Below are 128,826 nucleotides of genomic sequence, written 5' to 3'. Positions count from 1 at the left end.
AATTAATTATCTAATTTATTTTATTTAGGTTAAGGTCTAAAAATAGCTTAAGTTAAAGTAAAGTTTAGTGTTAAGCTTTTTACACTTCTTTCTAAGTAAAGACATTTTAGAATTGCCTTATAAAAGCATTTAGTTTTTTTTTATTTTAACTAGAATAATAAGTAATCTTAAAATTAAAATAAAATAAGTATTTAAACTAACAGGCTTATTAGTAGCTAAGTTATTTTATAGTTGTAAAGTACTATAAGTTTTTATAGTTAAATAAAACTTATATTAAATGCGCTGCACTTTTTAGTTTAAGTTACTATTATTTAAAGCAGCATACTATAGCAAGTAATTTTTTATTATAGATCTTATAATTGCCTTCTACAGAACTTATTTTTTTTAAAAAGTATGTAATAGGCCTAATAGTCTTATCTAGCTTAGTCTAAGAGAGAACTTCTGCTACTATATAGTCTAAGGCATTAGCTTCTATAAGTATTAGTAGTTTAAAGTTAAAGTAGTAGAGTATTAGAGCTTTAGTAAAAGCTTTTTTTAGCTAGTTAAAAAACTATTAGTAATTTAAGTTAAAGTTAAATTAAACTTTTTTTTTAGTAAGTGTAATTATAGGGCTTACTAGCTATAAAAAGTTGTTAATAAATTATTAGTAAAAGTTAGTAAATTTTATAAAAGCTTAAATATCCTTTACATTTTTTAAGTATTGCTAATCTAGCATAGTCTAAACTTTAACAGGGTCTATTTAGATACTATTTATAAAGATTACATATCTTAAATATGTAACTTTTAATTAGTAAAACTTACATTTATCTATGTTAAGTTACAGACCTGCTTCTTCTATAGCCTTTAGCACTAAGCGTACATGCTGTTTATGCTCTAAAAGGCTATTACTGTAGATTAGAATATTATTAATATATATAGTGCAGAACACATCTAGGTAGGGTTAGAGTAAGTTGTTTATAAAATGTTAAAAAGTACTAGGCGTGTTAGCTAAGCTAAAAAGCATTACTAAGTACTTAAATAGTCTATATTAAGTCTAAAATGCTATTAGCTACTTATTACTCTTTACTATTTTTAGCTTATTAAAGGCAGTAATAATATCTAACTTTATAAAATACTTTACTTTACTTAGTTAGCTTAAAGTTTTTTATAAAAAAAGAATTAAGTATTAGTTTTTAATAGTAACAGCATTTAGTTCTTAGTAGTTAACATAGAATTAAAGCCTACCTTTAAGTTTCTTTATAAATAGTATAAGTAACACTACTAGTAAAAAGCTAGCTTAAATAAACTTTTTTTTTAGGTTCTTATTAAAGTATTTTTAAAGCACTTTTAATTTATTTAGTAACATTTTATATAGTAGCCTATAACTAAGTTGTTTACTAGGCTTAAAAGTTATTTAGTAATTATATAAATATTATATTAAAAGCTTATTAAACTTATCTTAAAAAATATATATATAATAAGTTATAGTAGTCTTAAGAAACTATTATCCTTAAGTTAGTGTATTTTTAGGGAGCTAAAGCTTAGTCTATATTAAAAATTATAACTATATAGATTATATAATTTAGTTATTAAGCTAAGGTTATAAATAAGGCAGGTCCTATATAGCAGATGTCTATCTGCTGTTTAAGTTCTAGTTTATGTCTAAATTAAGTAAGTAAAGGTTTTTTAAAAGCTTTTTTTTCTTTAAGTTTAAGTAGTTATTAAATTATTTTACATAGCTTATCTTAGTAAAAGGCCTAGCTTATTAGCCTTACTTAAGTAGTTCTTTTTTAAGTTATTAAAAAGTAGGTCTAAAGACCTTTTATATTAAGTGCTATTTAAGTGTTATTTAGGTGTAAGTGTAAGCATATATTTTAGTATTAAAAAAAGTTAAAGTTTAAAACTTACTTTTAGTAATTAAAAGTAACTTTATGCTAATATAGCTATAGTTGTTTTAAAATTAAGTTATAACATTCTATGTTTATTACATAGAGTTTAATCTGCTCTTTATAGTGTTAGTAGGTAATTATAATAGTTATAGTATAAAAAATAAAACCTTTTTTAAGTTATTTTTTATTAAATTTAGTTAGGTAAATTATTTAGGTAAGTAGTATTAATTAAAGATTTAGTTTATACACTAGTTTTTTATTAATATAACTTATACTATTTACTTCTAAGTTAATAAAAGCTTATATTAAAGCTAATATAGTTTTTTATTATAAATATATAAAAATATTAACTTAGTACTTTTAGTTATTAGTAGAGGACTTAGCCTATAAGTTAGTAAAGATCTAGTGTTAAATTAGTCCTAGAGGGCAACTTAGCCCTAAAATAAGCCTTTTTACAGGCTCCTACTGCTATAGCTGCAGCTACATTAAGAGTAGTAAAAAGAATTAGGGCTTAAATACAAGTTAAAGCCCTTATAGAAATAAAATTAAAATAGTAAAAATCTTTAATAAGTACTAGCAGCGCTACTTATGTAGACTTAAGAAAAAAGAATAAAGCAGTTTTAAAAAATATAACTATGCTTACTACACTTAAAACATTAACTTTTTTTCTTATAATTTTTACACTTTCTAGAACTAACTAGAGCATAATTTAAATTAATTTTTATTACATTAAGGTTCTTATTTATAACTGCGCTAGTTTAGGGGCGTATTAAGGCTTATATAAAGAGGAACCTTATGTTATTATTATAGGTAGTAATTAGGTTTACATACATGTTAAGGTTGTTTAAGAGGGGTTCTCCTACTATAGCGCGTTATAGTTTAGTTAAAAAGGAGTTATATAAGGCTATAATTAAACTTATCTTATTTAGGCCTATATTAAATATAAGTTAGTAGAACTTAGTAAAGTGTAAAGTAAAGCTTTTTTTTTTATTATAAAGTGTTTAAGTAACTTAGGGCTGTTAACTTTTTATTTAGGTCTTTATAAGTTACTTATAGAAACACTATAAATTAATTTAAGTTAATAATATCCTTATTTATTAGTAAGTTAATTAAGGCTGTTATATTATAGTTAAGTTAAAAGTAAGCATATAGTAACTAAGAGTGTTTAAAAAGAAATTAGTCTATATTTCCTTTAAGTTTATATTAGAGCTTATGTAGAAAAAAAGGTAGGTCTTTCTATTTTCTATTAAACAGTAAGAGATTAAAAAGTTAGTTAGATTTTATTACTAAGTTAAAAAAGTTATAGGTTATAGGCAGTGTTAGGTAGAAAAAAGTTAAGCTATCTCTAGACTTCTAGGTAAGCTTTAAGGCTAGTAAGTTCTTAGTTCCTACTACTATAACAGAAGTTAAGGTAAAAACAGACTACTTAATAACATAAAGCTATTCTTTAAAGTTCTTTTAAAAAGCTTTAAAGCTTATAATATAGCAGCTTTTTTATAAAGTAAGCACTTTTTAAAAAGCTTTTTAGCTTACTTTAATAGCTTAAAGTTGTGTAAGTACTAAGCTTATTAGATTAGATTTAGAGGCTATTCTTAGCTAAGGTTTTAACATAATGTAATATTATAATTATATATAAGTAAGGTTATAGAGCTTTACAGAAGTCTAGTTTAATTACTACATAAAGTATTATAGTAGGTACAAGATGTTATGTAAGGAATAAAAAAGTTTAAAAGAAAATTAGTAATTAAATACTTAGCTTAAAAGTCTAAGCGCTTTAAGTATAAATTAAGCCTATTCTAGGTTTAGTTAGTGTTAAGGCAGTTTATGCTTAAGTTTATGTCTATGTTGTGTTGTGTTTATGTTAGACGTGCACTAATAATACTCTAGTACGCGTCTAATACAGTTATGTCTAGGATCCGGGGAGGATACCGTGACAAAGAGTTAGTACCTAAAGCCTACATTTAAGTCTAGAAGGACTACAGTCTCTGTATTTAGTGTAATCTCTCTTAATTTTAAATTAGAGCTGTTTATTAACTAGAAAGGCAAGCAAAACAATGCTAGCAAATACTACTAGATTCTGCACGACGTTGGCATCCCATTCTATGAGCAGCTTACAGAGAAACGCGGTATTAGCATATAGATGCAGGATGGAGCCCCTATTTATACTGCAAAGGCTACCTAAAAGTATATAGACAACTATAGCATAATACAGATAGATTAGCCTCTATAAAGTCCTAATTTAAACCTAATTAAGAACCTCTAGCAGATTATAAAGCTCCGCATCTTAAAGCAACAAGAATATATTACCACTTGCAAGCAGATAGTAGATATCCTTAAAGAGGAATAGGCAAAGATTACACTAGCTAATTATAGGAAGAGTATCCTAAGCTAGTTAAAGCGCATAAAGGAAGTTATCTAAAACAAAGGCAGGTTAACTTACTATTAATTAACTATAACGCTAGAAGATAGGCCTTAACACAGGCTTCTTATAGAACTAAAAATCTTTTAATTTAGGTAGCAATTAGTTGAGTAACCTCTTTCCTAAATGGGCTGACTATACCCCTGCAGAGCTCGGATCGTTGAGTGGCTAATGACTTTTGGTAGGCGACTGTACAAGAAAGGAGCTAGTCCTAATAAGTAAATAGCGTAGTACATAGGTATACTATCGCGTAAGACACGTGCAACACACCCCCTAGCTTTAACAAAGTAAATACTAAAGTAAAGATGTATAAAAATAACTAATAAACTACAAGTGTACAGTAGTGCACTTAAAAGTGTAAAATAAAAAAAAGTTAGTAAGCTTTTAAAGTGTTACTTAAGTAAATAAAGCTTAGTTATTTAATAAAAGCTTAATACTATTAATAAACTAAAAGCTTAGTACGGCTATTAGCTAGTATATTAGTAGTAGAGATTTAGTATATGCAAATTCTTCTTTTCTATACCTCTTAGTAGAGCTAGTAGTTGTAAATGTTAATATACTTAAGCTTAGTATTAAGCTTAGAGTCTTTTACTATAGCTTATATAGTTTATTAATTATTATATAGTAACTATTTTATGCTCTATGTTTTTATATAAAATACATTAATTTTAATCACTTCTATTATTTCTTTTCTTGTTATAGTAAGAGCTAGTAAAAGCATGTCTACTTGTTCTCTGCTAGGTTTTAGTACTTAGAAGATCTTAGCTTCTACTAGTAGGTTTATATTTTAATTAATAATATTTATACAAAAGTTTTATCTTTATGTCTTATTTAAGATATTATAGTCTTGTCTTGCAACATGTTTAATAATTACATACATTGTTATAGTTTGTTGTGTTTTTGCTTTATAATACAGCGTTTCGCAGTCTTATAGTTTGTGTTTATAGCTATAGATCTAGTATTATTTCTTATAGTATTAATTTAGAAGTTATTCTATTAATATTTCTGTTTCTATACTGCTAAGAGGGAAACATGTTTCTTTTTTTATAATGTTCTTTATAAATCCCTAGACTTAGAATAGTTCTCTCTATTCTTCTAAGATTGTAGCTTAACATCGCGCCTTTTATACATTACAGTTGTCCTAAACCTCTACCTTCTAGTAAACCCTAAGGCATTAGCTTTATTTATAATTACCTTTGTATTTCTAGCAGAGTTCTTAGTTAAGCTGTACTTTAATGTTAGTTAAAGTTAACTCTATTTCTACATTGTAAGCTTTTATTACTATTATAGTATTTTTATTCTTTACCTTTTTAAAGTCGAGGCATTTCTAGTAGAAGTAGCTTACTTTTCTGCAATTTAAGCACACCTTCTTTTTAAAACATTCTAGTTCCTCTTTTATAAGTACTAGGCGTAGGGGCTTGTTAACTTAAAACTATTCTTATGTCTTCTATGCAGCTTTAGCTTTGCTAAGATCTATTAGTTCTCTTTTATATAAAGAGTTTTTCTTTTTCTTTATTAGGAATGTAGTCTTTTAACTTTCATTGCCTTTCTTTTCTAGGTCTTGCTTATAGAGCCTATTATTAACAATTATTACTACTTTAATAAATTTATCTAGCTTTTTTAGTTTTATAGTTTTATTAAATTTATCCTTAACTTTTTTTACAGCCTTTTATAGAACATTCTGGATAATAATTTATAGTCTGTCTACTTATATTAGAATTAGTATTCTCTAAATTATGCTCTATAGGTCTAGATAGATTCTTTACCTTATTGTAAGTTATTATCTTTTCTTTGTCTACTAAGCTATATATTGTTATAAAGGCTTCTTTAAACGCGTATACACTAGTAAAGATTTTACTAGTTTCTTTTTAAAAGAGTTTACTATATTTATAATAGTTTCTCTAGTTGTTAGCATATAGTTAGAACTATATAGCTAGGTTGCTATTTAGGTGTAGTTTTCTCTACTGTATTATTTTTTTATTTGTTTAGAATGCCTCTTTATTATAGTTTAATAGAGGGATTATTAGGTAAGAAAGGGTTTTAAGTCTTAAGTGCTTTTAGTAAAGGCTTTTAGTAGCGCTAGTTGTATGGCTTTCTTTACAGCTGTGTTATTTCTTTTACTTATAATATTTTTTAAAGTAGTAAGCTTTAGCTGTAAGTTATTTATCTATTTTATAAGTTTATTTTTATTAGTAGTTAGCGCTTATTTTTTCAACCACTTTATACATAGCTATAGTATATTACTTTAAAAGTGTTATATTTTATTTAAAAGCTTAAAGTATAAGCTATATTTAATATTCTTTTAGCACATCTAAGTAGTGTTGTTAGAAATGCATTAGTGTAAAAAAAGTAGTTTAGTAAATGTCGCGTACACTAAGAGCCTTGGCTGGGGCTCGGAGCCTGGGACGCGGCTCAGGATCTGGAGATAGTATGTTCCGAAGCTCGGTGTATATAAGGAGAGCCTTCAACTCTCTTAGATAGCAGAGTCACTTCATCCGATCTTCTAAACAGCTACTGCCAGGCTATTTTATCCTCCACAGTAAAGTCTTAGTAAAAGTAAGTAACTTAAGTGTGTAAGCAACTTGCCTATAGAGTACATTAGTAGATGCACTATTACTTAAAGTACAAGCTACTAAAATTTAATTAGAGTAGGCTATTTACTTATATAGACTACTTACTTGTAAAATACGCTAGTATATAAAAAAATTAGATGTTCTAGTAATAGCTATAATCTAACTAAAATCTTTATATAGCTAAGTTAAGTAATGTATTCTACTACTAAGCTAGCTAAACTACTAAGCTAGCTAACATAAAACATATAGAAAATCCTACTTAATAAGCAGCTCTACCTTTAGAGCTACTAATTAGAACCTTTTAAAAACTTAACTATAAAGCTACACCTATATCTATATAATTATTCTAGAATTCTAAGCTTTAAATTATATAAGCATCTAGTTGTTAAGAAAAAACTATTTTTAGCGTCTGTTTTTAGTATCTCTATAGCTACGAATTCTATAGCTTAGTAATTATAAATAGTATTACTAGTAACTATACAAGTAAAGCTTTAGTAAACTTTATAGATGATTTTAATTAGCAGTTCTAGAGATAGAGCTGCTTATTAAGTAAGATTTTATATATGTTCTATCTTAGCTAACTTAGTAGTAGAATATGTTATATACTAAATAATTACTTGTTTTGATTTCTTTAGCTTTCTTAATCCAAGAGTGAAATTTACTTATAAAGGCTATCTAGTGCGTTAATTACTTAGTGTTATGTAAAAGATATTATAAAAGACTATAGTATGTTATAGGGTAATTATTATATTTTATTTAACAGCCTAAAGTGTAAGCTGTACTCTAGCTTCTTTTAAAAGTCTTAATTAGTATTGTTGTTAAGGCATTATAATGTTAGGATAGTTTTAGTAGGGTCTTAGCAGAGTAGCTAGCACACCTGTGTGGCCGGCACACTCGTGAGGTACGTTAAGTAGTAAGATATTATTTTCTATTTACGTGGGTAGTCTAAGGCACGTAAGATACTATCTAATGAATTAATTTATGCATGCAGATATGCAGGCAAGTAGGATACGATTCGATAGATATACGTAGGCAGATAGGTAGGTAGCCAGACAGGACACGACTCGGATAGGATAATATGAAAGGTTTAAGTGTTCGTCTTTAGTATGTAGTACCGTTCTCTAGAATGCCGGATCCTTCTTTCGAATGGAAACAAATAGGATACGGCCTAAGTGAGCTGAGCTGGCCTGAAAAGGCTTGAGCTGGACTTGAGCAGGCTTGAGCTGGACTTCAGCAGCCCTGAGCAGGATTGAGCAGAAAACATGAAAAAAAAAGTTTCCCTGGTTTGAGCCAAACAATACACTCTAACTGACGAGGAACAGCGATGTGAACCCCATTTGATCCATCCTAGCTCATCTAGTTATCACTAGGGGGGGTCATCTCTGTAGGAATATTGCCTTAACAGCATTGTCGGTTAAGGAACATAGTCTTAGACTCTTCGTTTTACTTTAGAATACATTTCTTTTTGCCTTCCGCAAGCGAGCTTTAAAGAATATATATTAGAGTGGTGATTGATCATTTAACTACAGACAGGTCAATACGCCCTTTAGCTCGAAGGACTGACTAGGGGTGCCTAAGCAGAGGTTGGGCGGATCAGTAGCTATTCGAGCGCCATAACCTCAACGAAGGGGTTCCGTACCCTAGAGACGAAGGGTGCATAGCACCCTAGGGAGTGTACTAGTGTAGGATGTACAGGGGCGTGTGCATTGACTTTTTGCTTGTTTATTTTAGTTTACCAACTTGTTGCGGTTATGTTTTATCTATTAGTTAATGTTGGTTATGGTTATGTTTTGACTTGTTTCGAGATTGGGATTTTGGTAGAAGACACCTGCACCGAGTAAGAGTGCTCAGGAATGACTAAGTATCAATTGAAGGAGAACTATTTAATTCGTAACAGCCGTTGCGCGGGATCTGGTGTCATCACCTAAGCTCCCAGTAGGACGCTTGAGTACACAACTCCGCACCCCCTACCACCGCCCCTATATCTCGTAACAAAGAATGCGACATAAGAGCCATTAAAGAGAAGAGATCAGCAATTACCTAAAACTCCTGCTACAAAGTACCTGCGAAGCGGCAAACTTCAACCTACCTGCGTTGTTGAGTATATAAAGCTTCACCAGAATCAGTAGGACTACTACAGTACTACGAACAGATACTTGCCTTGGCTTTTACACCCTTTCATACTATTCTTACCCTCACATCTCTTCCACTTCCGACTCCCTCCTCTCCTAGCCTTCGTCCGCGACCCATAGCCGTGCGCCCGCCTCCGATGTCCGTCAAGGTTCCTCCGTCTATTTTGTCCAGTGAATACCCTCTCGCAGTGCTGGCACTTCATGGGAGGATAAGCAGCCTCCAAGACTGGAGCTCGACTGGATACAGACACCTTACCCCCACGGAAATAGTGGGGCTGCTGCTCGTTCCAACGCAAGGAGTAGCGCATCTGCTGAAGTTGGCGGACCGATTCCAGGAAAGAGGGGTTTTTGAGGGAAGTTGATCTGATTAAACCAGGGAACGGGACATTTCCAGGCATTGGAGGTTTTATGGTTACAGTGAGTGAACGCGTGGGGATACCAGGGTGGTTAGGGGAGGCATGACAAGTGGTGCTATGTACCCCAACTGTTAGACCGTGCCGTATATTCCAACTATTTGTTCTCTGGCAAATATCGCCGCTGTCTGGATCCCATATGATGGGCCGTCCTCTAGAAGCATAGAAGAGTGACACTTGATTATGTTGAAGAACTGTATTCATGAATGGGTTCTCAGCGAGAACAGGTACGGCAGATGTATACGGCGTGGATATTGAGCGTTGGATTAGATCTGAAAAGCGGTCGACATCTCTCTCTAAGGGCTTTGCTGTGGAGGGCAAAGAAATTGATCGTTTAACCTGATCCTCAGCAGCTCCTATGACATCTTGTGGGCATTCGAATGTCAGCTCTTGATTAGTCAGCCGTTCTCTGGGGGAAGGCGTTGTTAGCTCCCGGGCTATACCAGCGCTGACTCCGTTCGTACTAGTGTCGTAGATACCGCTAACAAAAGACTCAGCAGAGATGCTACTCCCACGTTTCACTTCTTCGACCTCCTCATCTTCCCTATCATCAGTAACATCAGTAACGTCTTGAATACGTGAAACTAGGGGTAAGTCCGGATGCCCAACAACATGATCGTTACGAGCGTGTAGATTTATCAGTTCTCTTCTGCTCGGTTTCTGGTCCGCGTTGGCCACTGGGTGTTGCCTCATTTCATGTCTTCTGAGAGCATCCACTTGATTGTAAGCTGCACCGCAAGTTCCACAGGCATGCACGCAAAACCATCCAACAGCTGAATTCTTCAATTTTTCAACGTCTCCCGAGTGTTTGAACTTGATATGTAATTTCCGATTTTCTCTTTGAAGTCTTCCAGAGAATTTCTTGTCACAGAAACCGCAATGGATTGGAGTACTGGGAGACTTCTCCCGTTTCAGGCCGAATTTGTAATCCGGGTTGATGGCCAAGACGCCGCACACATCCCCGAAATAAGAATTTTCAGGCGGGCTTGGATACGAGTGAGGGTAGAGGCTGGTCCTGGGCAGTGGCTGAGTGGACGACGAAGGCTTGACTTCTGTATTGGATCGAAGCGGTGAAGTGGGTAGCGTAGGCGTATAGGTTCTCTTCTTGATTCTCTTCTGAGGCTTCGCATCTGAATACTGATGCATCATCCACTCATGCTTTTTTCGGGCGTCTGCTCTCATGTATTCTCGTGGGCATACTCTGCACTTGAGCTTAGTGGATAACCCGGAAACGTCTGGATGGTTTGTATTGATATGTCTAGACAGATTTCCTCTTTGGTAATATCCAGTGAAAACCTTATCACAATAGTCACATGGGAGTGGTGGAGTCAAAGCGCTGCATTGTGAGGCTGAGATAATATCCGTTGATCGAGTTCTCTCCCATACAGACGATCGCGTCGCATACGGGGTTGGGACGTCTTCATTGGACGTCAGTGGCTTCCATTGGGAGTATGATCCAAATGCGCAAGCATTGCTTGAGTTCAGGGAGGGTTCTGAGATCGGTGAGATTGGCGACACAGGCGAGAACATATAAAAGGAATCTTGGTACGGAGGATTGAAATGATCAGTATTCGTAGTGTATAAGCTTTTACACAGTTAGGAACTGCAATCAGGCGTGTCAATAAAGCTGAAGGGCCATAGGGAAGGTCGAGACAACATAGGAGACTGTGGCTCTGCAGTTCGTGGTAGTGTACGGTCAGTCTCTAAAGGTCGACAACCTAAAAAGGTTACTGAAGCAGTTTCGGCAGACTTAAGGTCCCAAGTTCCAGGAGATATCGCGGATGGATATTCATTCTGTATATAGTTTGCGTAGAAGGGTGGGCCAGACCGAAGGTTGGCGTAACACGAGGAGGAAGAAGTTCTAGGAACGACAGTGGATGAAGGGGCAGAAGCAGCTGAGGAAGAACACCGAGCTTCCTCCGCTTTAGGGATTACTTCTGTGCTATCGAGCTCGAGGTATGTAATGGAGTCCTCAAGCTCAGCAAGCAGATGTTGATGTACTGGTTCCGGATGTCGGTTTGGTGGCTCGGAAGGCTGATCTTGTGTAGATGACCATTGAATTCGGTTTCTAACTCGAACGGCTTTGATAGCTAGACGTCCAATTCTTTTGCGGATGCTGAGGGTATGAGACTTTCCTCTATCAGGCGGAATGCAAGTCTTAAGAGAGTGCGAAAAACATAATGGCTGTGCGCTCGGCTTCGAGGCTGTGGTTGGTTTTGGCTTGTCGTTTGAAGTAAATTCAAAACTCCAACTCGGTCCCTTAATGTACAAGCGCATGTTGTGGGAACGGATTAAGCTGGCCTGCCGGCCACTGAAAGCTACGAAGAGTGATGGAGGTTGAGTAGCGGGGCTGGCCCAGTCGCAGGTATTTTGAAGTCTCTCATCCCGCTTGCCAGTGTGGGAAAACCAATTCCAATGCAACATGATTTCATGCCTTGCATCCTGAGGTTTTAATGTAAGACGTGGTGGATTGTGAATGGTCCAATTGTCTCGCCATTCGTATTGACTTGTTTGCGCCTGGGCACAGCCCCCTCCCAGCCAAGCTTCGGGATTCTGTTGCCTGAATCACCACCTTAACTGTACGCTGGTCGTCCCATGCTTAAGTACGACGGTATCCGATATGGACTTCTGCTATTCATGCAGGCAATTGGATATCTCTCTTTCGAGTTTCATTTCCCACCCAGGAACGGACGATAACCCGCATCTCAAAGCCCCGATATACTCCTTAGGCACACTTGAACAAATCAGCGCCCGCATCAAGGGATGTCATCTCTGTCGATTAACGTTCGCAGCCTTTCGGAACGGTCCATTGAGGAATATTAATAGTTTATCGGATCTTTCTCAAATCGCAATATTTGGAACCTGGATTAACGCTCTCGGGCCAAGCAGAGAGCAGCGTCTGAAGAGCTCGGCCTTGTCGATCCTTGTCTGGCCGGAATCGCCACGGATACCACAAGCGGCATACAAGCTCGTGATTCGCGCAGTGTCTCGACTGCTTCCAGACCAACCACATTTCGGTCGGCTTTCGTCAGTAAAGTCGGATTTCTTAGACTTCGAGCTTATCAGGCGCTGGCTTCAACATTGCGAGAAAAACCATGCAACTTGCCATGGGAACAACAACGATCTTTTAGTCAAGCCAACGGAGACATTTATAGTGATTGACGTCAAACAGGAGTGTATTGTTCATGCACCAGATAACTGCCGGTACATCGCGCTTAGGTGCGTTTTTCGGTTTGCAGGTACTGATCTGAGGCCTTTACTAACTATAGCCTCCATTTTGCAGCTATGTCTGGGGAGACACTATCCAGCTCACCTTGAGTGGTGAAAAATTCAAAGAGTTCTCCCAAAAACATAGCTTGAGAAACGTTCAGCTACCACAGACCGTATCAGATGCAATAGAATTGGTTGAGAAGCTAGGTGAACGATATCTATGGGTCGACGCTCTATGTATCGTGCAAGACTCGGATGTCATTCGAAGACAGTGTATAGAGGACATGGATAGAATATATACCCAATCGTTGCTGACCATCGTTGCTGGAACGGCCGAGAATTCCAACTCTCCTCTTCCTGGAGTAACAGAGAAGCGGACATGGCGCCAATGGGGCTCGCAAATCTCGCCGAATCTTGCTCTTTCCCTTCATTTTGATTTTAAAGACTTCCTGGACTGCTCGACGTACAACCAGCGAGCCTGGACGTTTCAAGAGTACCAGCTGGCAAACCGACTGTTGGTTTTTGCTTCGAATGGTCAAGTGTATCACTCATGTAAAGAAGCGGTATATTCCGAAGATGTCGTTCCCGGAAAGACGCTAGAGTCGGATGCGGCCATGCAAGATGGAGCAGAATTAATCAAACTGCGCCCGGATAATTGTTCTCTGTGGAGCACTTATCGTCGAGGGGTCCAGACCTTCTCCTCTCGCAGCATGACACATGAGCGAGATATCTTGAATGCATTCAGAGGGATACTGAGAATGATTTGCCCTGGACGGACACTGGAAGGGTTGCCGGTCTCGATTTTTGACATGGCGTTGTTGTGGCAGCCACGGGAACGCCTTACACGTCGGGTTGGATTTTCCACCTGGTCGTGGGCTGGTTGGCTTGGCAAAATCCACTGGTTCGACGATGGGTCTCTCGAAGGTTCAATTGAAAGCTCTGAGACTCAAAAGGTAGAGGCGTGGTTGAAGGAGAAATGTTGGATTGTCTGGTACAGCTCCTTCGGGACAAACGCTAAATCGGCGATATACCTCAGGGAAGGTCCACCATGGTTGCGAGGCTTCTCCCCAAGTGCGACAGACCATGGTAGACGATTTGGATTCCGGCCCCGTAACTTCGCACCAACCCCAGACATGCTTCCCCGTCGTCTTGACAAGCTCGAGCCCCAGCGAAAGCATATCCGTTACCTTCAGTTCTGGACAATCTCTGCGTACTTCAAAATCGAGCCCGATACATCTGCGGTGCTCAAGTTCTCTAGCTTCGACCCGGAGAACACAGGGAATGGCTTACGCCTCTTCCTTCTTCGTGACGCAAGCGGACAGACTTGCGGGTGGGTCTTGCTAGATGAAGGATGGACGGAGAGGGCGGCTAGGGAGGATGTTTCGCTGCAGGAGTTTATTCTACTATCTGAAGGACAGAATCCCACCACAGAGCGTTCACCGTATGTTGTTCACCCGTCAAACGGTGGAGAGCCAGTAAACGATTTCCAAGAGTTCAATGCAGTGATGATATCTTGGACGGGAGGCATAGCTGAGCGAGCAGGATTGGGAAGGATTGTCAAAGGTGCTTTGTGGCGCACCTGTAAAAGAGGGATGAAGTGGAAAGAAATACTATTAGGGTGAGGGGTAAAACAAGAGATGCATAGCCGCGCTAAAATTTAGTGCGACTTGTGTGTTCGATATCACAGTTAGCTAATATAGTTTCAACTTTTCCCCACTTGACTGCGTTTGCCCTTGCACATATGGATGTGTTGTTACCTCTAGGGAGGTTGTTCCAAGTATACCAGTAGACGTTTGCCGGGTTCCGCCGTCCCATATTTAATATACATTTCTTAGATGCTTCTATAACCGATATCACGCGTTAGGCCAGCCTGCTAAAGTCTCGCTTAGTAGCTCCTATCGTTGTACCGTAGATATGAGAGCTGCTTACCATCTTAACGCATTGCAGTATATGTGTACACAGAATGGAACTGACTCGATTCTCTTGCCACTCCGCGTCATATGGCCTCCTCAAGCGCCGTTGGTTGTTCAGAAATCTCGGAGCCAAACTGAACCCCAATATCGAAGGACTACCTGCTTTTTGGCCTCTGTGATGATGACACAGTAGGCGTGTGTGGCGGTAAGGTACCTTCTCTATGACATTGTCTCATGGACGAAAGCCAGTCGGCAAATTCCGCCTCAGGTGTCTGGTCTGCGTTCACGGCAGGTTATGACGACATATTCATTGCACAGAGAACGTGTTTAAGAGAGTGGCCTGGCATTCAAACCATTGTTCTCCAGCTATTGGCCGTATTCTACATAGACAGAATCTTCTTCTCCCTCAGCGGAAACAAATTTAATGCTGAAAGTGGTGTCGGTGGTGCGCCCTTTAGATATAATAGACCCGATCGGTCACTGACTGTTCGATTGTGCTCAACAAAGTCCAAGTTATGTAGCTGACATAGATGGAGTGGAATATTGGCAGCAATAAAAGAGGGACATCGGAAGCGGTATATTATGTCACCATAGACTGATTTCAATCCGGCAAAGACTGCCTGTCACTAGGCCCGGATCCAGTCTATGTCCGGATCTGGCCCTATTCAGCCTCGAGCAGGCTTCATAGATATTCTAAATATAAGAGTTAAAGCTGTCTAAATCTAATATAACTGAAGCTAGCGGATCGTTGGGTCCATACAGAAGTCGTATAATAGCATTATAGCCCCTCGTAGTAAAAAGACTGATAAAGCGGAAACTAGGAAAGTCAGTAGCATGTTGGCTGGTTAATGAGCGAGTTTTTAATTTGTGGTTGGAGATGGGATGAGGGACAGCAAGGCGAGGCATAGAAAGGCGTAGACCGATTGGCAGCAAAGGCTCCGGGGCAGGGTTAGAGAATTAATGGAAAGAGATGAGGAGAAAGCCTGGTAACATGGGGGCAAGTATTTATAGAGGTCAAAAGCGACGGGTTGATAGCGGTGAGGAGCGATACCCGATATAGATACGTGAGGGACTGCGCTAAACCCGAAGAGGCGAGTTTCCGGACAGAGATTACGAAGGTCAACGGGTGTAACACGCATACCAGCTAAGCAGGTGAGTACGACCGCTCTCTTTTAATATCGATTGTGCAATTTATTAGATTGCCTGCCACGAAGCCATCTTGGCGCATTTATAAGGATTTCTTCCATCATTAGTTTGATTGGAGATTGTACGCCGCTTCCAGGGACTTCTCACAGTGCTCACCCGGACATGGATCATATTACGGGCACTAATTCGCTTTTCGCCCAAGTGAACCGCCCTCGCTGACACTTAGGAACCAGTTGTTTTTCTAGTTGACTAGAGCATGTGAGGTTGTCACATCGACGTTCCTGCCGCATTAAGTGTCAGATTCTAGTATTCTTATGCTACCGGACAATGCGTCCTATAATGCTCCAGAATGAGATATTTTCTTGGAGGTTCCTCCTGTCTGCATCCAAGGATACTGTTCATTCGTCCCTTCATTGAATATTGTTATGAGAACGGGGTTGAAATGCAGAGGGACCAGTCGCTTCCATCTGCACTTAACCATGGCTAGCCTAGAGGCTAAGTCGATGGATTCTTTGAACGAGGCGGAATCGTCAAAGCTTTTTCTAGCGGGGCTTTCACCCCTCACCGATAGGTGACCTCTACTGCTGTTGTAACAGCGGGGTCAGATACGTATTCGGAGAAGGTTGGGATTATCGTCGGGACACTGAGTGCGGCTCAGCTTTAAGTTAAAAATCATGGAGGCGCCAGGTTTCGCGCGGTTTCATCTCGAAGGAACCCGGCCAACATGTCCTGTTGGAGAAGGTAGCATAAGCGAGTGATAAGTGCGGACTCTTGAGGAGTACCGAGTTTTCTCGAGCCTAACGAACCAAAACACTCTTGGAGCAACGATCTCACCTACTACGGAACTGGATCATAAAGGTTATTCAGGCTTCTTCACGACCTTCGACGAAGCCGAATTACCAACGGAAGGAGGGGTTGTGACTCTCGGACCTCGGCTACACCACGACAGAGGATCGTTGAGGGAACCTCTTGCAATACTTCCTTGCGTCCGCTTTTCCTGTTCATGATCCGCGGGAAATGCTTCGTTCTTTTGTACTCAGGATGGAGACACATACGTGTTCGCCTGCAGTATTACTGTTTTGCGACTCGTGTGCCGTGAAACCTAGAACGCATTTACCTCCTGAGGAACCCAGGTCTCTCATTTGCTATCAAAGCCTCTCGTATTCCAGAGTCTATTCTAAAATACGAACGACCACTCTCAACGATTTCTCTGCAGCCGAGCCAGGCATCGGGCCTCCAACGATGACTCGCCCTTTGAGCCTTGATAATTCTGCACTTCTCGATTCGGTCACTTCGCGCAGAAACTCCTGTGGTTAAGCAGTGCACTATCGACCGGTTCCCGCCCTTCACCCTTTCCTCTTGTCCCTACTCAATTAATGCAGTTACGCCCATGATAGTTTGGGATCACGCCATGTCACGGTCCTCTCTTCGCTTCGGAAGAGCTTCGGACGCCAACAGTTGTCGCAATATTTGAAGCTTCCAGCCCTGAAGCTTAATAGTTTAATTCCGGATCGCGTGCATTGAAAATTGGGTCGCAACATCCTCGGGGATGCACGCACACGAGACCCGTGCAGTGGAATGGAGCGGAGGCCCGAACACCATGTTCCCCAGAAACAAGATGAAGGGATGCGCGCCATACCAGCAATGACCATGGTCATCGCTCCTTAATATTTCCCCGAGTGGATGGTTGCCTGTGAGGTCAATGCGACACCGCTTTGATCAGTTTGAAGACAATGGAAGAAAGCTGTGATTTTAACGGTCAGAACTTCAATACGGTGTTCATCAGCCTCACTCACCGCTATGAATTTGTCAAAGCAGGAAAGAAACTGCACAGGCAGGGTTCGATGCTGATGTCGATTTGGACTCGATGGGTACGGGCCGTTACGCGAAACGTGCAGAATAACAGCCTTTCTTCTCGGATTTGACCGCGCACGAACAGCATCCGGAAACCCAAACACGTTAACGAGTCAGAGTGGAGCCTGTTGGCGGGGTACTTTGTCGGACGTACCACCGGAAACGGGTTGGTGAGAAGCCTGAGGCTTTTCCCTGCGGTAAGACCTTGTCAGCCCCAACGTTCGTCGTTCTTGGCGGGTTGGGCGTCACAACTCGCAACCGCAGGAACACAACTAGAAAGGGTTAAGCGAGCCTGTCTCAGCCGCAGAGTCTGAACCAAAATTTTGAATGAAGCTATCCGGAGTCATCCGGAATCGATACCGCTCCCGCATTTTCCGACTCAGCCTCGACGAACTCGTTAAACTTCCTCATGGAGCTAGTCAAGACAGCAAGGAATGTGCATGAATTTGAACAACGATAATTCCACTAATTAATAGCTGCCTCGTCATCGAAGGGCAGGATGCACATTGCAAAGGGATGCCTGAGGTTCCTAGAAACTTGCAAGTGTGAAACGGTGGTAGATGAGTAAATTCTATTTCCTTTGCTCTGGATTCCTGAACCAACCCTAAATGCTTTACTCGACTCGACCCTTTATCTCGAACCCTAGTCAAGACCATCCTGGCCAATTGGTGGAAATAGTCCTCCGCTAGCACTAGTAACTCTCCAGGTCGCAACTACCTGCCCTAACTCGTATCATATGTACACCGACACATTTCTGTGTTATCTCCATCAAATGCACACAAATTTTAGTAAACGCCGCCTCTATCCGTAGTCGTCAAGAGCTCCAGATTGCCTATTAGATAAACTTTGATCGGTTCCACAGACTAGATAATATCAGATGATGAGAGATCATACCACATTCGCAGGCTGGACTGCAACGCGGACATCTGAGTGTGCGTCTTTCGCAACGGGTAGTCTCCCGGCCATAGAGTCCTCTCGCGAAGAAACCGTCCAATCGACCGTCTTCATAATGCCGTCGTTCATGTCCGTCGTCATGCGCTGCTCATCGCTGTTCGCGTCCGAATCATTCTTGGACCGCCATCGCCAGTCGCCTTTCATCTCAATCTCATCTTGTCGCACCGTTGCCATGTCTAGATCATCGTACGTATTCGTGTCGTACTTCGATCGCTGCCGGCGCGATATCCCTTGATTGCTGGAGCTGTGGCCATAGTTCGAAGCTTTCTTGCTGTGGTTTTCTGGCCGGAGACTGGGGATTAAGCCGCCGAGAATGTATTTTACGGTTGGGCCGCAGGCACCGATAATGGCGATATTGCATTCCATCGCGGAGTAGGACTGCTCGATAGAGTATGACTTGGAATGCCCCTTAAATTTCTGGGAGAGCCAGTGCAGCCGAAGAATCCCGATTGCGATGACGACGAAACCAAGTGACAGAAAGGAAATGGTGATCAGTTTCCGGCGAAGAGGCATTTGTAGGTCGTATATAATCCATGAAGGCATGACAAGTACCATAGCATCGGTGATGAGAACCACGCAGATTGTGCCGACGACGAAATTGTATGCGTCGTAGCATTTGCCTTTGATTGTCTTGTCAAATTGGCGAGAGACAGGGAGGCAAGGGACAAGGTTCAAAATCAGTGCAGCAATTAAGTAGGCCGCGTTGATCAATTGGATGGCCCACAAACAGCGCCGGATCGCAATGTTTCGGGAGCGAAGTTTTTGGAGACTCCACAGGAATGAGGCTTTGACAAGACAGACGACCGGATTGTAGGTCACCGCTAAGGCATATTGCCACTGTGGTGATGTGGTTAGAGAGTTGGCTGATTTTCACACGACGGGTGAGTTGATTACCTTTGCAGCTACCTTCCTGTTGATTTTGGCTTTTGGGACGTCTTGGTCGTGGTATCCAATATACATTTCCAGGACATCTAGGATGGTGTTAGGCGCCACGCAGCGTATTCGAGTCGACGACTCACAGAAGTGGACAATAACGGTATTCGCAATCGACATGATCCACGCGAGAACTATCAGGGCATCATCTGAGATAGTTAGTTAGTGTCGTATGACTCCGGCTAATGTGCCATTAATCGTTGCAGCTCACCTCCTCCCAACGTGCGATCTTTTCGCTTTCTCCACACCCTTATACCAACCACAGACCCAGAGAGGGCGGGGAATAGGTAGAGCATAGCGATCAGCGTCGGCTGCAAGCCTGAACCCCCCATGGCTGCAGAACAAAAAGAAAAGGGCAGTAATGAGTGAGGGATGATCCGAATACCAACAGAGAAGATGATGTGAGATTATCAGAATTCTTAAGAGGCCGCGACAAAGCATACGCTGGACGTGAACTATACAAGGGACTGAGACAGACCTAAATCTAGTTTCCAAGTTCTAGGCCTGGAGTCGCCTGCCAAGCTAGAGTAGAGCTGGGCACGCAGGAACGATCGACGGGAAATCACTTTCGAGGGATTGCAACCTGAACAGCAGGACCTGCAGCACCTTCCGTTTCGCAAACCTTCAAGAATACGGAGGTTTCTGTGGGTATGCGAGAGGTCGCGCGGGAACGATCCGGAGCCAATCAGCAACATCACAGGAATATACGACATTCATTCAAGAAGTTTGACACGGAATGAAGCGAATGAAAGACACGTTGACACAGCGCTTGGCACCCTAGCAAGTCCAAGCGCAGCGGGGAATTGGGGAAGGGCTTGCCCCGGTCCCTGCCAGTCTGCACAATGCGGCCCTTTGTCGGAGATGGCGCTGCGATGCTCAACAGTGCGCTACCATTGGTTACCTCTTCAATCGCGGAAGGTTGGCACTCGGGTCTGCGTGGCGCTACAGGCTGTCACTGCGGACTTGCCCAACAACGGCCCGCACGGACGGGGCCCTTCCCACTGTCAACTCCCCTAAACTTAGTTTCCGAGATTTGCTTCTTTTGGCGTCGACGATGAACCTTGGGACATGAGGCAACCGGCCGTTTTTCACTGTCCTCGCGGCGGGCAAGGATCCTCCTCCGCTCCCGGGCAGAGAGAGTCGTACCATCTTCTAAAAGCTTATCTCTTCTAGAGTCTATTCGAAAGTTCAGGAGTCAAGGCTCCCCCCTCGATTTCGGGTTCTGCAACGAACATCTTTTCTAGATACAGCGACCTCCTTCGAACGTCTCTGTAATATCCCACGTGCAATGCAAACCGATATGGACCTGAACACGAACACGAGTTCAAGGGATGCTGACGCCAGGCTGACCATTTCCTTGACTCGTCTCCCGTCCTTTGGGCGAGTGTGCGCCTCGTCTGTTTTTTTCCGACCCAGCTCTTCGGCTTTGTTCTGCCGAAGGGGTGGGGATGTGCAATGCAACTTGCTGGTTAAATCCTTCCAACGCCGCTCCACGTGGATTTACGACCCAGAGGCCTTTTGCTTGCCCCTGCCATCATTTGCCAACGCCAACCCAACGCCATGGCATCCAGCACACACTCTTTCAGCATGCTGGCTACACTCGTTTTTCTCTCTTTTACTTTCACTGCAGTTCGGGTGCATGCTCAAGATGAGGCTTCGGTGACGGTCTCTGTTGCACCCGCTGCCACTGTCGTTTCGGACGATTCCCCAGCTGGCGTTCCGCTTTTCGAGCTTGAAACCGTGCAACTTACGGACCCCCTCATCGCCGAACTTAAAAACGACGATCAGGTCGCAGAATACGCCCATCTCTTCGCTTTCGATAACAGTTCGTCGATTACTACTGAGTCCGCTAAACGACACCGTCGAGCTCGTCGTGCCGCCCGCTGCAAAACCTACCCGGGAGATGCTTTGTGGCCGTCAAAGATTGTGTGGGATATCTTCGATCTCTTGCTTGGGGGGGCACTGTCACCGATTATCCCGATCGCCTCGCCCTGCTACCCATCGTCGAAGTACAACAACTACGATGCTGGGAAATGTGCAGCAATCACTGCGAATTGGGGTGTGGAGAGCACGCAGTATGCATTCCGTTTTCTTAAGTACACTCGCGCCCACCTGCTTGATCTAACAGGCGAGCAGTTATTCCGACCCAGGCTCCGTCTTCTTCCCTATGTACGAGGGAAAGACATGTCTCCAAGGAACTAACCCAGCCGCTCTGAGCACTTGCACGCAAGGTGGCTATTCACTTTACTCAGTGAAGGTCACTAACGTTGCTCAAATTCAGTTGGCTGTCAACTTCGCGCGCACGCTCAACCTGCGCTTGGTCGTCAAGAATACAGGCCACGACTACAATGGAAGGTCGACTGGAAAGGACGCCCTCAGCATTTGGACTCATAACCTCAAAGACATACAGTATGTCGCTAACTACAAGAGTGCTGACTACTCAGGGCCTGCGCTGAAGGTCGGGGCTGGTATTCAAGGGTTTGAATTATACGAAGCGGCCGACAAGTATGGCGTGTCTGCACTTGCTGGAATCTGTCCTGTAAGTGCCTCCGTCCTCCTATGTTCTATGTGATAGCTTACGCGAATAAAAACAGAGCGTCGGCGTTGTAGGCGGCTACGTCACGGGCGGCGGCCACTCTCCACTCATGCAGCTCTACGGCATGGGGGCCGACCAGGTCGTCGCTCTTGAAGTCGTCACCGCAGGAGGCTACTTCGTCACTGCCACCCCCTCTATCAACTCCGATCTCTACTGGGCTATGCTTGGAGGTGGCGGTGGAACCTTCGGTATCATCACATCCGCGGTCCTAAAAGTTTACCCCAAAGTCCCTGTCACCACCTCTGTCTTCAACTTTACTACCTCGGCCACCGTTTCGGCCGACACTTTCTGGCAGGGAGTGAAGGCTTTCTGGGATGAAATTCCTACGTATAACGCCGCAAAAACATACTCTTATTACTTCGTCTCCAATACCAACGGCACGTATGCCTTTGAGATGTTTCCATTCTTCGCCACGAAGAAGACAGTTGCCGAATTCCAGGCTTTGACGAAGCCCTTCTTCGATAAACTCACTGCCTTGGGTATCCCGTATAAAATTTCAACCCAGCACTTCGACACATTCTACCCAGCATACAAAGCCACCTTCGGAACCATCAACTATCGGGTTGGTGGCTATACGTCTGTCCCCGGAAATCGGCTCCTGCCAGCCGCAAACTGGGAGGATCCTACTCTCTCCACCCAAACCCTCGCGGCTGTCAAACACGCAGTGGACAATTCGCTTAGGATTGGGATGTATCACCAATCCCCCGCTAAGCAAACCAAAATTGTTAACTCCGTCAACCCGGCCTTCCGCAACGAAGCCGTCATGCTCATTGCTATCAACCCTGTTGCAGCCAATGCCACCGCTGCACAACTCGCCGTTGGGAGCAACCAGCTCACAAATGTTATCCTAGGTCCGTTGAGGGATCTGACGCCAACTGGCGGGGCATATGCTAATGAAGCTGACGTCGCTGAGCCGGATTGGCAGAATTCATTTTGGGGGAGCAATTATGCCAAGTTAGCCCAGATTAAGAAGAAGTGGGATCCCACGGATTTGTTTTATGTGCATCATGGGGTAGGTAGTGAAGCCTGGGTAGTGGATGATGGGGATAGGGGTGTGCAGACGCAGGATGGCAAACTTTGCCGAGCTTGATTAACGTTAGTCTTGCTGCGCTTGCGAGTTATATATTATTGTAATACCGAAGAATTCTTAAGATCTTTCCTGTATATTGAACCTGTTGGCGATGTCACGTGGGTTACATTTGTAAACGAATTGTTATTCTGTGAGACTGACGGCGAGTTGAAAAGGTTCGACAGTCGACTATCGCGTCCTCACACCAGGCCGAGCATTAAGATGGGAGAGGAGCGTTAGAGATCTTAGGTCGTCTAGGTCGCGGGAGGTATAGCGAGGACACTGACTTCTACGGGTTGAGTAGACGAAGCGCTCTTAACGCTGGTAACAGATATTTGTGGGAAGTGGCAATGGAGACTTCTTGCCTCTACTGTTAAGTTGCATGTAGAGGTAGGCGGTTGCGAAAGGAGAGGGGGCTGAGCTGCTTTTGGCGTTGGAGTATCTACTATGGTGATTAGGGTCGGAATGCCAGCTGCTGGTACAAGAAAGGCGGTAATGGTTGAGAGAAGGTCGCCGATATAAAAAATCGGTAGCGGCTGCGATGGAAAAAAAAAAATGGCGCCTGGACGAGAAGAAGAGGGCTGCCGCAACCCTCTCGAAGGGAAATAGCGGTGAGATGAAGAGAAGGCTATTGCTCCGAAGACATGGCCGCAGGTGCCCCTATGCTGAGCGGGTTTTACCTTTAAGAAACTTATTTTTGGGTTGTGCAGGCGCGCTATCACTGGCCGCGATATCTTCCCTCCCGACTTATTAAGGTTTTAGAATTAGTCGGGATCAATTTAACGAACGCAGGCTAGACGTCGATAATGCAAACTGCCGATGGGACGAGGAATTACGCCCAGTGGCCAGCAGACAGACTTCGTCCATCAGTTCGTATCCGAAGGATGCTGGTGCTACAGCTTTATTGTGCTGAGGACATTGACTGAGCAAAGTAATCTCATTCTAGGGCTGAATGAACGGTAGTAAGCTAACGATGTAGGAGTTAAACCGACGATGTTGGTAGCAGTTCGGACAGGATGTGGAATTCTGTCCCCCTTATTCATTACTTAACTCCAGAGATGGCGATCAACGGCTAACCACCTCAAGTCAACCACAGCCATTGTCAGTTAGTTCTCATAGGATTACATCTCTTCTCCAAGACTGACTCCCACCACTCCCCTCTAGAAGAGAGAATCCGGCTTCAACTAGTACCGGACACTGAGTGTAGATAGGATCTCGTACGTCTTCAAATATCGTAAACCATTGAATTGTGTACATAGGGTTCTTCTTTAACGTCGTGGGGGTATTACTAGGCTGCTGATGCTGGTGTATGACATCTGCCCGAGGGCATGGGTGGTTTTGTCGTTTTTCGTGGCCGAAAATCCTATTTCGCAGGACGCAGGAAAAGCCACATCTACTGCACAAGCCACATCTCACAAGCTACATCACATAAGCCAGGTAGATGAGCGGCTACTAGCTGCACCCTTTCAATGGGTCTTTATCAACGGTTCCTTCGTCGCCCACACTCTTTAGACTTTCCGCAGCTATTCTTAACCAACAGATCCGCTGTCATCACTTTCGTTCGCAGCGTGCCTTTCTTTGCTATGCTGATGAATGGTGCCTTGGTCTTCGAAACGACGCTGTCAAATGCCCTATAAAAGCAGGAGAGAGAACAAGAGGAGAGGGCAGTAAGCAGAACTAAAATTGAATGAAAAGGGTCAGAATTACGGTATGGGGGAAAGAAGCGGAAGCAGAGTGAGAATTGGAAGCAAGCGGACGGAGCAACAGAAATCTCATCTAAGACGGGAACAGCAACGTGCCAAAAGAAGAAGTTATACTATCCGCGGAGACCACTTGCCTCTAAATCCTATCGCCCAATTCAATGTTCCCTGCTGCTCGTCTACTTTCTTGCAACCCTGTGGGAAGGTCCATGTGGGGTGACCAATCACGAGAACAAGGCTCGTCTACTCTAATCTATGCCCCGCGATTCCCATATTGCCCCCACATGCAGCAGGATTTCTCTGTCTGTGCGTACGAGGACTGTTCCTTAAAATCGACCTGGGCCCACGATGATAGTTGTAGAAAAGCTTGAATTCCACTTCGCTTCTCCAAGATGCGCACTCAGCTCAGCTTGCTCGGTGCACTTCTTCCTATCTTTACCGCAGCCATTGCTCCAGCTAACATCACGATCTTGTCCACAAAGATTAGTAACTGTGATACCCCCATCACGACAAAACCCTCGAACAACAACACAAGTCTTGACATCCTCTATGACACCCGCAAGTCGAAAGGATTAGCACCCGACAGTCTCGCGTCGACGGATTCGGCGAACGCGACCGAAACTACTTGCGTAGTCTGCATGCGCTTTCGATGGTCAAATAAGCTTTATGGACGAATAATGAGCTTAGACTACGATTTCGAAAATAGACTAGACCCGGGCTTGCTGGAGCAAGTGTTTACGACTATCAATGGAGAGGGAAAGCCTGATACTGAGGTAGTTCTTCTCCTCATTCTTTTTCCTTCCACAATCTTGGCCAATATGACCTAAAGAATTTCCCTCCACATATAAGGCTAACTCTTTGTTATATAGCAAGCGTATTTCGAAACCTCATATATATATGGAGGCGAAGAAACGGCAAAAACATACCATGTACATACTAACCAACCCAACGCTAGCGAACCTTTTCTCCTTGATTTTACGAAAGCGCAAGAGTCTCTATGTGTGCAAACCACATTTCGAGTAATTGCGAGAGGAGGAGTAACACACGCTGGAGGCGAAATTTCTAGGAAGAGTGTTTTCGTTCAGAGCGTTAACGTGGCGTGGCAGAGCGAGAAACCGTAGACAATGGTACCATAATCAAGGCAATGTGCATCAGCCACAGTATTCACATACTCTTGAGATGTATTGAGAAGGCGAGAGGATCTCTGTAAATGTGTGTATAGATTTTGAAACAATTCACGAATCGATGCTACAACGTGAAAGTGAGCGGTGTTCACGTTGAAGGAAAGCCTGCGTGGCGTACCCGCCGTGGTAGCCGTTCAGCGGCCAAATGATGTAAATGATCTTACTCTTGCGACCATGGCTGGGCCAGTGGCTATGTCTCTGTCCTAGAGAGATAGCCTAGTTTTCCCATGTCTGGGATTTATTTTCTGTCAAATAGGTCGAATTTGTAGAATCTTGTTTGGGCTTACATGGCACAATTTTAATTTAATTTTTCTGCGTTAATAACTTACCAAGCATGAATTTTATCAAATTGCGGTACACGGCTTATTTTGTGATAACCCTAACCTCACACAACGTGATTCACACTCAGAATCGGCAGGAGATCCGATTCCGCTAGAAGAGGCGCATTTATCGGTACTAAAGAACAAGGTAGCAGAGCTGAGCAAGGTTAAATCATCGAGACCTCTATTTCCATGGCGAGCTCCGGTAGCACGAATATATTAGGGTTGGTGGTGAAAGGTAGTCTTGCGTCAGGAGACAGTTGGGCGTTATAGCGCTTAGGGAATAGTTGGTCATACAATACACTGAGATCCTCCAATGAGAGCGCGAATTAGTATCACAAGTATAACAGCTGGTGCGGGCACGTATCTTCGCTAGCGCAAAACAGCTCTGCCAGCGCTAATTGCCACACACTGTAGCACTTAGCCGCAGCAGCCTTCTCAACCTTGCAGCCCCGCCGCAATCAAGATGAACGGCAACATCCTTCGCACACACACGGAGCAGCGTCGCTGCCTTGTGAACGTACGCTGGAGCTTCTGCAACGATATCCACTACAGGCCCCACTCTTGCATGAGCTGGGAAGCGAGTCGACAAGGGAGTGAGATCCAAACAAAGTGGATTGTACGAGTGTATTGTAAGGTCTAAGGAGCTCGATAGAGCTCTGGGCTGACTATATACTGTACGAGAGAGGAGCTATGCCTAATGAGTGAATAGTGCAGTACATGGGTATGATATCGCGTGAGACACGTGCGACACCCACTGCGTGCCCCATCGTGGACGGCCTTTCGGGAGCGGCAAGCGTAATAGCTGTCATCGACATATCCACCAAGGTCGCGTCACTCTGCTTCCAGTACTTAGTCGCGGTCAGGTATGCAAAGGGGGACATTGAGCGCCTCCAACAAAAGTGAACGATGTCAAACATGTCCTCGAAAAGCTTCAGCAGATCCTACACAAGCAGGACAAGTCGCAGCTCTCTACTATACGCACATGACTGCATCCACTCAAACGATGTTCTCGGGAGTTGGGAGAGCTTGAGGCTACACTGAAGGCCAAACTCGAGCTTAGCGGAGGCTGTAAGGCCATACAGCGGTTCGGTATCCGAGCCTTGAAATGGCCATTGACGAGCAAGGAGGTGGAGAAGATGGTTCGAAATCTTGAGGAATATGGAAACACTTTCAGCCTTGCGCTTCAAGTTGACCAGACGTAAGCCTTCACACCCAACCTTTTCGTGCATAGACGTAGCATCTCACTTATTGTACAGAGCCCTGGTAGTGGGTATAAGCCAGAAGCTAGACGTGACCAAATTGCCGATCGCAGCAGGCGCCTCGTTCAACGCGCACACCGAAGAACACAACGCACGATGCCTACCGAACACCCGTACCACGCTACTTCACACCATAGTAGAATAGGCGAACAGCAGGGATGGCAAACCTATATTCTGGCTGAGCGGCATGGCTGGCACAGGAAAGGCAACAATTGCACGGACTGTTGCCCAATCGTTTGCCGAAGCCAGTTAGCTTGGAGCCAGCTTCTTCTTCAAAAGAGGCGAGGGCGAGAGTGGCAATGCCTCGCGGTTCTTCAGCACCATAGCCACTGACTTGTTTGCTCGTGAACCAGGGATGCTGGAAAGCATTTGACGAAGACTTGGCTTTGGTATAGAGGGTACTAAAGGATTAATTTGAAAAGCTTATACTGCATCTGCTCTCTGGGGTGCAACAAACAAGCTCAACTACCCCTGCATTCATCGTCGTTGTTGACGCACTAGACGAATGCAACAGGGACGAAGACATTCGAGCCATACTCTAGCCTCTTACTCGGGCCAAGGACATGCGACCAGTATCGTTGCGAGTCTTAGTAACTAGCAGACCAGAACTCCATATTCGTCTTGGCTTCAAGCAGATGCCAAATGGAACCTACCAAGATCTTGCCCTGCATGAAGTCGCAAAGAACACTATTAAACGTCTCTTATATGAGTACGAGCTTAGTGTAATACACCAAGCGCGCATGCTCTCTCCAGACTGGCCAACAACGGATCAGATCCGAACCCTGGTCGACCTAGCTGTGCCACTGTTCGTCTTTGCTGCTACTGTGTGCCGATATATTCGCACGAAGGGAGGTCACCCCGAAGGGTACCTGAACAAGGTGCTACAGTATCAGAAGTCAACCTTTTCACAGCTTGACCGAACCTACCTTCTTGTTCTAGAGCAGCTGCTTGCCGAGCAGAAAGAGGATGAGAAGGAAGCATGGCTGCACGCATTTCAAAGAATTGTGGGCAGCATTGTTATTCTAGAAAGCCCGCTCTCTATTAAGTCCCTTGCGCACCTTTTGCAAGTCCCACAAGATAATTCTAATGAACTACGACGTATGAGAGACTCATAATCCTGCGAAATAAAAGTATCCCTCAACTTTTTAGGTACGGGTGGTTTTTCGCTACACAGGGAGGGACGTTAACTCTCATACTTTACACCATCGCCGGAAGGACTTTCTACAGTAAACTCTTGACATTTCGGTTATTTTTCATACAATCCATCTAAAAAAGTGGTCTAACCAGTGCGGCAAACTACGAACTCTCAAAACGCCCCTCAGAGTCCCCCGGCCCATCCGGCATCCCATAAAACCGCTGTGTGGAACCCGTACCGCGAGATCGGCCCCCGAGAATAATCGCAAACGACGCAAAAGGTCTACCCAAACCCCTTTTCCTGTCTTAAAAGCAGACATTCCGCCCTCGTTCACTCTATACTCCACTGATTTCCCACGATAAAGCCCTCCTCTATTTTCTCGGCCGCACCGCCCGCTCAACAAGTTCTTCATCCGAAATACCATCAATCTGCTCCCTCCCCTTCCTCCGGTAATACCGCAATTCCCGTATCGACACAGCCGCAGTCCAAGTCTCCGATATACTATAACTCACTGATCAGCCACCCCCTATTCCTCTCATTCCTAAAAAAGCGCAACACATACCTCAACACAACCGCAATCCCTACCACACACCAACTCAATGTACAACTCCACCCCATACATCTCGATAAATTCGCCTGCACAACCAAAAAAGCGACAGCAGCCCAGAACACGATTTCCAGAGAATTGATAATGGCGTTGGCTTTGTAGCTATGCCAACGCTTGAAGCGAGGGACGTACTCGGTGAACAGCTGGTAGGCGAGGAAGATGAGAGACTTGGCTCCCATCCCGAGGGCGATGGTGTTGGCGCGGGTTCGGGGTTGGTTCTTGATGAAGAGGCGGGGGACGGAGAGACCCATGGCGAAGGTTATGAGGACAAGTTGGAGGAGGTGGACTGGGAGTTTGAAGCGGGGAGAGAAGAAAGCCATGAGGATACAGTGGAGATGGGGGCCTTTGAAGAAATGGCTCGAAAGACAGATTGAGAAAAGTGCAAGAGGTGGAGAGTTTGAAGCGAGGGTAAAATAAGAGATCGCAGAATGCCTAGAATGGAAACATCTTTTCTCGAGGAGATTGAAGACCCATCTTATACTCTGTACATATCTACAAGTAAAGCCATAGTTGCGGCGCTTCTCTTGGCGATTGTAGTTTGCGGATATGATGTTGGCGAGATTTAAATCGCTGATTGGTGTTTTACCGTAGTCTGATGGGGCCGTGTAGTTGGAAGCGAGTACGCGCCTCGAAGCCGAGTACGAGTGCGAGAACGGCATCGGCCCGAAACAGTTGCGCTCCAAGTTTACCTCAACACTTCAGCCGCAGACGTCAAACAATGCGGACCTTCTTCCAAGCACCGCTATACTGATGAGAAATATGCGTTAGCCTTGCGAGAAGACGCCGCCAAGTGCTGCGCCAAGAGGAGGACGCGAGTGCGGGTATCGGCGTTACAGTGCTCCATGCGTCTTTTCAGGGGACTGGGGAAGTGCGGATGTGCGCGGAGAAAGATGGTAGGATTTTGAAACGTCTCTATTTTAGTCTTTATAGTAGCAATGCTACAACGTGTCACTGCACGACATCAAGAAGGAAGTCAACGGGGCGGCTCGATCGCGGAGGGTGGGCTTAGGGAGAAGTATAGTACAGTAGGTGCCAGGAAGTGATCATCCTCCGCACCGTGCGCAAGCGAATACGATCTGCCCACGCAGTTTTCTATAAGGATTTTAGGGATAGATTGCAATTAAAAATTAAAGCTTTTAATTTATATAATAGAATTAATAACAGAGAATCTTTTAGAGTAGCAACTGTTTACTAGCAGGTAGAGCCTCCCTGGGCAGCCCTAACGTCAGCAACGCGCTAGGGCATAGATGATATACACTTCTGCTAATTTTCTAGCTTTAACCTATCCTACTCCTCCTTTAGGATAGACTCTATCTTTTTAATATTACTTATTTAGTGTCTTTTTTTTAAAATCTAAATTTTTATAATGCGCTAAAGGTTCTTAATAAGATTTAAATTAAAACTTTATGCTAGCTACACTATATAATCTATGCAAAGCTTTTCTTAGAAACCTGCAGTTATCTTTAACCTATAGTATAAAGCCTTATTTTTTTACTATAACATAATACTGTGTTTTTTAAAGACTTTAGTATAAAATAGCTGTGTGTAAGTAGCTAAGACTTTATTATAGTATCTTCTTAAGTCTATCTACTTGCCTTAAAGCAGTATAACTAGCTCTAACTTAAAATCCTAGAATATAGCTGCTTATACTCTAACAAAGCTTCTCCTACTCTTAAAAGTAAGCTTTAAGTATTAAGATTTATACACACATAATGCCCCCTTCTTCTACTTATAGTATTAGGTAGTAGAGATAAGTCCTACTTTAAAAGTTAATTTATTAAAGAAGCAGACACATTTAAAGTTATTATTATCCTAGGTTTTTATATAGGCACCCTAGCAATAATAATTAAGCTTATAGGAAGGCTTAAGGTAGAGCTTAGCGCGCAGTTTAAATGCATAGTACTTGTTTTTTTATAGGTATTACTTTACTATATTAACGCAGATTGCAGTTGTTATTTTTTTAGAAGTAGCAAGTACTTTATACATTTTAAAGGAAAACTGCTTTAAGTGTTGTACTAATTATCACTCTGCGCGCTTATTAAGCTTTAGGGGTTTCCTTATGCAACAGGCCTTTTTTTAGGGCTTATTCTTACATTTTTGCAACTACTTAAGTATTAACTTAATTAATAGGATTAGAATAGGAAAAGTCTTTTATATCTTTAAAGGGCTAAAACTAATACAAGAGAGCGCCTAGATGCTAGTAAGGGTAGGCTTATTGTATTCACGGCGAGCAGTTTTAGGTTAGGAAGGCATGGTGGTAGTGTGGAGAAGGAGGAGAACGAGTGGTGCGGAAAATTTTGAGGTGTGTGGGTTGACCCGATATAGTAAGTTAAGCGAGAGGATGATGACTTCTTGGCACCTATTGTACCTATGCATCTAAATGTAGCAACGCCTCTGCTGATGAGCATCATGCACATAACCATGATCTCGACGGCGCTCGCATCCACTCAGCTCATCTTAGCGTTGCTTGCTTCCGTTCTCATCCTTAGGCGTCCTTCGCAACCAGATATTCGTGCGCATTTTTATATTTCTAATCTGGAAACCTTAAAGACAATAGTACCTGCAAGAGTAAAGACAGCAGGCTGCAAGTCTACAGTTCGACGCTGGCTGGACAGTCGTTTCACCACGGACTTTAGTGTTGCTTGCTACATCATGTTTATAGGTTGTTGGACGCTACGAAGAGCGACTTAGATGAAGCCAACCATTGCGAAAGCTCGAAGTTGATGTTGCGTCGTAACGAACTGGGCAAGTTGTTGGGCAAGATTAGAAGTAGTCTTACAACTGCTAACACTCACGCTCCCCTCGTTCAGATCAGTGTCTTTCTCAACAACCAGAGTTTTCTAAATGCAAGAGCAGCCTGCTGCTAGACAACATTGCCTAAAAGAGTGGAGGCACTCACAGCATTATGCGAACTCAGTTGTAGCTAATGCGGTCGGCTGCATCAAAGCCATGGGGCCTTAACAAATGGAGGCAAGGACATTAAGAGGAAGAATACCGCTTGTACTTCCTCAGTCGGATAGTGCCTATTCTTTTATAGTCTGCTTCAAGACTCTTCTAGCTGAGGAACTCTCTCTTGGAACGTTTACTGTCCCTCAGGATGGCTGTCGAGCGCCGCATGGGTGGCAACTTCGGCTAGTCAGTCTTTCTGCTCATAGAATCGAGTATATCAGAGGAGCCGTACATGGAGCGTCCATCAAGCAACTATGACAATTGTTGAACACAAACACCTCGTTGGACCTTTGGTCCTCCACAAAATACTAGACATGAATTGGGCGATGGTAGAACTCAAGCCCTTCTGTTACATATTCACGCCCAACAAAATCACAGGACTCCACACCATTCTTGAGAGCGAGAGTTCTGTGATCGCATACTGCCAATGGCCAGTCCTTTTTCGGACCTCGGAGGACTCTCCAGACAGTGCAGACCGTCATCAATGTTGGCATGACAAGGGAATTGAACTCACTTCATGATCTGGAAGTCACGATGCTGTAGGACTTCGTTCTTCTAAAATATATACTCCAGCTGCGGAATTGTGCCTTTTGGTGAGTAGTCTGCTAACGAAAGGAACGCATTACACGACCGGAAATCCGTCACTGTGTCTACCAGAATGCACCCTCGGAATTGGCTGCAGAGTCTTGATCTCCTCGAGCACAAGCTCGGAAAACTGCTTGCTTCTCGCACGTAACTCGTATGATTCGCTACTACAGCGTAATCTTCACATCAAGAGACACACCACTGCTCACCTGATGTTGAGAAAGAACACCTGATCCAAGGCAGGGCCGAGCACGTCAGTACCAAGCCTTCCAGTTCTGGATAATGCCTATGAATCATAGTGTCCTCGTACCTAAAGTCATCATCTTCTAATGAGGCCCAGAAGGATTGCAGTTCAAACCCATGCTAGTCAGGACGGATATACAGTCCAGCCGTGTTCATATCGACAAAACGGACTGACTTGGACTCCAGACGAACATTGGCCTGCTGTGCTCCATCAGAACTGTCAACAGTAAGTAGCACATATACGTACTACGTGAACGTCGCAGTAGCTTGAGGAGTAAGGACGTAGGATCTTGTTAAGCTGTTACTTACAGGAAAAGAGACACCCTATTATCAGCTGTAGTATGCTTTGAAAGGTTAATTTTTCCTAGTAATATAAAACCCAATTAGATATCTTTAGGCAAGTGTTAGAAGCATATTTAAGGTTATGTTTTTAAGTAACTAAGGTGAAAGTAATCTACTATTAAGCTAGCTAAGCTATCAAGCCGACTAATTTAAACCTATTCAAAATATTATCTAAACTAGGCTTATAAATATTGCATTACTAAAAGCTTAACCTTCTAGCAAGCATAGCAGAAGAATATATATAAGTAGAATATTGTATGTAATAAGATCTTCTAGAGTAGTAGTTAAAGTTAGTTTTTTTAAACCTAGTAAAAGCTTTTAAACATTTTAAAGCATCACTACACACTCTACTAGAGCCGTCTATACTAAAGACACTATAGTAGTTAAAATTTTTAGTAACTAATATACTTAAATTTAAATAATAATTTAATATATTCTACTATAAAGCTAGCAACACCACTAAGCTAGACAACTTTAAAACATATATAAAAACCTACTTAGTAAGCAGCTCTATCTTTAAAATTACTAGTTAGAATGCTCTAGGAATTTTTCTATAAACCTGCACCTAAACAAATAACATTATTCTAGAATATGTAAGCTCTAGCTTATATAAGTAGTAAGCTATTTAAAAAAAAACTATTTTTAGCTTCTAATCTCTAATATCCCTATACCTACTAATTACAAAACCTTAAAATTCTATCTATAGATAAGCTATATATATATATATATATATATACATCTCTTTTTAAAAAGTTGATATTGTAAAGATAGGATAGTAGGTAGCACGGATAGCACTGAGAGCAAGGTTTCGGAGAAAGATAGAAGTGTATTGTAAGAGAGACGAATCGCTGCTAAGCTTCGCTTGTTAGGATTCATGCTTATGTACGAAGCACAGGTCATGTGGCCCCTAAACAGGTCAAGTGAGGCCATACTAGCCTGTTCTAGGATATTTAACCTTACAAATAGTATTTTAATTAATAGTTCTAAAGATAGAGCTGCTTTTGAAATAGGTTTTTATATATGTTTTAAAGTTACCAGCTTAGTAGTAGAATAGGTTAAGATTATAACACTAAGTAGAATCTAATTTAGTTAACTTTAGCAACTAGAACTATCTTCTTCTAGCTTATTAAAAGCGCTAAAATAACGCTATACAAAGATATACTTTAGACTACGTACATCTGTAAGCTAAAAGGGTAAGTATAGACGCTAACTAAATAAAAGTTACATAAAGAAAAGCATCTTTAATCAATTAACACTATAAAGTTTAGTAAAATAAGTAATTAAGTAGCTGCTATAGTGTCTATAGCCTACTCGCTGTTTAAAAAGGCTTATAGTAAAGTAGTTAAAAAAAGCTTAAGTAAGCCTTTATACTATAAAAACTATAAAAACATAGAATATAATATTTAAACCTATTAAAAAAGATAGAAAAATTATCTAAATTTTAAAGAACTATAACAAACATAGGTTTTTTATTTAATATAACTTAATGTAATAGTCTTTAAGATAAGTTAGTTATTCTAACTATACGTTACGCTACATTTTAGAAGCTAGTTCTCTCTTCAGGCCTAGGGTCTTGCTTAGGCTTTAGCAATTGTGTAACCTTTTTTAAAAGCAGCACCTTTGCTTCTTAGTTTAATCTATTTTAGTTACACTACTAACTTTTTCTTATAGCTTAAGCATGCTAATTGTAATAGTTATACGAAAAGATTTTAAAATTACTTAATAGTATATATTCTTTAATAGTAGAGTATGTTAAAGCTTATATATTATTTTTTATAATATTTCTAACTTTAGCCTAAAAACGCTTTTTATAGTTTATTAACAAAGCTTAGCTAATTCTATAAAAATATACTTATAAAAGTTAAGCTTAATTAGTTTTAAAAGCAGTAAACTAAGTAAGTAGTTAACGTGTTTTACAAGCAAGTAGTCGATAAACGTATACAAGATCTGTCCACTGCCCTAACCCAGAAGTTAGGAATTGATTTGAACAAAATATTTCAGTCCACGTATACCCAGCGGGTTAAATATGTTCAATTAAGACGGATAGGTCATTCATTGAGTTTATTGTACAATTTCCTCTCATGAGTCTCGGTCTGGATGTTGACTCCCTAGGCTTCTGAGATGAAAACCACCAGTACTGCCGAAAATCTAGGATTTCATTAGCCAATATTGCCTGCAAGTCACTGAAGAACTTACGCTGCAGTTGCGGCAAAGATCTCAGTCCTCGTGCTCTCCCCTTGAGTGAGGAAAATCAACCCTAAGACGAAGAGGAAGGTAAATCCAGTGACACACCAGAGCAAATTGTTGAGTCCATCAACCTTCGCAAGGACCCAAACTGAAACGGTTGGAAGTAAGCATGCGAGCACGGTCGATAGTATTCCTGTCGCTCTCAAAGCGGGCCTTTCTGACCAGTATACCAAACCTTTTGTTAAATGCTGCCCTCCCTGTGTCTTCTTATGCAAGGCTCTCCACCAGGGCATAAATTCAGCTACTGCCCATTGTGTTAAACCGTCTGTTTTGATCTGGGGCGCCGTCCAAGCTAAGCCCTTGCACGCAGGTTTATCCTTTGGTTCTAACTTCCAAACTAAGCCCAGTAGAACCCTTGCGGACCATCTCAAAAGGTTTGGTGTAGGTTCATTCGCATAAATATTGCCCCACGTATTCTCCAGTCCAAGGCCAGCGGTACTGCGAACCGTCCAATTGCCGCAGTCCCTGTGCTTCAGCCACTTTCGGAGAGTCCGCATGTTGAAAGGCTCCGGGTCAGGGAGGGAGCATATCTTTGAGAACAGAAGCAGAGCTTCGTCTACAGCGGTTCAGTCTGTGTTCCACGAGATGGAGTTAATGCTATTAAAATGTGACTTACTGTATTCCTTTAGTACTACTCTCATTTCTTTGACCGTCTTGAACTGCTCCGAGTCGCTTATTACCAATTCGTCGGCAAACATCGGGAAGTTTTCTTCCCTTGGAGCATCTTCCCACTCAAGATCGAGTAGTTTTTTCTTGAACCTTGCTAGTTGGCACTGGTAATATAACAAGCTTTTAACATTCAGCTCTTTGAATCTTGGGAAAGCGGCGAAATCTTGGTTTTGGGCCATCAAGGACGCCAGCCGAGGCCAGCCTTCAATAGGCTCATGGTGGTTCTGGGCCGCCGACGTCCTATATCCAACAAAACCACTGCTAGGGCTGCCATTCCCGTTGCGGGGTGTTGAGTGGGTTAAACCATCGAGCTCAATAGGGTTCATACTGGCCACTTGCGTTACAGGTGGATTTGCAGCAGGGGCGATTGTGGAAGTAGCTGAAAAATTGGTATCGTGCCGATGCAGCGGACCTGAGGCGGGCTCCATCGACATCTCTCCTGCTAGAAGATATGGGAACCCAAAGGGAGAGTGGTGATCGACCTGATGGTGGCGGCGTGGATGAGGAGCGAATATGTCGGAAGACGGGGCCCTTGAATAATATCTAGAGAAGATGCTGGATCCATAAGATCTGGCCGCTCGGGACTACGACTCTAGGTCTCGCCACGTCAACGGAAAGCTCTGCAGGCTCTATTCGGAAGCACAGCCTACCTTCTGCAGACTGAAATGAGCTTCCAGTATATGCAGCAACCCCAGCTAAAGATTTGACTCTTTTCCCATCTTTTCCCATCTCTATCTAGTTGATTCGCTTCGCGGACGTTGACTCTTCAAGTATGGCGGGGGAATGCTTGCAACATAATGCACAATTTGCCCACCAAATAAATATTTGACTCGCGGCTGGGTCCCCTGCGCAGATCGAGAAGCACGGATTTAATAAGACTCTCTCATGATCACCTTTCGCATCCATTCGGCTGCCGTTCATTCATCCCTATTCTCCCCTGAAAGCCTCCGCAAGTCGTTCATTCTGAGTCGTCGGCGAGGCTGGATTGATGGCGTCGGTTGGAGATCCGCTTCGCCTTTCTCAGGTCTTTCAAGCTCGTTCTGCGGATCTATAGGGCGCTGACGATTAGGGGAGGGCCAATTTGTCGCAAAGGCCTGCAAAAAAGAGTATCTTCTGTGGTCCATCAACGTTGGGGTTATCGGAACAGAGTGAGCGAGAGGTCGAAAGATCTGATTGGGTGAGTGTTTGATTTACCGACGTAGCCAATCAACAGCTTTCGATCTTCAAGCAGCTGTATTTTTTTTCTCAGTCCACATCTCCGGATCGCATGTCCCGGTATCTCGCTAGAAAATTATGTACGGTATCAGAAGATGGAATGACCAAGGTCAAGGGTGTCATGGCTTCACCAGCTCATGATCAGAAAAAACGACTGCGCTCATGAAAATGAGGTGACTGACTAGGCGATAGGACTGTATCGTCAAATGCCGAGCTGGACCATCGGAGCGAACCGGCGAGACCGTCGTCCTGCACCTCCCCGGACTACTATCGGGAAGACGTACTTCGGCCCGCTACTTCGCTGAATGTGAGAGTCTAAGGCCGATGATGAGGCATGTTGCGCATCGCCATCTTAGACATGTCTGGTATTTCGCCGTACAACCCTGCGGTGCGATCCTTCTTCAGAGCTACAGATAGGCTGTTGGAGGGCGAATTTAAAATCCTGTGGAGGCGAGGGGTCAAGTGGCGGCGACATAGTGAGCAGGCTGAAGAGGTGGGAGGGAGGGGGAAGGAAGATGATCAAACCAATCTTGAAGTCAAGGAACTACCGTCTTATGCTTGTTCTGGCTATTTTAAGTTTACATCACTACTCCCAATCTAGAGACGAGAGGAGAAATCAGAAATATTGCCCTCTGGCCGACCTATCCTACCGCACAATCACCCCAAACAAACGCCATGGCGGTGGCTGCGACATCCATAGCCAAAGACACCCCACCTGTTCGGATGACCTGTGAAGCCATCACGGTAGATCAAAACGCGATTTTACGATGTCGATGGGGTGAAGCCTAATCATGTCGCATCCTATAGCGGTGACAAAAGGCTTAGATCGGAAGAAGTAGTAGGAGAGGGATGGCTGCCTGTCGTCACCATCCTAAGATAAAATTTCAGTCATTCCATCCTGACCTTTAGAGAAGCAAACTCCAATAATCCTCTTCCTCAAGTTGAGCCCAACCTAGTGCAAGAAAATAGTCATTGCGATCATACTACAAGATGAGTGTCGCTGAACCAGGTGAATCCTGTATGGCCTCCCCTGCCCGTTGATTAGATCTAACGAGCCGGTAGAAGATGGCAATCCAAGCGAAGATCATCAGCACCTCTCGATTCCGTCTGGTGGAGCAGATCCTAGACGCTCCTGCTCATCCGTCGCGTCCTCAACCTATACATTGATCGAAGAAGACCCTGACATAATTAAACACCCGGCTGCTATCCATCGAAGAAGGACCCAAGTTGCAGTAGTCAGTCTATCATGGTGGGATTGTGTCAAAGGTTTCTTCCTTGGGCCAGGTAAAGTGAAGCCGAAGTTGACCGCGACCGCGGAGATTGCAGATTTGGAGGATGCAGACGAAAAGGTTAGTGTGCCATGGAGCATAATAAAATCTTAAAGCTAAGGTTGTAGATGTTTGACGACAAGACTGAGTGTCCGTTCTTCCTCACTGTTTCGGTCTTTCCATGCCAAGGATCTGATGTTGTTGAGCGCCAAGAAGGGAGATGTGTGTTGGATACAGCATGCTTGCAGGGAAATATCATATCTATCGAATTTGCGCATCGCCTTGGCTTCACCCAATTCAAGTCTCTGAAACCAAGAGAAAGGAACGGAGGGATTGTTGCCTCGGGAAATATTCACAACGTATCGGGCGCCATTCACGTTTCCTGGTACCACTGTACCAGTTCCAAGGTTTTTAGAAACATGCGATTCCTCGTCTCGGAAAGTGCACCAGTAGACATGGTGATTGGGACCCACTCGATCGTAAGGCATCAATTGATTTCGCCTCCGAACCTCTTTATAGACATCGAAAATGAACCTGGTAAGTGATCTTTTTTTCAGTTCGTTTCATTCATAGTAAATATGTAATTAATGCTCCCTCTAGACCCAGATCGAGATGAACTTAAGGGCGCCGTAGTACAGAAGGACGGAGAAGTTCATGCAGCCAGACAAGCTCTCCAAGAAGCTATGAACACGCCACAGTACGCTCAACTGGAGAAACAGCTTGAGATGAAAAAAGAGGAGCTTCGCGTGGCGAATTGGATGGTTGACCTGTACGATGCAGATGTATGGTTGTGTGAGTTAAAAAAGAAACCAAAATCTGCCACGCAAGTGGAGAAAAGATTCCATGAAGCGGTTGAGTTCGAAGGCGGTGAGAAGGACGAGAAGAAAAAGGTGGAAAGAGCCCTACAGGAGTTAATTACCTATCGTATATATCAGCTTGCTGAGAGAGATGTCAAGGCAACCCGGAGCAAAGATCAACCCCCAAAGAAGAAATCAATGGCGCCGAAGCCATTCTGGCATCGAATTCAAATATTCGAGCGAGTTGATAGGCATTTTCTGCATATTTTCCGTCATTAAAAGGGTAAACAAATTGTATATCTATCACTTCAAATTTGAATTTTTGGTTATGTTCGGCGGGAATCGAATTCTGTATTAGGATTCGGAATGTTCAATTTTACTTCTTTCGTCTCAAACACTAGTTACATGGAGCCTCACTTCCCCTGCAGAGCTTCCCCTTTAATTTCTATCGCCCATAAATCGTGTGCCTTCGAAGGCATGTAAGTTTTCAAGGCCGCGATGTCATTGCAGACCTATGTGTATCAGTCAGAAAGCCAACACTCTATATGAGTGTTAACGATACGGCTCACGGCACGTGGAAGTCGAAATATCGAACAGAGCGTATGATGTGTCCTCTTCTCACACTTCTCGTATTTTTCTGCCCATGGAATCGCTAATCAAAGCTGGGTTGAGGCGGAGGACTTCCCTGGAGAACCCGAGCGTTGACTCCTGTAACCTCATGAATTTTTCACACCACCGCTCCCCTTTCACCAAACTACATGCCCTTTGCGGAAAGATTTTGATTGACACCGGAGAGAAAAGCCTATGTAGCGCAGCCCCGAGTGAATCATCTGCTGCTCCGGAAGACGAGCTTCCATGTCCGCTCTGGGGACAGATCACTTGTCACAGACCTACCACTCGAAACCCCAGACAGTATGCGTAACATTCTTCTACTCAGTGGTAACACTAGAGCATGGACTTCATGGCTTCCCAAATCTCCGCGCTGCTTCATTTGTCGACAGAAGAAGTGCAGCTAACGTCCTCCTCCCTGAAATGACTACATGGTTCTTAGCTAGAGTTTGTATTTAAATATCTAGAGCTAAAATTAATTTTCCCGGTATTACACATGACAAGCAGTGTTATATCCACTCTTTCACAGTACCATAATATTAGGAGAAAGAGCAAAATGTAAAAGCTCTAACCAGGTTCTCTCTGCACTAGGGGAGGGCTAGCAGTGGAAGCAAGACTATTTGATATTGGCGGTAATGGAGCCTTGTGGGCAAGAGGGGCGAGAAGGGCCGGTCGTCACCTCACATGACATTCGTGGTAGTCTCGCTCTTACGAGAGCCATACGTCAAACCCCTATCTTCAAAAATATGTCCTTGGGTAAGAGAAGAGGGAAACCTATTAAAAAGGGATCTATAAGTTGGGTGGATTCGATTCAAATAACTCTGACTACCATTCCTGCCCGATCAAACTCGATTAATTGCCAGATGTTGTGTGCACTGGAGTAGAGGCTTGTAATACGGTCATAGGTTGCTTAAACTTATACTTCCTTTGTGATCCGGGGGTAGTATTCGAGGCCAGAAAGATATCACAATCGGTACAAGCTGAAGCGTTTCTACACTACCCAGTTACTGCATGTAACTAGGAACCGTCGGAAGGTAATTTATTATGGATATGAGGGGACAGGATAATAGGCTGATATATTCAGCCAGTAGTAGTTATCTGTATTAGGCTATCATGTGATCCCGGTTATATCATAAGGGACACAGAAAAGGGAATCAAAATTCGAAAGCTGTTGTGGATTTCAAGAAACACTGCATTCGGGTTATACGGAGTTCGTTGGTATATCGAGAAGGTTGTACATTCATAGAACTTCCTTTTGAAAGAATACGAGGGCAAAACGCGGGGCTAGAGGGGCTACGCCCTTAAGCTACATATTCTCTCATTATGATGGCAAACTGGCGTAACTGAAAGAAGGAATGTCCCTGCTAGACAGTGCCAGGCTCTCGGAAGCGGAATTTTTGGTTTGTTTATAGAAGAAGGAAAAGATGTACCTGCTTAGTAATTGGACATAAAAAAATACAGCAAGGTAGATTGAAGCGATTCTCGATTTTCGAATATCTACGTGGACTGCCGTACGGGTCACCATCGGCGCACGAGTTCTTTAGTGTCCAGCTCCTGAATTTTCATCATTTCGTACGACAGGTTCGTCATCCCGCAAGTCCCGACATCCGAATATAGATGCGAGGTTGCCAGTGAGCCCTCGGCTTCCTCAGGCATAGACTCTCTCTCATGTCAAGGACCTTTCGTCACTAATCTCAGCGCAGCTTGGGGCGGAAAGTTTAGCGAAAAGCTTACCTACGGCCTTACCTTGTTCATGGCGCCGAGCCAGCGCCGAGCCATGTGCACCAACTCAACCCTACAAAATGAAACTTATTCTTAAACCTACTGTACACGCCATGCCGCGCCCGGAGCTCCAAAGCTGTCTTACCCGATTCAACTGCCACCCTCCCTTCAAATGCCGAAGCATCTTAATTATTGGGCATGAACGCCTTGTAAAAAAAAAAACAGTACCGAAGCGACTTCCTTGGAGGAGCAGGCATTCTAGAAACCATAAAATACTAGAGCCCCTTCGCTGAGCAATTCAAGAGCTTCTGGATTGGATAGGATACTTCGATGATAGCACAAACCGTAAGTGCCGCAGATTTGAGATCTTTATCTTAGCGACTTCCCAATACACTCAGAAGAATTAATGAAGAATTTGACTATCAACTCCTCTTAATTTAAGTAGATGAATGTTTGACCCTGTGACGGCTCGGCAGTTGGAAACAGTAAAGCTGCGCTATGACGTCCATGACGTCATAAAGATAATCCCTGTACAATGATCAACATGTCAGGAACATTCCAGTTTTGTATAGTAATAACAATTAGCGGCCTGATGATTGATCGTAAGCCTTCCTCCATTCATGGTCCCTGAACGCGAATAAGAGACGAGGAATCTTAAAGGGCTGCACACCATGAATGCCGTAAAAGAGGGGCACTCTGGAAAGGTTTCGGCTTCGTAATCATAACAATTCGAGGCCTTCAACCTAAAGATCAGTGTACTGGTGCTGGTGAAAGTTGCCAGGAGGAAGGATATAGTCTGTTTGCAAAATATGGACCTTCACTATCATTAGTAAGAGTTAGATACTATGAGAATGGCCATATTCCGACGAAACACGCCGAATTCTTTCCGTATCATTATAGCCCATTACTACAGTATGTGAATATCTTGCTGTGAAGTCCATCTCTGGACCACAGTGGTACCGCTACATTCGGTAATTAAACGTTTCGGCATTTATGTGTGGATGGGGCAGTTCCTGGTTTACATTGTTTAAATCCCGCTCTGGGATAGGACGGCGACCATGCTCCTAGGATAACAATCTATCGAGCGGGGAGAGGACGGTCTAAGCAAGACACCTTCTAATGCATCCTTACTTCCACATGGATTTTCAGGATAATTGGTACTATTGCCGGGGCCTTTGGGCTTTCATTTGAATAGATGATGAATGAATTTTTCGGCACCACCTATCCTAGACGGACGATCAACGGTAAGGTTTCCCAGCATGAGAGGTTTAGTGATAACAGTGGTTAAGAATTCCACATCGTCGCGCGCGCACTGCATCACAGCTCGTCGCCTGCTTTTGAGCATATCATCGTCAACTAGCACTTATCGTTAACTTCTCCTCGGATTCGCCCAAGATGAAGGGCCTTGCTCACGCCCTTGCGCTTGTCGCGCTTCTTGCACCCTCTAAGGCTGCCCTTCGATTTGGATGCAGTACCGTAACCATCCAACGTCTCGATCCCGTCGTGGAGCCTGGAAACACCCCCTCAGCACATCTTCATCAGGTTGTTGGGGGAAATGCCTTCGGCCCCGTTATGAATGGCGACATTGGCGAACAAGGTTCCTGCACAACATGTACCTTCTCTGAGGACTTTTCCAACTATTGGACTGCTGTGCTATTCTTCAAGCATCAGAATGGCTCGTATAAGCGTGTACCAATTATGGAGAATGCTGCATTGCCTGCTGGTATTAATGGTGGAATGACCATCTATTATACGCAGCAAGATTTTAACACGAATGGGAAACAACACATCACCGCCTTCAAACCAGTACGTATTCTAGCATTTCATCATCGGAGACTAATAATTCACGATAGGGCTTCCGTATGACCGTTGGTAGCCCGATGCAGGGCGCAGATGGCCTGACCAAGCACAAAGGACTTCGATTTACCTGCCTAGAAAATAAAAACACGAGATTTCCCGAGATCTCGGACTTCCCTAAACAAGCATGCAAAGGAGGCCTTATGACCGAACACCACTTTCCTGCGTTAGCAGCCCTTTCCCACTCATGTACGTCCATTTGCTAACAATGATTAGATGCTGGGATGGCAAGAACCTTGATAGCCCCGACCACCAATCTCATATGTATGACACGCAACCAACGGGGTTCGCAGCTGGTGCCGCATGCCCATCTACTCATCCCGTCCGCATGCCACAACTAGCCTACGAAACTCTTTGGGACACAACCCAGTTTACCAGTATGTGGCCTAAGGATGGGTCAAATCCTTTGGTCTTCAGCTTTGGTGACACTGAGGGGCATGCCTATGGTACCCACGCTGATTACATGTTTGGCTGGAAAGGCGATTCGCTTCAGCGTGCCATGAATTCTTCTTGCATGTTCACGGCCTGCGAAAATGGAAAGCCCCTCAAGTCTCAGTCTGTCGCCGAGATGAACAAGTGCAGCGCAAAGAACGTAGTCAATGAAAACATTGACGGATGTGAGTTCCCGCTGCCTACTACTATCCGGAGCCGCTGAGCTAACAATATATCTTACAGGGCTCGATGCACTTCCTGGTCGCCCCAAGGGTACTTAAATTGGAAATAGTCAGTTAATTTCCAGAGATATCTGCTTGAGGTTGGATTTTGATTTCACGTATTTCTTTTGTACGATACACACGCTCAAAGCCCAAGTTGAACCAATCCACTCTTTGTTGATAGCAAATTATGCTGTTCCCTGCTATGCTGGGAGAGACAATCACTACAGTAATAATTCGCCGGCAGTTTTACGTTTGAGGACAACTTGATACGGGTCTTGAGCAGATATACAACGACTACATACAAGCGACGTTAGATTCAGCAGCTGTGCTGACGTTGGTAGGTTCATTACCCATTTGGGTATGTCTTCCCAAAGGCGTCAAATACAGTGCGCTACTTTCTGTTCCAAGGAGCGGGGCATGATTCCGATGGAATGAGACCTGTTCACCCAGTCGTCTTGGAGATAGTTCACGTAAGATTGAAAGTACTGTTTGGGAATTTGGTTCGAATATTTTAATTGCTCATTAGTTTTAGGATGAAAGGCGGTAGAGCTTTGTGGTAATGTAGTCTTTCGCATGTCCGTTGCCATAACCTTGATGTGAACTGCCCCTTGACCAGAAGCAATGGCCTCGGGAAGTCCGTGATGTTTCTAAACATGGCGGAGCAATAGGTTTGCGACATATTTCGCTTCTATGGATCAACCACTAATAACGTGTCGTTGTTTCGACCCCAATCAATCACCACCATGATGTTCTGATAGACTTTGTCGGTTGTTTTTAGCTTCCCAGGTTGGCGATAACTGAAAGCCTCGGCCCTAGAGAGGTATACTATGCTATTAAGAAAAGTTTTAAAAAATATATTGTAGCTCCCCCTTTGAATTATCTAGCAGTTACTAATAGATTACTTCAACATAAACTACATGGTTATAAAATTAAGCTTGAGGAAAAGGTGTTGTTTAGTTTATTTCTCTTTATATTATCTTCTAAAATAAGCTAAAAGTTCTATAACAAATTTAATGAAATCAGGTTTAAACATACTGTCGCGTACAGCTATCCGTCTACATATATCCTTCTGCTGTGCTAGCTGGGAGGTTAACCTTTTGGCAAACGCAACAGTTATAAGCCTAGTTCGCGGCGTAGTGTAGATAGTTAGCGCACAAAAATTTTCGCATCCCTGCTCTCCCTACTCCACTAGTAGGATCACATTATCCCTAAGCACTGCGTGTTTAATTCCTACGCTTAGCAAAGAGCATTTAGGCAGTGCGTCTATTACAGAGGCTACCTTACTAGATCTGTCTCTAAGTTCTGTTGCTTAGGCTAGGGAGGGTGTGTTGAGGTTGTTTCACCATGTTTCACCTCTTTTGTTCCACAGTTTGAGCTGGGGGGTGTGTCGCGTACAGCTATCCGTCTACATATATCCTTCTGCTGTGCTAGCTGGGAGGTTGACCTTTTGGCAAACGCAACACATACATTATATAGGCTAGATTATTTTTATGGAGTTATTTGTTAGTTTTATAAAGAAACTGATGCATTTCACTATAAAGCGCCACACTCTACCAAGCGCTGCACTCTCCCTACTAAAACACTTGCGAGACAACAACGTGTAATGTTACAACAGTAAGAAACTCTAAGTCTCTTTACTAAACCTAATAATATACTCTACAGGCAAGTTGCTTACACACTTAAGTTGCTTACTTTTACTAAGACCTTACTAAACTACTTTTTTTATAGAAATGCATTTCTAATAACACTACTTAGACATGCTAAAAAAATATTAAATATAGCTTACACTCTAAGCTTTTAAATAAAACATAATACTTTTATAGTAATATGCTATAGCTATGTATAAAGTTTTTTAAAAAATAATTAATAACTAATACACTAAATAACTTTTATATGCTAATTTTATAGCTACCTTATAAAAGCTAAGTAATAATAAAAAGTACGTAATTATTACGCTTATACTTAAGCTATATATATAAAAATTTTCCTTTTAGCTAGTAGCTATAGCTAATATAGCTAATTCTATACACACTAAGCATAATCTAGGCTATGTTAGTATAAACAAGTCTAGTATGTTTATAAAGTGTTATCTAAAGCTTAAAGTAAAGTTTAAGTATAATTATAACTATAAAAAAGCTTTTTATGAAATTTTTAAAGTAATTTAAAGCTAAGTATAGTATCTAAAATAACAACACATATAACTTTAGTAAAATAGACTTTATAATAAACTAAATATTTACTAACTATACTTATACTTAAAACTTTACTTTAAGCTTTAAATAATGCTTTATAAATATACTAGGCTAGTTTATGCTAATATAGCCTAGACTATACTTAGTGTGTAAAAAATTAGCTATATTAGCTACAGCTACTAGCTAAGAGGAAAATCCTTACGCATATAGCTTAAGTATATGCTTAATAATTACCTACTTTTTATTATTACCTAGCTTTTATAAGTTAGCTATAAAATTAGCTTATAAAAGTTAACTAGTGTTTTAGTTATTTATTATCTTTTAAAAGACCCTATACACAGCTGCAGCATGTTACTTTAAGTATGTTACATTTTATTTAAAAGCCTAAAGTGTAAGCTGTATCTAATGTTCTTTTAGCACATTTAAGTAGTGTTATTAAAAATGCATTAGTATAGAAAAAGTAGTTTAGTAGGGTCTTAGTAAAAGTAAGCTACTTAGGTGTGTAAGCAACTTGCCTATAGAGTATGTTAGCTATTTTAGTAAAAAGGCTTTCTAAAACACGCTTCTTATTAAACTTCTAGTAAAAAGAAACGTTATAACATTAAAATTAGTTTTATATAAAGCTTCTTTTTAGAATTTATCTAAAAGGAAATATAGTATAATAGCTTACTTAAGTCTATAAACACTTAGCTAGAGTTTAAGTATGCTATACATAACACTAAAACTATTACTTGCTTTAAGTAAGCTTTACTAACACTTTAGGCAGCTCTAAAAATGCTTTAACATAGAAAAAAAAGTAGTTCTACTCTACCTTAAACTTTTAATAAAGGTGAAAAAATTAAAATTAAAATTAAAAGCTTATAAGCTAATTACAAAGCAACTAATAGTCTTTAGTATAGAGGACTAATACTGCTATAATAACATCTTAAAAGACCTTTAGTAATTATAAGCTTTACTAAAAAAACTAATTTAACTAAAAGAGTAATAATAGTATAAAGAAAAAGCTTTAGTTGTAAATCTTACACGCCTATAACTAAAGCCTAAATTAAATAGTAAACAGCTTTGTATTATAGTTAAAGTGCAGCTAAAACTTTTTAAGCATTGATTAACTATTTTTTATAGTCTTTATAACATAGGTGCTAAATTAAACCTTATAAACACTAGCGTTATTTAAAAATATAGCCTTTTATGTAAGCACAATTATAAAAAGCCTAACGTAAGCTCTATTAATAATTACTAATTATAGTTAGAATTGCTATATAATCTCTCTTTTATTTATATAGATTATAAGAGTACTAATAAAAAAGTTAGCTTTTAAAAAATTTTATTAGCTAATTTTTTAAGTTATAACTGAATTTTAAAGTATCTTTAGCTATAAAACGCTAAATTTAAAATTTATTTTAAAAATAGTATATTTAAGTAGTAAAAGGTAATAATAGTAAAATTTAGTTAGTACTTATTAAAAAGCTTTTAAAAAATTTTAGTCCTAAAATAACTATATATATACTTTACTATACCTCTTATACTATTTAACTAATAAGTAATAATGTTAGAAAGAAAGCTCTTCTAGAGGAACTACTTTAAAAATACTCTAAACCTGCCTTGTTGTTATAATCCTTGCTTAATAGGGTCCCTTTATCGGAATGCCACGAGCATACAGACCGGAGAAGGGAATTGGAGGTGAGAAGGCGAACCTACCTTGGATGCGCGGTCCTTGGTGTGGGTCGGGTACGGTTGGAATAGTAGGGTCGGCCGGATCGTGGTTTAACCTTAGACAGCAGTATAAGGCGCTTAGTTTAACAGTTTGTAGGAACAGGAATAGAGGTATATATAGTGCAAGATATATAACTAGTATTGCAGCTTATTAAAAAGCTAGAATACTACTTAGTTTATAAAGATAAACTAAACTTTAATTACACCTTTTAAAGGTTAATTAATAAAGGCCTTATATACCTTTTACTATAGTATAGTAATTATAGCCTTAGCTTACTAATCCTAGCAATTACTATAATGTATTGTGTAGTAATTACAGCCTTAGCTTGCTAATCCTTACAATTACTACAATTACTAGTAGGGCTTCTTTATTAGACAACGCATTTGTCTATAGCCTATTCTAAATACTTAGGGCCTGCTAACATAGCAGGGTCCTCTAGCTTTTCTTATTTAAGCATAAAAAGGTTCTATGCTTAATTGTCTAAACAGTAGGGCATGTTGTTAGGGTTCTGCCTAGTCTACTTATAGACTGTAACACGTGGGCCTTTCTTCTTAGCAGCGTCCTTGCCACTCTGCCTACACTACTACAAGTGTTTGAAATTCTTTATTACTTATAAGTCTCCCTTTATAAACACTTTATAAATGTTTATTTTTCTAACGCTAAAGTATACCTTATTAGTTAACTTATACTTATTAACTTTAAACTGCTTTATTCCTTAATCTCTTTTATTATATAAAGATGTGTTCTTATAATCTTTATTATTTTTCTAAGTCTTTCTGTGTTTTAACCTTATTGTTAGACAAGTGCGTTAAGTGTGTAAAAAAAAGTAGTAAATGTAACACTTTTATTTCTAATGCTGCCTAGAATTACTTAGAAAGAGAATAGTTAAAACTATCTAGGGACCTAGAAAAAGTTTAAGTAAAAAAATTATTATGTATGAAAAAAAGGCTACTCTTATTTTAAAAAAGCTTTATCTTAAGAAGCAACTAGCTTGCCTTTAAAGTTAGAAGGAAAAGTACTTAAAAAAAGACTTTATTACTAGATAAGATTAAAGCACTTAAGGTAGAAGCTACTAGTCTTCCCTCTTCTTAGCCTACCTCTCTAGGTTCTTATTCCTATACATTGCTGCAATCTAGTAATAGCGCAGCGCTAGCGCCTACTGTAGGCAACGTGTTCTAGTTAGAGCTGCTTTTACCTAGTTAGTTTTGTCTTAACAGGGTAAGTAATATTTTTCTAGTAACTAGTAAGTGTTTATTAAGTTCTTAACTAGTTTTTATATAATTTTACTAGTAAGCTACCTCTTTTACTTAATAAGAAGTCTATGTCTTTTTTTTAGCTACTTATAATTCATTTTAGTTTATATTCTGTCTCTGCATCCTCTTAGCTTATAGTATATAGCAGGATTTGTTTTAAGGCTCTTTTAAGTCTAGAGACATAGAGCTATAAGTATATTTTTATTATAAAAGAAAGCTTTAGTTTATAGTTATCTTTCTATGTCTATAGCACTTTATAAGGTCTAATTAATTTTTTTACTAGCTTCTTTAAAAGTCTAGGAGTCTACAGGTGCTTAGTATCTAACTATACATAATCCTCTAAGTAGATTTTTAGAGCTTTAGAGCAAGTCCTTTCTAATTATTTCTTTATCTGTTTTTTATGTTTTTTGCTTTATTAGCTAACTTTTAATGCAGTTTTTATAACTAGTTTGTTTTATTAACTACTTTAACTAAGTTCTATAGTTATGTCCCTTTTAGAGTGTAGCGCAGGTAATACCTAAAATTAGCTTTATAAGATGTTTTTTTATAGCAGATAATTTAAGGGTATTAATAGCTAGCTAAGTTATAGGCAGCTATTCCGCCTAGTTTATCTATTTATAAAAGACATATTTTTATAAATATTTTTTTATTTTAGCATTTACTTATTCTGTTTGCCTATCTGTTTAAGGCTAATAGGCTGTAGATAGTTTATAGTTAATATTTAAGTGTTTTATTACTACCTACTAGAAGTAAGCAGTAAATAGCTTATTATAATCTAATATAATAATTTTAGAGGTGCTATAAATGCTAAAAACATATTATTTTAATTTATAGATAGGTTCTTTAGCTGTTATTATTTTTTTAATGCTTAAAAGTGTAGAAACTTAGTAGTTTTATTAACTATTATAACTATTATATTACAGCGCCTTTCTAATCCTAGTTTCTATAAAAGGGGTAGGCTAGTAATAAAGTCTATAGTTATTATAGACTATAGCTGCTTAGAGGCCTTTATTAGTTAGAGGGCCTTATAGAGTTTATGTTGTCTAGGGTTGTTTTAATTGCAGTTGTTACATTCTTATAATACCTCTATGCACAACTATTTAAGCTTAGGTATAGGCTAAGAGATAGCTACCTTTAGCTTTTTCTAGAAAGTTCTAATTCTAGAGTGTCTAAACATTAGTGCTTTATAATATTTCTAGATTAAGTTTTTATTTTTTTATTATGCTAAAGTAAAAGTAGCTATGCTTTCTATTAGTATTAAACTATTATATACTAGTGTGTCTTCTTCTTTATAGAACAGCACTAGTTCTTCACTGTTTTTATTAGCTGTGGAGGATAAAATAGCCTGGCAGTAGCTGTTCAGAAGATCGGATGAAGTGACTCTGCTATCTAAGAGAGTTGAAGGCTCTCTTTATATACACCGAGTTTTGGAATATACTATCTCTAGATCCTGAGCTGTGTCCTAGGCTCTAAGCTGCGCTCCAGGCTCCGAGCCCCAGCCAAGGCTCTTAGTGTACGCGACATTAGCTTTATTAAAGTAGTTTACTTTTTAGCTTAGTGTATCTACCTACTAGTTACTTATCTTAGTAATGTGTCTTACTATAAAGTTAAACTATACAAGTTTTATTGCCTATTATACATGCATTACTAAAAGTTTTTTAGTAAAGAGGAATATAACAAGGTTAGCATAGTTAGTAAAGACTTTAAAGTGTTTTTTTAGTTTTTATAGTTCTATTTTCTAGGTTCTTAGAGCATTTACTATAGCTTTTAATTCTTTGTTAAGTATGCTATAGTCTACTTTAGCAGAAGAGAACTTGGCAGAGTAGTAGGCTACTAAGTGCTATTGCCTGTTTTCCTGTTTCTAATAAAGTGCAGCTCTCTCTTCTTAGAAAAAAGTGTGTATGTTCACCTTAGTTTCTAGTTATAAGTTATACATCTTTAAGACTAGTTTTTTACTTATAAAGCGCTTAAGTGTTTAGAACATAGTTACTATTTTTAAGGTCTAAGTAAACTTTGCTATAACTTTTTCTTTTATTATAGCATTTATTAAGAGGAGTGTAACTTTTAAGTAGTCTTTATTTATTTATTTTATATACTTAGTTAATCTTAAGAATTCTCTTACTTTTTTTATAGTTATTAGTTTTAGATAATCTAAGACTTTTTAGACTTTAGCTAGGTTAATCTTTACTTTTTTTTATTAATTATAAATCTTAAGTACTCTATTTCTTATATGTTAAACTTACACTTTAATAGCTGGAGATAAAGGCTGTATTTTTATAATTTGTTTAATACTTATTTTATTTTTAAGATATAGTCTTTACAAGTGTTCTTAGTAAAAACTAGTATGTTGTCTAGGTAGATAAGAACAAAGACATTAAGATATAAGTTAAGTACAGTGTTAATAACTCTTTAAAAAGTTACTAGAGCGTTTATTAAGCTAAATAGCAATATAAAAAGTTTATATAAGCCTTATAAAGTTTTAAAGGCAGTAAGCTATTTGTCTTTTTTTTAAATCTAGATTTTATTAAAACTATCTTATATATTAAACTTAGTAAAATGCTTAGTTTCTTTTAGCTAATTTATAATATTCTAGATAATAAAAAGTAAAAATTAGTTATTAATAATATTTTTATTAAAAGTTTAATAGTTCTAGTAGACTTAAATTTTTTCTCCTTTTTTTTTACAAACACTATAGCTAATGCTATAGGGCTGTTACTTTTTTAAATATGTTCTCTAGCTAGCATCTAGTTAATATATTTTTAAAGTGCTTTTTTTTATACCTTAGTTAGTAGTCTAAGCTTATAAGCGTAAAGCTTTAAGTTGCTTACTAAGTTTATTACATAATTCTAAGGTTTATGTAGGGGCAGTTTTCTAAGGTCCTCTAGGGTTTTAAACGTGTCTGTATATTCCTAGTATTCTTAGAGAATAGGTTGTTCTTCTGTAATTTAATATACTCTAGTCTATTTAATACTTTTATTAGTAGATAATTCTTTAAATATAACCTTTGTAAGTTCTTTTTTTATAATTTTTATAGCTTAAGCTTTTAGTTTTTAGTAAAGAAACCTTTATAGTTTTTATTTCTTAAAGAAGTAGCTACTTTCTTATTTTACTTAGAAGTAAAGTAAGTAAGAATCCTTATAACAGGCTAACTAGGTTCTTCCTACATAGTTACTAAGTGTTTCTAACATTATGTTTTTCTAGTTAATTATAGAGTTATGTTTCTATAGCTAGTTATAGCCTAGTATAGCTTAATACTTATCTTTAAAAGGAAAAATGCTTAGGGATTTTTAGTCTAAAGTATTTAGAGTTTTTAAAGTTCCTATACTAGTTTCTAGGTTAATCTATCCTCCTCTATACTTTAGTAATAAGGCGTCTACAAGTGTTACCTTAAAAAGAGACTTCTTAACCTAGTATAGAACATTATGTTTCTCTACTTAGGTAACATTAATTATAGTAAAAGTGCAGCTGCCATCTACTAGAGCTAGGCCTTATTTCCCTTAGAACATAAAAGTTGTTATAAGGCTTTATTTAACCTCTTACTAAATAGCAACTAGGGCTTAGGTGTTGTAGAAGATTTTGTTATAAGCTAAAGTTTAATTAAAGGTTACATTTATTAAGTTATCTAATAGATTATCTTCCTTACTATCTTAGTAGCTTATAATAATATAATCTAGTTAATTACAGTCTTTATTACTAACTAGGTAATAGTAGAGGAGCTAGTTGTCTAGTTAGCTAGATTTTTATTAAAAAATAGTAAAAGACGCATCTACTCTGTTAGTTGCAGTCTAGCTAGGGTAGCTTTTTATGTAAAGGAGATTTTTAGCAATGCTAATAACCTAGTTCTTTACAAGTTAATGTTATCCTGTTCTAGTGCTAGCTTTAGGTAGTTCTTTTCTAGGCAGGCTACTATCCCACACAGTGTTTTATACTTTAGTACTGTATGCAATATTGTTTAGAGTAGTAGTACTATAGGTAAGAGCATTCTGCTAAGTTAACTAAGACTAGAACTGTTAGATTAAAGCACTGTTTCTAGGCTTCCTAAGATGAATGATGGGTTTAGATATAATGTATAGGATGATTGATTGATTGTATTAATTGTGTTGATTTATCGATCCTTTTTTCTGCTCTACTCGTGTTGCTCGGCTTTTTGTTTTGCCGATCCGAGTCCCTCGCGCACTTGCCCTATGCGCGACCAGCTTGCAACATGCTGCAAATTGCTGCAAATTGCTGCAAAATGCTGCAAAATGCTGCAATTTGCTGCAACATACTGTTCGAGCTTATTGCTCGTACTATGTAGCAGCTTTCGTCAAGCGTTCCTTCTGTCTTGACAGTAGGTGCGCATATCTAACAAGAACAGGCTAAACCTATATCTATCTTAGGTATTTCTTAGTTTAGACTACTTACACTAAGTGTTTTTTCTATTAGCATAGTTTTATAGCATAAAAGTAGCTTTTGTATAGAACACACTTTTTATTATTTTACTTAAGTGCAAGTGCTTTTTAGCTAATTACTAGAGGTAAAAGTAAAGTCTTAGGTCTTTTATTACTAAGGGCTAAGACTTTAAAAGTAGCATTTTTATAAAAGTGCTACTTCTACCTATTCTAGATAGCTTTAATAAATTCTTATTACTCTTTTTCTTCTAATATGTTATAAAGTGCCTTTACTATATGTTTAATAGCTTTATAAGTTTTATAGTTGTTTCTTATAAATACTTTATAGTTTACTACTAGATAATAGTTCTAGTAGTTCTACTGCTCTCTATATTTCTAGCATTAACATTACTAAAATTATTTAGTAAGTTCTTTAGCAAAAGTTTCTATTATTTAATAGTTAAAAAGAAATTATTCTTATTTTGTTTTAACATTTTCTATGTACCTTTAAACTTGCGTAGTAGTTTAGTATTCTTTAAGGATTACTACTTCCTGCAGCGCCTTATTAAGGATGTTAAACTCCTAAAGCTTTACTTTCTAATATAATATAAAGCAGTTTATAGAGGGATAGTTTTCTCTATATCTTTAGTAGAAAAAGTATTTAATTCTTTTTTTATCTTATTCTCTATAAGATCTTATTCTATAGTAGTAGCTTTTATTACTATAGTAGTATCTTTATTCTCTACTTTTTTAAAGTCTAGGTATTTCTAATAGAAGTAACCTACTTTTCTACAGTTTAGGTAGGCTTTTTTTTAAAGCTGTTTTTTCCGCTTCTTTATTACTAGTAGTCTGTTACCTTTTCTAGAAGCTCTAATCTTCTTTTAGAAGTTACTATATGTGTGTTTTACATAACTAAGATTTATTAGCTTTTTATTATAATAGAGAGCTTCTTTCTTTTTAGGTACTAGCTTAGGCTTCTAAGTTATCTTATCTTATTTCTTTTTTTTATTTATGTTTTTTGTATTAGTTATTATCTGTTGTTGCTTTTTTAATGTATCTTTTTAAAGTATTTAGCTTTCTATTGTGCATAAATTTATCTTTAATTATGTTATAAAGTCCTTTATAGAACATTCTGCAGAGGGCTTTTTAGTCTATCTACCTACAAATAGCTAGCTGCTTGCGGAAGCGTACTGCGTAATGTTACACTATCTCTTTTTTTTATTATAAAGTGTTTATTTTATCTGCTGCAAATCTTTCTTTATCTATTAGTTTATAATTTATAGTAAGGGCTTCTTTAAAAAAGTTAATACTACTAAACACTTTTTTAGTCTTAGGCAAAAGTGTATAGCTATTTGCTTCAAAGTTTATCTAGTTGTTGGTGTAGAGTTAGAACTAAACAGTAAGTAGTCTATTAAAGTAAAGTTCTATCTATAATATTATTTCTTTATATAATTAAAATAGTCCTTAATTATACTATGTATATAAGTAGCACTATGTAAAGAAAGGCTTTAGATCTTTTAAGCTTTTAGTAAAAAGTTTAAGTAAAGCTAACTTTAATATTTTCTTAGCAGCTATACTTATTTTTTCTTAAGAAAAGTTTTAAAGGTTTATAACTTCTATTTATAGAGCTTAAATCTATGAATTTAAAGCTTACAGTCTTTAAGTTTACGCTGCTTACACTAAGTTTTATTTTAAAGTAATTATTTCTTATCTTATTACCTTTAGTTTTTAAAGCTTATTCTACATAGCATTTAATTACTTTATTAGAGCTTTTTTATTTCGTGTAAGGTTCTTACTTAATCTAGAGAGAGCTAAGCTAATTATCCCTACATTAAAAGTAGTTTGTCTAGGATTTATACTTTATTAAAGAGGTAGTAATTAATGTTATAATCCTTACTTAATAGAGTCCCTTTATTAGAATGCCACAAGCACGCAGGCTAGAGAAGGGAATTAGAGGTAAGAAGAGGAAAGTACCTTAAATGCGCAGTTCTTAGTGTAGCTTAGGTATAGTTAGAATAGTAGAGTTAGCTATATTATAGTTTAACCTTAGATAGCAGTATAAGGCGCTTAGTTAAACAGTTTGTAGGAATAGAAATAGAGGTATATATAGTGCAAGATATACAACTAGTATTACAGCTTGTTAAAAAGCTAGAATGCTACTTAGTTTATAAAGATAAACTAAACTTTAATTACACCTTTTAAAAGTTAATTAATAAAGGCCTTATATACCTTTTACTATAGTGTAGTAATTGCAGCCTTAGCTTACTAATCCTAGCAATTTCCGCAATCTATTGTGTAGTAATTGCAGCCTTAGCTTGCTAATCCTTGCAATTACTGCAATTACTAGCGGGGCCTCCCTATTAGACGACGTATTCGTCCATGGCCTGTTCTAGATACTCAGGGCCCGCCGACGTAGCGGGGTCCTCCGGCTCTTCCCATTCAAGCATAAAGGGGTTCCATGCTTGATCGTCTAAACAGTGGGGCATGTTGTTAGGGTTCCGCCTAGTCCACTCGTGGACCGTAACACTTGTAAGCCCTTAGGCCTAGTAGCAACATAGTGTAGAACATAAAGTCCTTTTATTATTAAAGTCTACTCTAGGTAAAGGATAACAGGCTTAAAATCTAAAAATATTTTTTAAAAGTGTGTTAAAATATTTTTAAAGCTTTTATAGCTTCCTAAAGCTATAGCTTATTATATAGTAGCTAGTATTTATAATAAAGGCTACTACTAGGCTACACTACTTATAGGCGTTGCCTAGGTACTTTTTAACAACAGCAATAGGTATCTAAGCACTTATAATGCTAATAACACTCTAGACTCTAAAAAACTTACGCATATTTCCTTTAAGTTTTACTATTAGTAGTATACTTTTAGCAAACATTATATAAATATTTTTAGGCTAAATAGTAAGCATAATTATGCTATAAAAATTAAAAAATTTTAAACTTTTTAATCTATAACCTCTTTTACTATAAACTAGATATCCTGCAGGAATACCTTAATGTAGCCTAGAAGAAGAGTTAGATACGCCTAAGCAGGTTGTTTAAAAGTACTCTTATTCTTTTTATTTTAAAACTAGATAGAATACTATAACTCTATATTAACTATTAAGGTCTTAATAAAATTATAATTAAAAACTAATACTTTATTTTACTTATAAGTAAAATATTAGATTACTTATTAAAGGCTAAAATCTTTATAAAGCTTAACCTTTATAACACCTACTATAGGCTTTACATTAAGAAAGAAGATAAGTAGAAAACTACTTTTAAGATGTAGTATAAGCATTTTAAGTACATTATTATGCCTTTTAGCTTAGCTAATGCCTTAGCTACCTTTTAGTCTTATTAGATAGAACCTATGTTATCTACTTAAATAACGTCTTTATTTACTTTAAAGATAAAAAGAACTATAAGTAATATATTTTTAAAGTTTTTAATTAACTAGTAAAATAAAAATTATACTATAAAGTATTTAAATTTTTTTTAGAATAAAGGCTATAAAGTTCCTAAGCTTTATAGTTACACTAGAAGGTGTAGTAATAAACTTAGTGTGTGTTTAGATAATTAAGAAATAGCCTAAGCTAAAAAGCTTTAAAGATATCTAAGTATTTTTAAGCTTTATAAACTTTTATTAAAAATTTGTTTATAATTACTTGAAAATTATATACTTACTAGTAGACTATATAATAACTGCTTAAGCTCTAAGTCTACCTAATAAAGGCCCTAACTTAAAAAGGAAGAAGAAGAAGGTAAAGTAGAATTATAAGAGTTTTATAAAGTAGTACTAGAAATAGTTCTAGCCTAAAAAAAGCTATAACACTTTTCTAACTTTTTAGTTAAAATTTATAAATGCTTTAGTTCTTCAGCACTTTAATTTATTTAAAGCTAGTAATAATTATTATAAACACTTGTAAGTTTACTATAGTAGTAATACTTTTCTAGCCTTAGTTTTTTAAGCTAGTAGTAAATTACTACTAAAGGCTTATAGCCTTCTAAAGCTGTAAGTTTAGCAGTCTATAACTCTGTTAGCATACACATAATAAGAAGTTATATATAATTATAAAGAGCTTTAAATATTAAAGGCACTATTTAAAGTACACTCTAAGTGTAATCTAGGTGTTCTCTAATTATAATAATTTTCACTATTTTATAATAATAAAAAAGCTCTTCTCTAAGTAAGCTTACTAAATAGAAGAACTAGTGTAGTTTAATTTTAAAACTAAATACAAGCTAAGTTTAAAAGACCTAGCTAGTAGCCTATTTAAAAGACCTAATTATATAAAAAAAGTCTTTTTAAAAGAAGTAAAATTACTATAAAATATAATGCTTTTAACTTTATAGTAAAGGCTTTAGGCGTAGATAATTTAAACATCTATAGCTTATTACGCTAGTTAGGCAGTGTATAGTATAACATTACCTAACAGCAACCTAGCAGGGCGCTGTACTATACCTAGGGAAGATCTAAATCTACCTAACATAACATTAGTTATTAAAGGTGCGCCTTTATTAACTTAACTTATTATTTCTACAAACTATAGTAGTTATAGAGTAGTTAATTCTAAAGTGCTGCAGGTTCTTTATAGAGAACTTATAATATAATAATAAACTTAGGATGTTATAAAAGAGTTTCTTTATTACTTTTATATTTATAAAATGTTATTCTTAAACTATTTTACTATTATAGCTATATAAAATAAAAATACTTATGCTTTAAAAGTCTTAGAACATTTCTTTAAGTATATTAAGTAAGTATAAGAAAATAATGTAGCTTAATAGTTAAATGCACTCTTAATAAAAAAAAAGTAAGTAAAGTAAAAAAAAGCACCCTATTTTAGAAGCATAACCCTATAGATGTTCTATGTAGGAATAGAGGAGTGTAGTTCTTAGATAATAAAACCTTATGTTAAAATATTTTAACAAAGAGCTACTATAATAACTATATAAAAAGGCATTATAGTGTTAAAAAGACTATAGACTTTTTTTAAAAAAATACTTCTAGCTATACCTTTACTATAATGTTTATAAGTATATTATAAGGTGTATACTATGTGCTGCACTATTCACTCATTAGGCATAGCTCCTCTCTCGTATAGTATATAGTCAGCCCAGAGCTCTATCGAGCTCTTAAGACTTTACAATACACTTGAACAGTCCACTTTGTTTAGATCTCACTACCTTGTCGACTCGCTTCCCATATGACCCCTTCTCAGCTCATGCAAGAAACCGCAGTACACAGCAGTTGTGTTGCAGGTGGCGCTAGCTATCTTGCTGACAACGCTACCCCTAAGCTAGGTTTTGGGTATAAAACCTGGTTCAATAGTAAGGATACAGTTTTCTTCACTAAACTCAACACTATTTCTACTTCCCCCTCGCTAGCCTTCAGGACTAGCATGCTTAATCATTGCCTTCTCTTTAAGCTTAGCCGCCTTCTTTGAATTAGCGTTGCAGTTATGTCATACAGCGCTCCCAGCGTGTCTTCAGTGGAGGGTCGTTCAACTAGCATTGTAGAGGGCTGAAGCGCGTCGCTTGGTTATTAACGCGTCGTTCGAAGAACTCGGACAGCTAAGATAACCCTAGCACGGTTCGAAGACGATTGGATACGGGATTGTTGATGCGTTATGGGTAATGGGATGGTCCATGCGCTTGTCCATCTGCGTATGTGGTCCGCTCGCTTGTGGTGTAAAATATTTTCGAGACTAGTACTACTTTCGGGGTAGTTTTTATTAACTAGCTAAGCCAGCTGAGATAAGCTCACCTCTGACAACCGCACACCGCCTCTTCAGCGGACTTCGACACCGCACCCGCTCAACTCACACAACACAACAAACCGAATTATGCCAGCCCCTAGTGATATTCTTTCTGATGTGGACATCGCTCAGGCGTACGAAGATGTCAGATCCGACAAGTCAGAGACGACATGGCTGGTGTTGAAGTACGCATCGGGAACACCGGACTCGCTGAAGCTGGACAAAACTGGCACGGGGGATATCGCAGAAATGTGCGAATGTCTGGGGGATGATGAGGCAGCATATGGATATGTACGGGTGACGCTGGGAAACGACGAATACAGCGAGCGCACGAAATTCGCCTTTGTAGTCTGGGCTGGTAAGTCAGTTTACCCAGGGCCCTCGGACCACAATGAACTCTAGTAGGGGAAATGTAGGGTTTGTTGACGATATGTATTTTTCAGGCCCGAATACGAAAATCATGCGCAAGGCTAAAATGAGCTTCCAATCCGGTCAGGTTAAGCAGGTTCTTAGAAGTTATGCCGTCGAAATCCAAACCGATGATAAGAAAGATCTTGAGCAAGAGGTAGTGGTCATGAAGTTGAGAAAGGCGATGGGCGCTAATTGTAAGTTGTCCATAATATAACCGAAAGGGCTTACTTCATGGAAATAGATGATCGTCAAAAATCAACGTACTGAACACGGACGGAGATCATACCTAGAGACGAGAAAGAAGGAAAGTAGTCTAGTATCTTAGCACTCCTCTGTATTAGCCACGAGAAGCTGATAAGTAGACATAAACTAGACAACAACTAAACTTGTGTGCGTTCAGACCCAGGGCCTAGTATTACTCTCACACAAGATTACGTATCGTGCTGCAGTCGAATACTCTTAATGCAACTAAAAGAATTATGGTCAAATTCAGGCTACTCACTGTAGGGCCACTTCATTGAAATTGTTTCCCTAACTAGCAGACCCCGCTTTCACTAACTACGATTAACACTGTTTGCCACCTGGAACCGCTATTGCCTAACTAGGAAGGATTAGATAGCTAAGGCGAAGTTCGCATACAGAATGTGGCCTTAATACCATTAAGTTACAGAACTAAGAGCCTGAATAGTGCAGCTAGAAGCGCCGGCCATTGTACAACAGAACTAGCCTAGCTAGAATATAGCACCCCCACAGGCTACTCGATCCACTAGAAGCTAATCGCAAGCCGGATGAGAACAGAAGAGGACCAACACCGGAACCATAGTTAACCTAAGGGATTAGGAGAACCAATTGACACAAGCTACTAGTAGCTAGAGGCCATAGAGGAATATTATACTCACTAGGAGGGCGATAGAAGTGATGAGTAACAACACACAGCTGACAAAAGAGAACAACCAAGAGATGGGCATTGACTTAGATACTAAGGCATGAATTAGAACACTACATGAACTACCCTACAGTACAGCGTTCGCAAGTTAAGAGACGCAGTAATAGCAATTCTGCTTCGGCATCCCCGCGTTCACGAGTACGATATTCTAGCTATCTTAGAGCCATAGTGGAACCCGTTCGTGACCGCCACCCACCATCCGGCGAGAGATATCTTCCATCTCTGGTTCCTAGCAAGGGATTATGAAGGCCTAGCTATAGTCTGCTCCTTTGCGAAGAAGAGGCTAGACCATACAAAGTGGGGTTTTAAGGAATACACAAGGGGACATACTTCAAATAGAGAAACTGCACTACGAGACATACAAATTGCCCTTAATACGCACTAAGAAAACAAGCAGATACTACTTGGTGATTTTAACCCGCATACCCCTTTAGCGAAGATTAGGTGTTAGGCGCATACATTGAGAATCTAAAGACCTACTAGCAATTATTAAAGCCCATAAGCTTAACAATACACTAACTCCTAGCCTAATCACGTTTAAGGAAGAGCCTAGTGATCAACTATTAATTTGTGCATGGTGACTATAGGACTCGTAGACAGTGATTAGGAACGAAATAGAGTGGGAGCTTGACCGCGACTCACAGCGTTTCCATCAGGAAGTAGTACGATTTGACTCAGGCTTTCTAGACAAGTTACGTCTTACTTATTATATACTTTTGTTTGCTGTACTTAACAGTAGAGGTTAATATAATTAAGTTACAGTTTAATTAAAGCTACTTATACTTTTTAACTTTTTACTAAAAGTTACAACGTAACTGTTAAAGCTTTTAGAGTAGTAAAGTCTCTCTTACTTTTAATATAGCATGTAAGGTTATTTAATTTACTAAAAAATAACTTTATAACATAGCTAGTTCTTCTAGAGTTGTAAAGCTTTAATTATAAAGCCTAAAAGATAATTACAGTTACAAGTAACTGTTCTTTTTCCTCTACTAAAAGCTTTCTTGCAGTTGCAGCTTATAGAGGGTATACATAGGAAATTAAGTGCTATCTTAAAGAGTACAGGATAGTTGCGCTAACTAACCTAGAGCTACTAATCTAAAGATTTCTTATACAAGGGACTATTATCTTTTGCTATAATAAAGTTGTCTAAAAAGTTATTATAGTAAGAAGCAAGCTTTAAAGTTTTCTTAGCATTTATATACTTTTAAAAGACTTTCAGCATTAAAGCTTTTATCTTTTTATGCTATAAGCTATAATGCCTCTAATAGTTTTTAAACTAATAAAGACAAAGTTTTAAGTAAAAAATAGTTATAACTATATAGTAAAAGACTAGGGGATCTATAATAAACTTCTTTTAGTATATAAGTAGCTTTTCTAGTCTATATAAAACACTACTTTTAAAGTAGCTATTAGCCTTAGGCTCTAGTGTTGCCTTTATCTACAATAGCTTAGTGTAGAGTAATTACATATTAATAATAAACATCTATAGTAAACCTTACTTTATATTTCTTTTTAGTCTTTTTATTATCTAATAAAAGACTTTAAAAAACTTTATAAAACACTTAGTTTACTTTTACTCTTTTTTAGTAATTGTATCTAATAGAGCTATGTTGCTAGGTATGTAGACATTATTCTTATTATCCTTAGTGCATTACTACTTATAAATAAACTTTATAATAGCATCCGTAAGCTCTAAATAATAAAAGACTATAAAATAAACAGAATGCTAGTAGACATTTCTATCTTAAACTAAGTTAAGAGTGCTAAAGCTTTAAACAGGGTCTTTATTAAATATAGATTATTAAACTACTTTAAAGGCTTTATAGCACTTATAAAAGAAAAGAATTATATTAATAAAATTATAAAGTTTTCTTATAACTTTATGCTTTTAGTATAAGTTAAACAAACTACTTTTAAAAAGTAGCCTAGGCTAAGACAGATTTAAATTAGCTTAATCCTTTACTATAGATAACAGGTTTTACTACTAATTATATAGTATAACTAGCGCAGCGCAGGCAGTGTTGCCTATTAAGGTCTATGCTAAGATGTTTCTCTAAAACTAAGATTATAATGTTATTATTATTTAACATGTTATTAGTAATAAAACATAAAATTTTAACATAATATTATAATTCTTAATAACTTAGATAATAGCCTACGCTTAGTTTAGTTTTATATAATTACTAAAAAAATTATAGAAGCTAATAAAAAAGTCTCTTTATAAGAAGTTAGCATTTAATATAAAAATGTTAGTTATGTTGTTTTAATTTTTACTACTAAGACACTAAAAATAAGCTAAGGTACACTTACTAATAAAGTAAGCTACTACTTTAAAAAAGAAGAGGTAGTTTAAAAAAGTTTATATATAAACACTTAACATAATTTTTAAGTAGGCTAACTTTAGTATTATTTAAATTTCCTTCTTTTACGATATAAGCCCTACATGTACGTAGTTTAAAATAGTAGTAGAAGATATAAAAAAAGCGCTAGGAAGATTCTCTTAGTTTTAAGTAATAATGCTTTAAAGTTTTACTAATAATATGTTAAAAAAAAGATATTTTAGAAAATTACTTAGTTAATAAAAGTAGTCTGTAATAACTCTTTTTACTATAAATTATAACTTATAGCTTTTGCAAAGCCTACTGCTAACACTACTTTATAAAAGTTTACTAGCTAGTAAGAACTATTAGGTAAGAGCTTTTTTCTAGTAACATTTATCTAGTAGTTCTTAAGCAGATAAGCTATAATATAATAATAGCTACTAATAATTTTGCTAGCTTTATACACTTTTTAAAAGTAATAAAAATAGTAGAGCTAAATTTTTACCTTTAAGCTATTATTATGTATATGCTAAAAGTTAGCACTGTACTACTAAATAGCTAATAATCTACACTCTTATTAAAGCTAGCTAAGGTGCTTTATTTAGTATTTAAGCTACTCTACATCTAGCTTTTTTCCTACTACTAATATATTATTTTACTTAATAGTAAAGGCCTAGCTAGAGTTAAAGTAATAATTTTTAAAAAACTCTTTTAATTAGGCATTAAAAACACTAAGAGACAGAGACCCTTTATAAGATAAGAACTAGAAAAGCAAAGAGTGTAACTTCTTAAGTTAACAAGAACTAGCGTAATAAGCTACTAGAGATAAGGCTAAGCTTAAAGCCTAGGCCTAGTTAGATAAGTTGTGTTAGCCCCTCTAGATCTAATTTAACATCGCTATAATAAAGATAATAAAGATAATAAAGAAATATAGAATAGAGATGTTAATAAAGGTAAGAACTACTAGTAAAACAACACTGCTCTGTAATATAGTAGAATCTCTGCAGTTAGTACTACACTAACACATAAATAGTAGCACAAACACGCTTCTCTAGCTCTTACGCGCGTTAGAGACTGCAACCTTAAAAGAGTTTACTTTAATTATAATACTGCTTACTTTTAAGCCTTATTAATTAAATTATAACAGTTAAAAATATAGTTACATTTGTTTGCCTTACGTGATTGTAGGTGGAGCAAAAGTATTAATTGTACTACTTTCTATTAGAAACGCTAGCGCCTCAGACCACCTACTACTAAGCACTAAGCTAGAACCGTGAGCGCAACAACTAAAGAATACGTTCCTGCTTAACGTTTCTAGCGCCTTTAACAACGCCTCACACGCGCGACTACTTCACGACCTATAAATAAAAAAAAGTAGATAAGAAGACTGCGAAGCAGATTGCAAGCTTCCTAAGCAATAGAGACACTATTATAGCAGTTAATAGATTATACGCTATAGATACAAGGGTACTACAAGGTTTTCTGTTAAGGACCAACGTTCACTACAGGCGAGTTACTTACAGACCTAAGTTACTTACTTTTACTAAAACTACACTAAACTACTTTTTTTTACACTAATGCATTTCTAATAACACTACTTAGAGATGTTAAAGGAATAGTAAATATAGTTTATATTTTAAATTTTAAATTAAAACATAATACTTTTTAAGTAATATACTATAGCTGTGTATAAAGTCTTAAAATACTACAACAGTTTATAAATAATCTATAAAAGCAAAGGTTGCTTAGAGGAATAGTTAGCGCATTAAGGTTAGTTGTTTAGAGTAAAGAATAGTTGCAGCATAATGTTTAGCAAAGTAGTATTAGATAGGTAATAGACGTATAATAACAACATTTAACTGTATTATATAACTAATCAGAGCCTATAACTAAGCGTAGCTAATACTAATCTCTAACACACTAATGTAGCTAATGCTAATCTCTAACACACTAATGTAGCTAATGCTAATCTCTAACACACTAATATAGCTAAAAAGGTAGAATAAACATAACTAACTATAATATTAATATGTTTTACATTATATATGCTAGAGTAAACTGCATGTAAATTAATATAAAAGTGCACTTATATTAAGTATATAGTTTTTAAAAAAAAGAATATAAGAAATATATAAAGTAATAAAAAAATAGTGTTACTAAAGTTTATTTAAAAAATTATAACTAACTAGTGTATTTAAAAAAAAGATTTTACTTAACTTTTTATTTTATTAACTAAAATATATTAAGTAGAATAAGGTTTACTAATAAATTACTTTATTTTTAGTAATACTATAAAAATAAGAAAATTATTACTATTTATATACTTTGTTACTTATTACACTTTTTATAGATACTTAATATAAGTTGTTTTACTTTTTTAAAAAAAAGTATATAAGTGCTAAGCTAATAACTTTATATCTAATTAAATTACTTATTATAAAGTAAGTGTATAAGTAAATTAATACTTAAAAGTAAATAATAGCTAGCTAATTCCTAGCTTTAATTAAGTAACGTACTTCACAGGCAAGTTACTTACACACCTAAGTTGCTTACTTTTGCTAAGACCCTACTACACTACCCTTCTTACACTAATGCATTCTTAATAACACTACTTAGATGTGTTAAAAAAACATTAAATGCAGCTTATGCTTTAGACTTTTAAATAAAATATAACACTTTTTAAGCAACATGCTGCAGCTATCTATAAAGTTTTTTAAAAAATAATAAGCAACTAACGCGCTAGACAACTTTTCTAAGCTAATTATACAGCTAACTTATAAAAGCTAAATAATAATAAAAAGCAGGTAATTATTTAGCACATACTTAAGCTAGATGTGTAAGGATTTCCCTCTTAGCTAGCAGCTGTAGCTAATTGTTACGGTCTACGGTTGGACCAGCGTAACCCCACCAGCAGTGCTCCACAATCTAGCTGGATTGGAGCAGGGCTCGCTTACGGACCAGTCGGAGGACACGGAGGCAGCACGGCTTCCCAAGATCATAGAAGAATGCTCTGTCTAATAGGAAAGCAGGCCGCGTGTTACTAGGAGTTTAAGGGAGCTTAAGGAGCTCTTCTTAGCAGACTTCTATAAACTTTGCTAACTCCCCTTAGCGTCCCCTACACATGTATATAAGTTCCTATATTAAACAACTTTTAAAAAGTGTGTTTAATGTTTAGTTTATTCTCTACATAAACTAAGTAGCATTTAGCTTTCTAAAGAGCTGTAATACTATTTATATATCTTGCACTATATATACCTCTAACCCTGTCTAACAGGACTGTTTAACCTGGCCTCCCTACTGCTGCACATAGGGCAAACCATAATCTAGTTACTCTCCCTCCCTCTATTAGCCTAATAGCCTGTACGTAGGACTGTACACCCTACAAGACTAGCCCCTACTATCTGTCCTACTTTCCCCTAGGAACATTATAAGACCTAAGTGCTTTTTAAAGTAAAGATTATAACATTAAATACTACCTTCTTTAAAAAGTATAGCAACTTTACAACATAATTTAGATTCTAACATAGCCTACACTGCGCTATTAGAATCTATAAAAGTTTCTACCTAAAGTAAAGCTGTTTTAGCAAAACAGATTAACTTAATCTAGGACAACATTAAAAAACTCTAGCAGATTAGTAATAAGGTTAGTAAGTTATTAAAACTTAAGTAAAAGATAGCTAACTTCTACTAAAAAACTATAAACTTATAAAACCCTCTACCTTTAGCTAACCCTTATAAGGCAACTACTTAAGCCTATTAGATATATAAACTACAAGTAAAACTAGCTAAAGTTTAAAACATCTTAATAGATAAAGCAAGTGTTGTAGCTAAAAAGGCTTTAAGACTAGCCCCTTTAAAGCCTTTTAAAAGATTATTAAAGGACCTCTAACTATTTTTTACTAAATGCCACCTCTATATGTAATATAATAAAGAAGTATTTTAGACTAATGCAGAAATAATCTTCTAGATAGGATTACACTTAGAAGGCCCCTTTATAATCTAGTTCTAACCCTATACTAATAACTAGATAGACTTTAGAGCTAATAGCGCTCTACTTAATTCTAAAACAGAGAAAGTATTTAGTAGTGTTAAAAATTTTAAGGCAGCTCTATTAGCTATCTACAGGACCCTAGATAAAAAAAAAATTGCAGCTAACTAACTAGACAATATAAGACAGGGCAGCAGGCTAGTCTAAAACTATGCAGCACATTTTAGGGACTAAATAGCTATCTGCAGATAGAACAACTAGAAAGCCCTATGCTGCATGTTTTATAACAGACTAAATAACAAAGTAAAAAATAAGTTTATGCACATAAACTAACTAACTACTTTTAAAAAATACATTAAGAAAGTAACAACTTATAATAATTATTATAAGAAATGTAAAAAAGAAAAAAAATTAAAGAGAACTTTCTAGAAACTAGAGTTTATCCCTAAAAAAAAAGAGCTTTTATAATATAATAAAAAGCTAATAGACCTTAGTTATGCAAAGCATACACAAAGCCCCCCTTCTAAAAAGAGCTAAGTTCTAGAACATAATAAGCTGCCTTTAATAAAAGAATAATAAAAATAGCTAAAAGATAAAGCCTACCTAAACTATAAAAAAGTAAAACATTTCTGCTAAAATTACCTAGACTCTTAAAAAGGAAAGAATAAAAATACTACTATAATAATAAAAGCTATTACTGCTAAATACAGCCTTACAGATAAGAAAATACAAGAAAGACTAGATAATAAACTTTACTAGTAATATAAAAAAAACTACTCTTTAAATAACTACCCTAAAGCGTATTAGAAGGTAGTTATTTAAAATTTTAGTAGCCTTAATACAGTATTGCAGGACCTTATAATCCTTAAAGAATACAGAGAAAAGACTTAAATTTAAGGATATATTATAAATGTCTAGAAAGAAGAAAAACAGTTCCCCCTCTAAGACTAGACCCCTAGTACTTTAGTAAGAGAGCTTTTCTAATAGTTTTAGAGATGCAGGTGCTAGAAGTGTAGGTTACTACATAACTACCTAAGTAACTATATAGTCTTATTTTACTAAATAAACATTAGCAACAACTACTTAATGTTTAACATTATATAAAGGATAGCTAAAGTTAAATATAATATTATAAATAAAGAAAAGTAATAGTAATTCTTTACTAAAATTAAAGATTAAAAGCTAAAATAGTTAGGTAAACCTGCTAGGTTTAAGGTACTGCAACTAGTGCCTAAGAAACCTAAGACACTGCTTCTAAGCCTAGCAATCTCTAGAAAAGCCCTTGTAATACAACAAAATTATAGACAATGTGTCCTCTGCAGGAGCAGCACCCATAGTACAAACAAGTGCTAATAGAAAGAGCACCCTGTACAGCTAGTACAAACAAAAGAATACCCTTAGTAGACCTAAAAAAGCCCCCTTAACACGTTACATAGACCTAACAATTGTCTATATCCCTAGTACTAATGCACGCGACAGTATTGCATTAAGCATTAGGACAACAAACATTAAGCAGGATAGTAGCCTACATAGGAAAGGAACTATAACAGTTGCCTATAGTAGGGAACAGCCTTAGCCTGTAAAACTACAAATTACTACACTTGTTAAACAGCTCCCCCTTATAAACAAGAGAGCTAGATAAAGTGTAATAAATAAGATAACTATAAGTTCTACTATTTCTAGTAGAAGGTAGTAAGAAAAGAAGACTATCTAACATTACATTACCTAGTTAAAGATTACAAATGTAAAGCAACTAACTACTATAATTAAAAACATTAAATCTATAAAAAAAGAAAGCATAAGTTTAATAATAACTTATAAAATATTAACTTCTATCCCCTCTTAGATAAAGAAGTTAAACATAATATATTAGCAGTAATTGCAGTAGGATAAGGGGCAGAACACAGCCTAACAACTACCTTCACGTATAACAGATAGCCTAGGCTAGCCCTTATAAACAGCAGATGCACCTTTACTGCTATAGATAAGAATTAAGTAGACAAGTAAAGTATACTATTCTACATAAAAAAGAACCTATTTAAGGTAACTCTTACTAACATATTATTAATTAAGTATAGTAGAGGATAGATTAACCTAGAAACTTATAAGAAAAACTTTAAAACCCTTAACATAAAAAATTAAAGATTTATAAACATACTTAAACTAAAAGGTAAATATAATGTAATTCTAGGCTATAACTAGCTTAGAACTTACAATCCTGCAATTAATTAGAGAACTATAACTATAGAAACCCCTAACAACCACGCACGCATAACCTAGTTAGCATGCTATAACAACAGATGCCTAGTCTACAAACAAGCTAAGCAGGGTAGCAGTTACTACCCTAAGAAAAAGAAGCCCTAGAAATTTCCTTACTAGGAGCTAAAAGCTTAAGCAATAAGAATAATAAAAAAAAAACTTAAAAAAGTCTCTTATAAAAAAATTAAAGTAGACAAGGACATAGAATAAATTAGTGTTGTATAAGTCTAAAAGAAAGGTTAAATTCTGCCTAAATATAAAGACTACAAGGACATGTTTAAAACACTAGAAGACCTTAGAGAACTACTACTACACTAGCCTTAAGACTACACTATTAACCTAATAAAAGATTACAACCTAAAGACGCATAAGCTCTGCCCCTTAACTAGGGCACAGAAGAAGGCCTTATAAAAGTATGTTAACAGAATGTTAGTATAAGGCTATATCTAGAAAAGCTACAGCCCTATAGCGTTAGCAGTAGTCTTTGTAAAGAAGAAAGGAGGAAAGATCTAAGTCTGTTAGGACTATAGAACCCTAAACAACAACACAGTCTAAGATTAGTTTCCCCTACTAATTATATAAGACATTATAAACTAACTAAAAGGAACCTAGTACTTTATAAAGTTTAATGTACAAGACAGATTTAACAAGATAAGAATATAAAAAGAAGATAAGTAGCTTATAGTGTTTAGAACCTTATAGGGACTCTACAAGCTACTAGTAATGCTGTTTAGCTTAATAAATGCTCTAGTAACCTTCTAGTAAATTATTAATACTGCCCTTAACCCTTATTTAGATGTCTTTACTCTAGTATATTTAGATAACATCCTTATCTATTTAAGAGATACCCTAGAAGATTACATATAGAAAGTATAAAAAGTTTTAGAACAGCTTAAGAAGTACAGACTTCACCTGCAGCTCTTTAAATGCAAGTTCTATGTTACTAAAACAGAATACTTAGAATTTATAATTAATAAAAAAAAAATAAAGATTAACCTAGCTAAAGTATAAAAGGTACTAGAGTAGCTAGAACTTATAACAGTTAAAGAAGTAAAAGGATTTCTTAGACTATTAGGCTACATTAGACAAATAATTAAGGACTATTTAAAAATTACTATACTATTAATAAACACTATAACTAAAAAGCAGGTAATAGTAAAGTTTATCTAGACCCTAGAAATAAATAAAGCATTTATAACACTAAAATAAGCTATAACAGACAAACTAGTATTAAGAATGTACAACCTATAATTAGAAACAAAGATCTACACAGACGCATCCCTTAGAGCTAGCAGAGCTGCGCTATACTAAAAGCAGGAAGACAGAAAATAGCACCTAGTCGCGTACCACTCTGCTAAGTTCTTAGGTCTAGAAGCAGGCTACAGCATACCTAACAAAGAGCTAAAAGCAATATTAAATGCTGTAAGAGTATAGGCTACAGAGCTACATAAGATAGCAAAGCTATTTAATATTATAACTAACTATGCAAACTTAGTCACGTTTCTGTTAGTAAAAAAACTATTACTAATGCATGTAAAATAAGTAATAGAACTTGCATAGTTTAACTGTATTATTAAGCACATGCCTAGAGCATAAAACTAGTAGGCTAACGCTCTTAGCTAAAGACTAAACTACTTTAATAAAGAAAAGAAGGGAACTAAAAAATTTACACTCTTTAAAAAAACTAATAAAGGATAAGTCTATAACAGACTCTAACTTATAAAAGAATTTTACATGCTTATAGCTAGCAAGTAAGAATAGAAAAACCTAATCTAAGAATATTATAAATCTTTAATGTTTAGACATCTAGAAATAGGCACTTTTTAGAAGAAGCTAAAGGCTGCTATACTATAACAAATACTAAAGATAAAGCAACTATGCACAGAGGTGCTTAGAGAATGTAATACCTATAATAAAAACAACCTAAGAAGGCATAAGGCCTATAGATATCTCTAACTAATTAAAGCACTATAGTTACTATAAACAATAATTATAATAGATTTTATTATAGGACTACCCCTGTCTAAAGAACTAGGGACAGACAGGATGTGCAATATAATTATAGTAGCTTTAGATAAAACTACTAAGTATCTACACACCTAGCCCTTAGAAAAGATAATAACAGCTAAAGAATTTATTTATAAATTAAAATAAAATGTAATATTAGTATACAGATGCCCTAAGATTATTATCTTTAATAGAGATAAGCTGTTTACTAGCAGCTTCTAAAAAGTAGCAATGCGGCACCTTAGAATAGCACACAAGCTATCTACAGCCTACTACCTGTAGACAGATGGCTAGACTAAAAGAGTAAATGCAGAAGTAGAGAGATATCTAAGAAAATACATCTCTTACACTTAAAATAATTAGGCAGAATAGCTTCTAATAGCGCAACTAGTAATTAATAATGTGGAATTAGCTATAATAAAAGAAACGCTATATAAAGCTAATTTTAGATATAACTTATACTTTGTGCTGCACAGAAGTTAACTTATAGACCTATAAGAATTAATAGATTAGCTAACAAACCTACATTAGATACATAAAAAGTTAGCTGTTAAAGCAAGATCTAGTAAAGCAATAATAAAGAAGTATGCAAATAAATTATAATAACTAAGACTAGAAATTTACCTAGAAGACTACATGTATCTTAACACTAAAAACCTTAAGATACCTAGACCTTCTAGGAAGCTAGCAAAAAAAAAGATAGGACTATATAAAGTCCTTTAAACTTAACAAGACAACTGCAAGCTTAAGCTTCTCTTATATATAAAGATACACCTGTAGTTCTATGTCTTTAGGTTAGAAAAAGCACCTAAAAAAATTCCTCTATCTACTTAAAAATAAAAAAATGCAGAAATAGAATATAAAGTTAAGCGCATTATTAGTAATTAAAGAAATTAAAAAGAATTTTTAGTAAAATAAAAAAAGTAGCTTACTAGTAAAAACACATAAAAACTAGCTAAGAATCTAAGAAACGCGCAGCTGTTAGTACAGAGGTACCTTTAGGCTTGTCTAAAAGAAACTAGCTAGGCAATAAGGCACCTATATTAAAAGAAACAGCTATGTTATTACTAGATAGTAGCAGCCTTTAGAAACAAGTCCTAGCTAATAATAGTTAAGAAGGGGAACAGCTCTTTACTTTAGCCTTAAGGGCTTCTATCTTGTCTAAAGAAGATAGATCCTCTTTTAAGTACTTTATATAATAAGCCTTTAGTAGATCTAACAACTTTTAAATATAATTCTATCTAAAACGCTTTTTATCTATTGCCTCTAAAGTCTTCTAAACCTAACACAACATCTAGTTGCTAAGCTCCTACTTATAAGCCTTTGCAACAGAAGCTTTTTAAAGGAGCGTCTTCTGTTCCTTCTCTAACTAATTCTATGTAATGTTAGAAATAAAAGCGTTGCACCTATTATATTTTCTTACACACTTAATGTAACTGTCTAAGGACAAAGTTAACACACAAGACAACTCTAAAGATTAGCAAGCGCTATAGGGCCTTATTTTTATTTAGTAAAAAGGATTAAAACAACAAATAACATAAAGATAGCAGAATAAACAAGACTAACAAGCTATTTAGTATAAAATAAATAGATATTAGAAATGCCTTTTAGCAGAAAAGTGCTTACCTTATAAATAAACCTTTACTAACACAGTTATGTGAGCAGAGCGGCAAGGACGCTGCTAAGGAGAGGGGGCAGCGTGTTACAGTCTACAGTTGGACCAGCGTAACCCTACTAGCAGTGCTCCACAATCTAGCTGGATTAGAGCAGGGCTCGCTTACAGACTAGTTAGAGGACACAGAGGCAGCACAGCTTCCTAAGATTATAAAAGAATGCTCTGTCTAATAAAAAGGCAGGCTGCGTGTTACTAAGAGTTTAAAGGAGCTTAAGGAGCTTTTTTTAGCAGACTTCTATAAACTCTACTAACTCCCCTTAGCGTCCTCTGCACATGTATATAAGTTTCTATATTAAATAACCTTTAGAAAGTGTGTTTAACATTTAGTTTATTCTTTACATAGACTAAGTAGCATTTAGCTTTTTAAAGAGCTATAATACTATTTATATATCTTACACTATATATACCTCTAACCCTGTCTAACAGGACTGTTTAACCTGGCCTCCCTACTGCTGCACATAGGGCAAACCATAATCTAGTCACTCTCCCTCCCTCCATTAGCCTAATAGCCTGTACGTAGGACTGTACACCCTACAAGACTAGCCCCTACTATCCGTCCTACTTTCCCCTAGGAACATCATAAGACCCGAGTGCTTCTTGAAGCAAGGATTGTAACACTAATATAGCTAATTCTTTGCACACTAAGCGTAATGTAGGCTATATTAGCATAAACTAGCCTAATATGTTTATTAAGCACTACTTAAAGCTTAAAGTAAAGTTTAAGTGTAAGTATAACTATAAAAAAGCTTTCTATAAAAATCCTATAGTAATTTAAGGCTAGTTTAACTTTATAAAGAATATTAAAGCTAAGTATAGTATCTAGAATAATAACATGTACAACTTTAATAAGATAAAGTTTATAATAGGCTAGATATCTACTAAAGCAGTTGTTATAAGTTTAGAGAGATAAGAATAGCTAAAAGTAGTCTAGCTAGGTAACTAAAAGTAGATAACAGCTATTTAGAGCATTAATACTAAAGAGTAGGCTATTTTACTTTTTATTATTTTTTAGGGTAGTAATTACTTTTTAAACTAGTATAAAATAAATCTACTTTAGAATTAAGTTATTATAGTCTCTAAGCGCAGCTAGACTACTAATTAGCTTAGTCTAGACTAGTTAAAGCACTTTAATGTGCATATAAAAAAGTATACTATTAGCAGCTACTGTCTGCTAGATATTAATAGCTATAAGAGCTATAACTTACTTTATTTCTAGTAATACTATAAAGATAATAAGATTATTACTATTTATATACTTTTTTACTAATTACACCTTTTATAGCTACTTAATGTAGGTTGTTTTACTTCTTTAAAAAAGGTGTATAAGTGCTAAGCTAAAAACCTTATATGTAACTAGATTACTTATATTATAAAAATAAAGTTCTTACTATAATTTAAAGTAGTTTATAATGCTATAATTACTTTTAGTAATATCTAAGAAAGGTTCTAAGGCCCTAGATTAGTTTCTTTTAACTTATACTAAGTTATAATAGGCCTTAATATAAAGTTATGCACTTTATTACTACTACTACTTATATATAATAAGCCCTAGCAGTTATAAACCTTAAGTAATACCCTAGAACTTAGGTTGTAATTAATGCTTATAAAGATAAAAATTTAAAAGTATATAAATAGTTGTTGTGTACAGCTATCCGTCTATATATATCCTTCTGCTGTGCTAGCTAGAAGGTTAACCTTTTAGCAAAACGCAACAGTTATAAGCCTAGTTTGCAGCATAGTGTAGATAGTTAGCGCTTAAAAATTTGCGCACCCCTACTCCACTAATAAAATTGCATTATCCCTAAGTACTGCGTGTTTAATTCCTACGCTTAGTAAAAAGCATTTAGGCAGTGCATCTATTACAGAGGCTACCTTACTAGATCTGTCTCTAAGTTCTGTTGCTTAGGCTGGAAGGGTGTGTTAAGGTTGTTTCACCATGTTTCACCTCTCTCATACCACGGTTTGAGCTGGGGGGTGTGTCGCGTACAGCTATCCGTCTATATATATCCTTCTGCTGTGCTAGCTAGGAGGTTAACCTTTTAGCAAAACGCAACAATAGTTTACTAACTTTTATAGTTAAAGCGTTTAAAAAAGTTTTAAAGAGGGTAGTAATAATTACGCATAAGCTAGTGTTAGTGTAATAAAAAATTACTAAGCTTTAAGCAGCTAATAAGGCTGCTACGTAATATAAATTGCATAAAAGAAAGTAGATTAAAGCAGAAAAGACCTTAATAATTTAGAAAGGCCTATGTTTAACAGCTCTAAAGGAGTTTAGGGCGCGCAGTAACAAGAAGAAGGCAAAGAAGCAGGTGCAAGCTAAAGTAGGTAAGCTACCATGTTTTAGCGCGTAATGCACGGCCTCGCGTAATGCACGATTTTAGCAATCTGCGCCTTTTACTTTTAAAGCTCTAGAGACTCACACAAATTATAGATTATATAGATTTTTTATTATAATACTAATTAAATGCTATAAATTCTATTCCTAGCAATAATTTACGTGCAATACCTTATAGGGAGGTTAATTTGCCTGCTATGTTAAGTCCTGCCTAATGCTAGCTCCCTCTCTTTATTTAATGCTGCATTATTATTAAAATCCTCTAGCGTACTAGCAATAGGCGTAGGAGCTTTCTGCTTAGGCTTTGTTGCCTGCTAGAGGTTATTTTTAAGCTGTTAATTAACCTGCTAGGTAAGCTCTGCCTCCTCTTGTTAAGCTGCTTTTGTCTTAAGCTCTTATAGGTAAGCCTTCTTTGCTATTGCTACTCTATGCCTCTTCCCTTTAACTGCGCGCGCTTTTTTAGCTTTCTCTACTTTCTTGCGCTTTGCCTTCTCTTGTTTTTAAAGCTATAGAGCCTTTTTTTTAGCATCTTTTTATGCCTAATAATTACGTGCTTTTTAGACCTTATTTAGGGACTAAAAAGTTGCACTACTATAATATTCTAGAGGTGCTTCTAGTAGGAGAGGCTTGCTACGCTAGCAGCGCTTCTTCTTATTAATTAGCGCATCTTTAACCTGCTTAAGCTTATGCTAGAGAAGAATGCAACGCACTAAGAATAACTAGACAGTCTTCTTAAGCTTTTATATGTCTCTTTTATAAAAATTACTAACAACCTTGTCTAAAAAGCCTTTAACCCTCTTTTAATCCTTTGCACTAAGCGCTAAGCTAGTGCTTTTACTAGAGGATAGTTGCTTCTTCTGCTTATAGTAAAATTAATTTAAGACTACTTACAGCTTAAATAGCAATAAACTAGTTGCTTTAAAAGCACTAAGAATAGTTTTATGCTTAAAAGACATTTTCTAGGCCTTATTAAACATGCTATAAAAGTCTTTCTTTTTAATTAATAATAGTCTCTAGTATTTATTAATAAAGCTAGCTAGCTTAGCTAAGTAGGCTAATAAGAGAGGTTTAAACATGCAGACATTAAGAGGCTGCAGCGTATAGGTCGCATGCAGCAGGTATACAGCTAAAAGGATCTTATTGTTGTTGTAGTACTTAATAAACTTTATTAAAACATGCAATCTATAGCTATCTAGAAATAAAAGTTAGTACGCTTGTTACGCCTTTGCCTTAGTCTTATAATTAAACACATGTTTAAGCTATACTAGGCCTAGTTTATTATTTATTTAACCTATAAGTAATAAAGCAAAGAAAGCTTAATGCTTAAAAAAGTTAAAATTCTATAGCTAAGAGTCTTATATATAGTTAGAAACAGCTTAGTAGATTAGTGTAGGTATAAGAGAGCTACTGTTAGCACAGATGCAGGCTATTGTTATAATCTACTTGCAATTACTATTTTGTATAAGCTGCTACTTAATACTTTGCTTATACTGCTATTTAGAGAAGATTTGCTTTATTTTTAACAGTACCTTAATTAGAAAGCCCTTTTTATCTATATTATAGGTATGCTGTAGTTCTATGCTATATTACTTAATTTTTTTATGTACAAGCTTAAAATATAGCAAGTACTTAAATGCTAAGTTAGCTTTGTTACGCGCAGCGTCTATGCTAGATGTCTATTAAGATAATAGGTTAATAGAGTGCCTCTTAATAAATTAATTAACCTAGCTTTTACTAGCTTACCTACTACCTATTTTTATTATAAAATTTTAAATTATCTGTCTTAAAAGGGATAGACCTCTTACGCAAAGCCTATTAATGTACTCTACTAGCTCTTTCTCCTGCACTAGGCTAAGTAGTTGCTAATTTTTAAGTTTCTCTGCACGCGGGCGGGTAACGCGTTAGTAACGCCTTAAGAGCGTAGATTAATTAACACTATACTGCCTAGCTACTGCAGCATAATTTAGTAATTCTCTAGGTTTTAGCAATTTTAGCAACTCTAAAGCGGCCTTAATACTGCCTATATTGGTTGAGAGAGAGGTGGTTGAAGTTTTGACAGCTTCGCGCAGAACCGTGCATTACGCGAGGCCGTGCATTACACGCTAAAACACAGTATCCTAAAGGCGCTGCAGATAATGCAATTAGACTATGCATAACGCGCAAACGTGTAAGCAAGAAGTAGAAGTAGTATCTAAATAATATTCTAGCCTGTACAATACTATATAGTGCTAGAGCGGGTTGCTATGGGCTATAATAGAGTTTGTTGTGGTGTGGTCTTGGCAAAAGTGAGCAACTCAGGTGTGTCTGACGCCAATCCCCGACACACCAATGTGGCTGATGCCAATCCCCGACACACCAATGTGGCACTGATGCCAATCCCCGACACACCGATGTGACTAGAGAGGTGGAGCAGACGCAACTAACCATAATTTAAACATCTTTTACACAACGCATGCTAGAGCAAACTGCGTGCAAATCAACATAAAGGTGCATTTATATTATGTATACATTTTTTTTTTGAAAAAAGAATGTAAGAAATACATAAGGTGACAGAGAAATAGCGTCACTAGTGTGAACAATATACTGATTGGTTCGGCCAGATATTAGTAAGCGCAGCTTATCCTTACATCGAGTGATGCCTGAAAGTATCCTATCCCTAACCAACACTCTGTCGAGGTCTCGTTCCATTGCAATGTCTCTTCAACCCAGCACTAGTCACGCATTTGCGCCGGTGATCAGCCAAGGTGATGCATTTCTCAAAGCATCGCTACCAGAAGGGGACACGAAGAGCATCGAACAACAGCAAAGATCCGAACTTATCACAACTGTTACCCGCAACCATTCTACTCACGATCCTGGAGCAGCAACGAACAACACAAATGTAGATGGTTCCTCCTTAATTCAGCCTGCACCTTTCATCGAATCCGAACTCGAGGAGGCCGTTCAGAAGTTGTCTGGCGCCGCCATCACCGTAATCATGGCGCCACTCTGTCTCTCCTGTTTCCTATCCGCGTTGGATCTCACCATCATCACACCAGCTATTCCAGCAATAGTGAGCTCCTTCAATTCAGTTACCAGCTATGCCTGGATTGGCAGTGCCTTCATCCTTGCCAGCACAGCAATCACACCCGTCTGGGGTTCCGTCGCCGATATCTGGGGTCGCAAACCCATCATGCTGATAGCACTTACTATTTTCCTTGCTGGAAGCTTAATATGTGCCCTGGCCCCACACATGGATGTGCTGATTGCAGGTCGAGCTATCCAAGGGCTTGGATCGTCGGGCATGGGCACCATGGCGAATGTCATCATTTGCGACAGCTTCTCAATGCGCGATCGGGGATTGTATCTTGCGATTACATCCCTTGTATGGGCTGTTGGGTGTGCTGTTGGACCTGTTATTGGCGGATCTTTTACAACTCGCTTGACGTAAGTTGCATTGGTAGACTCATTCGTTCGCTTTGGTAGACTGACATGGGTTCAGCTGGAGATGGTGCTTTTGGCTTAATTGTGAGTCAATATTGCTCCATTTTTGTTGCTCTTGAAACAACTAACAAGTGTATGCAGTACCAATCGGCACTATCGTCTTTATCGTGCTACTATGCTTCCTGAAGCTCCCTTCTCCCAACACCCCTATGCTAGCAGGCCTGAGGGCCATAGACTGGACCGGTAGTGCCCTCATCATCGGCGCTGCACTAATGATCCTCCTGGGTCTCGACTTCGGGAATGTCACCTTCCCTTGGTCATCCGTCACTGTCATTTGCTTGATCGCATTCGGCGCTGGGACCATTGCAATATTCGTCATCAACGAATGGAAGTTTGCTACGAACCCTGTCGTTCCCATGCGACTATTTTCCAGCAAGTCCACCATTGCCGCTTACATGATCTGGGCATACAATTTCTACATCCTCATTGGCCTTTCGTACTATCTTCCGCTGTACTCACAATCAGTTCTGGGAGCTAATGCATTGGAGTCGGGCGTTCATCTTGTCCCTCTGATTGTTTCCTGCTCTCTAGCGGCAGCGTGTACGGGAGCTTTCATCCAGAAAACAGGGATATATCTCCCTATTACGTACTTTTCACATGGACTGTTGGCGCTAGGTACCGGACTGTTCATGAGTCTGCGGCCACAAGAAAGCTTAACTAAGCTAGTCGTTTTTGAAATTATAACGGGTGCCGGTGTTGGCATGAACATTGATCCACCGTTACTTGCCGCGCAGGCTGTAATGACGGTTCTGGATACTGCTGTCATTCAGGCAACCATGACCTTCATTAGGTCTCTCGCTACTACTGTTGCTATAGTTGTTGGGGGCGTCATATTCCAGAATCAGATGAACGCGGTAAACCCAAGACTGTCTGATCAACTCGGCGAGCAACTAGCCAGCAAATTTAACGGGGATGTCGCCGCAACCAATGTTGAGATGATTGGGTCCTTGCCTGTAGGCCAAATGAACATCGTCAAAGACGCGTACTTTGATGCATTGAGGTCGGTGTGGATAATGGTACGTACAGTCACCTATCTATCACTCTGTTTGTGACTGACAGAAGTCTTCTCTATCCAGTTCGTAGTTGTTGCCGGTCTCTCGCTTATTGCCAGCTTCTTCCTCCGTGCCCACCACCTGAGCGACAAGTCCAAGGCTGCAGTTCTTGGGGTAGACAGGATGAAGAACCAGGGACCACAGCCGGAGGGTCCGCATACCTCGCCATCTACTGAGCTCCAAGTGGTGCACCATCCTTCTTCCGGACAAAATTAGCTCCGAATATCATCACTAACGAGAACTTCGCGGCACGCATTGTATGTATTCGCGCGAATGATTGGTAAATAAAGCTATCACATGACTTGAAATACCAACAACCCCCTGCACCCATCCGACATCCGTCTCCGTGCTCGCCCTCAGCTTTCCACGCTACCCGCCTTCTCAACTTTTGCACCCAAAACCATATTCTAAATATCCTTCGCCTGCTGTCCCATTTTACTCACCCAAGCAAAGAGTCCCTGGGTATCAAAACTACAATCTCTCCTCAATGAGCCTTCCCTCCTCATCCATCTTCAGCGTAATAACATATTCATTGACATAGGTTCCAACACCTGCCTCAGCTCTTCTCTCGCCAAACGACGCCGCTTTCCTAGTGTTGTTATTAATAACCTAATTAATTAGATTAGTAATCAATTAGGTTGATTAATTAAATTAGTAATATTATGCTTAGTAACAGCGTTATATATAAGCATAAACTACTTTTTGTAGCAGAGCTTGCTCTGCTTATTATATTCAGGTTTGCAGAACGAAAAGTTAAGTAGAATCTCCTCTTTTAGACGCGCTAGTTAGTTATAATTTCTTTAGATAAACTCTAGTAACACTATTTCTCTGTCATGTTACGTATTTCTTACATTCCTTTTTAAAAAAAAATGTATACCTAATACAAGTGCACCTTTATATTAATTTGCACGCAGTTTGCTCTAGCATGCATTGTGTAAAACATGTTTAAATTATAGTTAGGTCTGTTCCACCTCTCTAGCTACATCAGTGTGTCGGGAATTGGCATCAGAGCTACATTGGTGTGTCGGGGATTGGCATCAGCCACATTGGTGTATTAGGGATTAGCATCAGCCACATTAGTGTGTTGGGGATTAGCAGTTGCTCACACACCTAAGTTGCTTACTTTTGCCAAGACTACACCATAGTAAACTCTATTATAGCCTATAACAACCCGCTCTAGCACTATATAGTATAGTAAAGCCTAGAATATTATTTAGATACTACTTCTACTTCTTAATTACACGTTTGCGCGTTATGCATAGTCTAATTGCATTATCTGCAGCGCCTTTAGGATAGCTTACCTACTTTAGCTTGCACCTGCTTCTTTGCCTTCTTCTTGTTACTGCGCGCCCTAAACTCCTTTAGAGCTGTTAAGCATAGGTCTTTCTAAATGTAGCTGCCTTATTAGCTGCTTAAAGCTTAGTAATTTTCTATTTTGCTAACACTAGCCTATGCGCAATTATTGCTACCCTTTTTAAAGCTTTTTTTCTAGAGGCATTACCTCTCTAGAACCCTCTCTATACGTAGAGCTACTTTCTACACAACTAATATCTACTAGAGATTGCTGCCTGCTGCTGTAATCTACTGTAGTTTGCTGCAATTTGCTGCAATTTGCTTTATGCATTTCCTAACGCTGCTAGGTAATCTCTTACTAACACCTCTAGGCATCAGCCTATTATATTTAAAGGGCTGTTGAAGAAGCGAAACTAGCTGTTGTGCAAGCAAAACAGTTAAGGGATCTATAACAGTAGCAAAAAGAATACTATCCTAGAGGCTATCACCTATATAAGTAAGTAGGCGAATAGTTGCAGGCAGTGCGGGAGGCTGTAGTAGGTTATAATAAAGTCTTTGCAGCAATAGACAGGCAGAGGCAGCTAAATAGCAACATATTTCTTAGTTGCTAAGTAAGACAGCCCTAGAGCTCCTAAACAGCTTGAAAAATTCCTGCTGATTTAACAAGCTACACAGCTGTAGCTCTATAACTAGGGCTTTAATTCAATCTGCACGTGATTAGAAGCTGCAGTATGCTATAAGCAGTGTGGTGTGCTTTTTACAAAGTTAATTAAGAACCTGCTTGTTAAGGTATTACATGTACTACATTAATCTTTGCGGCGATAGAGAGGCAGAGGCAGAGGCAGAGGCAGAGGCAGCGCTAGAGCTCCCCAGCACTCTAAGAAATTCCTGCAGAGGCAACAAACTACATAGAAGAACAGAGCTCTGTACCGCTGCGCTAATACAACTAAAAAGGTGCAAATAATTAACCAACAGTTAATCTTGTGTACAGAATAGTATATATACCTGTTATACGTAGGCGCTATCTTAGCCTTACATTATCCCCCTTCTAAGCAGACGCATGTCCTAGGCGTCACATAACCTACTCGCAGCTTAGAGGCGCTATGCGCATGACTCGGTTACCGGCTAGAGGCTAACCACCTGCGGCCTAGAGGCGCGGGATAAATAAAAACCCTCCACACTAGCTAAGCTATATACACTAGACCTTCTAGCAGCGACAATGTAGCGCGAGAAGAGGCTACCTCACGTTTTAGTCTAAAAACTTGCTAAGCTAACTAAGGTAGAGATTAAACACTAACTATACTATGCTGTTAGTTAATTATTATAAAAGAATACAGCTTTATACTACTATGCTAATGCAACTTAAAAGGTGTAAATAATTAACTAACAGTTAATTTTATGTATAAAATAGTATATATACCTATTACACATAAGCGCTATTTTAGCTTTACACTACACAATCTACAGCTCTATAACTAGAGATTTAATGCTAAAATAATTAAATTAAAGATATTAAGTACTAGTATTAGAGGTAGTGTAGTTGTCAGATATGCGCACCTACTGTCAAGACAGGAGGAACGCTTGACGAAAGCTGCTACATAGTACGAGCAATAAGCTCGAACAGTATGTTGCTGCAAATTGCTGCATTTTGCAGCATTTTGCAAGCTGGTCGCGCATAGGGCAAGTGCGCGAGGGACTCGGAGCGGCAAAACAAAAAGCCGAGCAACACGAGTAGAGCAGAAAAATGATCGATAAATCAATACAATCAATCATCATCCCATACATCATATCCAAACCCATCATTCATCTTAGGAAGCCTAGAAACAGTGCTTCAATCTGACAGTAGTAGTATTAGATAGTAAAAGAAACAGGTGCAACACTAGAGACTACAAGGTGTAAAGAAAAGAAAGACTATTATAAAAGTAAAAACATGTTAAAAGCTAGAGCTAGAACATGTTTTTTAATTATAGCTAATAATAAACTAATTTTTAAATAACTAATTCTAAAATTATATAAGCTTTAAGTTTTTAAAAAAAAGAATTTTACTAACTTAATTAAAGCTAAGAATTAGCGCGCTATTATTTACTTTTAAGTATTACTTTATTTATAAGCTTATTTTATAATACGTAATTTAGTTATATATAAAGTTTTTAGGTTAGCGCTTATATACTTTTTAAAAAAAAGAAAAACAACCTATTATAAGTAGAATGCTCAAGCTACAAGCAAGAGGTAGTGTAACCTAACTAGATTTAACTAAGAAGCAGAGGAGCTGCTCTGCGAGTTTAAGATATACATGTGCGCCTCCTGCTAAAGCGCTACTTGTTGCGCAAGCAAGGGAGCTAAAGCCGCAGAGCATGTGACGCGGTACACGCAGTCACACAACCTATATTAAGTAGCTATAAAAGTTGTAATAAGTAAAAAAGTATGTAAATAGTAATAATTTTATTATCTTTATAGTGTTACTAAAAATAAAGTAATTTATTAGTAAAGCTTACTCTACTAAATATGTTTAAGTTTATAAAATAAAAAGTTAAGTAAAATCTTTTTTTTAAAGACACTACTTAGTTACAATTTTTTAAATAATCTTTAGTAACACTATTTTTTATTATTTTATATATTTCTTACATTTTTTTTAAAAAATGTATACTTAATATAGGTGCACTTTTATCTTAATTTACACGTAGTTTGCTCTAGCATAAGTTGTATAAAGCATGTTTAAATTATAGTTAGTTATGTTTATTCTACCCTTTTAGCTATATTAGTTTGTTAGGGATTAGTATTAGCTACATTAGTGTGTTAGAGATTAGCATTAGCTACATTAGTGTGTTAGGGATTAGTATTAGCCACGCTTAGTTGTAGGCTGTAATTAGTTGTGTGCTGTAGTTAAATGTTGTTATTATACGTCTATTATCTATCTAATACTACTTTACTAAGCATTATGCTGCGACTATTCTTTAACCTAAACAACCTATCTTAATGCGCTATCTATTACTCTAAGTAAGCTCTGCTTTTATAGATTATTTATAAACTGTTGTAGTATTTTATAACTATAAGATTCTTATATTAGGATCTTTTATAGTTATACTTAACGTACTTTACAGGCAAGTTGCTTACACATCTAAGTTACTTACTTTACTAAGACCCTACTAAACTACTCTTTCTACACTAATGCATTTCTAACAACACTACTTAGACACGCTAAAAAAACATAAGATATAGCTTACACTCTAGGCTTTAAATAAATATAACGCTTTTAAAGTAATATACTACAGCTATATACAGAGTCTCTTAAAAAATAATAAACAACTAATGCGCTAGACAACCTTTATAAGCTAATTCTACAGCTAACTTATAAAAGCTAGGTAATAATAAAAAGTAGATAATTATTAAGCATATACTTAAGCTATATGCGCAAGGATTTTCCTCTTAGCTAGCAGCTATAGCTAATATAGCTAATTCTTTACACACTAAGCATAATCTAGGCTATCTTAGCATAAACTAGCCTAGTATGTTTATAAAGTGTTATCTAAAGCTTAAAGTAAAGTTTAAGTGTAAGTATAACTATAAAAGAGTTTTTTATAAGAATCTTAGAGTAATTAGAGCTAGTTTAGCTTTATAGAGAATATTAAAGCTAAGTATAGCATCTAGAATAATAACATATATAGCTTTAACAAGATAGGCTTTATAATAGGCTAAATATCTACTAACTATACTTATATCTAAAAATTTACCTTAAGTTTTAGATAACGCTTTATAAACATACTAAGCTAGTTTATGCTAACATAGCCTAGATTATGCTTAGCGTGTAAAGAATTAGCTATATTAGCTATAGCTGCTAGCTAAGAGGAAAATCCTTGCGCATATAGCTTAAGTATATGCTTAATAATTATCTACTTTTTATTATTACCTAGCTTTTATAAGTTAGCTGTAGAATTAGCTTATAAAGGTTGTCTAGCGCATTAGTTGTTTATTATTTTTTAAGAAATTCTATACATAGCTGCAGTATGTTGCTTTAAAAGTGTTATGTCTTATTTAGAAGCATAAAGTATAAGTAGGTAACTTAGGTGTGTAAGCAACTTGCCTATAAAGTATGTTATAGCCTTTAGCTACTTATAACTTTATAATTATTTTATACATGTTTATACACATAAATTTTATAATGCCTAGTAAGCAACTTCTAAATAGTTACATTATACAAGTGCTTACTAGTATAGTAGCAACGTAGAAGAACGTTCTAAGATTAGCCTAAACCTATACTCGCTCTATCTACTTAGACTTTTCTATAAAGGTGTTACATAGGTATAAATAGCTACTTACTTTTTTAAAATGTTTTAAGTTTATATTACTTCTTATATAATTAATTAGTAGTTTTAAATATAGAATAGATAGTAATACTTTTTTATTAAAGTTAAAAATAATATTAGAAATTAAATTAAAGTTTTATTTTTTAACATTAAATTTAACAATTTAGATCTACTTTAAGTACTATATAATAAAGGCTTTTAAATTAAAAATTATATACTTATATACCTTTAATTTAAGCTTAAATTATATAAAAAAGTGTAAAGTGTTAAATAAAGTTAGTAAGTAAATAAGCTTATATAATAACTTATTAGTTAAAAGCTAAAGAAACGTGTTATTAATAAGTATAAGTAAAAGTATCTTTATATACACTTTTATTAGTGTAGTAATATTATTATGTAAACCTAGTTATTTTACATTTGTTATATAAGAAACTATAAAGTAGGAGAGCGCTGCAAGTGTAATCTATAGTAACACTATAAAGAGTATATTATTTCTAGCTTAAACTTTATTTAGTCTATTAATAGCTATAGTAAGCTAAAAGTATATAGTGTAGAGATCTATGCATGTATTAACACGTGCTTATAATACATTACATAGATTTATGTTTTTTTCGCAAGCGTTAGCAAGTGAAATCTATAATTAATTCCCTAGGCTAGCTTCTCTGTTGTTATTCTAGGATAGGAAATGCCTTAGCTTAAAAAAATTACCGCATTTAAACGTCACTTATCAGTAAAATTCGCATAAACTTCAGCATAATATAGCGCTAAACTAGACTAGGAAGGAGCTAAGCTAGACTAGGGAAACGCTAAGCCGGATAGAGTCGCTGCTGACTAATATGCCTGTAAGAACCTGTTCTCACTAGCTTGTAGGAACATTTCACTACCACGCTACATTATTTTAACCTGCTGCTGCTTGATAATTGCTTAGAATAGCATGCAATACCATATAGTCTACTGCAGCCTTGCAGTGACATGTAGGTGTCGAGCTACAGGGTGCTACAAGAGATTGCAGAGACTGTGCAGCCTCAGCTACAAATCAGATGACTGTACTTGGCGCTGCCATCCGCTTGCAGTCACATTTCACCACCGCGCTACATTATTTTAACCTGCTCCTGCTTAATAGTTGCTTAGAATAGCATACAATACCATATAGTTTAGTGTAGCCTTGCAGCGACATCTAGGTGTCGAGCTGCAGGTTTGCAGAGGATGCTACAAGAGATCGCGCAGGCTCAACTGCTAGTCACATAACTGTACTTGGTGCAGCTATCCGCTTGCAGTGACATTTCACTACCGCGCTACATTATTTTAACCTGCTTCTGCTTAAGAATTGTTTAAAATAGCATGCAATACTCTATAGTTTAGTATAGCCTTCTACTAACATCTAGTTGTGCAGATGTTGTAAAGATGTGCTGTAGAAGTGATTAAAGCAGGATCTAGAAGAAGTCTAGTTACTAGTCTATCACATAAAAGAGTATATATATGTTATTCTACACACAGTTGACATTCTAGCACCTGTACCCTCTTAGGTTAGCGCATAGTCCAGTGGTATACAACTAGACTGCAACAGAGTTGCTAGAATATTATCTTAGCAGCGCAAGTAGAGATTACATTCTTTTTCTCTTTTAAAAAAAAAGGTTAGTATCTAGTCTAGATACAAAGGTTTCTTTTTTAGTATTTTATATAAAAAATTTCTATTCTCTTGTTAGAATTAAAGTGTAAGACAGTGTAAGAGTATAAGAGACTAGTGTTTAGTTGTTTGCTAAGGATTAGCTAGTAGCCTTAGAAAGGGTAAGCAAACTATTGTATAGTATAGTAAAATATAGTAACTTGCAGTAGGTTACAACAACTTGTAGTAGATTATAGTAGATTGTAGCAAATTGTAGCAAATTGTAGTAAACTGCAACACAGTAGCTGTATTATAAGAGGCATTAAGTTTTAAGTTAACATTGTTATTTAGTATTTACTAGCTACATATTATATTATCTCACCTTAGCCTGTCTGTTGTTAGTGATCTGCTAGCGGTGACAGAGGGTCTTAAGGAAGAGGGAAGAGGGAAGAGGGAAGGTAGAAGAGGGAAGGTAGAGAGAGAGTAGGGTAATACTTCTCTATAATATAACAGGGTACAAAGAGTGTATAGTCCTTTATACAATCTAGTCGGACGTTTAGTTAGAGAGGAGGATGACAAAAATATACGACAAGGTGAAGGTATAAGATAATTAGGTAGCTTTAGTTCTCTCCTAAACAGGAAGAGATCTTTTGCACGCGCTAGGTTAGAAATAATATTAGATATATTGCTATACCTAAGGCTGTACCTTAAATATAAGAACAACTACAATCTTCTAAACAGTAGAGGAAGATTAAGACTATATTCCTGCTAGCAATTGTTGTGATCGCTAGGTTCTAGCTATAATTGTAAAGATAGGATAGTAGATAGCATAGATAGCACTAAGAGCAAAGTTTTAGAGAAAGATAGAAGTGTATTGTAAGAGAGACAAATTGCTACTAAGCCTCGCTTGTTAGGATCCATGCTTATACACGAAGCACAGGTCATGTGACCTCTAAACAGGTCGGGTGAAGCTATACTAGCCTGTTCTAGAACATCTAGCCATACAAGTAATTATATAATATTAATATAATAATTTACTAACGCTTGCGATATTCTTACTTTTAAGTAACGTACTTCATGGGCGAGTTGCTCACACACCTGAGTCGCTCACTTTTGCCAAGACCCCACCAAACCACCCTTCCTACACTAATGCATTCCCCACAACACTACTTAGACGCGCTAAAAGAACATTAGATACAGCTTACGCTCTAAGCTTTTAAATAAGACATAAAACTCTTAAAAAAATGTGCTGTAGCTATGTGCAGAGTCCTATAAAAAACAATAAATAACTATAGTGCTAGACAACCTTTACAAGCTAATTCTACAGCTAAATTATAGAGGCTAGGCAATAAAAAGGAGCAGGTGATTATTAAGACTATACTTAAGCTATATGCGCAAGGAATTTCCCCTTAGATAGCATTTATAGCTAATATAGCTAATTCTTTGCGCGCTAAGCGTAATCTAGGCCATGTTTACATAAACTAGCCTAGTACGTTTGTAAAGCGTTATTTAGAGCTTAAAGTAAAGTTTTAAGCGCAAGTATAGTTAAGAGATATCTAGCTAATTATAAACCCTGTCTTGCTAAAGTTGTACGTGTTATTATCCTAGATGCTATACTTAGCTTTAATATTCTCTACAAGGCTAAACCTGCTCTAAATTACCCTAGGACTCTTGCAGAGGGCTCTTTTATAGTTGTACTTACGCTTAAACATTACTTTAAGCTCTAAATAACGCTTTACAAATGTACTAGGCCAGTTTATGCGAACATGGCCTAGATTACGCTTAGCGCGCAAAGAATTAGCTATATTAGCTACAAATGCTATCTAAGAGGAAATTCCTCGCGCATATAGCTTAAGTATAGTCTTAATAATTACCTGCTTCTTTTTATTACCTAGCCTCTATAATTTAGCTGTAGAATTAGCTTGTAAAGGTTGTCTAGCGCTATAGTTATTTATTGTCTTTTACAAGACCCTACACATAGCTATAGCACATTTCTTTAAGAGTTTTATGTCTTATTTAAAAGCTTAGAGTGTAAGCTGTATCTAACGTTCTTTTAGCGCGTCTAAGTGGTGTTGTGGGGAATGCATTAGTGTAGGAAGGGTGGTTTGGTGGGGTCTTGGCAAAAGTAAGCGACTCGGGTGTGTGAGCAACTCGCCCATGAAGTACGTTAAGCTTTTGTATTTTAATCTCTACCTACACTACTATTAGCTGCTTTTGCTAGTTTTTTAAGACACTTAAAAAATAAAGCAGTAACGTACTTTACAGGCAAGTTGCTTACACACCTAAGTTACTTACTTTTACTAAGACTCTACTAAACTACTCTTTCTATACTAATATATTTCTAACAACACTACTTAAACATGCTAAAAGAATATTAAATATAGCTTACACTTTAAGCTTTTAAATAAAATATAAAACTTTTAAAAAAACATGCTGCAGCTATATATAAAGTTCTTTAAAAAATAATAAATAACTATAGCGCTAGATAACTTTTATAAGCTAATTTTATAGCTAACTTATAAAGGCTAGGTAATAATAAAAAGTAGGTAATTATTAAGACTATACTTAAGCTATATATATAAATTTTTTTTTAGATAGCATTTATAGCATTTATAGCTAATTCTTTACACGCTAAGTGTAATCTAGGCTATATTAGCATAAACTAGCCTAGTATGTTTAGAAAGTGTTATCTAAAGCTTAAAGTAACATTTAAGTGTAGTATAACTATAAAAGAGCTTTTTATAAGAGTTCTAAAGTAATTTAGAGCAGGTTTAGCCTTATAAAGAATATTAAAGCTAACTATAGTATTTAAAATAATAACATATATAACTTTAGTAAAATAAGCTTTATTATAAGCTAAATATTTATTAACTATACTTATACTTAAAACTTTACTTTAAGCTTTAAATAACACTTTATAAACATACTAGGCTAGTTTATGCTAATATAGCCTAGATTCTGCTTAGTGTGTAAAGAATTAGCTATATTAGCTATAAATGCTATTTAAAAGAAAAATTCTTATGCATATAGCTTAAGTATAGTCTTAATAATTACCTACTTTTATTATTACCTAGCTTTTATAAGTTAGCTATAGAATTACTTTATAAAAGTTATCTAGTGCTATAGTTATTTATTATTTTTTAAAAAACTTTATATATAGCTGTAGCATGTTTCTTTAAAAGTTTTATATTTTATTTAAAAGCTTAAAGTGTAAGCTATATCTAATATTCTTTTAGCACATCTAAGTAGTGTTATTAGAAATGCATTAGTGTAAAAAGAGTAGTTTAGTAGAGTTTTAGTAAAAGTAAGTAACTTAGGTGTGTAAGCAACTTGCCTGTGAAGTACGTTAACTATATTTTATATGATTTAATTAAAAAATAAAGATAGCTATACTAGTAAATACTTATTACTAGCTTTAAAAGTTTATAAAACCTAAGCTTTTATTTAATTAATGCTACTTTTATAGTATAAATATAGTAAATTAGCAGGTTAAAGCTTAGTAGTAGTAACTTTTAAAGCGCCTTTTCTTTTATTAGTAAGTTAGAATTTTATATAATACTTATTACTCTATTTTACGTTTAGTAGAATTACTTTTACTATTTTTAAACTTAAAACTTTTTTTAAAAAATTGCTTTGCTAATTAGCTTACTATATATACTATATATACATTTATACTTTATAAGAAACTATATAGCTTTATATAATTATAAAACATATATTTAATTTAAAAGTAAAAAGACTAGCTAAATAGTGTAGTTAAAAAGCTTTTTATACTTTATTATTATTTTAAAGCTTAACTATAGTTAGAACTAGACTTTTTTATTTAATACTAGTTAACTTTACATAATTAAAAGAAAAGTTAATCGTTAAGATATAAATGCCTACCTCTTATAAAATACACTTTAGTAGTGTAATAAAGCACTAGATTTACTTAGATTTAATAGCGTAGCTATACCTTACTCTTACTTCTAAAATTATATAATACTATATCTAACATAGTCTTTAGGTTATACTATCTTTACTTAAGTTACTTATTAAAGTGTAAAATTAGTAAGTAAGGTTTAATATAATATACTTAATATAAAAGCATTTAATTTAACTAAAGGAATTAACATATAGTTTAAAATATTAATTTTAACACTAACTGTCACGTATACTAAGAGCCTTAGCTGGGGCTCGGAGCCTAGGGCGCGTCTTAGGATGTAGAGATAGTATGTTCTAAAGCTTAGTGTATATAAGACTCCGGATCCAACCCCTCCCGGAACTACCGACACGTTCTTACCGACCGATCATGAAGCGGCACAACTGCTGGATTTCTACCGCATCGAGTTGGTGCCATTGTTTCCCTTCGTTGCCGTATCGGACTCGGTTACAGCGGAGAGCCTAAGTGTGAAGCTATGTGAGGCACCAGAGACATGAGGAACTGCATTCAATTGTATTGCTAGAGGAGTCCTTTGCAGGAGTCTATATATATGCGAAATAAGTGGGTGAGTCGTGGCAAGAGACTGTGCTGAGATGCATACGACTATGGTGCCGACGCATGATCATCGTGTGACGACACATCCGACTATCGTGCGACTAGGGTGACGACGCATCCGAGTGTCACCAATGCAAACACTAAGGCTTGAGAAACCGATTCTCTACCTAGCAATCATGATGGCGGCTTGCCAGCACAGCCCAGACAAACAGTTGGTTCTCGCAAAGCTGGTCAGAGAGGAACTTAATCAAGCATTGCTGTTACGCGGGGAAAGAAATCTTGGGCTTTTGGAGGGCATGCTGGTGTATATCGGCTGGTAAGTGCTCTTACGCCTTGCTCTACCGCTACTTACCACAAAATTGTACAGGAACCAGATACACTTGCAGCTAGGGCAGCAACTCCTCATGATAGAGCACATGGCCATGGCGGTTTTGGCGGATCTTGGCCTCAACTTTGACTCTTACGCTAGGTCGAAGATTTCCGCAGGGGGTCTCAGCGACTTGACCTCGGAGGGCTTGGCCATTACGCCTCCAACCGCGGAAGACTTCAGGATTTTCCTCGGTGTCTTCTGGGTGACATCAATGTGAGTTCTAAGGTCAATTTCCAGGTATGGTTCATTAATGAAGAACTAGCACTAAGATTTGCCTGAAAGAGATGCAAGCATTGAAATCAACAAGATATGTCGACACTAGCTGTCGAGCAATGGCAGCCCTGAAAGAAAGTCCGCATGATGTCTATCTCATTCACCTCGTTCGTTTGCAGCAAAAGGCCGACAAAGTGGGAGACGTCCTCTATAACGACGATCTCGATCCCTTATCAGGAATGATGCCATCCAATTCTTTCAGCATTTCGATGCTCGAAAAGGAGGTCGCAGATATCGATCCGATGAAACGAGCATCCATCAGCCAAGCATCCCTACTAGACATGTCGCACAAGATCCTCTAGATATATCTCTTCAAGATCGTGCTGAATGATCGCCTGTTCCCTTCAAACTCTTCCTTCACTAGCCTTCGCACGAAACTGTTCTTCTCGTGTTTGTCGGCTATTCAATCGCTGATCTCTACCTTCTGCGAGCTTCCTCCGGACACGATTCTCTCGCTGCCATATGCTTTTTAGGCCATGAAGGCCCGTGCACTGCTCATTCTGTCACGCCTAGCGGCCGTGTCAAACATAGCAGCTGGAACGCGGAACTTGTGTCTGCCGCAGACTTGAGGGAAACATTTGGAAGGTTGGAAAGAAAGCAGGAGGACGTGATAGCGATCGGGGGAACTCAGATGCCAGCAAGATACCTACCAGAGGTTTTTAACATGATGGTGGATAGATTCAAAGGCCTGTCGGAGCTTGAAAAAGGTGTTGGCACATTGGAGGGTGGATATGTCGCACAGGAAGATGGTTTGCTAGGCGATGTGTTGTCTGACTTCTTAGAGTACAGTCAGTATAACTTCTCGTTCTAGTAATCAATGCAGAAATCCGGTTCGGGAATATAGGCGAAGATGTCAAGCAATTAGTCGTGTTCACCAGAGTTCCATCGCATCCATATTCCAGACTCTTTCGTGGCGGCCATAGATTAGGAAACCTAGAGTAGCTATAGCATGGAGGAGTACTTGAGAATTCATCCAGAGTCGGTCCAGGAACCAGTATGTGCCGAAATGTACTCGCTTTCGTTACATTATTTGGAGCAGTTAAACTTTCAATCTGTCTCATTCTACGGCCCTCACTGTCTCGCCACCAACATGTGCAATTAAGAAGGCCGTCTGCGGTATACGAAGCGCTATAAAATAGAATCAAATTAGAGCCGGTCTCAGGCATCTTCGGCAGTGAGTCTCTTTGCTTTCATCTTCCCGCAATGCCTAAGCCTGTTCTAAACTGACCCTAGATGTGTATGAGGGCTCAGACCGATCGACACGGGTGACCTTCGAGCGGGATATTTTCGAATCATCCAGATTTTTATAATATTTTTGAAGGGCGACGTCCCGATTCGAGTGTTGTGTGCTCGTATACAAGATTCGAAATGAGGCTATGCAAACTATAATGAGAGCTACCAGGAAAGACGGTGAGTGAAGTGCTTAATATTTGAGGGACGTATGCACGTACCGGCAGAGAGCTCGATCCCTTGCCAGCATACCAGCCAGCTCAGATCGAGTTTCCCGCTGCTGGATGCGTTTGCAATGCGAACGATAGCAATCGCAATGACAAACAGGGTTAGAGAGAAGATTCCTGCCAGTGCCAGTTTTGTCCAAAGTCGAAGACGGATGCGCCAAAGAACATTCGTAGAAAGAAGAATTACTGCTCTCATTAGGCTAGGAAGTAAGACTTTGAACATTTACTTACTGGAAAAATCGGTCAATACGTCTAGCGCGGTGGTCAGGCGAAGAGTAACAAATTCGAATGTGGTTGTACGAGGCTCCCTGCAGACACCTGCAAAATTAGAAGTGCACATCAGAGGGGTAAGAACGCATACTGATCATCTTCATGCCCTTGCTCGTTAGACATCGATAGTCAACGGTACCAATGCAGACCGCAAATGAAGCAAGGCAAAACCCTAAGACTGCGTACCACGCAATCCGTTGGTTCCGCAGCTTCTCACCAAAATTTCGAAAGAACACGATGAAGGATATTTTGATACTCCACAAGCTTGCATATGCCAGAAGGTACGCCGAAAGATTTCCTCGTATGAGGCGTTCCAAGCGCTGGATGAAGTCCGGAGGTATTTGTTCGAGTCTACTGTTTGCTAGATCAGAATCAAAGTATATTTCTCTGCTGATGGCCGTCCATATGGCCGCATTGGCTACCGATAGCAGCCAGGCTGCGATTACGAACGGGTCATCGAGCTGGAGACGGCGGAAGACCCGGATGCGAATCCACAAGCGGACCGCTACAAAAACGAGGGAAATTGCGACGCCGGCCCACAGCGTAGCCTGCCAAGTTTAGCTATCTGTTCCACGCGGACTGCGGCAACTGACCTGGAGCGTGTTTTCCGTGATGCGCGAACCCAACACTGGGGAGTTTGAAGGAACCTCCATCCTAGGAAGCAACATTAACTTTCGAGTCACCCTAAGATGTGTATGTAGCTGTAAGGCCGACAAAAGACAATTTCGTCCTCGGGTTGGTCGCGGGAGATTTTGAGATCGCTTGGTGAATGACTCCTCCAAACAGGGGAGCTTAAGGCTTCGCGGCCCTCCGACTCAGCACTGATCCACCGCATTTGCCGTAGAGGGCTCGGACCGAGCCGATATGAATATTGCAAAATTCCGCTTACTCCGTGCCGACAAGGGCGCCCGGCCGCGTCAGGCAACTGGACTGCGCCGCGAGCTCGCAGGTGCGGGCGATAAGACTGCAACTTTCGGTTGCTAAGCTAACTAACCGGAGGCCGCGCTTAAGTTATCAAAAATACATCCAACTCAGCCAATATTGTGGGGTAGCACAAAGCCCTGCGCCGCCGGGCTTCGGAAACTTCCACAGCGCGTGCGCATATATACCGTCAAGTCTCAGTACGTTTTCAATTCCACAACGTTGGCTGCTAATCTGCCACCATGCATCCGATCATCTACCTGGTTTCAGAGTTCATACTCACAGTGTTCGTCGTTGGCTTCACTCATCCGACCTCTCGTTTACGCCTCATTGCCCTACTCCCTGTTGCCTTGTGCATGGTCTGCTGCATCCCGCAATGCATGCCATACATGATACGCACTCCTTGGGCGGCCCTAGTGGGCGGCTATGCCGTTACGTACCTGTACCACTACGTTGATGTTGCTTTACTCAGCCGCTGGAGTTTCCGCGACAATGCTCCTGTCAGCGGCTTGGTCCGACCATCATCAGGCGTCGCCAATACCGACAAAGTTTCGGCGGAGAAGAGACAGAGGATTGTCAATAACACGGTCCTGGCTAGGTTTCACTTTGGCTTCAAAGTAACATCATCCTTCCGTTTTGTTGGCACTCCGTATGAAGTCCGGAACACTCCAAGGCCCCTTGAGGTCGGCCGTAAAGAACGAACCCATTTCCTCATGCGGACCTTCGCCGCCATTGCGACATCGTATACTCTCCTAGATCTCATCAACTCTATGAACGACCCCACCATTGCGGCTAAGTATCTGGGATTGGACAAGATTCCCCTCCTCACTCGACTCCGGGACGTCTCGGCAGAGGAGCTGGTCATTCGATTCTTCACCGTCTTAGCGGCTGGGATCGGCTTGAACTGTGTCCAAGGAGGCATATACCATGTCTTTGCCCTTGTTTCCGTAGCGCTAAATCTTTCGGACCCCCAAGATTGGCCGCCATTCTACGGCTCGCCGAGAGACACGTACACGCTCAGATCATTTTGGAAGTATGGTAACACTCCTTTGAACGTGTCATGCTAACTTAAACAGCGTATTCTGGCATCAAACGAATGCGAGAAAGTTCTCGTCCATCGCCCATTATACGGTTCACAATTCGCTGAATCTGCCTCGTGGAACAGTTGTGGCAAGATATCTGCGAATACTGGTCGCATTTCTGTCCTCTGGGGTTATGCATATGCTGGATGATATCGCATCAGGCATCACACTTGAGAATTCGGGGGCAATGAGCTTCTTTCTTGTTCAAGTATTGGGCCTCGTTGCTGAGGATATCGTCATCAGAGCCTACGGATCCTCCACAGCGAGGATGCCGAGGGCAGCAGAAAGGAGCGTGGGGTTTCTTTGGGTTTCAATATTTCTTACATGGAGCGTCCCTGCTTACATGTACCCTATGATGTGGCGCACTAATCAGGGATTGAACGATTCTACCATCCCTTACAGCCTTTTTGGATCAGGCGCTGAGCGATTCAAGGCGAGTGGCCTTTTGTCCTGTGCTGGCATGGTTGCACTGTCGGGGACTTTAATAAACGGCGACAATTTCTGGACTGGGTAGTTGGTTAGAAGGACGAAGAAATGTGGCACAGTAGTAGGTATCGCCTCACCGAACATGGTGCAAGGGACCGAGAATCGATCTGCAGATTCGAACTCTCTGCGCCTTCATTAAATCAACAATATCGGACCGCCGGTTGCGGCGCACTGCATAAGCGCCGGCCGCACCTAAGCCAGCGGTACGCAGGTAGTGTAAGAGGCAGCATTCGCCCTACCTGAGGCCTTCGCCCCCTAAGCATGTCTTACCGACACACCCGTTGATAATACTCGTGGGACAGGACTAAGAGCCCCGAAAACGAACACGCAAGAGAATGGAACCTTCCGTCGAAACCACACCCACGAGCTTCGGCCTCACAAGAGAAACTATCGCTCCTGATCCCAGCTTTGGTGGGCAAATTGACAGCGATAAAGCAACCTCGGAGATTGCCTACCCGCGTTCATGGCGCCTCGGCCTCGTCACAGCTTCTCTCTGTCTGGGTACTCTACTTGTTGCTATCGACACCACCATCATCACCGTTGCCGTTCCGAAAATATCTACATACTTCAAGGCGTTTGAAGATATACAGTGGTACGGCTCGGCATATCTTCTCACAGTTACCGCCTTCCAGCCTGCTTTTGGGAGCATATACCGATACTTCAGCGCGAAAGAAGTCTATCTCCTCTCTATTCTGATATTTGAGGCCGGCTCCGTTCTCTGTGCCGCCGCACCCAGCTCCTCAGTTTTTATCGTCGGTCGAGCGGTGGCTGGGATAGGGGCGGCAGGTTTATACCAGGGAGCATTAGCTGTGGTTGGGCTCACGGTAGAACTCACAAAGCGACCACTATACCTCGGGATAGTGCTTAGCGTCTTTGGTATTGCAGTTTGTTTCGGACCACCACTAGGAGGGGTGTTCACCGACCATTCTTCATGGCGCTGGTGTTTCTGGATGTTGGTATACGACTCCCTACCAACCTTGTAATACACTGACTCAGTACCCAGTAACTTGCCGATAGGAGCCGTTTCGACCACCCTCGTAGTCGCGTTTCTTCGAATTGGAAAACAGGGGCAAGTTAAGTCATTACCATGGCAGAAAAGGCTCAGAAAGCTCGATCTCCTAGGAATTACCGCTATTGTAGGCGCCGTTACATGCTTAATACTAGCGCTTCAATGGGGCCAGCAATCTGGACACTGGGGACAGTCTAAAGTTATTGGAGCTTTCGTTGGTGCGTTACTCTTGGTGGCCGCATTCGGTTTCGTTCAATGGAAGAAAGAGAACTCAGCAACGATCCCCCTGCGAATCCTTGGGCAGCGATCCATCTTCATGGGAGCAGCATATCTCTTCTTTCTCGAAATGGCGATCTACGTTGTAAGTTTCTGCCCCCTCCTATCATGTCTTCGCCTTTTCCACTAAAGCGTCCGCAGGACCTTTTTTACATACCCTTTTACTTTCAATCGGCGCAGCTTATCTCAGCGACTTCAAGTGGGGTGAAGGCGATGCCTTTGGGACTGGCCCAGATTGTTGCCATTGTCGTAGTGGGAGCCTTTGCAACGCGATGGGGATACTATGTACGTTTCTTTCCAGGGTGATAATAATGCTAATAGTTCTAGGTCCCCTACATGGTGCTGGGTCAGATTGTAGCAATCATTGGGACCGTTTTACTCACCCGAATATCCATCACGACGCCTTACCCGGTGATTGCGGTCTACCTGGTTATTTCCGGTATTGGATTTGGTATGGGTCTTCAGATGCCCTTCACTGGTGTGCAGGCCGTCCTAAGGTATGCATCACGGTTCACACACCGTTTGGACCTTTATCTGACACAACCTGCAGCGACGATGAAGTGCCCATTGGCAACGGTGAGTTTCACGAATTCGTGTTATTCAGCTTTCATGCTTATAGTCTGTTCAGCAATCATGATCTTCTTCTCACAGCTTGGAGCGTACGTTCACTTCTTCCGCAGCTCATCCGCTTGAATGTACACTGATACAGCTCTTTCTTTAGGGCAATCGCAATCGCAATCGCGCAGAGTGTATTATCCACTAGTCTTCAACGTGACATCACAAGGAAACTGCACAACCCCGAAGTGGGTCATCTCGACCCAGCTCTCGTCCTTGGAGCCGGTCCGACAGGTCTGAAGGCGTTCACGCATGACCCTGCAATCCTGAAGTTCCTACAGGATTGCTACGCTGATGCAGTGAGGAACACATTATTCGTCGCTTTGGCGACTGCTGCAGTGGCTGTACCGTTTGCGCTTGGTATGCAGTGGCTTAACGTCAAGAAAATTGATAAAGCAACACGAGAGAGGGGCAACATGGCGTCTCGACCTTGCAACCAAGACCTAGTGTCAGATACGGAGAAGCCGGCCTGAGGCGTAGGATAGGGAGGCAGTGAAGTAAATAAATGAATTGACAATAAAACGGCGAACGTCCCCGAAGTGCCGTTCTTGCCAGTGCTCTGCCTTGTACGACATCTTATTCACGTGAGAGTATTACCACGGTCAAGACCGGTCCATATAGGTACTGGTGCGGTCCGTTCCGGGATGAGTTAGATGCAAAATTGTGCAGCCCTTCTATGGCACCTACGCCACCATTTCGCCTCAACACCCTGGACGTATTGCTATAAGGAAAATTAGCCTGCGAGGATGTTTCAAGCCGTAAGCTATTTGGGCCCGCAGGTGATTCAGGCAAACAAGGAATTTTTGTATGCAAGGGTTCACTATTCCCAGAGGGATACCACCCCTACGAATGATGACCCGCACCAGATGACGCTGACGACCTCCATAACCTGCAACGGACATCAGCTTGCAGGGGGCTTCAACCTGCAGCGGACTTGAACTCCTTCTCATATGAGTGAGGTTCTGACTGATAAGGCGTTAGGTTGCGGCGCATCTTACCATGCCGCAATATACGTGCACCTCAAAGCTCAGGCGCCAATACGGCCACGAATTTGCTTGCGACCCGTGGTACTACGAGCTACGCTTGACTCACAAGCTCTGGGACGGAGGCTGGGGCCATTTGTCGGCCATATGTTCGACAATGTACCCCTTCCTTCGTTCAGGCTCTTCAGCCTCGAGAAGCGAGATTGTCGGCTCTGTTTCCCATCAATGACTTAGCAAGCCAACCCTTTTAACTGTTCGCGATGCTGCAATCCCAGGTACACAAAATTTTCCTTAGGGTGGTCGAGAGGCTTCCCTCAAAGTCCGCCGGCATCGGCCTCGTCCTTGGGTTTTTAACCTTGTGGAGAATCGTTGCTGTTTTCCAAATGCACTTCCGTCGACCAGTGAGTTTCCAAACAGTTTCCCAAATCTCACGCCCATAGCTTATTCACTACTACGCAGACAGGCCTCCCTATCAAGTACAGATCCTTTGCGCTAGGGAAATGCTTTTTCAACCTCGACTTCATTCTAGATGCGCCTTTCATGATTCTGCGAGCATACAAAGACCTGGATGGGAGGTCGTTTGCAGTACCTGCATTGAACGAGTACCAAGTACTTGCATGTTCGGGCCCAGATATTCAGTCAGTGAGTGAGGCCAGCGAGGACAAGTTATCGTTCCATGCTGCTATGACCGACGTAAGGGTACAAAAGTCAACCCTTCTTCCAATATTAATAGCGAACAGCGCCTTAAGCATAAATACACCATGTTCGGCTTTGAGCACAATGATATCGATCCCCACAACGCTATCCCAGGACGCACTATCAAAGTCCTGCTTCGCATCCACCTCCCTGCAATTCGACCGATGATCGAGAAGAGAATCAATGAAGGCTTCAACTACATGCTGGGTAGCAGCTCTCCGGACTCGGATGGTAGGTATACCGCGATTGTGTCCCGCGCCACATCTAAGCACTTTGAATAGGATGGATGAGTGTATCCACTTTCGGCTTGGCTAGGAGTATTACCGAACGTGTAAACGCTCAAATCTGCCTGGGTACGGAGCTTGGTAAGGCGATGCTAGTCTTTTTTAAGTTCTTTTAACTTACACTGGCATAGCGGATTCACCAAATTTCATGGAGGCCGCTAGTAGATACAGTCACGATGCTATACTAGCGGCTGAGATCTGTCGACAGCTCCCTTCGGTTCTTACACCGTACGTTCCTGATTTCATGTCCAAGAAGAGCTACTGAGCTTTCTAGACTAATTGCACCGGTAATCATGAAATGGAGTGGCGCGATGCACAAAGTCCAGGCGTCGCTTCAAAGAGTGGTTGAAGCGAGGATTCAGGGGAGCAGCCGGGGTTCTAATCAGCCTGTAAGCCAAACTGCACTGACACCTAAGATGTTTCTACTAAAGTATATAGATGGACTGTCTTCAATGGATCATACAATCCTCTCATACCAACGCGCAAAGAGCCCCGGGGAGACTTTTGCAACAAGCGGGAGCGATATTCTTCGCCTCATCACACCAAATGCCAATGGTAATTACATATAAATATAACTCGTAACCAACAGGTGCTTACGAATACTAGGCTTTAGTCTATGCAATATACACACTATGCGTTAATCCAGAGTATGTCAAGCTTCTGCGAGAAGAAGCCAGTAGCAAACTGGACAAAGAAGCGAGCAACCCTTTCAAACGCCTAATACTCTTGGATGCCTTTTTACGGGAATCAGCGAGACTGAACCCTTTAGACGCATGTAAGACAAAGCTCGCATCACAGGCATGTGGTGTTCTGACCAACGTTCTCAGTATCGATTCAGAAGAAAGTGATGCAGCCGTTTGACCTACCTAGCGGAGCACGGATACCAGCCGGCAACCTTGTAGCAGTACCCCAACAAGCAATACTCCGGAACGAGCATTTGTACCCCGACCCCGAATCGTTCAATCCGTTTAGATACCTTTCGCCGCCCGGTCAGCCACAAGCGAAGGATTTCACAACAAGATATACTGACGTGAACACTTCTTATCCTTACTGGGGATCCCCAAGAAAACCATGGTAAGTGGCCAGTCAGTTCTTAATGCATTATACGACTAATCATCGAATAGTCCTGGCAGATGGTATGTGTCGGAGACGATGAAGCTAGCAATTCTTCATTTGATAATGAACTATGACGTGAAGCTGGTTGACGAACAAGCACCGCGATCTTTTTTTTGGACTACCGCACTGGTTCCTCGGATGGACACGAAAATACTTCTTAAAACACGGTCCAAATAGCGATCCTCGTATGTAGATAGCACGAGTTGGTTGATGAGAATTAGAGCGAGCGCGGCGCCTCGCCGGCGTGTATCCAGGCAAGCTCATTCCTGTTTGATATCCGCCAAATTCGAGACAATCTGCCGAAACTTATTCTCCGCAACTGAAGAAAGCCAACCTTCCACCAACCGCATGTCTTCTTCGTTTAAGCCATCTTGACTCCGACACATCAAATTGATAGCAGCTGAGGTGAAAATAGACTGATGCGCAAACACCAACATCCAGTCCTTGTTCTCCGAACGTGCCGTAAAGGACAACACCTCCCACCTTGCACTGGCCACTCTGAGCAAGCCTTTCCCTTGCCAAGAGTACACCCCCACGTTCCCCTCACAGGCCGTATCCTTACCGACCACAGATTTTACCGTATCTGAGTTCACTGTCTGATAAAAAGCTTCGTCTTCGATGTGGGAAGCGGTGGCGGTGTACTGGCAGCGAACGTTTCTTTTGTCTTTCCGGAAGCCGTTGGAAGAACGGATCATGAACCATTCTCCCAGGAATAGCTCTTCGAGAGGCGCCTGGAATCTGAACGTTGGCATTGATTTGGATCCCGCGATATGCGAAGGGAGGCGGAAGTGCGGTTGGGTAGCGTCGGTAGAGGACACCATTGCGCTGCTCCGTATGAATAAATTTCGCCGTTCTTGTTATGTTTCTAGCAGCTCACTGACTTCTCAAGTCTTGATCTCGACAGTTTTTTGGGGTACTTGGCAAATTCAAATTAACTTCGTCGAGTTCCTTACCCTAGCACGTATATACTAACGAGCGGCCACCGGAGAGGTCGGGGAATTTCAGCGCTCACCAAGACGTAGCACAGACGCAGACGCAAGTCAGATTCCGTCAATATAATCCAGAGTGTCACTCAATTAGCGAAATCTAGCTGCGGAGGCTTTTAGAAGTGTCGGCTCAGTCGTACAGCACCTGCAGATTAACAGTTGTTGGCTGAGACCCTTTGGTTCTTTTCTGGTGTTCCGGCATAATCCAGCCCGTGCCCTTACTGACCAGTACAGTTCCCGCACTGATATCCATCCACGATCCCCCCATTAGAATTATGCAAGATATTTCATTCCAAGAAAGACACAACAGACGCGGATGACCTATCTGATCTACTGAAGAATATGATGCGGAGGCGGCATACGCCACACGACGCCACGCCACAACCGTTGCATAGCCACCACCCCGCTGCAGGCCCCGCATTCGTGCTATTATAAATCGCGAACGCTGCTTATATAAGCATCTAGGCGACGAAAAGTGAGTCGTTTTCCCCCCGGAAGCTTTTCCCCACAAGGAAGCCAATTCCTGCTCGTGAGGAAATGATCACACTTGTTCCCAGTTCATAGTTTCAACTCGCTAGAGCGGCTGGGACAGCCTATGAACCAATCAATCAATCAATCAATCCCCGGATTTCTCTTCTCGGACAGGGGTCCCAGTCAGATATGTCGCCCCGGAGAGGCGTCCCAGGAATTCTCTTCCCGGACAGGGGTCCCAATCAGATCTGTCGCCTCGGACAGGGGTCCCAGTCAGATATGTCGCCCCGGAGAGGCGTCCCAGGAATTCTCTTCCCGGACAGGGGTCCCAATCAGATCTGTCGCCTCGGACAGGGGTCCCAGTCAGATATGTCGCCCCGGAGAGGCGTCCCAGGAATTCTCTTCCTGGATAGGGGTCCCAATGAGATTTGTCGGCCCGGAGAGGCGTCCTGAAGAGTCGCAAGTTCACTCGCGTACCCAATACGTGTTACACCATGATATTAACACAGGAGATTGAAGCTCAGCAGGAAACATTTCTCTCGAAGATCTGAGCATAATCTCTTTCGTATATACGCATTAAGTTATATACAATTTGCTTAATACGGGCTGTAACGTTCAAGAGTAATTTGCTATTGACTTAGGAGTTGTGCAGGCTCATCTAAATATTCATTTAGTTTATCTACTTACCTTCTCCTCAAGCAAGTGACCTATATGCTTGTGTAGACTAGTGAGCTTCCGCATACGCATTGCCTGCCTCCGCTTCTTCCGAACATTCTATTTGAGCCCTAGGACTATTGGGTACGTCTGGGGATGTATTCTCTCCTTCGTATTAGATTTACTTTGTAACGACGCAGGCAAGACCGAAGACTATCCGACTAGGGTAGGCTACTTAAAGGCATATGGGAGTGCGTGATGGACTCAAGAACCGAGGATAATATTGTCTCCGGACACCTATAGGTCTAATACGAAAGGAAATCAAAAACTACAGAACTATCTACCTAGGACTAGCGAGCTATATACTCTTTTGATGGCCAGGGTCGGAGCGGTATTAGAGGAACAGGGATCAACGTCCTTGAATTAGACTTGGAGCTAGGGGTCATGTGGAGTAGGGTTATGAGGTCGGGGGCGGGTCGGGGCGGTTTCGGAAGCTGGGGATGTAACGAGTGACAAACTAGGAGGGTTCAATATCCTACTTGCTTTGACGCTCGTTACAAACTCTTAAAGTACTAAAAACGTAGGCTATAGTAAAGGCCTGTATCTTAACTCTACGCCATGGCTTTAGAAGCATGAATTAATTATTCTTTTACTAGTATATTCCTAGGTAAAGAAAATAAACTTATAAGCTATATTACTATAGCCTTTTTCTATAGAGTAGCTTAAGGATATTATATAGCCTATAACGTACCTAACGGGTTGGCCGGCCACACAGGTTAGCCGGCCACTTTTGCCAAGCCCCCACTAAAACCACCCCATTCTCTCGCAAAACAGCCCACTTTAGCCCTGTATAAAGTAATACAACACAAGATATTATTTAGAGTCTACTTTTACTACTTGCTTACATATACACAAGTTATGCCTAGTCTAATTGCACTGCCTGCATTGCCTTTAACTTAGCTTACCTTTTTTAGCACGCACCTGCGTCTTTAGCTTCTTCCTATCACTACGCGCTCTAAACTCCTTTAGAGTAGTTAGACAAGCTCTATTCTTAACTATTAAGGTCTTTTTTGCCTAAATTTACTTTCTTTTATGTAATTTATGTTGCGTGGCAGCTTTATTTACTACTTAAAGCTTTATAATCTTATAGCTTACTTTATTATGTTAATGCCCTAGATAACTATTATTTACTTTTTATTACCTTACTATATTACCTTTAGCTGTCTTTATTTCTTTAAAGCTGTAATAACTGCTCTAGTTAATATCTAGCTTATTATAAAGCTTAACTTGTTAAAGTTATACCTATCTTTATTCTAGATACTGTACTTAGCTTTTATGTTAGCTACTAGGCAAAACTAGCCCTAGATAACCTTTAGATTTTTATAGAGCACTCTTTTATAATTATACTTATAATTAAACTTTATTATAAACTTAGGGCAGTGCTTAACCTATATACTAGTCTAGTTTAAGCTAACCTAGCCGAGATTACGCTCTATAAGCAAGGAATTAGCTATATTAGCTATAGCTATAAGCTTAGAGGGAAATCTGTGTGTAATAAGCTTAAGTATGTACTTAACAACTACCTTCTTTTTAAGCTTAGTTAGATTCTTTAATTTAGGCTAGCATTTTACTTGTAAAGGCTGTCTAGCGCGTTAATTGCTTAGTGTTGTGTGAGAGACATTATAGATAGCTGCAGCGTGTTATAAGGAAAGTTTTAAGTCTTATTTAAAAGCCTAAAGAGTAAGCTGTATCTAACATTCTTTAGAAGATTTAATCTAGTGTTGTTGTTAAGGCATTATGTAGATAGGTAGAGTTTAGTGGGGGCTTGGCAAAAGTGGCCGGCCAACCCGTGTGGCCGGCCAACCCGTTAGGTACGTTACTTAATAAACTATCTTATATAATTAGTACTAGTGCTATAAAACGCATAACTAGATATAGTAGACTTATATTTAAGGTAAATAGTATAATAGTTAAGCTTATTATCTTTACTAGCTTTTTTATCTCTCTTTCTTTATTTTTCTCTTTATTTTTCTGTTTCTCCTTTATTCTAGCTTGTCTCTAGCTAGTAGTGAAGTCTTTGTTGTAATGATTCTCATGAATCGTTCCATCTCGGGTCGCTCGGAACCTATCCGAAGGGTCCTTGTATTAGCCCTGACTCTAACTTAACCCTGTCCCCTGCAGTTACTCCTATTTTCCTAAGTATTTAGTTGCACCTCTTCTCTTAGCTAGCTTAGTAGTTTTCTAATATCCTTTTGTATAAGGCCTATAGGTGTTAATAGAATTCCTAGGTTATTAAGTCCCCACGCACTTCTATATGCCTCTAAGTAGATTCCTACCGCATTTAGACCTATTATCTTGCCTGTACTGTTACATTATATTAAAAAACTTACTTTTACTAGTAATAGGTTTATTAATAATTGTTGCATACAGCTATCTGTCTATATATATCCTTCTGCTGTGCTAGCTAGGAGGTTAACCTTTTAGCAAAACGCAATAGTTATAAGCCTAGTTTACAGTGTAGTGTAGATAGTTAGCGCATGAAAATTTTTGCACCCCTGCGCTACTAATAGAATTGCATTATCTCTAAGCACTGTGTGTTTAATTCCTACGCTTAGCAAAAAGCATTTAGGCAGTGCACCTATTACAGAGGCTACTTTGTATTTAGATCTGTCTCTAAGTTCTATTGCTTAGGCTAGAAGAGAGTGTGTTAAGGTTGTTTTACCTCTCTTGTTCCACTGTTTAAGCTAGGGGGTGTGTCGCATACAGCTATCTGTCTATATATATCCTTCTGCTGTGCTAGCTAGAAGGTTAATGTCACGGTTATGTTACAGCTATCCGACCTCTGAGTACCCCCAAGGGCTTGGCACGGGGTATATAGGCTCCTCGGCCTCCGTACCTCTGCCTCCAACCCTAAGGTTTACTCTCTCTCGTTACCCCCCTATCCTGCATTCCCTCTTTGTGACCTGTGTTTCCTGCTTAATACCTCTCACATTATAAACCTTCACATATCCCCTTAGGATGAGCAGTCCGCGCAGCGCAGCTTAGGCATCGCAACTGACAGGAGATGCAGGTACCCCTCATCCTTGATCGTCAGCTTGCGAGCCGCCCATCCACTGAGCTGCCTATGCCCCGTCATTGATCCGAGCCCTCACCGGCTACTTTGCGTACGAACACTGATTGAGCGCTTAAGCTCTCGAGCAATCCTATCAACTAATAGGCGGATACAGTGGTCGTGGTTGAATGCAAGATTGTTGTCAGCTGCACTAGCGCTAAGAACCTTGTGTTTTAGCGCGAAACACCTCCTATTTCAGCGTAAAGCACCTTCTGTTTTAGGGAGAAGTGCAACATAGACAGCTTTGTAATGCAACTGCCCTTAAGCTCTGGGTGGCTTTGGGCAGTACCTGGTTTGCCTCTGGGCCGTATCTGGATCGCCTATGGGCCTCCCGGATGGCTTTAGGCTACACCTGGTTTGCCTCCGGGGCGTACCCAGATGGCTTATAGGCCTGCAATTGCCTGCTAGCTTTGCGAAGTTGCATTACTACTAGATAGTCTTTAGGCTGTATCTAGATTGCCTTTAGGCCTTCTAGATGGCTTTAGGCTACATCTAGTTTGCTAGTACACTATGTAAGGTTTAGCAACTAAATTTCTTTAAACTAACCTTTGCTACCTCTTTCTAAGGGCTCAGGACGCGCTCTAAGAAGGAGGGGGATAGGTAGACTATCTGTGAAGCTATGTGAGGCACCAGAGGCATAAGGAACTGCATTGAATCTATTGCTAGAGAAGTCCTTTGTAGGAGTCTATATATATGCGAAATGAGTGGGTGAGTCTTGGCAACAGACTTATGGTGAGATGCATACGACTATGATGACGAAGCATCCGATCATGGTGACGACGCACCCGACTATCGTGCGACTACTGCAAACACTATCCCTACTATTAGCCCTATATCCTATGAGCTACTACCTACCTTAGCAGAGGCAGGTAAGAAGAAAGAGTAGAACATAAAGGTTTCTTCTTAGGGAGATCTTCTATTTAAGTTAACTTAGTTGCACTAGTACTAGATAGCGTACAGGCTGTTACTAGATAGCCTACAGGCTCTACTAGATTATAGTTGCTTTTAGCTGCAGCTCTACTGCACAGAGATTTAGAGAACATTAGATAATAGGCCTTGCCTAATTAAGTCTAGTTGCATGTATAGCATTACTACCTAGTTGCTATTATATATGTTTTTGTGTATTTTAGCAAAGTAATGCCTTACAGTTCTTGCTAAGTCTGCTAGCTTATGCAACCTCCTGTATTATACAACTCTTATAGTAATGCTTACTAGCCTAGAAGCTTTTATAGTAGTAGTAATATACACTTTTATAATAAGCTTAACACCTTATTTATAAAGATAAAATACTACAACAGTTTATAAATAATCTGTAAAAGCAGAGCTTGCTTTAAGAACGCTGTTATTTCACGCTTAAAAACCCTTTGCAGGAAATTATTTTGTATTGTAAGTGGCCTTAGTAAGAAGGCTGTAAGTGTAGCAGACAGACTAGAGCTATCTGCAGCCTAAAAACCCTTAAAAAGTGAATTATTCCAAGCACTAGCCTAACTAAGTAGATGCCTATACTACTAATAAACACTATAGACTAGAAGAGACCCTACTTCTTCCTATCTAAATAATTATTTATAAAATTATAGTACTGTCTAAAGTCTTAAGTAATACAGAGAATAAATTTAACATCTTAAGCCTAGATAGTAATACATTTGCTATAGATAGCAGCCTGTTGTGTACTTATAACCCTATTAGTCTAATACCTTGTCTAATACTAACCTATTAACACCTACACTTTATTAGAGTTATAATAAAGGACTTAGCAGTTATCTATAATGCACAGAGTGCTTAAGCGCTCTACTAGAAAGTAATAGAGTTATTATAACTAACATTCTAGGTAATTTTGTAAACTAGACAATAAAAGAGATTAATAGTAAAAAAAAAGCAAGTATTCTGCTTAGCTAACTAGTAATACTTAATTTGTTAAAGCGTTGCCACTACCTATAATTAGTATAGAATAAGGTACATAAGAATAAGATTTAATATACACTTATCCTTCTAAAGCTTCTAACCCTTACTAGTCCCCTTTTATAATAGAACACAGGCGCCTCCCTTCCTGTAAGTAATTTGCTGTAAGGGCAGCAGATTACTATACTTTTAGTAGAGAGTTTTCTAACTCTTTTATCCTTTATCTAGCCTAGGAGCAAAGCAGGGAGCTTTTTAAGGCGCCTTATAAAGAGCTTTGCGTAGAGTTTTTTTAGAAAGAGCTAAAATGCATTAGCAGTGTCTATTACTATGTCTATTACTATTGCTATACTCTTTTTAGCACTATTTACTAGAGAAAGATAAGAGCAAGACATTTTAACTAAGTAAATGCTATAAAGCAAGTAATAAACTAGACATAAGTCTAAACTAATATTAGCGTAAAACAGCATTATAAGTAAATAAGTACATACATAGAGTAAAAGTTAGCAAAAATAGTGTAAAAAAGCTACTACTTAGCAGTAGGTTAGTTTTAGGGTAAGTAGCAGTAAAAGTGTAGGTGTAAAGGTTTAAAAAGTTAGGTAGTAACCTAGTTAAAGCTAACTTTTACTTTTACTACTTACCTAGTAACTTTACTAGGACCCTAACTGCGTCACTAATATTATACTAGTAACTAAGAACGCGTACTGTTACATAACTAGCTCTTATAAATTACATTAAAAACTCTAAGTTTATAATAAACTATTATATTTAGCAGTATTAAACGCAGTATTAGATGTTGTATTAGACACATAAAACTATAGTTAGTAAAAGTAAGCAAAAGTAAAATTTCTAATAAATAAAAAAAATTTAACTAGCTTACTGCTATTTACTGTAGCAACACACTACACCACGTGGTAGGCTGCTGCCTAAATAACGCAATAGCCTGCGCATATGTTTAAGGACTTTAATTACTTAGACTTACACATACCTTCTTACTTCTACAACGCTACTAGTTAATTTTTAGTATAGCGCAATATTATATAAATCTTTACATAAATTATCTATTACTTATTTATTACTACTACATGCACTATAGCAAAGCGCAAGAAAAGCCTATTAGAATACTCTACTAACCTAAGCACAGTGTAAAATCTAAAGCAGCAGACCCTGCTAACTAGAGAGGGCGCCTAGCATAATTTAGACTATATTGCGACTAATACAGCCTACTCTAAATTCTAGACTAACAAATTCTGCCTAGCAGTACAGCATCTATTAGATGCTAAACATAATAATAATAAAAAGTCTAAACTAGAAGCACACCTATATATGCAATTTAAAAATATTGCAACAGCAATATAGTAAGTGCATATAGTATTAAATAGGTAATAGATAGTAGCTAATCTGTTATAAATTTAGTAAGAGCAAACATTACAGCTAAAAGGCTATTAAGCGTAGTACAGACCCTAGTAAATTTAGTAATTAACATGCATTCTTTATTAAGTAAACTACACTCTTTAAACTTCTAGACGCATATATGCCTCCCTAACACTGCTACCTAGACATAGAGCCTATAGATATTAACAGTCTAGAGCCTACAAACGCTGTTAATCCCTAATATAATAACACTTTAAACAATAGCAGTCCACTCTTTGCAGTACTAATAATAGACATAGAGAAAGCTAATAAGCTGCGCTAATAAAGATATATTAAATTAATATTAGTAGATGCAGTTACTAGTACTAATAAGAAGATTAAATTTCTAAAGATGCACAACTTCTGCGCCTATGTCTGGCATATAAACAATACTATATTCTAGGTAAGCATATGCCACCTAATACATCTAATACTAGTCTAATACTAGTCTAATACCTGTCTAATACTTATCTAATACCTGTCTAATACCTGTCTAATACTTTACAGCGCTATATAGACTAGATATGTGCAGGCTTTTCTAGGTACCTACTACCTATTAGCAACAATATTTAAGACTGTTAATGTTAAGTAAGTTTTCTATTAACAGCTATAATATTTCTTAAGTAGGCTAATAGTAAGATATAGTCTACTATAGTTAAATTAGCATTTAACTTTACTAATTAAGCTTTTTGCAAAGTTGTTGCTATTAACAGTCTCTTCTAGCTACTAATTCTACTTTTTAAGATACTATTCTTAAGGGCTAAATAGGCAATTATAACAGTATTGTATGCTGCACAGCTAGGCAGTTACTTTTTAGCTTCTAATATTTAACTAGCAACCTTAGACAAGAGTATTAGTCTTTTAAAACTATTTAATTATAAGTTCCTTAATAATCCTAAGTAAGTTTAGTATTAAGTAAAGTATTAAACACTAGCTAATAATATTACACAGACATTAAGCTGCATTCTAGACAAATTAGTTTAATATAGAGGACGTAAAGTACCTGCTAGATACTATTTAAGCTAGGGATAACATAGTGCTAGTAGATTTAACCTAGTTTATTAACATGCTTAAGCTAGACAAGCACTAGAAGTAGAAGAGAAAGTAGCCTAGACATATTAGATAACTTATAGCTACTTAAATAAATAGTTTATACTCTTAACTAATTACTGCAACCTCTAACTTATATTAGCATTTTGCTTGCTAATTATAGTAAAGTAAGAATTTTTTAAGCAACTAAAAAAGAAAAGTTTGTTAAACATAAGCCCTTTAAAAGATTTAACCTGCAACACTACTACATACATAAGCCCTAGTGTATAATTACAGCTTCTACTTATATAAAGAACTACTCTGTCTAAACTAAGTCCCTAAGACTTGTAAATAGTAATAGCCTAGGCTAAATAAAGAGGAAACTGTGTTTATAAGACTACTACCTAGTTCTAATAAAACTCTTAGTAAATAAGAAAAATTAGAACAACTACCTAACTATTAGCTTGCACATACAAACCTAGACCTATATAATTAGGAAAGGCTATAAGGACTGCCTTTAGCGCCTTTTTGTAATAATTAGTTACACTTAACAACTATATAATGTTGTTAACTTCTCTAGTAGATCTATTTACAAGACCTGCCTTAGTCTAGATGTTATGCAATAGCATAACACGCCTACTAATGCATAGAGGAAGTGAACTATAAAGATTGCCACTATCTGCAGCAGACACCTTAGCTAGCTTACTATAATTATGCTAAGCGTAAGCTATAATTACAGGTGCACATAAATCCCTTATACTTTAATAATTAATTGTAAATACCTCTGCCCTTTTCTTACACAAACAAATAGAGGTAGAGAAGGAAAAGCGCTTACTTTTAGTAAAAAAAGCACTGCAACAGCTTATAAACAAGTTCTAGTTATTTTATGTGCTTGTCCCTTTGTAAAGACAGCTAAGGGCTTTACAAAATTATAACTAGCTATCTCTTTACTGTCTTATAACTACATTAAGAACAACTGTCTTTATAAATTACTAATATAGTAGTTAACTATAGCAGTTAAGAACAGAACTATTACTAGAGCTATTAAATAGTAGGCGCCTGCCTACTAAAAGAAGCTGGCTAAAGTCTCCTAATAAGATAATATTAATACTGCTAAACAGAGCTGTACTTTAAAAAAACGCCTACAGACATCTTCTATAAATCTAGGACAACATTTTAAGTCTAACTATTAACTTTTTATTAATAATAATATACTTTATAGAACATAGTTAGGCTTATAAAGCTTACAAGCTAGCATTAACAAGTAGTAGCAAAGGTCCTAGTTTAACAGTAATTAGAATACAGAAAACAGAATTTAGGGTTGTCCTAGATATAAGATAAGCAGCAACACTAGTAGGTGCGCATTATAAGATAGGTAAAGCAACATTATGCTTAGCTACTAACATTTCTAGCTTAGATAATATTATCTTAATTACATACATCTTTCTAGTCCCTCTAACACTGTTAAGATTAATAAGCAATTGTTATAGAGACTATTTAGTAAGGAAAGCAGTGTAATAATTAATAATTAAGTTATATAGCAACTACTGCTTAGCTTATAAGTTATTAGACGTAGTAATAGACACTACAAGTGCATTCTTAACTAAATAGTTCTGCTTAATATCTTACTAATATAACATAAGATCTAAATAAAATGTGTTAAAGTAAGCCTTATGCTTTTAATTCTTAGCATAGTTAATTAGCTAATCTTCTAAGGACTTGTTATTAACAGGGATACCTGCATCTCTAGGTTAGAAATAAGCAAGCTTATTAAAAAAGAGACTCTTTTTAGGTACTACATTCTCTTACTTAGGATCCTTCTCTTCTTTCTGCACTTTTAGGTCACTATAAGAATCTAATAGTGTATAATAGCATAATGTTTAGCATCTTACATAAGCCTTAGTAAAAGTGGCAAATACCTGCCTATTAACACAGTATAACTCTAAAGTTGTCTAAAATAAATAGTGCAATGTTAATTTAACACAAGAGAAGTTTTTAATGTTAATAGATAGTTTATACTAAAGAATAAAGTTAAGAATTTATAGTTTTACTTAAGGCCTACACTTTAGGCGCTTGTTATAATTAAAATAAAGTAGGTAATCTAAATAGCAGATATTAGAAAAGGCTACTAGGTGTTTAATGTACTTCTGCAGTATGCTCTTGCCTTTTTAAAGAGTATAGGTTTTAGCTTTATTACCTTTATTAGCTACTTAATTATCTTTAGGCTGCTTACCCTAGAAAAAGAAGAAGACTAGCTATAATTTAAAAGAACAACAATTAATATTAATAACTGTGCAGCTGCAGTGTACTAACGCAATACTAAATAGAGTATGCAGAACCTTCTGTGTGTAACGATTCTACGAATCGTTCCATCTCGGGTCGCTCGGATCCTATCCGAAGGGTCCCCGTATCGGCCCCGACCATGACTCGACCTAGTCCCCTGCAGTTACCCCTATTCCCTCATGTATTTAGTTGCACCTTGCCCCTGTAGCTAGCTTAGTAGTTTTCTAATATCCTACGTACAAGGCCTATAGGTGTTATTAGTATTCCCAGGTCTCTAAGTCCCCACGCACTTCTATATGCCTCTAAGTAGATTTATACTGCATTTAGACCTATTGTCTTACCTGTGCTGTTACATTATATTAGAAAACTTACTTTTGCTAGTAATAGCCTTATTAATAATATTACATTAATTATTTGTTTAACTATGTCTAACTCTAAGAAGCGTCTAATTTAGTTTAGGTTGCTATTTTTACACACTATTACATTAAATTATTTAGTTATTATAGATAAGATCTTAGAGACTTTTTATTAACTAAAGCCTTTAAGTTTAGAACTTTCTATCTCTTATAATTAAGATTGCCTTTAAAAAAGTTATAAAAAGTGCGCTAAAGTAGAAACTTAAAGACTACTAATAACTTATTAGAATTAGGGATAACTACTAATGCCTAACTCTTAACTACTATTAGATCTTATTATAAAAACTACAACTTATTCTAGCTATAGCTAAGGCAAGATGCTTACCTCTAGAACTAAACTACTACTAACTTTAATAGCTAAACCCTTTTTTATAGAACCTAAAGCTAAAACCTACTAGATTTAGAGTTAAACTCTAGCAGCATAGCCCTTAAAAACTAAGTTACTTAATTAAAGGCATAAATTAAACAGCTAACTAGATTAAAAACTATTAGTCTTAATTATCCCCTACTAACTACTAAATTACCTCTAATAATGCCTTAAATTACTTATGCTACACTAATAGTAAAAGACCTTTTAAGCACCCCTAAGCTCCCTTAAAGCTACTTTACTAAACACATACTTAAGATTAAGAACCTTATAGACAGCAAAGAACCTATATTTAAATAATAGTAAGCTTTTATTATAAACAGACTTAACATTAATTTAGATTACTATTAGAGTAAGCGCGCACGCATAGCGCTAGTATAGGGACACACTGCTGGTATTGCAAAGAAATACCTAGAGCCTAGATACCTAGCTAAATTAGACAACTTTTAGTTTAAAAACGCAGAAGAAATAATTAAGCTTTTATAAACTTACTTTATTACTAGTAATAAAAAAATAAAAGTGTAATAAGTGTTTTAAACTCTAAAGATAGGTAAAGAAGAAGTGTTTTTTACTTTTAAAGCTTACTTTATTAGTGCTGCTGTTAAAGAGTCTGTATTAAAAGCAGAATAGTTCTTCTACTTATAGAAAAAAATACTACTTAGCCTAAAAGTACTAAACTTAGGTTTTAAGCACACTTAAAAGGGCTTCTTTAAGACTATAGTAGCCTACTTAATAGCTTATAACATAGAAAAAAGGAATACTTTTGCTATTTTAAAGTAAACTGTTAATCTTACCTAACAGTCTACTATTAGACCTAGTATAGATTAGTCTTAGAAGGTTTCTAGTAATACATCTAAGGCAGTATACTATTCTAGTGCACCCTAACCTGCACCTCTGTTAGTACTCTAGTCTACCTTAGTTACCTATAGACAATCTAGCTAGACACCTGCCCTAGAAAGATAGACAACTTCTAGCAACTATTATAATTATAAAAAACTAGGACATTTTACTAGTAACTACTCTATCCCTAGAGTATAAGAAATAAAGGTAGAGTAGTAAGATTCTAAAAAAGAATTTATAAACATAAATAATTTTAATCTAGATGCCTTCTAAATAAGAAATAGTAACACCTAAGAAAACTCTTTATTCTAAGCTTAAGTAAGTATAATTTATTAAACATTAATCTATTACACTTATTTAGAGGAAAACACTTTTAAGTTTCTACTATTTTACATTTAAAAAGCATTAGAGTCTATTTAAATCCTTTAGTTAATACTAGCGCTTATAGTTTTCTATTTATTAACTTACTAACTACTAAGTTATTATCTTAATGCCTTTATATCCTTATTTAACACTTACTATTTAAAGTTATAGTTAAGGGCTTTTAAGATTAGATCTAAGTCCCTATCTACTAGTATATCTGCCTGCACATGCAAATTAATAGAAGAAGCATCTAAAACTGCCTCTTTATTATTATAGACCTTAGCTTCTAGGATTGCATTATTAGCATTAAATAGTTACGTTATTTTAAACTCTATCTAAATATAGAGAGGAATTAAATTATATAGCCTAGTAAATATCTGCCTACCTACAAACTTTTACTGCCTTTGCTTATGTAATTAACCTAGCCTACGCACAACAAAGAAGTAGAGCTAGATATTAAATAACACAACGCACTATAAGAAAAGAACTAATTTTAGTAGTTATATAGCCTAATAATCTACTGCATTAAAGGTTTGCTAAGGCTACTAAAATTATACAGATCTCTTATTATCTATAGTCTAAAGACACTTAAATTATCCTTCTGCCTATCTATTAAGAAGTCTAGAATAGGTCTAAAGGAGGTTTATTTAGCTACTATTACCCTAATTTTAGCAAATGCTTTTTATTTTAATATAAAAAAAAAAAAATAAGTTCTTTTTAACTACTATCTATAAAATTAAGTAGTTAATTAAAGACAAGTAAGCCTTATAGTTAGACACTAAACATAAAACTAAAGCATTAGTAAACTTTTAATTACTCTCTAAATACTATTAGTACTAAGATGTATTTAGCTACACAGCAGCTTACTAGCTACTAGTACATTGTCTATATAACTACAAGATTGTCCTTACAGAGCCTCTCTCTAATAGTTACAGTCTGTTGTACAAACAGAACCTTAAGGAGCTAGAGGCAACAAAGAAATATATTATAAATAATTTAAAATATAGCTTTATTAAGCAGAGTTAGAGCCCTTTTACATCTTCTATTTTTTATGTATAGAAACTAAATAGTAACTTATGTATTTACATTAATTACTACAAACTTAACGCTCTTACCTGCAAGGATGTGTATCTAATACTATGCATAGATAAACTCCTGTTAAGACCTACTAAAGTAGTAATCTTTACTAAGTTTAATATTTACGCAGCCTTTAATAAGATTAGGATAGATCTAAGCTCTAAAAAGTGTACTACCTTTTAGACATAATATAAAACCTATAAGTGTAAAGTTCTGCCTTTTAAATTGTGTAATAGTCTAGCAACTTACTAGTGCTATATAAATAACATATTAATTAACTATCTAGATAATTTCTATATTACCTATCTTAATAACATCTTTATCTACTCTAAAGACAAGGTGACTTATATCCTTTATATTAAAAAAGTTTTAGAAAGGCTCTAGTAAGCAGAATTATAAGTAGAGATTAAAAAAAGTAAATTTTATGTTACTTAAACAAAGTATCTTAGCTATATACTCTTAAACAAAAAACTAGAGGTTAACCTATAGAAAGTAGAGGTGCTATATAACTAGCAGGCGCCTACTACTGTAACAGGTGTAAAATCCTTTTTAGGCTTTACTAGATTCTATTAGCAATTTGTTTTAGAATTCTTTTATATAGCAAAACTAATTATTACACTTTAAAGCTTTACTACTCTTTTTATATAGACTTTAAAGTGTAACATAGCTTTTAAAAAGCTAAAGTCTGCGCTACTAAGTATACCTACACTTTACTATTTTAACTTTGTGTTGTAAACTAAAATTAAAACTAACACTTTTAATAAAGTAGTAGCAGGAGTCCTATCTTAGAAACATGCTAATAGAAATTAGTGCCTTGTTTTGTTTTATAGTAAGGTACTATCTAGTTTAGAGCTAAACTAGAAGATACATAATAAGAAGCTATTTGCAATTATTACTACATTTAAATAATAAAAGGCTAAGCTTACATCTATAGTAATAAGCACCTTAGTATATACTAATTATTATTTATTAGAGTACTTTATAATAATAAAGGTGCTAAATGCTTATTAGGTCTATTAAGCTAAAAAGTTAGCTTAGTATTACTTCTAAATTAAGTACACCCCTAGTAAGAACAACACTAGAGCAGACATTCTTAGTTATTATAAATAAGATGTAGAGAATTTAAAAGCAGCTTAAACTAATAATAGGTTAAGGGTTCTACTAGGACTGCACTAACTGCACCCCTAAATTAACTTTAAACTAGCCTAGTACTATATTGCTTAAACAACAACTTAAGCAGCTACACTAAACATTATAAAAGGACTAGACTAGGTTATGTCTTTAAATTCTTTAGAATTAATTAACATATTACTTTAAAAAAATTAAGCCTTTTTTATGTAAAAGCAAGAACTTCTACCCTACTATTATTAAATAGGAAACAGACTACTCCTTTATGCTAACTACTTATATGTGCTAGCAGACTTATTGCTGTGTACCTAACTTATTTAAAAAGTCTATAACTAAGTATCCTTAGCACACTTAAGTGCTACTAAGACTTATTAGTTACTAGCCTAAAAGTACTACTAGAAAGGTATAAAGGCTACTTGTAAATAATACATATAGAATTGCCTCCTCTGTTATAAGGCTTATCTAAAATAAACCTAAACCCTAGGCTTTATCTACCCCCTGCTAATTCCTGCTTAACTAATGCAGCACCTGTGCATTAACTTTAAGAAGTTCTCTAAAGACAAGTCTAGATATAATTAGATTATAGTTATAATTAATTACCTATCTAAACAAGCTATTTCTATCCCCTACTATAAAATAATTAACGCCTAGAGAATAGCTACTTTGTTTATTTAATAAGTGTACTATTTTAGCTACACACTTAAAACTATTATCTTTAACTAGAGACTTTAGTTTATATCTAGTTTCTAGTCTAAATTCTGTTAAATTTTAGGCATAAAAGTTAAGCTTTTTACTACTTATTATAAAGAAACAGATAGCTAAATAGAGATTATAAATAAGTATATTAATTAAAAACTAAGGCCTTTTATATCTTTTTACTAAGATAACTAGAGTTTTTTACTACCTCTAATTAATTAGGCTTAGATAACCTTGCCCTATATAATAATTAAAATGTCTTTATATTAAGTCCTATACAGCTCTAAACTATGTTAAAGCTAGAACTAGAAACATTCTACAGAACCTATTACAGCCACAGATAAGCTAAATTATAAGGATGCCTTAGCATTAGCAACCCGCATGTATGCAGCCTAGGAGTTAGCTAAGACTTATATAAAAAAGGCCTAGAATTAAATATAAACTATAGTTAACTGCTACTACTAGCTAGTTAACTAAGAGGTTAGCAACATAGTCTACCTAGACACTAAAAACCTAGCTGTTTAAAGACCTAGCTAAAAACTATCTAAATAATAAAAAGGCCTTTTTAAGGTACTTAAATAAGTTAAAAACTTATACTACTTAAAGCTACCTTTAAAGTTAAGAATATATAATATCTTTGCACTAAACATACTCTGTAAAGATCCTTAAGATCTGCTCCTAAAATAAGAACCTCTAAAACCCCCTAGAATTACTATTAATAAAGTAAAGAAGTAGAAAGTAAAGGAAATACTTACTAGCAAGCTCTACTAGAAAACGCTTAAGTACTAGGTAAAATAAGTAAGACACAACTCTAATTTAGTCTAGTATAAGGCTTTAAATTTTATAAGTTCTTCCTATAAACTAAAGGCTTTTTATAATAAGCATCTAAATTAGCTAGGACCTTTAAAGGCTTTATGTAAGTAAATTAAGGCTTTTAAAGCTAGTGTAGAAGGCATAAATTACTTAGTAGATAATAAAGTATAGAAGTAAGAAGTAAATTTATAGTTATACATAATAGTATTACAACTTTATAGACATTGCGCTAAAGAGGTCTAACAGTAAGCTGTTAGACACCTCTAGACTTTTCTCTTCCTTCTCCTCTGCCCTTCTTTCTTTTCTTCCTTCTCTTCTCCCTCCTCTCTAGACCCCTTTTAAACCCCCTCTGCCTTATTTTTAACTGCCTAAGAGCGCTATAATGTCTGCTTAAAGGTTAGACACTAGAACCTCTAGAGCTAAAACCTAACAGAGCAGCTTAGTGTTTTAGTAGAATAAGGCTACCTAGACACTAGCTATAGAAAGACTAGCTTTTTAACTCTTTATAACTTACACTACCTACACTAGGTTTTAAGCAGACTTTAAAACAGCCTTAAAGGCCCTCTTTTTATCTACCTTACTTTTTATGTTTTAGGCTGCCGCCTATAGCTTAAGATAGCCTTAAAGGACTAGAAATTCCTCCTTATAATATAAGGGGACCTACGCGCGCGTTAGTGAACTATACCCTAGTAGTATTAAACTATATTTATATAAGGTTGCATTTCTTATTATGTAAAGCATAATATTTATATTTCTTTAATTTAAAGGACTAATAAGAAAACTTAACCTAAAGGCTATAGGTAAGGGCGTAGGCAGCCTAAAAGCAGATAACTTAAAACGCCTTTAAAGAGGCTCTAGGAGGGGGGCAGAGCAGCATAGTAAATTTCTTTAATACTATAATTAGTTAGCAGACTAAGCTATAGGATGTTAGGTGCATAAAAATACCTACAAAGTAGAGATTTAAATAATAGCTAAAAAAGAAACTAACAATATTAATTAGACTATATAAGTAAGACAAGCAAACACTTATTACTATAAATAATAAATTTACTATATTAATAACAACTACACTGCTAGTTACTACTAAATAAAAACATTATAACAAAGGCATTATATTAGTATTAGGTTTTTAGTCTATTCCTTAGTAACAGGAAATTTTAGTTAAGATAGTTGTACTTGTTATATCCTATCTAAATTAGTTCTAAATTAGTTCTAAATATTTTCTACACACTGCAGATAGGGACTATCAGCCTACAGAGGGGGGGGTAGTGTAACAATTCTACAAATTGTTCCATCTCAGGTCGCTCAGATCCTATCCGAAGGGTCCCCGTATCGGCCCCGACCATGACTCGACCTAGTCCCCCGCAGTTACCCCTATTCCCTCATGTATTTAGTCGCACCTCGCCCCTGTAGCTAGCTCAGTAGTTTTCTAATATCCTACGTACAAGGCCTATAGGTGTCATTGGTATTCCCAGGTCTCTGAGTCCCCACGCACTCCCATATGCCTCTGAGTGGATTCATACCGCATTCGGACCCATCGTCTCGCCCGCGCCGTTACACCGCGCACTACAATTATAAGAGCTAATACTCTTATTAAAAAGCCTTACTACAAAGGAGAGCATTAGGTTGCTAGGTTTAATATACAGCAATATCTGCCCTGCTATATCCTTAAAAGTCTGCGTCTGTGTCTTGCCCTTTAAAGCGTAGACGCCTATATAGTTAACAACGCTAGTAGTGCTAGTGCACACTTGTATGTTAGTATTTGCGCGCCATCTAAGCGCAAGTACAGGTGAATAAGTGTTAAGGCGCATATAGTTTCTCTTAGTAGTAAATCTTTTATACTGCTTATTTACTAGCTTCTTAAAACCTAGACTTATTTATAAGAGCTAGAGTGCATTAAATTAGTAAACCTTTATATTAGTTTTCTTATTCCTTTTAAGACAATAACTAGCTAAATAGTAATAGATGTAGCACTAGGTAAGGACACTTAAAAGCTCTTTAAAGTTAAATAACATAGCTAGTGCTAGTAGTAACAGCACAGAACTCTCATCTACTAGCTGCTGTGGATTCAGCTCTGGGTGCATTGCTAATATATGACACCTCTAGTATGCTGCTATGCAGGCAATATTAAAATTAGTTGCATTATTGCCTAACTTTAAATCTAAGTTTTGTACTTCTTTATAGTAGTATAGGCTATAATTATGTGTACTACTTTAGCCTTACTACTTATACTAATTTTAAAAGTTAGTTATGTTAAACTTAGGAGTTAAAACATAGGTTTTAAAAAGCTAAAATTACTTATTAAAATAATACACTATAATATAAGGATTATCTTAGACAAAATTAGAAGTAAAGTAAATATGTTACTTTAAGTCTACAGCCTCCTACTCTAAGAACCTTAGCATAAAGCATAATAGATTATGCTAATGTTAATCTGTAGCAAAGAACATAATAAATAAAGTTAAACAGCGTAGTTAGCGCACCTTGTTAATTTTAGCAAACACATAATATAAAAGTAATAGACAGGTAATAGATAAACTATTGCTTTTAACACTTTTTTCTTTTATACCTAATAGAATTAAGTCCTATAAATGTTAGCTATAAGCCTTATAATAGAATTAATTAAACACTAGCTACTATTTAGCTAATTAAACTTTTTCTATATTAACTTAACTATAATATCTTTGTTACTAAAAAATTTCTTAACATAGAAACCTGCCTTAGTAGCAGACTTTTAGCAGAGAAGGGTGTTAAATGCAGTAAAATAGAACTATAGGTGGCGTGCAAACTGTCCATCCTTATAGTAAATAAAATGCTAGATATAGAATAGATAATTAATTTCTTATAAACACAGCTAAACAAACTCTACTACTCTACATAGAAATAAAGATAGAAACGCTAGGCTTAGCAGTAGCTTATAGTTTTTAAATTTAAACAGAGAAGTCTGTCTTATAGAGGCTATAAAAAGGTATGTCTAATTAGTTATTCTCTAAATATGCTATTATAAGGTCTTAAATTCTGCAATGTTTAAGGTAAAGTTAGAGATAATTCTGTAATTAGGATTCTTTAACTTTTTAATTTCTAGGTTTTCTATTACTAAGCTTTTATAATAGCTAGTTACATTACCTTATTTTAAGGTGTTAGGATAGATACTAGCTATAGGATGTAATAGAACGCTATAACCTATGCTAGAGCTAACTGTTAAGCGCTTAGTACTGGGCAGCTATAGGTGTTGTACACTAGAAGGAGTGTAGGATTTACTTACACCCTAATTAAGTATTCTAAGTGCACCTACAACGCTTTGTTAACAGTTATTAGTTGCACTAGCAGTAGTACTAGAATTAGACAGCAGATTAATATTATGCTTATAAACAGTATTAGCGCAGGTATTAGACACTAGGTTTGCATTAACATTATCTAGAGTAGCTAACAACTCTTTCTTAGTTGCATAAATAGTAGAGAGCTAATTATTAATATAGTTATTAAAAGGCAAAGCATTAAGTACTTTTTAGTTAATTTTAATGTTGCAATAGCTAGGATAGTTAGATTTAAAAAATAGAAGCTACTATAATATAATAGTTTACTATACTTTATAGTCCTTTCTAAATTAGTAATTAATAGCACTAACATTTTTACCTTTAGATGCTAAGGGCTTTAAGATAATAACATTAAGATTATGTAAAAATAATAGTAAGTAAGAGAAGACCTTTACAGTATTTACAGTAAAATAGTAAACATGCCCCTAATACTTATACTGTTAACCCTAGTGCTGCCTTAGCTCTATTATAATCTACACCCTAGCTAGAAGTTGTTCCTTAGTTATAGTTAGTGTTAGAAGATAAGATAGCACAGGACTAGAATCTAGCCTATTTACAGCACCCTATAAGGGCACCTAATTAGGATTGTCTAAGTAGTTACGCCTATTTTTTTAACATGTAGCGCATTTCTGTAAAGCAATATCTAAATTAAACTACTTTTAGTTATACACTTTACATTCCTCTAGATTTATTTTTCTAAGCTTTAAGTAAAATTTTGCTATTAGACTTTTATCTTTATTTAATAGTGCTAGATTATTTAGAGATTTATCTACAGTAAATTACATAATATAAGGTGTTTCTAGCATGCTGTATGCTTTTTATTCTGCTTTAAATAGAGCATCTATTCTAGGCTTATCCTCTAATAAACGCATAGTATTGCTGTTTACTAATTCTTATAATAAGGCAACTAGGAATTATCTAGAAAGATCTCCCTACAATAACAAAAAAAACTAAGAAGTAAAAGAAACGCTTAGAATGCTAGAGACATTACTAGATAAGTGTAGTCTATAAGATTAATAAGTCTATTCTAATGTATGTAACTAGTACGCATTTTAAAGAAGCGCAGGAGTTAGACCTAGGTTTAATAGTAGTATAGGCTTAAAGGCCTTATGCTGTACAGTACACGCCTGCATATTGCCTTAATAACTTGCATAGTTTGCCTTCTACTTAACACTATCTTTAAATTAATTAATGCCTTTAACAAGAGCAGTGTTACATTAGCTGTATTTATATAGAGGTGTAGGAGTACAAGACTAGGCGTTAGGTAGTTAATAAGAAGAAGCACTGTTTAGTTAATAAGATTAGGTAAAGTGTGTTTAGTAAGAATAAGCAGCGCGTGTTTAACAAAAGTAAGCAACACTATTTTAATAGAAATTATTTTAAACTATAACTGTAGGGATATTTGCTGCGTTTATAATATTAGTAAGTAGGTAACATTTTCTCTTTGCATTAGCTAAGAGATCTAGAGCAGTAGGGGTTGCTAGGCGTTTTCTAGCAGGCTAGGGTTTAGTAGTACAAGAAGCACAACACACCTTCTATTAGAAGAACTACTAATTAGTTGCAGGATTAAGTAGACAGTAACAGTTAGCGCATTAAGGTAGGTTGTTTAGGTTAAAGAATAGTTGCAGCATAATGCTTAGCAAAGTAGTATTAGATAGGTAATAGACGCATAATAACAACATTTAACTGCAGTAGGATAAACACGTGCAGCACGCGACCTACCACAGCCTGCAACTAAGCGTGGCTGATGCAAATCCCTAACACACTGATGTAGCTGGAGAGGTGGAACAGACGTAACTAACTATAATTTAAACATGTTTTACACAACGCATGCTAAAGCAAACTGCGTGCAAATTAACATAAAAGTACACTTATGTTAGGTATACATTTTTTTTAAAAAAGAATGTAAGAAATACACAAGGTAACAGAGAAATAGCGTTACTAGGGTTTATCTAAAGAAATTATAACTAACTAGCGCGTCTAAAAGAGGAGATTCTGCTAAACTTTTCGTTCTGCAAACCCGAATATAATAAGCAGAGCAAGCTCTGCTAATAAAGCGCTTAATCTTTACTTTATATAGTTGTGCTAGAAGTTAAGCTTAACGTCCCTTAATTACATGTATCTAGCACTGTCGCTGCAAGGTCTAGCCACCTTTTAGTAGCAGTGCAGAGCTGCAACACTAGGTTGCTGTGTCTACCTATTATGTCGCTAGCCGACATAGTTAGCACCCTGTCCTACCTATAACATTTATGTTGTTATCTATTTTCTTTAGCTTCTTTAATAATTAACCTCTAGCTAAAAGAGCTCTTAGCGTTAAATTTAGGCTTTCTACTGTAAGGCTGTCTAGCTCTGTTGCGCACTAGGTCCATACGCTTACTAAGCACGTGCTGTACAAGCTGAGTACGCCTAGCGTCCTGCTATCCATGCGGTAGCTCTCAGCCTCATATGGTATGCCAGAGAGCTAGGGAAACACGCGTACAGCTTAGGGAGCTGTCACTCACGCTCGCACCTAACTACTAGCATGGCAATGCTCCTAGCAACTCCCCTAAGCTTTTTGTGTACAGACAACACTAGTAATAGCATTCTAAAGCACCTAGTTGCACTTCTTCTAACATAGTTTTTTCTTACTAAGGTTTTCTAGAGTTTAGTCACTAGGGATAGGTACTGCCTAGACGTGACCTGTACAGTCAACACCGCAGGTCCGCCTATAGCTAGTATAAGCTTCTACTACTTAGCTAGTGTTTAATTTAAATCCTTCTAGCTTTGTAGCTAACTACGTACTCTTTTTTTCTACTAAGTTTTTAATAAGGCTAGTTACACTAGTTTTGTACATAGAATTTAACACTACCTATTCTTTTCTAGGTCTTAGGACATGCCCTAAGAAGAGGGGAGGCTATGTCACAGTTACTTCACAGCTATCTAACCCCTGAGTACCCTAAGGGCTTAGCACAGGGTATATAGGCTTCTTGGCCTCTGTACCTCTGTCTCTAACCCTAAGGTTTACTCTTTCTCGTTACCCCCCTACTCTATATTCCCTCTCTGTGACCTGTGTTTCCTACTTAATACCTCTCACAGTTAACCTTTTAGCAAAACGTAATAATAATATTATATTAATTATTTATTTAATAATGTCTAACTTTAAAAAGTGTTTAATTTAGTTTAAGTTTTAATTTTTACACACTATTATATTAAATTATTTGGTTATTATAGGTAAAATCTAAGAAACTTTTTAGTAACTAAAGCTTTTAAGTTTAAAACCTTTTATCTCTTATAATTAAAATTACCTTTAAAAAGTTATAAAGAGTGCGCTAAAGTAGAAACCTAAAGACTACTAATAACTTATTAGAATTAAAAACAACTACTAATGCTTAACTTTTAACTACTTTTAAACTTTAGTATAAAGTTTACAACACGCTTTAGCTGTAGCTAAGGTAAAATGCTTACTACTAAAGCTAAATAACTACTAATGTCCGTACGCAGCAGCAGCGTCACGGCCTGGATACAAGCGATCGCGCACAAGCAGGACCACGTATCTATGTTACATGATGCTTGTGCGCAAACCTCTGTGCACAAACATCTAGATATGCCCTCTTTTTCTCTATATAAAGGAAAGATAAGAGCAATAGAACTAGAAACATGTTGCTCTTACTTTACCTACTTTATATGCTGTGCATACTGTACACTACTCTTACTTTTACTACTTAAGCGCTTATACTATAAGTAGCTAGCTATTAGAGCCTATTTAACACTAATTAGTAGTTAATTTAATTAACTGTAAATTAGTAAAAGTAATAATAAAGTACTTATACTTTATAAGGTACTTTATTTTATTACTTATTCTTAGAGATAGTAGATTAATTCTTTACAATATATAGCAAGCTCTGCTACTGTATAAAGTAAGAAGAAGATAATGTAAGACGCACACTAAAGCTATTAAAGCTGCACAACCTAGCAGCTAGATAACAGCAGTACCTGCGTAATCTACTAGAAAAGCAATTAACTATACTATTATAATAAAATCTTACTAGTAACTAACAACTCCGTGTAATAATAAAAAAAATAAGAAATAATTTTTATTATATAAATAACTTATAAAGAATATAAAGATATTAGAGGTAACACTATAAAACAAGACTAGCCTACAGTACTAAAATAATAAGATTAACATATTAAAGGCTTTAATAAGCTTATAGACTTAATTATATATAAGTTACATAATTACTAATCTATATATAATAACTTAAAAAGGCGCTACCTTTCTAAGTTTATATATAAAAGATTTTAAAAAATAAATACTATAAGACTTTTTAGCACTTAGCTGCGCGTTTAAAAGAGAGCTTATATAAGTGCTAAAAGATAAGAAAATTACACTATAGCTAAGTAATAAAAGTACCTAAGCTTAAAAGCTATATAATATAGTATAAAGAAAAGTAATTATACTAGAAAAGCTTTATACATAACTTCTATTACTATATAAGGCTCTATATAGAAGTAGACTAAATATAATGCTGCTAATAATACTAAACATACTAGCATTACCTGCTCCTACGCCTTAGCTAGCACTACACTAATTACTATACAAACAATACATGCCACTTGTCAGATTGAAGCACTGTTTCTAGGCTTCCTGAGATGAATAATGGGTTTGGATATGATGTATGGGATGATTCATTGATTGTATTGATTGTGTTTATTTATCGATCCTTTTTCTGCTCTACTCGTGTTGCTCGGCTTTTTGTTCTGCCGATCCGAGTCCCTCGCGCACTAGCCCTATGCGCGACCAGCTTGCAACATGCTGCAATTTGCTGCAAAATGCTGTAACATGCTGCAATTTGCTGCAATTTGCTGCAACATGCTGTAAAATGCTGCAATTTGCTGCAACATGCTGCAAAATGCTGCAAAATGCAGCAATTTGCAGCAACATACTGTTCGAGCTTATTGCTCGTACTATGTAGCAGCTTTCGTCAAACGTTCCTCCTGTCTTGACAGTAGGTGCGCGTATCTGACACCACTCTACCTAACGCCTGCCCTACACCCTTAACTGTACACTCTTAACTGTACACACTACTGCCTATAGTAGTGTATACACTACTAATACTACTTATATAATCTATACTACATTATAACCTATATAAACTTCTACCTTAAAAAAAAACTGCTAAAGAAAAACTCTTAGTAGACAAAATTATATAATTTTTAAAAGTATAAAAAACAGAATAATAACTATATAAGTTAACTATATAATATTCTTATAAATAAAATAAAGATCTTTATTAATTTATATTAATAGCTAGATATCTAAAAAACTTAGTATATAAATATCTTTCTAGATATCCTAAACAGTTATGTAAATATGTACTATATGCACAATATAGGCCTTAGATATAACTAGAAGCATTTATATAACACTTTAAGTAGTTACTTTAACACTAATGTAAACTATAGCTAGTACTAGACAGACTAAATAATAATAACTTTTATATAATATTAATAAAAAAACTTTAATAAAAGTTTATAAAAAGTTTTTAAAATAATAATTAATAAGCTTACGCTTACATAAAAGGCACTAAAAATAAAATTTTAACAGGATGTTCTACTGCACACTGCTATTATATAAGCTTATTAAGGATAACTAGAACTAGAATATGCTATGTTTACTATTAAGCTTTTATATAAAGCTTTATTTAGTAACCTACAAGCATTACTTTAAGTTACTATAGACTAAAAAGTAAACTAATACTTTTAGAAACTGCCTAATACATACTAGATAAACTACTAATATAACTCTGCATAACAAAAGTTTACATAATAAGAGAGAAGCTTCTCTTTGCGCAGAAAAGAACAACATAAAAGATCTTTATCTAGGTTTAGGCTATAATCTAAAGACAACTATACATAGATAAAAAAGTGCTTTGTCTGCTATAAGAAAAGATGTTAGTTATTAAACTACTTTTATAATAACTATATATAAGCAAAGAACTAGTATGTTACTTTATATAAATATTTTTATAATAAGACTTTATTATATAAAGCTATTACCTTATACATCTAAAACTTTAAAGGTTACTTTAAAGAAAAAGATAATTTGCATAATGTAAAAAAAATAGAATAAAAGAGTAAGAATGCTAAAAAAGCTATTAACTACTTTACTTTTATAGCCTATCTACACTATGCAACCGGAGAGGACATCTATAGCATTAAACCTAAGAAGTATGCTAAGTAGTTTATTTTTAATAACTAATAC

At 37.7% G+C, this 128,826-nt stretch overlaps 25 protein-coding genes across 25 annotated transcripts; 13 read left to right on the top strand and 12 right to left on the bottom strand.

The window, feature by feature from the left end:
- Positions 1–8,623: 8,623 nt before the first annotated feature.
- On the bottom strand, positions 8,624–10,992 carry BDR25DRAFT_346849 (uncharacterized protein; the record flags this gene model as incomplete). Its single annotated transcript, XM_033694194.1, has 4 exons — positions 9,249–10,992; positions 9,054–9,151; positions 8,950–8,971; positions 8,624–8,688 (listed from the first exon to the last, which is right to left on the bottom strand). The coding sequence occupies exons 1-4, from the start codon at positions 10,933–10,935 to the stop codon at positions 8,624–8,626; spliced, it is 1,872 nt and encodes a 623-aa protein (XP_033541020.1). The 5' UTR covers positions 10,936–10,992.
- A 1,033-nt stretch (positions 10,993–12,025) lies between these two features.
- BDR25DRAFT_346848 (HET-domain-containing protein) lies at positions 12,026–14,237 on the top strand (the record flags this gene model as incomplete). Its single annotated transcript, XM_033694193.1, has 2 exons — positions 12,026–12,624; positions 12,689–14,237. 2 exons carry the CDS (start codon positions 12,026–12,028, stop codon positions 14,235–14,237), a joined length of 2,148 nt encoding a protein of 715 aa, XP_033541019.1.
- Positions 14,238–18,416: 4,179 nt separating this feature from the next.
- Positions 18,417–19,442, bottom strand: BDR25DRAFT_243108 (uncharacterized protein; the record flags this gene model as incomplete). The annotated part of the gene is made up of 2 exons (XM_033685806.1): positions 18,417–19,319; positions 19,377–19,442. 2 exons carry the CDS (start codon positions 19,440–19,442, stop codon positions 18,417–18,419), a joined length of 969 nt encoding a protein of 322 aa, XP_033541018.1.
- Positions 19,443–20,925: 1,483 nt separating this feature from the next.
- On the top strand, positions 20,926–23,180 carry BDR25DRAFT_272133 (FAD-binding domain-containing protein). Its single transcript, XM_033687299.1, has 3 exons — positions 20,926–21,490; positions 21,552–21,954; positions 22,010–23,180. The coding sequence occupies exons 1-3, from the start codon at positions 20,976–20,978 to the stop codon at positions 23,099–23,101; spliced, it is 2,010 nt and encodes a 669-aa protein (XP_033541017.1). The 5' UTR covers positions 20,926–20,975; the 3' UTR covers positions 23,102–23,180.
- Positions 23,181–25,070: 1,890 nt separating this feature from the next.
- On the top strand, positions 25,071–25,901 carry BDR25DRAFT_381616 (uncharacterized protein; the record flags this gene model as incomplete). Its single annotated transcript, XM_033697724.1, has 2 exons — positions 25,071–25,553; positions 25,650–25,901. The coding sequence occupies exons 1-2, from the start codon at positions 25,173–25,175 to the stop codon at positions 25,899–25,901; spliced, it is 633 nt and encodes a 210-aa protein (XP_033541016.1). The 5' UTR covers positions 25,071–25,172.
- Positions 25,902–28,109: 2,208 nt separating this feature from the next.
- Positions 28,110–28,661, top strand: BDR25DRAFT_319434 (uncharacterized protein; the record flags this gene model as incomplete). Its single annotated transcript, XM_033691824.1, has 1 exon — positions 28,110–28,661. The coding sequence occupies one exon, from the start codon at positions 28,110–28,112 to the stop codon at positions 28,659–28,661; it is 552 nt and encodes a 183-aa protein (XP_033541015.1).
- A 521-nt stretch (positions 28,662–29,182) lies between these two features.
- BDR25DRAFT_243120 (uncharacterized protein) lies at positions 29,183–29,608 on the bottom strand (the record flags this gene model as incomplete). Its single annotated transcript, XM_033685809.1, has 1 exon — positions 29,183–29,608. The coding sequence occupies one exon, from the start codon at positions 29,606–29,608 to the stop codon at positions 29,183–29,185; it is 426 nt and encodes a 141-aa protein (XP_033541014.1).
- A 2,937-nt stretch (positions 29,609–32,545) lies between these two features.
- Positions 32,546–32,719, bottom strand: BDR25DRAFT_243242 (uncharacterized protein; the record flags this gene model as incomplete). The annotated part of the gene is made up of 1 exon (XM_033685812.1): positions 32,546–32,719. One exon carries the CDS (start codon positions 32,717–32,719, stop codon positions 32,546–32,548), a length of 174 nt encoding a protein of 57 aa, XP_033541013.1.
- Positions 32,720–35,599: 2,880 nt separating this feature from the next.
- Positions 35,600–36,649, bottom strand: BDR25DRAFT_243221 (uncharacterized protein; the record flags this gene model as incomplete). The annotated part of the gene is made up of 2 exons (XM_033685810.1): positions 35,600–36,210; positions 36,271–36,649. 2 exons carry the CDS (start codon positions 36,647–36,649, stop codon positions 35,600–35,602), a joined length of 990 nt encoding a protein of 329 aa, XP_033541012.1.
- Positions 36,650–38,287: 1,638 nt separating this feature from the next.
- Positions 38,288–39,851, top strand: BDR25DRAFT_346844 (uncharacterized protein; the record flags this gene model as incomplete). The annotated part of the gene is made up of 5 exons (XM_033694192.1): positions 38,288–38,547; positions 38,601–38,887; positions 38,935–39,343; positions 39,407–39,730; positions 39,763–39,851. The coding sequence occupies exons 1-5, from the start codon at positions 38,529–38,531 to the stop codon at positions 39,849–39,851; spliced, it is 1,128 nt and encodes a 375-aa protein (XP_033541011.1). The 5' UTR covers positions 38,288–38,528.
- Positions 39,852–42,192: 2,341 nt separating this feature from the next.
- On the bottom strand, positions 42,193–43,279 carry BDR25DRAFT_361910 (uncharacterized protein; the record flags this gene model as incomplete). Its single annotated transcript, XM_033696510.1, has 9 exons — positions 42,193–42,259; positions 42,317–42,353; positions 42,393–42,430; positions 42,479–42,546; positions 42,605–42,749; positions 42,802–42,875; positions 42,916–43,011; positions 43,072–43,155; positions 43,214–43,279. 9 exons carry the CDS (start codon positions 43,277–43,279, stop codon positions 42,193–42,195), a joined length of 675 nt encoding a protein of 224 aa, XP_033541010.1.
- A 50-nt stretch (positions 43,280–43,329) lies between these two features.
- Positions 43,330–44,504, top strand: BDR25DRAFT_319431 (uncharacterized protein; the record flags this gene model as incomplete). Its single annotated transcript, XM_033691823.1, has 4 exons — positions 43,330–43,740; positions 43,788–43,957; positions 44,008–44,408; positions 44,467–44,504. 4 exons carry the CDS (start codon positions 43,330–43,332, stop codon positions 44,502–44,504), a joined length of 1,020 nt encoding a protein of 339 aa, XP_033541009.1.
- Positions 44,505–44,693: 189 nt separating this feature from the next.
- On the bottom strand, positions 44,694–45,912 carry BDR25DRAFT_361908 (uncharacterized protein; the record flags this gene model as incomplete). The annotated part of the gene is made up of 7 exons (XM_033696509.1): positions 44,694–44,741; positions 44,781–44,885; positions 44,918–45,094; positions 45,148–45,252; positions 45,603–45,635; positions 45,801–45,822; positions 45,857–45,912. The coding sequence occupies 7 exons, from the start codon at positions 45,910–45,912 to the stop codon at positions 44,694–44,696; spliced, it is 546 nt and encodes a 181-aa protein (XP_033541008.1).
- A 13,850-nt stretch (positions 45,913–59,762) lies between these two features.
- BDR25DRAFT_272131 (actin depolymerizing protein) lies at positions 59,763–60,544 on the top strand. Its single transcript, XM_033687298.1, has 3 exons — positions 59,763–60,084; positions 60,170–60,331; positions 60,379–60,544. Exons 1-3 carry the CDS (start codon positions 59,814–59,816, stop codon positions 60,402–60,404), a joined length of 459 nt encoding a protein of 152 aa, XP_033541007.1. The 5' UTR covers positions 59,763–59,813; the 3' UTR covers positions 60,405–60,544.
- Positions 60,545–60,568: 24 nt separating this feature from the next.
- On the bottom strand, positions 60,569–61,105 carry BDR25DRAFT_361904 (uncharacterized protein; the record flags this gene model as incomplete). The annotated part of the gene is made up of 5 exons (XM_033696508.1): positions 60,569–60,631; positions 60,682–60,738; positions 60,806–60,830; positions 60,889–60,965; positions 61,037–61,105. The coding sequence occupies 5 exons, from the start codon at positions 61,103–61,105 to the stop codon at positions 60,569–60,571; spliced, it is 291 nt and encodes a 96-aa protein (XP_033541006.1).
- Positions 61,106–78,346: 17,241 nt separating this feature from the next.
- Positions 78,347–80,429, top strand: BDR25DRAFT_297061 (putative MFS transporter). Its single transcript, XM_033688976.1, has 4 exons — positions 78,347–79,094; positions 79,150–79,175; positions 79,233–80,167; positions 80,228–80,429. The coding sequence occupies exons 1-4, from the start codon at positions 78,361–78,363 to the stop codon at positions 80,417–80,419; spliced, it is 1,887 nt and encodes a 628-aa protein (XP_033541005.1). The 5' UTR covers positions 78,347–78,360; the 3' UTR covers positions 80,420–80,429.
- Positions 80,430–92,503: 12,074 nt separating this feature from the next.
- BDR25DRAFT_98703 (uncharacterized protein) lies at positions 92,504–93,017 on the top strand. Its single transcript, XM_033699345.1, has one exon. The coding sequence runs from the start codon at positions 92,538–92,540 to the stop codon at positions 92,826–92,828; it is 291 nt and encodes a 96-aa protein (XP_033541004.1). The 5' UTR covers positions 92,504–92,537; the 3' UTR covers positions 92,829–93,017.
- BDR25DRAFT_98702 (uncharacterized protein) lies at positions 93,018–94,027 on the bottom strand. Its single transcript, XM_033699344.1, has 2 exons — positions 93,978–94,027; positions 93,018–93,921 (listed from the first exon to the last, which is right to left on the bottom strand). The coding sequence occupies exon 2, from the start codon at positions 93,690–93,692 to the stop codon at positions 93,207–93,209; it is 486 nt and encodes a 161-aa protein (XP_033541003.1). The 5' UTR covers positions 93,693–93,921; positions 93,978–94,027; the 3' UTR covers positions 93,018–93,206.
- Positions 93,550–95,008, bottom strand: BDR25DRAFT_272125 (uncharacterized protein). Its single transcript, XM_033687297.1, has 5 exons — positions 94,847–95,008; positions 94,345–94,801; positions 94,215–94,301; positions 93,978–94,169; positions 93,550–93,921 (listed from the first exon to the last, which is right to left on the bottom strand). Exons 1-5 carry the CDS (start codon positions 94,919–94,921, stop codon positions 93,734–93,736), a joined length of 999 nt encoding a protein of 332 aa, XP_033541002.1. The 5' UTR covers positions 94,922–95,008; the 3' UTR covers positions 93,550–93,733.
- Positions 95,009–95,400: 392 nt separating this feature from the next.
- BDR25DRAFT_98668 (uncharacterized protein) lies at positions 95,401–96,924 on the top strand. The gene is made up of 2 exons (XM_033699343.1): positions 95,401–96,207; positions 96,251–96,924. The coding sequence occupies exons 1-2, from the start codon at positions 95,417–95,419 to the stop codon at positions 96,768–96,770; spliced, it is 1,311 nt and encodes a 436-aa protein (XP_033541001.1). The 5' UTR covers positions 95,401–95,416; the 3' UTR covers positions 96,771–96,924.
- Positions 96,925–97,077: 153 nt separating this feature from the next.
- On the top strand, positions 97,078–99,115 carry BDR25DRAFT_243230 (permease of the major facilitator superfamily; the record flags this gene model as incomplete). Its single annotated transcript, XM_033685811.1, has 7 exons — positions 97,078–97,694; positions 97,746–98,112; positions 98,169–98,312; positions 98,355–98,524; positions 98,578–98,603; positions 98,656–98,686; positions 98,749–99,115. 7 exons carry the CDS (start codon positions 97,078–97,080, stop codon positions 99,113–99,115), a joined length of 1,722 nt encoding a protein of 573 aa, XP_033541000.1.
- An 877-nt stretch (positions 99,116–99,992) lies between these two features.
- Positions 99,993–101,898, top strand: BDR25DRAFT_381590 (cytochrome P450; the record flags this gene model as incomplete). Its single annotated transcript, XM_033697723.1, has 10 exons — positions 99,993–100,026; positions 100,085–100,318; positions 100,366–100,552; positions 100,603–100,686; positions 100,737–100,833; positions 100,880–100,994; positions 101,044–101,160; positions 101,212–101,380; positions 101,433–101,679; positions 101,730–101,898. The coding sequence occupies exons 1-10, from the start codon at positions 100,009–100,011 to the stop codon at positions 101,896–101,898; spliced, it is 1,437 nt and encodes a 478-aa protein (XP_033540999.1). The 5' UTR covers positions 99,993–100,008.
- Positions 101,899–101,981: 83 nt separating this feature from the next.
- On the bottom strand, positions 101,982–102,473 carry BDR25DRAFT_243076 (uncharacterized protein; the record flags this gene model as incomplete). Its single annotated transcript, XM_033685802.1, has 2 exons — positions 101,982–102,164; positions 102,198–102,473. 2 exons carry the CDS (start codon positions 102,471–102,473, stop codon positions 101,982–101,984), a joined length of 459 nt encoding a protein of 152 aa, XP_033540998.1.
- A 776-nt stretch (positions 102,474–103,249) lies between these two features.
- Positions 103,250–104,345, top strand: BDR25DRAFT_381574 (uncharacterized protein; the record flags this gene model as incomplete). Its single annotated transcript, XM_033697722.1, has 3 exons — positions 103,250–103,608; positions 103,907–104,058; positions 104,214–104,345. The coding sequence occupies exons 1-3, from the start codon at positions 103,368–103,370 to the stop codon at positions 104,343–104,345; spliced, it is 525 nt and encodes a 174-aa protein (XP_033540997.1). The 5' UTR covers positions 103,250–103,367.
- Positions 104,346–111,431: 7,086 nt separating this feature from the next.
- Positions 111,432–111,620, bottom strand: BDR25DRAFT_243083 (uncharacterized protein; the record flags this gene model as incomplete). The annotated part of the gene is made up of 1 exon (XM_033685803.1): positions 111,432–111,620. A coding segment is annotated over one exon (189 nt), but the record flags the coding sequence as incomplete, so codon positions are not given.
- Positions 111,621–128,826: the final 17,206 nt, after the last annotated feature.

Source organism: Lindgomyces ingoldianus (genome assembly GCF_010093535.1).
Source record: "Lindgomyces ingoldianus strain ATCC 200398 unplaced genomic scaffold BDR25scaffold_48, whole genome shotgun sequence".
Lineage (NCBI taxonomy): Eukaryota > Fungi > Ascomycota > Dothideomycetes > Pleosporales > Lindgomycetaceae > Lindgomyces > Lindgomyces ingoldianus.
Note: the sequence above shows the minus strand (reverse complement) of the source record. Positions and strands in the feature narration are given on the sequence as shown.

Coding starts and splice junctions, on each gene's coding strand:
- BDR25DRAFT_272131 (XM_033687298.1), top strand. CDS start 59,814: ATGCCAGCCCCTAGTGATATTCTTTCTGATGTGGACATCGCTCAGGCG. Junction 60,085..60,169: donor CGCCTTTGTAGTCTGGGCTG/GTAAGTCAGTTT, acceptor TGTATTTTTCAG/GCCCGAATACGAAAATCATG. Junction 60,332..60,378: donor AAAGGCGATGGGCGCTAATT/GTAAGTTGTCCA, acceptor TCATGGAAATAG/ATGATCGTCAAAAATCAACG.
- BDR25DRAFT_98668 (XM_033699343.1), top strand. CDS start 95,417: ATGCATCCGATCATCTACCTGGTTTCAGAGTTCATACTCACAGTGTTC. Junction 96,208..96,250: donor ACGCTCAGATCATTTTGGAA/GTATGGTAACAC, acceptor TAACTTAAACAG/CGTATTCTGGCATCAAACGA.
- BDR25DRAFT_272125 (XM_033687297.1), bottom strand. CDS start 94,921: ATGTTGCTTCCTAGGATGGAGGTTCCTTCAAACTCCCCAGTGTTGGGT. Junction 94,170..94,214: donor CGTATTGACCGATTTTTCCA/GTAAGTAAATGT, acceptor TAATGAGAGCAG/TAATTCTTCTTTCTACGAAT. Junction 93,922..93,977: donor AGGGATCGAGCTCTCTGCCG/GTACGTGCATAC, acceptor CTTTCCTGGTAG/CTCTCATTATAGTTTGCATA.
- BDR25DRAFT_272133 (XM_033687299.1), top strand. CDS start 20,976: ATGGCATCCAGCACACACTCTTTCAGCATGCTGGCTACACTCGTTTTT. Junction 21,491..21,551: donor TGGGGTGTGGAGAGCACGCA/GTATGCATTCCG, acceptor ACAGGCGAGCAG/TTATTCCGACCCAGGCTCCG. Junction 21,955..22,009: donor CACTTGCTGGAATCTGTCCT/GTAAGTGCCTCC, acceptor GAATAAAAACAG/AGCGTCGGCGTTGTAGGCGG.
- BDR25DRAFT_98702 (XM_033699344.1), bottom strand. CDS start 93,692: ATGCCTGAGACCGGCTCTAATTTGATTCTATTTTATAGCGCTTCGTAT.
- BDR25DRAFT_297061 (XM_033688976.1), top strand. CDS start 78,361: ATGTCTCTTCAACCCAGCACTAGTCACGCATTTGCGCCGGTGATCAGC. Junction 79,095..79,149: donor TCTTTTACAACTCGCTTGAC/GTAAGTTGCATT, acceptor ACATGGGTTCAG/CTGGAGATGGTGCTTTTGGC. Junction 80,168..80,227: donor TGAGGTCGGTGTGGATAATG/GTACGTACAGTC, acceptor TTCTCTATCCAG/TTCGTAGTTGTTGCCGGTCT.
- BDR25DRAFT_98703 (XM_033699345.1), top strand. CDS start 92,538: ATGCAAGCATTGAAATCAACAAGATATGTCGACACTAGCTGTCGAGCA.